This window comes from Lycorma delicatula, chromosome 8 (assembly GCF_047948215.1).
Source record: "Lycorma delicatula isolate Av1 chromosome 8, ASM4794821v1, whole genome shotgun sequence".
In the NCBI taxonomy this organism is placed as follows: domain Eukaryota; kingdom Metazoa; phylum Arthropoda; class Insecta; order Hemiptera; family Fulgoridae; genus Lycorma; species Lycorma delicatula.
The window spans coordinates 8,798-132,271 of NC_134462.1; the positions used below are offsets into that span (position 1 = coordinate 8,798).

Sequence of the window (123,474 nt, forward strand, 5' to 3'; positions counted from 1 at the left end):
AGCTCCCAAAATTCGCAACAGTATCTGATAAGCAGATTGTGTTTAATATCCGTGATTAAACAAAAGTACTACTATTCATTATTTTTTTATAAACGTCAATTGTAACCGTGCTATTAAACATTTAGCAGTGTGAAATACTGCTGATATTGTAAATTTAAATTAAACAATGGTTGACACAATATAACTTATTCAGGTCAAAATCAAATCTCGGGATAACTACCGAATTATGTTTATTTTTATACTGTACTTCATACGACAATCAAAAGAAAAACATCTCATATGCACCTACTTAAAATATAGTCATTTCTGAACATACATTATTTGTATTTGCTCAAATTCTCGTTTATTGTATCCAAAATTGACAGAAAAAAATCATAATCGCAAAAGAACATAAATAAAACTGAGATAAAAAAGTTGAGAATTTGCTCAACAATAGTTTGTTAGATTGCATTCTGTCAAAGGATGAAATTAAAAGTTTATAAAATAATTTGAAATATTTACGCTAAAACATGAAAATTTATACGTTTTAGTACAATTAGCAAAGTAACATGTTTTTGGTAAACATTTTTGTAACAAATAATTCATTAATCTAATATAAATATTAAGGTTGAAAAGTAACTCATCAGTAAATTATGAATAGATATAACTACTACATTATTACTTGTTCAAAAAATTGTTCCAGTACTCAAGGATCATTTATGATAAATGAAAAGGCGTCATTAGATGGAGGTAACTCAATTGTCAAGCAGATACTATCATTCAAGTATTAAGTAAGTAATTAAAAATAAAACAAAGGATAAATACACAAAATAAAATTCCCTATTCTATTCAACTGTAAAAAGATGGGAAATAAAAACTTCAACAAATCTGCTTAAGATACCAAAAAACAAAATTTAGAAATAAACAGTTAACTTTCACAAATGATCTGTATTACTATCAGAGATCTAGAATCAATTCAGAAATAGAAATATTAAATAAGATAATCATCAGAACAGGTCTACAAATTTCTATTAAAATACAATATGTATGACTATTTATAAAACCACACCCTAAACTTATGAAAACAAAAACAGAAAAGTCAATCAATTCAGATACCTAGGTGGAACATTAGAAGAAAATAGACTAGAAATGAAAGCTATAGAAGAAAGAATAATAAAAGTAAATAAAGCCTATATATTAACTGAAAACATTTACAACAAAAAAACAATTACCTAGAAATGCAAAATTAAGACAACATAAAACAGTGCTAAAACCAGAAAGTTTATATGCCTTTTAATGCTTATCTCTTCATAATAAATATTAAACATCTGTTTGGTCCATGTAAGGCAACTGTCAAAAAGTAACCCTAGAAATTTAACATCAGTAGAGATAGCAGTTGGCTCTCCACTGAGCAGGACTTGTGGAGTGAAATGGTCTTGTAGATGAGAAAAGATTACACATATTGTTTTCTCTGGTGAGAAAACAAGAAATACTTTACAAGTATTTTAATACCTAAGAAGAAGCTTCTTCTTATTATTTTGACTTAGGTGATGATAACGCAAAAGTGCTTTTCACCCCCCAAAAAAAAAAACATGTTTTATTTAATTCAGTAATATTGTAGGAAGCTGTTAAACAGCTCTGAAAACATCTACAGCATACGCAATTTCTATGAAATTCAAAACAGTGTAACTTTTTTTAAAATAAAAGTATACAGTTTAACCACATTCTGTTATATTGAATAAAAAATAATTAAGTTGAAAATATAAATAAAAAAAATAATAACAATATAGAAATTGAATATTTTTCGTTTCATAACACCTGTTATTTATTGTATTTTTTATTATTAACTTTTACAAATTTCCTAAAATAAAGTAGTAGTACCTCAATTTTATCAATTTATATATTTTTTACATTCATTCTTACTCTTCACAAATTAATTTTAAAAAAATTGACAATTCGTTTTTATTGTATGTAGATAGTTTCTCTGCTGATCATTGCTGTTTTGAGACAAAATAGATTTGGTAACAAGAAGTTATCACTCGTAACACTGAGTAGACCAAACATATAAGTCTGTTCATTGAAAACAAAAGCACAACCAACATTACCGTCATGTTTCGACCCATCAGTGTATACCACCACGTCTGGGTTCAACTTGGTGAGGAGAAACTGAAACATCTGCTGGAAAACAATAGGTGACGTTGATAGTTTATCATACGTTGTAAGATCAAACGTAAAATTTACATGGTTTATTCTCCACGGGGGATTCGAGCACGGACATGATGGAAAGAACGAGGGAGTGCCAACATTCATACGCTGCAGCAGACGTCGTGTACGGACACCCACAGGCGCAGTACAACATACGGTATTCATACTTCCTCAAACTATCATTCTTAAGAACTGGGTCAAAAGCTGGGTGATTCGACTGTCCGCTGAGGCGAGCAAAATAATATAATAAAAGCTGGTCTCGTCTATCCCAAAGTGATGGTTCACCACAGTCTGCAAGTAAGCTTGTGACAGGGGCTTGACCTAAACGCGCCTGTGGCAAGCCGAAGGAAAGCATGATGTTCACCGTCCAGCATTTTAAGCACGGATTGACGAGCTGAAGAGTAGGCGACACAACCATAATCTAAACGGAAACGAACAAAGGAATAGTAAAAACATATCATACATAACCAATCGGCTCCGCAATTGGTGTTACTAAGGACTCGCATCATATCTAAAAGTTTGGAACATTTTATTTTTAATTCTTTTATATGTCTGACCCAAGTAAGACGGCTATCAAAAAATAAACCTAAAAACTTGACGTAAGGAGATAAGCTCTCCGTTCAGAAAAACTTGCGGAATAGAAGGGTTTCGTAGCCGAGAAAAGACTACACATTTTGTTTTGTTGGATGAAAATGTGAAACCAGTAATCCTGGACCAAATTTCAAGGTGAGATGTAGTGTTCTGTAGTAGTCTCTCTGCTGTAAGTGTAGAACGGCTCGCAATGTAAATAGCAAAATCATCAACAAATAGAGAACATGAGACAGGAGCCTGCTCACAATTGGTAATACTGTTTATGGCTACAGAAAATTAATACACCACCTTGAGGGACTTCAGTCTCCAAGATGACACTACTTGAGAGCGAATCGTCCACACGAACATGAAACGTTCAGTGATTTAAGAATCCACGGTTAAAAGCAAGCATATTGCCCTTGATTCCCCATTCTTTGAGGATGTTAAGAATACCACGTCGCCAGGCCGTGTCGTACGCCTTTTTTATATCAAAGAAGATAGCGACGACGAGGTGCTCGGGGTTTAAGAAAGCGTTTTGTATGGCTGTTTCCATTGACCATTCAGTGTCAATGGAAGATCGTCCTTGTCGGAAACCACACTGTTCTGGAGATAGATAGCCATATCTCTCCAAGTACCATGTAAGCCTGCGGTTTACCATTCTCGCCATTATTTTACACAAAACGCTTGTTAAAGAAATAGGGCGGTAGCTTGACGGGTTGGTTTGTCTTTACCAGGTTTTAGTACTGGTATAATAAATGCTTCTGACCAGCCGGGCGGGTATACTTGTTCGGAGAATAAACCATTGTAAATATTTAAAAAATGTTGTAGTGACGAATTAGGAAGGTGTGAAAGCATGGCAAGTGCGTATAACAATTCCTTAAATATGAATGGGGTGTTTAATTCACCAACTGAATAACCAATATTTAACGATAATAGTTCTATCTATCTTGTACCTTTGAAAATCGTTATTATATGATGAAGTGAGAGACACTGAGCAGAAAGATTTTGCTAAAGTATGTAAAAATTTATCAAGATACCTAATATCAGTTTTTGAAAATCTACCTGATGTAATTTTCAAAAACTGATATTATGTTATCTTGATAAGTTGATATTTTTATAAATATTATACTTTTTATTATAATGGTTAGGTTTCTGCCAATAAATATATTTTAAAAATTTTTCAAAAGTTCCTGTTTTTTTTGTCATCTGTATTTAAAATTTCAAAAAATTGTCATTACTTAGTGTAACTTTAAAAAAAAAATGTTCTACTAAGTTTTAATCAAAAACTAATGTTTGTCTTGCTAGATTTTTTTTATAGAGAAACTATATCTTGTACAAACACAAAATTGTTAATAAACCCAGGGAAATAAAAAGCTTATTTCATGATTATATTTTCTTACACATACTATAAAACTTCCCACATCTTAAAATTATTTGTAAATAACAGACAATAAAGTAATAATAAAAAAATACCAAACAATTTTCTGTGCTATATATTAGAAATTAAGATTAAACTGTTACATTTGATTTGTTGTCACTCAGGAAGTAATTTTTCATATTACACTATAGCAACAAGCCCGTTTCCAAATAAAGAAATAAACACAAATTTTCATTAAATATTTTTACACATAAAACTTACATTCATTCCATCTGAATATGCTCCTTCATTGTTTGCACACAGCTTTGTCAGTCGCCAAATATGTTAAGGCAATCTATTCAATGTTTAAGATTTTGAATGATCAAAGTCATATAAACAGTTTAACAGCAGTTTTCAGCTCTTCAACATAGCCACAAATGAGAGGTTTTTTCTTTGATTATATCCCAGATGGAGTTGTTACAGGTTAAGTCACAACAGTCATTTCATTGTTCTTTTTCTAAATTTGCATGGTACCCACCATGAACAGATTTTACGGTAACCAATTATGAAATAACGTATCCAACTCCTTCTTTTGTTATGCCTATCTGGATGATGATGAGTCATTGTGTGATGGAATGGTCATTTTGAATCGATTTTTAATGCTTCTTATCAATCAAAGAAACCGACTGCCCACTGTTTCTGTTTACTCGCTTCTAATGGACAAACTTTTTTGCCTGTCTACTCATAGTACTTCGATCAACAGTTTTATCACCATAAACAGCTTTCAGACGATGATGAACATCACTAGTATACGCTTTTCTATTGTTAAATATTCAATCACTGAACTTTGTTTTAGAGAACTGACATAGCAGGCATGCATACTCGACTCCATAACAATGGCAACTGACAGAAAAAGAGGGGACATGGATGAACAAGTTTTGGAATGTTAGTAGTAGAGGAAAAGTTGGCAGCACCTGTTGCTTTGTGCAAAATTTTATTCTCTGTTATGTTCCAATGTACATTACATTTCAACTGTCATTGTTTATCTAAATTTAATATGTTCAGTATAAATAATAAGTAGACATTAGTGTAGGTTCCAATATTTAGATTGGCATTGTATGGGTTAAAACATGCATTAATAAAATTGAATCAGAAATAAATTGATTTCCAAAAAAAAAAAAAAAACATTTATTGGGATTCTAAATTAAAAGACAATTTATAAATGAAATAAATATTCTAATAATTTGTGTTTTTTATAGACTATTTATATTAGAGCATCTCCTCTTTTTTTTCCTTAATTTTCAATATTATCTGACATAATGATATAAAGATAATATACAAAACAATACCTTTGCTGATTTATAACCTAGCATGCTTCACTATACCTTCTAGCCAGCCAAATTATTTTCTAACAGTACATAAAACTGTATACTACACTTATACATATCAAACAATAAATTAAAAAAAAAAAACAATTTTTAAATAATGAAATCGCATACTTGGCTAAACGATAAACTTCAAGGTCTTCACCAGATCCAATGCCTTTTAACTATTTTTCAAATTCACCATACCAATTATGTACTACTGACAGAGGACACACTGTGAGTACTGTTTTGATATTAATATTTTCATTTGTTAATATTGCTTGTAGTAAACTTAAAACTTGCAATGTTTTTTCCAAGATCCATACGCTTTATTTATTAACAGTAAAATAAATAAAAAATTATTTGCCAAAAATAATAATAAAAAAAGCAATGTAAAAACAATTAATAAACAATTAAATTTAGACATGAAGATCTGTTTAAAGAAATAATTTACTTAATTTAAATTATTCAAATGTACATTTGAAAACATACAAAGTTCCTTGGTTCAATACTCTAACTCTACCAAAACCTTATTTCTGATGTTACAAAATATTGTATCTCTCTTTCTAACACGTACTGCCTTATACCCAAACACAATTTTAGTAATTTTTTTAAAAGTACATTTATAATTGTATTTTGTATAAATGGACTGTCATCTTGACAGTACATTCTAAGTTGATCAATTACAAAAAAAAGGAAGCAGAAATCAATCAAAACATTTTTGAGCACAATTTTTTTATTAATGATCCTGAAAATGCATAGATTCATGGAAATTTGGTTATTACCAATACTTTTACCATTATAGTAGTTATCCAAATTAATTGAGTGACAATAATTTGGATAACATAGGTTTTATTGAAGTAACTGCTGTATATTTTTACATTCATCGCAAGTTTATGAAAAACAATTTTATTATATACTACACAGAAATAAAATAAAATTATGTAATGTAATATCTCTTACAACTGAAAAAACTGTGTGCAGGCATACTACAGGCAACTATAGAATTAAATAGTTAATGCTAATTTACTTAATTATTCTCACCATTATCATAAAATAGAGAGTTCTTCATAAAAATAGAATGTTTTTTGTTAAAGTAATTAATACAAATCAGGCTCTTTTCTGCAACCTACTGGGTTGGCTTAGTGGTGAACTCATCATCGCAAATCACCCGATTTTAAATTTGAGATTTGTAAGGTTCAAATCTTAGTAAAGCCAGTTACTTTTATATAGATTTGAGTACTATATAGTGGATACCGGTGTTCTTTGGTGGTTGGGTTTCATTTAACCACTCATCTCAGGAATGGTTGACCTTGAAATTTGTATATGACTTTCTTTTTCCTGTTTAGCCTCCGGTAACTACCGTTTAGATAATACTTCAGAGTATGAATGAGGATGATGTGTATGAGTGTGAATGAAGTGTAGTCTTGTACATTCTCAGTTCGACCATTTCTGAGATGTGTGGTTAATTGAAACCCAACCACCAAAGAACACCGGTATCCACGATCTAGTATTCAAATCCGTGTAAAAATAACTGGCTTTACTAGGACTTGAATGCTGGAACTCTCGACTTCCAAATCAGCTGATTTGGGAAGAGGCGTTCACCACTAGACCAACCCGGTGACTAATTTGTATATGACTACACCATTTCATTTACATTCATACATATCATCCTCTGAAGTAATACCTTATGATGATTCCAGATGCTAAACAGAAAAAGAGAGAGGTCCTTTTCTGTACCAGCCACATAAATAATGCTTCACTAACTTTTTATAAAACCCCTTTTTTGTATTTGTATTTCAGAATACAAACAATTTATAGAATACCACTTTTTCAGTTCTCTTCTTTTTTAATCACAAACAATGCTCTGTCCTACTCCAAACTCATGAGCGATTTTCTACATATGTATTTGTTTATATGTTTTTAACTTTTTTCTATCATAAGAACAGTTTTCTTCTGTTCCTTAATGTGTTAATATTTTTTCAATGACTACTTATTAGTAGATAACAACAATTACTTAATCCTTTACAAGAACCAGGAACAAATATCCTTTCTATTAATAATGCATGTAGAGCAAGACCATAATGAAACGGCGATAAGTTCCTCTTATTGTAAAGGCAGTTTCTTTTTATGTATGACAAACTATAGTGAAATCACACTGATTCAATCTTATTTTTGAAAATAAAATTACTTTTTTTTTGCACTAATTTGGGATAAAGTAAAATGTAGATAAAAAGTTTTCAAAACAATGTACAAAATTGTAGCATACAATTTTTATAAAAAAAAAGTGAAAATTAATTAAAATAGAATTTCACATTTATTATAAATAATTAAAAATACAATCAGTACAATTAAAAAAAGACAGAGTGCTTAGAACAACACAATGCTAACACTGCCATCTAGTTATTGCAGAGTGGCATTAAAAGTTGTACATCAAAATACACACGACATTAATTAATCATTGTTAAACAAATTTTTATAATTATTCAATAATAAAGATGCAAATCACACAGATTGTTTCCTACAAGAACACTGCACAAATTTTTTATTCATTTCCTTCTGTACATCACCATCCCAATTATAATCATTACAATATTGATTCAGTTTTCTATTTTCATTTACATATATTAACTGATTTCTTTCGACTATTTCAATATCTTTTTCAAGTTCTTTCAATTCTTTTTCCAGCTGAGTTTTACGTTTAATTTTTGGTATTGTGTCAGTTACCATAGGTAATAACTGAAATTCCTTTTGTAGATCACGCCAATTCTTATGTAAACCCTATTACACAAAAAAAAAAATTACTTTAAACAACTTCTGTACATAATACTGATTTTTAAAAAATAAAACTTCTATTTGAATCACAATAAAAAATTAAATGTTTTTAAAGTCAAGCTACAAAATGAAAACATCATAAACTATTAATTATTTCCCTTTGTATACAGATAGATTTAGTAACAGTAAACTAGCTGTAACTTACTTCTAAGAATTAATAATTATCAAAAGCGTTAAAAAAATTATATGGGAAGGACATGAGAAAATGGCATAAAATTTCTAAACTGTTTTATTAATCACCAATTATTTGAATCAATCATAATCCATATTTTATTCTAATAAACCCAACTAAATGTTTATTAGTAATTTCTAAAATTAAAATAAAATAGTATTTTACATGCTACAGATATCAATAATCATTTTAGACTCTAATATGATATCTATTTTACAAAATAAGCTCATCTTTGGAAGTTATAACTTACAAACAATTTAAAAAAGAAATAGTTTTATATCATGTTATACTGTTCTTTTATGTGTTATTTTTATGAGTTTCAACCTATTTAAAAACAAATCTACAGGAATTATAACAAATTATGCATTAAAGTATACTGTACATTTTTTACCTGTTTTTATGGAAGTTTTATTTCAAGAGTCTACAACCTCAATAATATAAAACATAAAAGCTATTTAAGTACAGGGTGTCCTATATAAAAGCCAACTCATTAACTGGCCTTCTACAAAATTTGAATTGACTTCCCCTTCATTTTACTGGAATGAACTCATCTGACATCTGAGTATCACACCCACGGGAGAAGACTACTTCTACTAAAAGAAGACTACTACTATAAAAAGGGGAAAGTAAGGTAATCGTGAAAAAAAAATTTTCTACTGTTCTGGTTTCTTGACTCAGGGAACTGAAAATGAAAAAGAAAACATTAAGTATAATCTGTTCATTTGAAATTGTATGGGTGTTAGTATCTCCATTGAGATTGATAAATCAAGATCGACTGAACAGACATCTTCATATTTAGTAAGGATGGCTTCTACATTTGCGGCATTGTTATTATTATTAAAATGTAGCTTTAGGGTCTCAAAGAGGGGGTCTACACCTTTTTGAGAATGTAACATAATTATAGTTTAATTTTTAATTACCTCCCTTTATTTCAGGAATCATATCTTATCTAGAGATGGTCTTAATGAAAATTTTACTAGTATGTTTGAATTTTGAGACTTTTTTTTAGAAAAAAGATGATTTTTTCATATAAAATTTTTCCCAAAATTACAACTAAATTCAAAACAATAAGGTTTATGTAATAATTTTCAATTGTCTTCAGATTTGGTGTTTTTGGTTCACGCACAGTACATTCATAATTGTTGCTCTTGTCAAATTTAAAAAATTTAAATTGGATTTTGTAATACTGCTTTGATTAATATTTTCACAGTTTTCCTCAATCCTTTCGACCAAATGTTAGCAAGTACCTTAATTTATCCATGGAGTACCATATGCACATATTCCTGATATGATGTGCACAATGTATAATTTTTTTTTGTTCATATGGACCACTAAGGATCACATTTACATAATTGTTTAGAACTTCTTTTGTTTTTCCAATATTTTGTTACTTTGTTGTTTTTCTTCCGCAGTCCACTTTCTTCCTACATTCTTCTTATCCTTCTATGGAAACTTAGATTGTTAATCAATTTTCTAAATCGGTTACTATTTAAAAAGGTTTTTTGGAGATTTTTAAAATTTTAAGATCGTTTTCTACTTCTTTAATCCAGTTAGTTTTAAGAGTTCTACTGTTACAAAAATTAAATATTTGTTTTATTAATCTCTTTTCACTCAATCTGTATAAATGCCCATAAAATTGTAGTTTTCCTCTCCAGATGGTGTCTTTTATTTTTCCGTATTTTTATAAATTTCTGTTTCACTTTTTTATTTATAAATTCTGTTCTGGTAATTGGGTCCATATACGTTTCTTAAATTCTTTTTTTTTTTTTTTAAATCTTTATCCAAAAAAATTTCCAAACACTCAGCGCCTTATAATACTTCTGGAAAAATTACTGTTTTGTAATATCAGATTAGAATTTTGTTATTTGGGAAGTAGAATTACTAAAGATGGACGAAGCAGGAGTGATATAAAATGCAGTACATCACAGGCGAAACGAGCCTTCAGTCAGAAATATAATACGTTTACATCAAAAATTAATTTAAACATCAGGAACAGATTTTTGAAAGTATATGTTTGAAGCGTAGCTTTACATGGAAGTGAAACTTGGACGATCGGAATATCTGAGATGATATTATTAGAAACTTTTGAAATGCGGTGCTTAGGAGAATGTTAAAAATCAAATGGATGGATAAAGTGACAAATGAAGAGGTATTGCGGCAAATAGATGAAGAAAGAAGCGTTTGGAAAAATATAGTTAAAAGAAGAGACAGACTTATAGGCCACATACTAAGGCATCCTGGAATAGTCGCTTTAATATTGGAAGGACAGGTAGAAGGAAAAAATTGTGTAGGCAGGCCACGTTTGGAATATGTAAAACAAATTGTTAGGGATGTAGGGGGTGTACTGAAATGAAACGACTAGCACTAGATAGGGAATCTTGGAGAGCTGCATCAAACCAGTCAAATGTCTGAAGACAAAAAAAAAATATCAGATTCATCATAATCATGAAATAATTTACTTATCAATGGCTTTTTCAGTTGGACCCTCAGTAGTTTGTAGATTACTGCAAGCCATAAAAGAGGTTTTGATGACTTTTTGACTCGCTCAGTTTCTTGTTGATGTTGAGCTAAAATATTATCCCGACTTTTAACTGTCATTCATCGGTTTTGACAGCTTCCCAAAATTCTGGCAGTTATTAAAGTATATCTTTTACATTAATAACATTGAAAAGAGCATGAATATTCCCACTAACCGACTTAATTTTATCTGACAAAATTATCCAACATCATGAATGATTTATATAGCAGATTATCTTCACACAAAAAAAAGATCTTCATAAAACCATTTTGTAAATCCATCCGTACACTTTTTTTTTAGTATACTTCACAGGACGGGAGTTAATGTTTTTAAAAGCTCTTTGGTGTTAGGCTTCATCAATGACAACAGACTTACTAAACCCCAATTTATTTGAACAGTAAGTGTGATGGTTAAACCTCTTTTTGCTTCACAGTAGCCAGGAGCTGACTTTTCTTCTTTAAAAACAGAGTTTTGATGATATTATTTTGTCATTTAAACCGGTTTCATCACATCTGAAAACCTTTACTGAAATTTCAAGATTTCAGCATCGGTTATTTTCTTAATTTTGTAGTGTTTTCACTGACAAAATGTTATTAATTGTCTAGGACTTGAGTCGATCAAGCCGACCCTGATTAAATGTAAATTTCTCCCCATATTTAAAAATTCCAAAGCATCGGGCCTGATAGTGAGCTACTTTATTTCAAATTTGGTTGAACAGCAAAAGTAGAATTTACATTTTTTCACATTTTTTTTGTTTGATGGCTCTAATTTGTGTATCACTACTAACCTTTGCAAAATCGATCTTTCAATTTCTATTCCGAGTTGGATTCAAAGCCTCTTCAATTGTCCCCAGTCCAACAATGACGAAATAAATAGCGTGTAATTTTTATTCTGTAGTAACCGACTTGTTTTATAAACTTCCAAGTCTCTGTGGAGAAGTAGCAAATCACACTTACAATATGACAGTAACCGGTCCTTTACTATCTATTTTTACCGGTTTATTTATTTGGAAATTTTTTTATTCTTTTTTTTTTAGTGAAAAATATTTTATCGTCATAAAGACTTGCAAGATGTAATATTCAAAATGATTTATGAATAAATTATAATGTATAACCTATTATTACGTACAACTTGTTTTATTGTGTTCCATTAGATCAGAATATTACACTATTTTTATACCGGCAACCGAAATGAAATTTTTATCCATTAAGAAACAACACAAGGAATAAAAAATGTTAAAAACAAAACAATATCCACACATTTCAGCTAGTACGGTAAAACAAAATAACTGGTTTTTACCTGCCCGTTCTACTAATTTGAAAGTGAAGATCACAAAAAATCTAATTGTAACAACAGAAAATTATACACATTAGAACAGTCTGCTGATATCGGTTCATTCATAAAAAAAATACATTAAGAGAATTTATAAGAAAAATATTTCAAACATTATAAAACATCCCGTGAAAAATTAGCAAAATGTTACAAACTTAGGAACTTTGATAACATGTTAAGACCGTAAAAAAATGAGATTATTTCTAAAGATATTACAAGTATGAAAATACATAATAATTTAACATACGATAAGCATTATTTATTTACTGAATCACACTCTCTTGCTTAACTTAATAATGCCTGTTCCTATTCTTATCCGTTTTATCAGAATTTTCAGTTTGCTACACCTACATTTTTTTATCTTCATTCCAATTTCTAGATATCTCAGTTCTCCGATAATTAATACTCATTCTCCTAATTCTACAATATCATCTGTGAATAATTAAGATTTGAATTATTTATTCTGATTTTCAATATTTCCTTCACTTTCTAGAATATTTGGCATACATAACTAATTTATAATAAGCGGTTTGAGATCTTCCTATCTACAAAAGCCATAACCGTATAATCAATATTACTATTATTGCACTTCTGGGACGTGTTTTTAGTCCGCTGAATTGTTTTATATATTTTACGTCAGCATATTGTTACAAAGTGAGAGTAATTTTCCAACAGCGATAGCAATCTTGAGCATTATCAGCAGTAACAGTAAACTGTTAATCAGATGATCTCAGGGATAAACCGGTAACTAAATCTTCTCTTATCAGTCTTACTGCTTTACAACAAAATAAAAGAATTTTAGTATTTGGTTTTTTGAGGTGCAAAAAATATGTTAATGACTGGAGAAAGTTCTGTTTTTAACAGATTTTTATAATTCCAAACAAATGACATATAACCGATTATTGATAAGTACATATTTAGAGTTGCTATTCGTTTAATCGATTTTGGAAAAGGTTAAATATAACCGTAATAACTGATTAAATTATGTTACGGTTTAAACCGTAATTTTCCAAGATATTCAATTATTTTATGACATTCACATATATTTCTTAATAAAAGATCGGTGAGGAATTATCATCATTAAAACTGACTTGATAGTTCTTAAATATAAATATTTTTTGAGGATTTTTTACGCTCGGTGAATATATTGATATTTTACCGAGACGTTCACCGACATATTCGCTAGAGGAAAATTTAAAATAAGAATTTACACAAAATACTTAACTTAAAAATAATTTTATCGTAATATGAAGCGCAAAGATAATATTGTATATATTATTTAATAAATGTATACTTTTTTACAAAATTATCAACAATTTGTATGTAAACACACTCCATAATTTACAGATTATTTTAACAATTTTAATTCATTATTCTCTGTGTAACTTAACGGTTAATCTTAATTCCCAAATGAATGTGAATACATCCATAAAACTGTTTATTTTTTGTTAAAATGAATAGTTTTAACAGAAAATTGGACATTATACAAACAAAATAATAATGCCGCCAGCTACTTCCAAAGTTAAAGTTTAAGGCTAAAATAATTAACGTTAAATGATACTATTCAGAGAAATACATTTAGAAAAACAACAACCAGACGCTTACCCTTTCTAAAACTCTTATTTAGTCCCTAATTTTCTTACCCTAAGTAAAGAGTGAATGTCTGGTCGGAATGCATAATTACCATTAAGTGTGCGTTAAGAAATCATTATCGTTATAGATTATATATTAATCGCTGTAAATTAAAATACAGTTATATATTGCGATAACAAAACTTAAAATAACTATAAAAAATTTAAACGAAAGAATACTCAAAAAAAGTCTTTAAGTCCATCAAAGACAGAAAAGAAGACACAATAATGAACTTTACATAGAGAAACTATCAGATTTAATCAGAAAAATAAGAATCACCTTTTACGGTAATCTACAAAGAATGAACCCCCTATTTATACGCTTTAAAAATCTAAAAACTAATAACAACTGAAACAGAGACTGAAAAAGACATAGAAGAAATGAAAATAACACGTCAAATCATCAAAGAACATTTACTATGAGAAAGAATTGCAAAATATTTCAGGTCAGAAAAAAAACACTGAAGAAATATTTATCCGGACAGAAGAGAAAAGTAAAATACTGGAAAATAACGAAGGAGATATGGAAGAAAAAGAAACTGAAAAAGGGAAATAAATTGTACATAAAAGCAATTTGACTAACAGCAACATCAAAACTACAATTTAACCAAACACAAATCGTGTAAACCTATGACAACCAAATACTGATAGTAATAGTTAGTTATTTAATCCTTAACAATTTTTGACAAAATAACTAGTCATCAACTACCCAAAATAATTTATCATTATGATGTGACCCGTTTTATTCTGTACTGTTACATGTGCGAGTCTAGTTTCATTTTTACTCTAATTTAATGCTGAAGCATTAGTAGCACATTCTTTCTCTATTTTATATGTCTTGTTTCCTATCATTCTGAAAAGCTGTTACTATGTATTTGTTTTCATAGTTTTGATTGCGCCATAAGTTGAATTTATGTTTATTTTATTATTTGTTTGTATAATCTATTATTTTACTATTTTTTTTGTGTAATTTTCAGTCGTATTTTTATTTCCAACTGTTTGTATCTGTGGATGTGAATGTACGTAAATAACAAATAACAGAGTTGTTTACTATAACCTGACTTTAGTCATTTTTTACGCGAGTAAATGATATTCATGTTATTATTTTTATTATTTACTAGCGTCTTAAAATATAACAGATATAAAAATTAGACATTGTAAATGATAATTATTAGTTCAACATAACCTGTTCATTACGTGTAAATGACAGTGATATAATTGAACTTTTAAATGATTTAGCCGATAGCAATTCAGACAGTGATTCTCATCATTTTCTTGGGAATATTACTGATGATGAGCACGATTTACAGCCTTCCTGTTCAGCTAGGTAAATGACCTCGAATATCTGTTGCTAAAAGAAAAGACAAAACATTGGGCTTCGAACAGCTGATGTATTATGTTACCAAAAAGCTTTGCAACGCTCAAATATTTACTGGTACTTCAGGAATAAACTTCCCAATTGATGACCCTGACAATGTATATTCAATATTTTTACCTAATAAATTAATTGATACTCTAGTGAAGCAGACTAATCTTTGTCAGATTCCCTAAAAAAAAAATTCTAAGCCAGTTTTTGAGGTTTCCAAATAATGTGGTCAAAATAATAAGGTTTTTGTTTGTGGAAACACACTGATAATTAAGAGATGCTTTTATTTGTAGCTGTATATATGCTATCTGAAATTACTTGGTGACCGTAAATTGAAAGTTATTAAACAAACAAGCCGCTTTTTACAACTCTTGGATTTGGAAAAATTTTATCCCATAAGAGTCAAACTTATGTCGTCTTTCCTCCATTTTACTGATGATAATAACGCTAATCCGTCTCCAAAAAATAAAACCGATTATTGAGTATTGTGTTAACAGTTTCAGAGAAGTATACATACCAGAAAAGAATTTAGCGATTGATGAAAGTTTACTGGAAAGGTAGGCTAAACTTCATTCTGTTTTAGAATAAAAAGGGCACACTTTGGCATTAAGAAATATGTTCTTTCAGAATAAGAAACTTGTAATATATATATATATATATATATATAACTTGATAGTTTATGTCGGTGCAGACACAGTAATTGTACAACCCTTTTCATGGCTATACCACTAATATTGTCATGACTCTTTTAGAAACTAGTAACCTGTTAGAGAAAGGTTACTGTATTTACACTGACAAATATTATTGCCCCTTTTATTTCATTTTAACTGTGTAAAATCCATTTTGACCAAAACACCAAAATATTTAAAAATTTAATTGTAAAAAAAAACTATAAAAATATTAAAAGTCGATAAATTAAAAACTTTAGTTAAACAAATTTAGCAACATAATTCAGATTCTTTTTACTTTATTTTAAATATATAAACTCTGATGTAAACGATTAAACGCTTTTTCAAACAAAAACAAAACAAATATTAATTTTAAAATAAATGATTTATCGTTAACGATGCCCAGTTTTTTACATCCTCTCTCTTGCCGCCATGTACAAGCCTTTCTGTTATATAGTTTTTTTATATACTATTTACTTGTCCTTGAATCGGTTACATACAATAGCGTTTGCGTCTTTGTTTTAACTACTGTCAGTTTTAACTGATTTTTTTTTTTTTTAGCACAAGCGGCAGTGTAATTATAAAAAGATTTTTAGACTACATATATCTTACAGTTCTATACTTGTTCATCAATAATTTTATGTATATACAAAACTCTTGACCGAACAAATACAAAAAATCTGGTCGATTTATCTGGTCAGATTTGACCTCCATGATCAAATTATGCTTTTAATTTAAAAATGATGCGGTATTAAAAGCATTAATACGAAAAAAACTATTTGTAATAAAACATTTTGTTGTAGGATTTTCCCGTTACGCGGCCTTTTCTGATGCACGGCTTACACACAGACACATGCGCGCGCGCTTACCGTATTTCATTTCATAGATTCTTTAAATTCGACCTCTGAAGTTCGGCTGATTCAGAAACTTTTGTAAATTGTTCATTTGGCGGAAATCTTTTTATAGTTTTTTTAAGTGTTAATAGATTTTTTAAAAGCTTTATCATTTTTATGTGTAATATGAGCGGTACTTCAAATAAAATTATCCGTACAGGCCATTCTCAAGAAATGTAAAAGTGAAGCGAGCGTTCCGTTTAAAATAAAAAGAATATTTCTAAACGTAGTCGATTAACTTCTAGTAAACTGTAAAAAAGATTGTCATAATATGAGGAAATATTTATTATTACTTTCAAACAATTTTTCTTTTAAATTTCTCCAAAAAATACTTCTACCAGGGAAAACAGTCGAACTGAGAATCTATTTTTTGTTGTTGTGTTTTTTTTTTGAGATATTTAACGGAATAGTATTGAAAAAATTATATATAAAAGAGAAAAAACCCGCTTACGAAAGTTAGAATCGTTAATCGCCCCAGTAGTTAACAAAAAAAATTAAGTAAAAATAATATATACATATACACACGCGAACCCAACCCTTCAAAACACAGTAGATTTACTTCGGAGCAAAAATAATTCAAACTTCAAAGAATTTCCTAAACTTAATCACAAATAAAATTATTTTAGCACGAATAGAAAGCGCGTAGTCTAAAAAAAAGGAATAATCTACACTCACTTCGCTCGCTAACCTGGTTTAATTAACGTTAAAAATAATTATTGCTATTACAAACGGTTGATTTGTATGTATATAATGTATCTTATTAATTCTAGTCTTGAATTTGGAACCGAACATCGGGCAGACGCTTATAAATCTCACTTAAATGTGGAAATAGCATAAAAAAGAATAATTAGAATTATTGATTTCAAAAGTAGCTTCAACCCATCTCTTGAGGTTTCCGATAAGCTGTATTTTACCCGTGAAGAATCTATACATATAAAAATTATCAAGAGTATTTTTCAATAGTTGTAAAAATCATAAAATAGACAATGTGTACAATACAAAAAGGATGGATGCAGAAAACTCACAAATCCCGGCTGTATTTAAAAAACGGTTTCGAAAATCATTTGTCTATTTAGGACTTAAAATTTATAACACGTTAGACAAGATTATAAAGCCTGTAACTGTTGATATCTTCATTAAAGAGTTGAAGAAATGGGTTGTCATTTTTCAGGACACTACTGTTATGTTTTCTAAATTACATTGAATAAAATTAACATACAGTGAATAAAATTAAATACGTTCAAATTTTCAAGGTTTTGTACAACTGTTGAAGAATCGAACTACACTCCGCCTTTCATGAATTGATTAATAATATGAACTAGACTAGATGCGACAAATTTTAGATTAATTGTACTTAGATTAGGCTATATTTTATGAAATAAAACACTTTAAAGCGATGCGATACTGTGCCTATTAATAAAGAATAAAAAAGAAAAAGAAAAATCAGAACAAAACTTTTGGCTAAATTTTTGTCGAAAAAGTTAATAAGTCTGACCATCTAACATAAAACCGACCGCTTTGATCTGCAGAACATAATGAAGGTTTCAAGAAAAGTGAGAAAATATTTGTAAAGTATTTCATACTAAACAACAAAGGCAATTTATCTTTCTAAAATAGATAGCTAATTTATTAATCACCAAATGTAGACACAGGCAAAAGGTTTTGTTATTAACAGAAATCTAAACAAAAAACAGAACTTCAAAGAAAAAAACTAGAATATTGATACCCGAAATAATTAATAAGTGGAGCACTTTAAATAGAAATACGTAAATAAAACGTTTAGTCTACAAAAGATTCAGCAAAACCCCTGTTCTAGTGTATCGGAACTTACTTGAAAGCAAATTATTTTAGTTACATATTTTTATAAAGTACTTAATTTTAATTAAAATAACAAGAATAAAAATATATTTGACTAACCTAAAAATAATGATTTTTGCCAAAACAAAATGTCCAAATGTAAAACGTTTACTTCATTACGTTCCCATAAGTTAACCAATAATCACATTATTTGTGTACCATTTTTCTTATTACAAAATATTATTATTTGAAAGAACTTACCTAGTTTACACGTAGAATTATTTTCTAAACGGTTTTCTAGCTTCACGTAAAATACATCTAATACGATAAATACAAATAATAAAAATTTGATACGATTTTTAAAACAATAACACACTTACAGAAAAGAAATAAAGCATTATTTACTGTATGACAACGTTATTCGTTAACAACACTTTTAATAGATTATTAAATTATCAGAAAAAAAATGTAAGCTAATATTATTATTATGTAAGATTGTTTATTTTTCTACATCGCTGAATATAATGGAAACAGCTAATATTATAAAGAAATAAAATTTTTCATCTACGTAATACACATTTTGACATACGCAGTTTGATGAATTTCGACACAACTAAGAGAACGAGAGTCAAACGAGGGGGGAGAGTCTCTGCACTCTCCCCCACTCTTAATATACGGAGAATATTAATCTTAATAAGAAATAGATCAACATTAGTAACTGACAGGTCCTATGTTGCCAATTTACCTGAATTTTCCTTCCCCCCTCGCCCTTTGGCTGCTAATTTCGGCATCAGGTAATTTACTGCCTTGTGTTTTCTACTTATAACACATTTGCATAGAATAAACCTACCAAGCAATATGCGGTAAGGAAATGAAAAAAAAAAAAATTTAATTTTTACGGTAAAATTTTTTAATTTATTTTTTAATTTTATTAACGAATCAGCATATTATAATTTTACTATTATTTATAAAAAAAAAAAAAAAAATCCTAAAATATTTGAAATCGATGTTATGTTCTCCATTTGACAGTACTATTAATGAACTTTATGATATTTCTCGTTTTATGTAATAGTATTAAAACTAAAAAAATCATACTTAATAACTTTTTTATTTTTACGTTGTATAATGCAGTTAGTAAAATAATCACTGATTTTATACAACCGACCTCTCGTTAACCGGACTTACATATTTTATTTATCCGTAAAATTTACATAAATTATTGCTTGTTATAGTATTGAATTATTTGAGAGATTTTCGTGTTAGAAGATTCAGAGATTACATATGATTGAAATTAAATATAATCTTAGATTACTGTTTATTAAAACGTCGATTATTCGGACCTCCATATCTCAAACATTATGTGACAAATCTAAGAGAAAAATAATTATTAAAATGCTGAAAAAAATCGCTTGTTGAACCATTTATAGACAAAATTTACATTAGAAAAATTGAACTTTGTAACGATCAAATCGAGTCTAAATTTACTTATTTTTTTTATAAGGACTAGCGTGCAATTAGTAACATCTCTAAGTGTTATTGCGCTTATTTGTATTACAGATGTGCTGGGCTGTACTGTGAAATACGGTAGTCGACTTGATATGAGGTAAATTTGGAAATAATCGTTTTATATCGTAATCCCCATGTATTAAAAGAAATGATGCTGTTGTGTTTTTCTGATTGGTTACTAAGAGGATACGGTCTTAAGTTGTAAAATTGTGTTGCAACTATAAAGTATGAAATAATTATTTAAAGTAAATTGAATACTAGTAAAAAGAAATAATTGAAAACCTTACTACCGTTTGGATTCCTTGGTTACGTTCCTTTGTTAACGTGTATATACGTTTTAAAATTTGGTTTCAATTATTTTTTATGATTATAAGTTATCAAATGTTTAAAAAAATAATATTAAACTGTCGGTCGGTGGCTTGTTCTGATAGAGGTGCATTGTAGGAAGAACAGTTTAGATGGAGTGGTTATTTTCACAATTTAGTTCTGACGGTTGAAGAAAAAAGTTGTTGAGGGGTAGGTTGTAGGGGTGGGGCGAGACAGAAATTACGTGCGTGGGGAGAATGAGCGTATGGATCCAGCGGCCATCTTGGGTTGATTGCACAGTTTCATTTAGATTCTCATATCTGTGGTCAGACTTAACTATTAATATTATATCTTATACGTTCATTTTAGATAACCCTCGTTGTTGGTCGAGGTAAGCATTTTTTATATATATTATTTTAATGTAGATGAAAATAAGGGTCATTATTTTTGTTTGGCTATTGTATCCAAACTTATCACGTAGTGAATTTTAAAATACAATTTGCACTCTCCTATTTTTACAAAATAAATTAACTATTTCGTATACGCAAACGTTTCTGACTTTGTTTTCTATTTATAATACCGGCGAAATAATATCTCAAAAATAAACAAACGGAAACAAATTACGCGACTGGTTATAAACAGGTTAGATTAATTAACATATTTTGGTCCTCTGACCAGGGATATATTGAAGGTTCTACAATTCAATACTTAATTCATAATTAATACCAGGGAAAGGATAGTGGTAATATTGCAACAATTCATATCAAAAGCAATTGCTATACAAAGAGGGTACTTTCATTAACTTAATTTAATTGTGGAATAATTTCTTCAGCTATCTAAAATTGTTTAAACTGGGGTAGTGAGCACAATCATGTTTTTGTTATAAGGTGGTTGAAACAAGTTTTACAAATTCCATTGGTTTCAAGATATTATGGAGATTTTAATGTCTTCTATTATTAACAATAAACAGAAATTAAATTTACAAATACCTTTTTATGATGAAATATTATTTTTGAGTTCTAATATATTTACAATATAACAAATATTAATGTAAGGTTTTTATTGAATTTACCATTTTGTTTCAATTAATCATTTTCAACCGGTTATGAAGAATGATAGAAACATCAAAAAAAATAATTTCATCAATATTGGTCTGCTTATTTATTTAGAAAACAATAAAGAAAAAACATTCTTTGGAAATTCAATATGGGCAAAGAACAGTTAATAATGAATTAAGTTTATAAGGTCAACAATTAAGTATAAACCTGATCTACTATTCATTTATACACCAGTATGCCAAATAATTTATTAAAAGTTGAATATCATTCATTTTATGGGTTACAGAGCGATGACCTAACAACGAATATTCTAATGCATATAAGAGTTTGGTAATTAAACGTATTAACGCCACCGCAGCTACAGCTACTGTTTAGGTTATCTTGACTTTGTGTACTGACAAATCGTACGTATATCAAAATAACCTAACTAAATATAACCTTCGCTCGCCAAACTCATGTAATTAACATTAGATATGCATAATATATACAACTTATTAATAATATAACCTTCGCTCGCCAAACTCTTGTAATTAACATTAGATATGCATAATATATACAACTTATTAATAATATAACCTTAATGTTATAGCACCGAAATTCAATTAATGTTAATCCACCGAAATCCAATTGACTACTTTGTTTTTAAATAAAGCTGTGGCGTAGGTGGTGTAGATTATATTTAGGTTATTTTGATATACGTATGATTTGCCAGTACACGAAGTCAACATAACCTAAAGCAGCTGTAGCTGCGGTGGCGTTAATATGTAAGTACCAAGATTTTTGACAGGTTATTTTCAGTGTTCAATAAAGATCTCAAATGACTATGAAAAGGTAAAGTAAAGAGATGTTCACATCAATCTAGGATTTAAAATATGAAATAGGTGCTGTGTAATTTGTAAATCTATGCCTATTGTGTGTATGACCTTTCACTAATAGTAATTAAATGAAAGAAAAAAATTTATTGGCTGTTATCTTAAAAATCCAAACTGAAAAAGTACGATACTACAAAAATAAAAATCAATTTTAGGTAATGAATTAAATTTCATATTGTGCGTATTTAAAATAAAATAAACATGCTAAGCGAATGGCAATTGATTGGAAAAGAGTGAAACTCTATACACAACAAAGTCACAATTTAAGTACCTACAAAAGGCTTTGTAAATCCTACAGTGTTGACAGTCAATATATGAAGCGATTAAGCTATTTACTGTGACAGTAAACACCAAAAAACTACAGGCTTTCTCTTTCTGATAAGGTAGTAATTGAGGTAATCTGTAAAGGCGTTGAATGTTAGGTTTAATCTGAGATACGAAAGAGTGAATGTTTCTTGTCGCTGGTTAAATTTTTATCGGCTTATATGATATTTTTTATCTTTTATATGATATTTATAAAAGTAATCTGTAAGGGCGTTAGATGTGTGGTGTAATCTTAGATACGGAAGACCCCCGTATGTTATCAGAGAGTGTTGTAATCTATGTGACCTAATTCAGTAGTATGAAATCGGCATGCAGAATTCTCCTCAAACTCCAACTTGATATCACCAGTGCCGTGGCATGCTTATAAACGGAATGCTTTGGTGATTGGTGAATGGATGCTCTTACTGTTTCCAGATTTTCTGGTGTTCTAATGGTGATAGGTCTGCCAGGTGATTTTCTATTCAATGTTAATTCAGTTGCCCAAAGGTTAAAAATTCATAGTATAATTGTTTTTCAATTTGGTACAGATGTATTTTGACTAAGCATGAAGTGTGTATGGAACGCTCTCTGAGTCGCTATCACAGACCGGTTTTTCTTATAATACACTTCAACAACAAAGCCCTAATGTTCACCGGTCCAACTCATGATGGGTACTGAAAACTGTAGAGACAAACCAACTGCTTGAGACCTACCCTGACTCTCTACTCCCACTACAACCCGCACAGTAACCCTTCAAAATGTGGGAAGTCTTTATGTCTCACCCGGTATTTCTCAAACAATAATTAAAGAGATTTCCTAACCACTTTAAATTGGTAACACTTAGTCCAGTGAAGACACTACATAACTGGTTTTTTCTTTTGATAAACATATTTTGAAGAACAATTTCCGTTTTGAATGACGATCATTGATTATTTCATTGTTTTAAATGATTTCGTGGTTTTCCTGTTGGCCGGTGAACCTTTTTCTGGAATATAATCCAGTTTTGTTTGGTGATGATGTTTAATTATCTTTTTATTTTTTTAATTGATAATATCACTGTAGAAGCTTGAAGCTTATGTGTGTGATACGGAAATTTAATTTTTAGTGCCTGACATGGCATTTAAAAATGCCATGCCTGACTGGATTTTGAACCCAGAATCTCCAAATGAAAGGTTGAGACACTTCCAGTCCACCACAGAGGTCGACGGAATGGTGAAGTAATTATTTTTATTATTTCTAAATATAATTTAAAAACTAGAAATTTACATTAAAACTATTTTTATGACATTATTAACCAAATTTGCTAGAAAAAAGGGTTTTTTATTATGTTAATTTCTATTTTAAGAATATATACTATTTAGTAATGTTTTCCTGTCACTTTTGCAACCTTCTTCAGTGACACTAAATGTAAAAATAGGTAAAATATCTGTTACAAGCTAAAATAAATTTGGTTCCATTTTTTAAAAGAGATCAATAGTTACATACAACCTTTAGTATTAATCATCATGGAATTTATAAGTAGAGAATACTTTTGTTGCTAAGATGTGTGTGAAAGATTTGTAGTGAAAAAATGATACTGTTTATTTTTTCATGTTTTTATTTATACAAATTTTTGGACAGGAGTATTTTAAAAATGTCTTAAAGTTCATAACAACAATGCATTTATGTATTTTTATACTTGCGAGTTTGGAAGCTTTAGAGCAGATTTATTTTAGAAAATAATTTTCAGCTTTTTTTGTATTCTACAATTGTTTTAGTGTTTTCTCTTACTTTTAATTACCACATTTGTGTAACTGATCTGATTTAAATATTACTGCATTATCTATTTTTTATAATACATTTTGTTGTTATGTAATGAATGTACTGTAAATTAAAGCTACACAGATTAATGTTTCTGCTTTTAATTCAGTTTCATTTCCTAATTTACTGCTAAATCAAATTTTTCTCCCATTTTATTTCTTTTAAAACTTAATTTGCGTTTACAGGTCTGGAACAAAGTATATCTTGGCATCTTTCTGGAAATCATGGCATTGACCAAAAAGTTGCCAAATAGTGATGTTGTGAGCTTCATGGAGAAGAATGGTTTACTTCACGGGAATTTTGTTTTGCCACCAGGTGTGGAGGTATTAAATTATTTGTTCATTTGTGTGTGCTACTTTAATTTGATTAAATTAAACTGCAAGTAGGAGTGATTTTCTTATTCTCTATTAAGAAGTAGTATTTATACCAGTTTTTTTTTACAATAGAAATTACCACATTAATATTTAGCACTATCTGTCCCATCTTTTATACCGCTAGGTCACTGAAATACACAAGTTCAAAAGTTGCTACTCAGATTTGGTTTCTCTGTTCATTAAACAGTAGTCCCTATTGTAAACAGAATTAAGGTATTATCTATAGGGGTGATTTCTGATTGTATTCCATCGGTTTGAAGTGTTGATGTGTAACAGCATATTTGGCTCTGTGAAGAAGGCAATAGAAACTATTTGACTGTTTAATATCTTTGGCATTGTATATTTATTTGACAACAGATATGCTGTTTCAGTAAGTGATTTTGCTCCTAAGAGGTTGCTGACATTCATTGTGATTATACCTCTGAACAGAAATCAGGACTGGCAATTAATCGGTAGTAAATTAAATCTCTTTGATGATTTCTAATGTCTGTTGGCAAGAGTTTTTTTTTATTAATTTCCACATATACCTATGTACACTTCTGAGCAGTGATGAAAAAAATAATAATTCAGTTAATTGTTTTAGCCAGCGACCAAGAAAGAAGAACAAGGAAAGTTATTACTTTTTTTGCTTGAAATGTTTAAACTAAGAGACCATTTCATATTCTTCAACATCATTTTTTGTACTGTAGTATTGCAATTCTCTTGACTAAATTTCATTTTATAAGAGCTATACGGATCTAATTAATAAAATAGACAAAATAGGCTGGATGTTTCTAGGTATTTCAATTATCAGATTCAGACAAACTGTTGATAAAAGATTTAGAAACTTGTATTTTTTCATTACCTTCATAGGTGGATGAAGGCATACATACTCAGAATGACTGTAACATCATCTTACTTTCTTATTACAAGATCTAGATTTTTTACGCGCTAACTATTGATGTTAAATAATTTTTTTTAATACGCTTTAACAGATTTGGAGAAATTTTTATCATTGTGTTGTTCACACAATGAACAAGTACATAATTCACAGTACATTCTAAATTAAGAGCATGTTACATTTTATCGGTTCATTTTTATACAGAGGTATTTTTTTGAGTTTTTAAACTACAATCTTATAGATAGCTTTATTTAGTTATCTTAATCTTTAGATAGCGGCATTAGTTGGCTTGCAAGGATTCAGTTATCTTGTTTTTATCTCATTTCTCCACCACACATTTGGCTAGCTTTAATGATAGTCTGAGGAATTCGCTGCATAGTTAGGATAAAGTAATTTTAAGACTGGGTGTTTAGATTAGATGATTTTAAAGAAAGAGAAAGGAATGGTTTCATCTATTTGCAGAGGTAGTGTTAGTTAATAATTTTTTTTATTAATCCAGCCTTGTTAAATTTTGTATTGATTACATTGAAAATAATTCGTAGTGATTTTTACAAAATTTAATCGATAAATTCAAATTTAGATATTTTGATAACTGCTGATATACTGCTAAACAGATAGTTTTTCATAAAATATTTCATATACAGTGGTTTTTTCTGAACACAATTCCCATAAGTTGATTAACTGAGTTATTACTGTATTTGAACTTGCTCACTTACAAATTTTACAGTTTGTCTTTTAAATTTAAATTCTTGGATTGTTGAGTTTTTATTTTTTCATGCTATCAGCTATGAATTATCAAAGTTTTTATTAAAAATTTATCAAGAAGAAATATCTTACGAATTATCAAAATGTTATATACCAAAATATTTTCTTGTGTATAGTTAAAATTATTTTTACCATAGTTAAAACATTGAGGACTTGGCATTAATTTGAAACTGTTCATAATCAAAGTGTAAAATTAACATTATGCTTTTGTGTAAAAAAGAAAAATGAACAGCTAAACTCTGAAATAATGAAATGTAGATTTATTTGAACTAAAATCAAACTTAGTAAATTTTTTAAAATTAACTTTCAGCTATTTTTATAAAATCCTTTCCCTTTTTAATAGTAAAAATCTATCTACTTTTGCAGAAGATATAATCTTTTTTAAGGTTAAAGAATTCTGCTGTAATATAGATTCTACAATATTACGTGTTGTACGTACAAATAAAGCTGTTATTTTATACTATCAGTAATTTGCATATTCATGGTTCCCACAAGCAGGAAAAGTCAGGAATTTTTAGAAAAAATGAGGAAAAATTACATTCTTTCGGTGAATTAAGTTTAATAATGTTAGTTATTAATAAAGTATTTTTTACGTAATGACAAAATATGTTTGATATACTTTCCCGGCATCGGGAAGTGGCGATCCCAATGCACCCAGCTCATTGCAACTACGTGCATCAAGCAGCCATTCATGTCCTGTTCTTACTTACATTCCCTAATTATTCTTTTACATTAAAGGAGGAATAAAGTTTTGTTTGGAAATCGTAGCTGGAATTGTAGACAACGATACGGTTTTAGACGATATAATTTTTAGTGATGAATCAACGTTTCACGGCATCTTTAACTGCCAAATATGGGGTAGCGAAAACCCTCATAAAAGTTTTTAGCACATTCGTGATAGCCTTAAGGTCAATGTTTTTTGTGCCCTAAGCAAACTAAGACTATTTGGCCCGTCCTTCCAGGAGACAACCGTAAACGGTGTTGTTTATCTGGACGTGCCTTAAATTGTCTAATTTCGCAATTAGACGATACATGATTTTTTGATACACGATTCCCAGATCCGTGGGTCGGTTGTACAGGTGCAGTTGCACGGCTACCTCGCTTCACAGATCTGACAACACGCTCGATTTTTTTTCTCGTGGGGTTTCATTAAAGATCAGGTTTATGCACCCCATTTAACTATCGATCTGAGACTTCTAATTAACGCCGCAGCTGCAGAGGTAACCGGAATGTGCGGAATGAAATTGACTTAAGGTAGGATGTATATGGCATTACAAATGGAAGCTATATCGAATCAAAGTTTATGTTGTGTGGCAAACTTGATCTATTTTTCTCTGAAATGAGACCTCAGACGAATCTGTAAATTATCTCAATAAGTTTTAATAAACTTTCATCTTTGTTAAATATTTTTTGAATCACTGGGTATGTATGTGTGTATATATATATGTATATTTTTTTGTCTTCAGTCATTTGACTGGTTTGATGCAGCTCTCCAAGATTCCCTATCTAGTGCTAGTCGTTTCATTTCAGTATACCATCTACATCCTACATCCCTAACAATTTGTTTTACATATTCCAAAAGTGGCCTGCCTACACAATATTTTCCTTCTACCTGCCCTTCCAATATTAAAGCGACTATTCCAGGATGCCTTAGTGTGTGGCCTATAAGTCTGTCTCTTCTTTTAACTATATTTTTCCAAATGCTTCTTTCTTCATCTATTTGCCGCAATACCTCTTCATTTGTCACTTTATCCACCCGTCTGATTTTTAACATTCTCCTATAGCACCGCATTTCAAAAGCTTCTAATCTTTTCTTCTCAGATACTCCGATCGTCCAATTTTCACTTCCATTTAAAGTGACGCTCCAAACATACACTTTCAAAAATCTTTTCCTGACATTTAAATTAATTTTTGATGTAAACAAATTATATTTCTTACTGAAGGCTCGTTTAGCTTGTGCTATTCGGCATTTTATATCGCTCCTGCTTCGTCCATCTTTAGTAATTCTACTTCCCAAATAACAAAATTCTTCTACCTCCATAATCTTTTCTCCTCCTATTTTCACATTCAGCGGTCCATCTTTGTTATTTCTACTACATTTCATTACTTTTGTTTTGTTCTTGTTTATTTTCTCGCAATAGTTCTTGAGTAGGACTTCATCTATGCTGTTCATTGTTTCTTCTAAATCCTTTTTACTCTCGGCTAGAATTACTATATCATCAGCAAATCGTAGCATCTTTATCTCTTCACCTTTCACTGTTACTTCGGATCTAAATCGTTCTTTAACATCATTAAGTGCTAGTTCCGTGTAAAGATTAAAAAGTAACGGAGATAGGGAACATCCTTGTCAGACTCCCTTTCTTATTATGGCTTCTTTCTTATGTTCTTCAATTGTTACTGTTGCTGTTTGGTTCCTGTACATGTTAGCAATTGTTCTTCTATCTCTGTATTTGAACCTTAATTTTTTTTAAATTCTGAACATTTTATTCCAGTCTACGTTATCGAATGCCTTTTCTAGGTCTATAAACGCCAAGTATGTCGGTTTGTTTTTCTTTAATCTTCCTTCTACTATTAATCTGAGACCTAAAATTGCTTCCCTTGTCCCTTTACTTTTCCTGAAACCAAATTGGTTTAAAGAAGAGTATTATATATAATTTTGTATATATATATACAAAATTGTCGCCCGCACGCTCTTAAATTCCTATATCAGTATTTATCTTAAATTAAAGAGCAATTTCTTTTTTTTTGGCAGTCGTGTTTTTTTAATTTTTGATATTAATCTCTTGCTTTAATTTAATTTTATCTTATTTTATAGTCACGGTTTTAGTTGTAACACTTGTTGTGTAGATTACAACTATTAACCGGTTATTAATGAAAGGTCTAGCAAGATTTTCCCGAACAAACATTATTGTTATTATTATTACTGTTTTCTCAATTATTAATTAATTTCTAACCAAGTTACATTATCTTTCAACTTACGTATATTTCATGTTTGTTTAATTTATTTGGTTTAACGCGATTGTTATTTATACATTTTATATGTATATGTTTTTATATTCTAAAGTTCCCTTCTTTCTTTTCCTGTTTAGCCTCCGGTAACTACCGTTTAGATAATTCTTCAGAGGATGATATGTATGAGTGTAAATGAAGTGTAGTCTTGTAAATTCTCAGTTCGACCGTTCCTGAGATGTGTGGTTAATTGAAACCCAACCACCAAAGAACACCGGTATCCACGATCTAGTATTCAACCAGGTGGGTCCTAAAGTTCCCTTAAGTCACGTGACCGTTACTTGGTGGCCGATTCAATCGGTACTCGCATATTATGTTAATCATTACTTATAGTCATCTGTGATGTCGGTGCATTTTCACTACATGTAAGGATTAAAAAATTACATATTTTTTTCTAATTTTAAAATAAATAATTATTTTTTTTAAATCTGCAGGTGGCGCAAACGAGTTTGTTATAGTTTTAATAAATTTCTATCTGTGTTCTACATACGCTAAGTTAATATAATTTACTTACCTCGTGTATTAGCGGTTTTACGGCACACATATTTATTTCAATTATTACAAAATAGCTTTTCCACCGCTTTGGGGTGTTACACGTGATTACAAAATTTATATTTATATATTTTATACGGTTTAGTGAATTTTATATTATTACCTTTGGACCGACTTGATAAATTATAACAATGTTTCTCAACCTTATATAAAATTTTAAGCGAGCATTAGAATACAGCGAAGCATCAACAAGTGCACAGACGAACTCGGTTCCGAAAATGAAATCGAGGAAATATTCTCAGCAATACTTAAATTTTGGGTTTGCCAGTACTAAAGTAAATGATGACGAAAGGCCCCTGTGTGTCATTTGCTCAAAAATTTTAGCGTGAAACCTATAAACTTAAACGACGTCTGGAAACGCTTCATAGCGAGTACGATAACAAACCAAGAGAATTCTTCGAATTAAAATTAAAATCATATGAAAAGCAAACCAAATTTTTAAAAAAAGTTTGTCTGTGAATGAAAAAGCGTTACTTGCCTTTTTCAAAGTTTCATATAAAACAGCCGGATTTAAAAAGCTTCACGCCGTGAAGCTCTCTGTAAAAAAAATTCTAAAACGATGAGTAGAAAATAATTTACCGGTGATCGTAAGATAATCAAAACAATTTTCAACATTTGTAAAAATTTTGCGCTTATAAAATATTTCTTTGCGTTATCGATTTAAATGATAAACGTTCACGCATTTTTACTTTTATTAATCCTCGCAGAATACCTACTCGAATTCTTCAGTAATATTTTAAGACAATTGTTTTCTTTTTGCAAATATTGAAAATTATTTTCTACTTTTTAAAGCGATTTCGTTTTTTTTTTAAAAAAAACCATCGTTTCAAAATTTTTTTATTTTTTACATTTTAGACTCCCGCCCGCACTTATTCATTCACATCGGTTTATAATTTTTTCTCATTCTTTCTTACGCTAGTAGCGCTCCGTAAAAAATAAAATAAAAAATTATCTTTCGCCCGTCAAAAATCAACTCTACCCCGCTACTCTTGCCCGCTTCGCCTTTTCAGTTTCATTCGCTCGCTTTTCACGGTATTTTTGATGCGCTTTCTCCAGCCGGCTTTTACGTTGCGTTGCAGTTTTTTGTTTTGTACTCTTTAGTTTCATCTTTTTATTCCCGCGAGAATCTTTACTATATTCACACGAAGAAAAATGATTATGTTAAAATAACGAATGACGGGATGACGTATGATTTTGTGATATTAACAGAATTAATTTACTTACGATAATAACAAATCGGTTTTTCCTCGTAACAAAATCAGATATTTCCAGTAACGATATCACAACGTTCTTCTGCACCTTTCATAACCTTTTCTAGTCTTGAAAATAATGGAAAAATTTCATAGAAAAATATGTCCTAAAACGCTTCGTTTGCGATTTACGACTAGTGAAAGAGCCGTGAAAAGGTGGTTTTCCTTTGTTCGATTCGACTTGCTATACAGTTTTGTTCAGAATTAAATTCTCTACAAGTTTTGTTTAAAAGTTTTACATGATTATTACTCGTTTAACAAAGTTATTGTACGTCTAACATAAAAAAAAACAGGGTTTTTACCCCAATTTATTGAATTTCACACCAGATTTCTTTATAACTACTGCAGATACGTTTCTGGGACCTATTTTATTTTATTTTTTAAGTCAAAAACCAAACAAAACAATTTTGTCCCGTAATTAACGTTTTACAAATTTCAGTACGGCATTATTTCACCGGCATTCATAATAATGTGACATTATTTTAATATAAAATATATTTTTATTTTAATGAAATAATTCATTTTACGTCCTAAAATGAAGCATTTTAAGACATATGTTTATGACGGATTTTTTTCATTATCTTCGCGAGTAGAATAGGTTGTGAAAGTCCTGGGAGAAATTCGTGATACACTTTGCGTATGTAATACATAATATATTACCAGGAAGATAAAAATTTAATTGAAATTCAGTGAGATTCAATCGTATCGATTCTTTTTTCTATAACCGATGAACGATTCACCGTAGAAGCTCACAAAGAATTTATTACAAAGGAATGTGACAATGGAAATTTTAAGCGTACGCAGAATGTTACGCCTGACCGGTATTCGAATCCCGGGACCTCTAGATGAAATGCCGAACGCTACCCCTCCGCTACGGTGATCAGAGGAGTGGAGGAGTGGTAGCTTAATTTATTATATCAGTTGGTTTTCTAAAAACTGGGTTCAAATCTTTAACGGTTTTTTAATTTAATTTTTTTTTAATATTAGTCTATATTTTTAAAAATAAACCTTTATTTAGCTACGTAACTTTTGATAATAAATAAAAATATTTATATACAAAATGAATTTTAAATTACGTTTAACAGTTTATTTTAACAATTGATTTTATTATTTTACACGTTTAAATAGATGTTGAGTGTATATGTGAGGGTGCGCGCACGCGTTGTATATTGATAAAATAAAACTTCAACGCCGTTACGTTAATCTATATTTCACAAGTTAAGCGGACGAGTGAATTCATACACCGAAGATCGCCGATTGTACGCGGAGATTTACGAACGCGTACACAATAACTCAGTCCATCATCAGTCGCTTATAGTTGATGGACAATAAACGAGTTTTAAATTTACGTATAATTAATGCGTGTTGCTTTATTTATGCAAACTTATCGTCTTTATTTTAACATTTTGGTATGTATTTTTTACATATTTTATTTGTTTTATCTAACACATATTTATTAAAACATAAGATGTTAATTAAAAAAATTCAATACGTATATATTTAATTTTTAAACGGTCACTTATGTTTCGCTTTTTAATTATATAGTTAATATTAGTGTATTAACCTTTATGTATTATATTATAAAAAAATAGTATTGAATAACTTGTTTCAGACTTGGTTGTAGTGTGCATGGTGCGCGCGCGTTTTATATCTCTTTTCTCTCTCTCTCTCTCTCTCTCTCTCCCTCTCTATAAATATATATATATATATATATATATATATATATATATATATATATATATATATATATTTATTTATTTATTTATTTGGTTATCTTATAACAGAACATGGATATTGCCGTTTTCGTTATCTTCAACTGCTCATCCACGTTATCTACGAACGTTCCGGCAAATTTTTTCTCTCGTTTTGTCTTCATAATATAACATATTATAATACAGGAAAAATTGAGGTCGGGGAAATAATTGCTCACAATTACCAAATTATATATTATATAACTAAAGTAATTTCACAACTTACATAGAAAAAATTCGCCTGTAGGGTCGGCTTACTGGTGTATCCATGTGGCTTAACGCACCAGGTACGGAGTCGACCGGGCGATCGATTTAGACATCCCGCCAGACCGAGTTACTTATTACACTTTAAATATTATTCATTTATCTAATTCTACCACTCACCTGTGACGTCAGAACATAGCAGTAAATTAGATAAATTTTTGCGGTAAGGATGGGATTCTAAAAAAGTTTTTTTTTGTAAATATTGTTACAATTTTTTAATCGTTAAAAAATTTGCCTATGTATATATGACGTTAGGCGAAATCTCGAGATTGAGGGTGACCTTGCTATACAGTCTCATCTTCTTGACCTTTTAAGTTGAAAATTTAACGGCACGTGCCTCATATGAAGAAGTAATCAGACCAAGTTTGGTCTAAATCGGTTCAGTAGTTCTGGAGATATAAGGTGATTTATATGCCGACACCGAACGCATGTTTATACGAACATTAACATCCGGTAAATTTCCATTCGGTTTTTTGGGTTCCTTAGGCGTCAAAATGTCAAGATCCAGTGAAAACCGCATATGCCGAAATAGGACCGATTTAAATACATTCCCTTCTAGAGCTGTAAAGCTATTTAGACGGGAAAGTTAAAGCTAATTTAGTAACTCTCCTTTACGTTTGTACTGTTAAATATTGTGTGATGTATAATAAATTAACTATTCTAATTAAAAAGTTGCGCTTATAGATTTATTTATAGGAAAATTTCTCTATTTATGAAAAAGATGCAAAATTTAAATTTAACTATATCTGTTCCTGTATATTTTACGTTCAGATTTAATAATAACTTTGGTAATTATATAAGTTATGAACTTTCCTCTGTTTTTGATGAAATTTGGATTATACTTTTCGTAAAACAAAGTTATTCGTTACTATTAAAATTACTCGTCGGAACGCTTTCCATCGAGTTAGTCTCTTCCAAGTTACGCAGCACCCTTACCGAAATTTTGAAATATTACAAGTGAATTATCTTTATTTTGGAACTAAATAAATCGGTTTCGATGAAATTAAATTCACTTAAGGTTAATTTAATTTAGGTTTAGCTTAAGATGTAGGTTTTGATAAACGTACGATATGCATTATTTGCGGAGTAAAATGCTTGGTTTAAATGAAATTTAATCGAGTTTAGTTAGGTTTATATCAAGGTTAATGTTAGGTTTACGAGTAAGTCGATTGAATTTCCCGTAGTTTAACGGATTAATTCACACTTATGGTTAACTCGACTAAGTAAATCTAATCGTATTCTTAACTAAATTTATACGAAACAAAATTTTAGTCGGCAATTAATGTAGTTACCGTGAAAGATCGATATCTGACAAATATGAATTTTCTCCGGCGAATAACGTCACGTACCAAATACGTCGGTGAAAGATTGAAATATTTGCTTATTCGGACCTTCCCTGAATTCGTGACAACATAGATAATCCCTGGGGAGGGGGGTCGAAACATTAACTAGAAATTAAAAATAATATCGGTCCATACCAGTGTCTAGAGTAAACAGATTACGAGAAATCCTCGTAAAACAAGTAAGTTTAAATTTTCTCCAGACATAACCTACATTTGATAATCTCGTCTAATTAACGTTAAATTTACAAATTAAGAATGTTATTCTCCAACATCGGAGGCGATTAATCAATTCACCGCATTTATAAATAAATCAAATAAAATTTTCAACATTTTATATACCGGAAGGGCCTATCAGGATATACAGATTATTTTACACGAATGGATGAATAACGGATGTAAATGATCGTCAGATGGTTTGCTCTTCGTTCACTTTTTTTATAAAAATGTTTTTATTCAACATTCACCATCAGAGTGCACCCTGATAGCGGTGAATCTGTTTAATCGGCTCCAATGTTGGAGAATAACATTTATAATTTGTATATTCAATTTCAAATTCAAATCTATTCCGATAATACTTTTACAAATATATTCACGATGTTCCATTATCTGGAATAAACTAAAGCAACAAAAAGCTGCATTTTTTTATTCTTCGGGACAACCTTTAGGTATTTCTTCAGAGGATGAGATGAATGACAAATTTTGTAGCGTGTGAAAATTCCACGTTTGACCGGGATTCGAACCCGGGTCCTCCGTATGAAAGACCGAGACGCTATCACTCGCACCACAGAGGACCGCAAAAAAGCTCCGTTGCCAAAGGTAATTCTATCCTACTTAAACGGCATATAGTTTCGGGAAAATTTAGACTTTTTTAACCGGATCCGAACTTTGGTATAAAAATCGTAAATATCTCGACAACGGCTCGTCCTAGCGCTCTCGAACCCCCCAGGTATAATTTTTTTTTTGTTTAACCTCCGGGTCCGCAGTCAAGTAATTCATACCGCAAGGATGAGATGAATGTTTTGTAGCGTGTGTGAAAAATGCCTGACCGGGATTCGAACCCAGTAACTCCAGGTGAAGGGGCGAGACGTTACCACTCGCGCCACGGAGGCCGCTCAGGTATAAGTCTATCCGCTCCCGTTGGTATCCGACGATCGATAATATTTTCAATTCCCCCCGGGGTGCCGTTCGGAAATCGGTGAAGGGTTGCGATGGGGTGCCACCGTAATATTTCGGCAACCGCTCGTCCAATTTTCACGATTCAAACGGCGTATGTATCATCAGCAGGTTGAACCGTTTAACGTATCGGGGACACTGTTGTTCGACCGGATCTTAGTTATCCGGAAATTAAATCGTTTAGCCCTACGTTTTGATCGCACTCACCCGCCGTAAAACGTACCGATACGATCTTTTGCTAAATACGCTCAAACCTGTGCGCTAGCGCAGTTATAAAGTATAAACTTATGAAGATGAAATGTAGAAAATAAGATATATATTAAAAAAAAAACCTTTTAAAAACCACTTTTATATTAAACGCACTAAAAAGTATGGAAAAAATCTTTTTAAAATACCGCTATTAAATTAAAAGCACTAAACGTTAAAAAATAATTTTCAGGACGGTATACAAGAATGGATTTGACAAGTTTTGATAGTGATAAGCAAGATTATGTGAAAATCATAGCTTCAAATTAAAAATTTGTTTTTACCAATTTTTTCTTTGGCGTGTTTGCACCCCGCTCATTAGGTATTCATCAAGCGTAAGAAAAAATTAGCAAAAACATCAAATTTTTAATTTGAAGCAATGCGTTCAGTCTTTGATGAAGGTCGCAGACACAACGTAGTTTGAGACTTAGTCGAGTTGTTTGTTTTAGTCGACGTCGCAATATCGGGCTAGAATATATCAAAAACATACTACGGAAATTACATCATCGATGTAACACAATATTATTTATTAATATTTCAATACTTTTTTTCCTACATCCCTGGGCCGGACATCCAATTAAGTATACTCGGCCCACGGACGTGTCCATTATTTCAATACTGTTCAGAGTGGGGAGTGACGACGTGAGCTGTCAGTCTAGCTTAGGGGTGTCAAACTCAAAAGCTAACTTGGGCCAGATAAACAACGCTTAACTTTAGGTGGGCCGCAAAAAAAATCGATCTTCATAGAAACAAATATTTCTATTTTGAATAGTACATTGTAATAAACATAGATAAAGCTAAATTATTGTTTACGATACTTGACATCTCTTCTCTGCTACTATTTTTCCTATTTCGGGAGAAATTTTATCGGCCGAGACTACTTTCAAAATTGACCCGACGTGAGCGTTATTAATACAGTTTCGGACAGGAGATTTATTTCCATTCATAACAGAAAATAATTGCTCGCACTGATGAGTACTTCCAAACGTGGAAATAATTTCTGTGTAAAATTTACACTGTTAAATAAATAATTTTTTATTTTTCTATAACGTTTCCGATTAACCGTTATCTGTTAGATCGAGAGTTTACGTGATGGATGGAAAAGTTATCCTTCAGTCTCCTAACAAATAGCCCGTTCGAATCTTGAAAATCTGACGATTATTTAGAGAGATATCATAAAAGCATCCCGTTGCACCTCCCACTGGACAATCTGGCGGCCATTCGTAGGTGGTGAAAATCAGTTTTCCAATTAAGTAGGACCAGGTAAACTTCCTAGAACCCACCGGGTTGGTCTAGTGGTGAACGCGTCTTCCCAAATCCGCTGATTTCGAAGTCGAGTGTTCCAGCCTTCAAATCCTAGTAAAGTCAGTTATTTTTATACGGATTTGAATACTAGATCGTGGATACCGGTGTTCTTTGACGGTTGGGTTTCAATTAACCGCACGTCTGAGGAACTCTTAAATATCATCCTTTGAAGTAATATCTGAAAGGTTAATTACCGTATGCTAAACAGGAAAAAGAGAAGGTAAACTTCCAAGGCCAAAAACGTTTAAAGTATCTATAATTTAAGCTCTTAAAAACTGAATTTATTTGATTAGTTACAGCTACAAACCTAAAAACGGTTAAAAAAGGCCGTTTTTTGCAAAGCCAATATTTATTGTAAAAATAACTATTTGCTATTAGATGGATTTTATAAGAAAGCTACCTATTCTAATGGGTATCGTGATTCCACTTACGGAAAATTTCGATATATTTTCGCGTTTCATAATCTCCAGACCCCAAAACCATCGTCAGGTTAAAAGTTTATATATGTTTCACTTTCTTGTGGACATAATTGCCGTAATTTTGAGCCGATCACTTTCAATTTGATAAGTAAAATATACCGACCCAAACTCTCGGTCGAGTACGTTAATGGGAGAAATCGGACCGTGGGAATGGAAATTGGGGGCTTTTTCGAAAAAACAAAATATCACGATAACTTTCTTATCTTGTAATGTAAAGTTTTTGATGTCACTAACCATCGGTCCAGGGGGTGGAAAAAATGGGGTTTCGAAGACAAAAAAAATTATACCTCCCTCAATCGGAAGAGTATCGAATCGGTTTAAACCGGTCCTTAATCCTGGAAATATTACCTAAAACTTTCATCTGAAACAATTTTTGATATGACCAACCCTTACGGTAAGGGATGACCAAAATATTGCTGGAATTGTAAGAATATGGGGCTTGTCGTATGCTAAACATGCAACCGTTGTCGTATTGATTAAATTTGAAGTTTTTCTTAACTTTAAGGTGGAAATCATTTTATCCACTGTGTGGATAAAAAGATTACCACCGGTGAAATCAACCTCCGTACTCTGGCAGTGCCGAAATAGATTTTTTAAATTTGTTTTTCAATTTATTTTTTATTTTTCAACAATTATTCAACTCTTTACTTTTTTACTGGCGGAATCTTTATAATGCGTTAGAAATTTGGAATTTTGAAAAAAAATGTGATTTTTGTTGTTTTTGTGTTTACATTTTATTCATTTAGTAATTTTTGTTTGTTTCCATTGACTGGGCTGGACTTGACTACAATTTTATCCAGTCCTGTCTACGGAAACTATATTAAAGTGCAGTCCAGTTCATTTCTGGATAGAAATGAACTGTACTGCACTTGACTACAGTGTCGTTGATCCTTGATCCTTGCATATTAGGTAATTTCTGTCCAAAAGAGCCCAGTCCGCTCTTTCCATTAATTACTAGTACAATCCAACCTAGACCGATCCATCCAATCTAGATCGGGCAGTACAAATCCAGCACAAATTTGTGTTTGTATTATATTTATTTAGTAATTTTTGTTTCCACAGTTACACAACAATAAGTAAAAATAAAATTCTATATTAATCGAATAATATAAAATTAAATTTTACAGAATAGCCAATTTGGTAACTACACCTAGCAATTACCTCTATTAAGTAAGGGATGAATAAAATACCGAATTTACCATTAACAGTTATTAAAAACAGGATTAACAGTTTAATTTCTTTTCATTAGATTATAAAATAAAATTATTTATCTAGGATAACAAATATCTTTTTAGAAACACCTTAAATATAATGAATAATATTAGGCATAGAGAATTTAGATTTTCAAAACGGTCTAATTTTTACTTCCTTGTACGAAGTAAAGGAAGTATTGTAATCGCGAAAAGTGTAGCTTTTCAAATTTCAACGGAAATATCCATTTTCATCATCCCTGATTTCATTTTGACTAGTTTCGGTGTGACGTCTGTACGTACGTATGTATCTCGCGTAACTAAAAAACGATTAGCCCGTAGGATGTTGAAATTTTGGTTTAGAACAGTTGTAACATCTAGTTGTGCACCTCTCGCTTTGATTGCAATCAAGTGAACCAAAAATGTATAAAACAGCCCAAAATCCAATTTTTGTTTGGATTTTTGAGGTTTCTTAACTGCAGTAATAAGTCCTCATCGAGAGCTTTTCAACTATATATCATAAGCGGTATTTATTTTCATCGGTTCCACAGTTATAGCGAAATAAAACTTTAATTAATGAAATATTTGGATCTTACAAAGGGACGGCACATCGGTTCAAATCTGACTTCATATACATATTTATTTATTTATTCAAATATATTGATTTATTAATAATTATTAACCTCTGATTGTAATAATAATTTTACAATAAATATGAACGGCATAGATGAAGTCCTACGCAAGAACTATCGCATGAAAATGAACAAGAACATAACAAAAGTAATGAAATGTAGTAGAAATAACAAAGATGGACCAATGAATGTGAAAATAGGAGGAGAAAAGATTATGGAGGTAGAAGAATTTTGTTATTTGGGAAGTAGAATTACTAAAGATGGACGAAGCAGGAGCGATATAAAATGCCGAATAGCACAAGCGAAACGAGCTTTCAGTAAGAAATATAATTTGTTTACATCAAACATTAATTTAAACGCCAGGAAAAGATTTTTGAAAGTATATGTTTGGATTGTCGCTTTATATGGAAGTGAAACTTGGACGATCGGAGTATCTGAGAAGAAAAGATTAGAAGTTTTTGAAATGTGGTGCTACAGGAGAATGTTAAAAATCAGATGGTGGATAAAGCGACAAATGAAGAGGTATTGCGGCAAATAGATGAAGAAAGAAGCATTTGGAAAAATATAGTTAAAAGAAGAGACAGACTTATAGGCCACATACTAAGGCATCCTGGAATAGTCGCTTTGATATTGGAAGGACAAGTAGAAGGGAAAAATTGTGTAGGCAGGCCACGTTTGGAATATGTAAAACAAATTGTTAGGGATGTAGGATGTAGAGGGTATACTGAAATGAAACGACTAGCACTAGATAGGGAATCTTGGAGAGCTGCATCAAACCAGTGAAATGACTGAAGACAAAAAAAAAATAAAAAAAAAAAATAAATAACAAAAATAACAAAAATATATTATACATTATATTATACATTAATAACAAAAATATATATATGAAAAATCAGAAGTTATTAATGAAGTAAGATTTTATGTAATTTTCATTTAAAAAAAATATGTATATGTAATATAATAGCCGTACAAAGAAGTCATGTGGTGTCCAGATCAGATATTTCCTGTATGACACAAGTACATCAGGGAGGCTTCATGGAGAAAATCTGAAGTTTTTAATCGAACGAGTACCATAACTTAGAGGAATACAAAAAAACTATTTTCAAGTTAAAATAAAAAATTAATTAAATCTCTGAACGGGTATGGGGTGGGTTTCGAAGTACATAATACGGGATTTTTTCTTTACCTTCTGTTCACTAAAGATCACGTTTCCAAAATTTAAATGGGGCTTGTCGTATGCTAAACATGTGCTTTTATCAGTCACATTCAATACGGTGTTACTTTCAATATAATTTATTATAAATGTATTTTTTAAATGTTATTAATAATTTTTTTTCACAAAAAATGCTTTAATTTTGCTTTTAATTTTTATTTTCAATTAGAATTGCATTATCTTAAATTAATTTCAGCAGTTTTCTTAGGAAGACTGATTATTAGACGTAATTAAATAAGTAAAAATCTCATTTTAAGTGAAAAGTTTTTCTGTGTAATATTTTATGTACTTATAATTTCCGTAATATTGATAATAAGTTTTAAAAATAACAAAAATAATTTAATATTAGACAACATATATAATAGTCTATTGTCTATTGTTAAAAAATAATTGATGGTGAATGAAATTTTAGATGGGATAATTTTTCATTATAATTTTGTTTAAAAATAGTAGTTGTTGATATGTCTATCAAGGTCGTTGCCGTATTGTGGGAAGGCAGAGAAGCTATGAGTGAGTGTAAATAAAAAACATTGAAACGTATGACAATACTATTCGTAATAGGAAGCTTGTATATGATGTGATGGACAGACGCTATGTTGCCATTTAAACTGATTTACTACTGTAAAATTTAAACTGTTATGTTGCCACTTCTTCCGTTGTGGTCCCGTAGCCGCCGAGCTTGGCATCACACAAATCGCCGCGTTGCGTTTTTTCGTATTCAATACGTTTACATAGAAGATGAATAAAAATAATAATTTTTAATATTTTGGTAAAATTTTTATTATGTATTTTTTTTTTAATTTAGTAACGAATCAATATATTATAATTTTACTATTAAAAAAAAAAAAAAAATTTCTGCATTTACACCCTCGGGCTGCTGTTCATAAAAATATAGATCATAGGAAAGTAATTTGGAAGTCGTAAAAATATTATGGGCATTTTACTAAAAATGAATTAAACTTGCAAAATTAATGATTGCCTCCACCAGTATTATTTTATGCATATAATTTTTTTTGGAATCTTTGTAATTTTTTTTATTATTTTCATTTCTTAGAAATTAAATAATAATAATAATAAATTGTACTTAAGTTGTATTATTTTTTTATCGTTATATTTATCCGAGATATGATTAGGCGTAAATGTTCCTCAGGGTTGAACAATGAGCAGCGCCCGTGCGAAGTTAGATACGATAACTAATTGTACTACATTGCATCTTGAGTGAAAAATAATATTACTGTCTCTTTTGACAAATGAAAAATGACAAGTGACAAATGAAGAGGTATTGCGGCAAATAGATGAAGAAAGAAGCATTTGGAAAAATATAGTTAAAAGAAGAGACAGACTTATAGGCCACATACTAAGGCATCCCGGAATAGTCGCTTTAATATTGGAAGGACAGGTAGAAGGAGAAAATTGTGTAGGCAGGCCACGTGTGGAATATGTAAAACAAATTGTTAGGGATGTAGGATGTAGAGGGTATACCGAAATGAAACGACTAGCACTAGATAGGGAATCTTGGAGAGCTGCATCAAACCAGTCAAATGACTGAAGAAAAAGAAAACAATAAATAATAATAATTCAATAATAACAAAAATTATATATGAAAAAAATCAGAAGTTATTAAAGAAGTAAGATTTTATGTAATTTTCATTTTAAAAAAAATATGTATATGTAATATAATAGGCGTACAAAGAAGTCATGTGGTGTCCAGATCAGATATTTCCTGTATGACACAAGTACATCTGGGAGGCTTCATGGAGAAAATCTGAAGTTTTTAATCGAAAGAGTACCATAACTTAGAGGAATACAAAAAACTATTTTCAAGTTAAAAAAAAATTAATTAAATCTCTGAACGGGTGGGGGGTGGGTTTCGAAGTAAATAATACGGGATTTTTTTCTTTACCTTCTGTTCACTAAAGATCACGTTTCCAAAATTTTAATTTCTTTTGCTTTCCAAAATGTCACGTTTCTTCGGTCCATCCGTTCAGGTTTATACCTTCTTTTTTCTTTTTCACTGGAAATGTAGATTTCAAATCAATTTTCTAAATTTATCTCTGTCTTTACACAGATCATTATAATGTTTATTATTTTTAGATCTGTTTCTTTTTCTTTAAACAGGGTGGTGTTTGAGGCTCTGTTTATGTAGAGACTAAATAGGGTTTAGTCAAGCATCGATTCCGGTGGCGGCTCGTACTTAAAATTACTGGCGGTGCTGCTCCAGAAAAACCTTTTCTGGACCTTTTCAAGGCCGTGGTCAAATTTTTATGGAAATTAAAAGAACCGACAAAAATGAATCGAATTCGGTTTAACCGAATAAATAATAAAATGTCAATACGAATAATATTTTTTAGTATTTTTAGATAATAACCTAATAAAATGTCAGTTTAAAAACACCGTAGTCTAACGGTGCTTAATTTAAATTTTTATTACACAGAAACAAATTCGTAGTTATTTTTTTATTAATTACCTTCTCTTTTGCCCTTCCAGCGTATTTTTGGACGGTTGTGGCGATCAAAGAATTCTTGCTTTACACCATCTTTTGATCGCTACTGAATAAACAACTAAACCGCTTTCATATTCCTTCCACCGACTAAACTAGAAAAGGGAACGAACAAGGAACGTTCCACACACGCGCGGAGTAAAAACAAAACTACCTTCTTCAAGCACGCAAGGGTCAGAACTGCGGGAGCGACAGTGCTTTCTCTCCCTTAAAGCATCGTTCAGCGTTCTTTACGCGCACGCGTAGAATAGCCAAACAGCACGCCGCTGTAACTGTGAAGCTCACAGTTCCATATAAAGATTTTTGTATGATTTCATAAACCGCGGCACGGCTACTGAAATTAAGCGTAAGGATTATATATTGTACACGTATAAAAGGAATCGTTATATTAAATGTTATCGATAATACCAAGTGGAAATAGGGGGTGCTGCAGTTCACCAGTGCCTGTACGAGAGTCGCGTGTTGCTACTGAATATTATCGTCGCGTAATTTCTTTTATACGCATCGGGATTTACAGGAGATGCTTGCGAATCGGCCACCTGAACACTCACACGCGCAGTTTGTTTACTTGAATACTATAAGCTAACCGAATAAGATATACATGAAAAATTGATAATTTGTGACATCGAAGTAACTTAACTAGGAAGATTTCCTTCATTTTTAACGCGATGCAATATAATTGTGTCAAGAATGCGTACTCTTGAAAAGATTTAAATAAAAGCTCTTTCTGCAATTCTAAATTATTTTATCAAAGCAAACGTATTTTACTTTTCACTGAAAAAATAATAGAATAACAAACTGTAGTAAATCGTAAAGATACCCTAATAGATTTAGACAGATCTTAGAACTAATAATATGATTCGACACCCCCCCAAATTTATTTTGTATATAATCGTATAATTGAGGGTACAAATTAAAATAAAGGACTATATAAATTTTATAATTGAATTTATTCATACGCATAAGAAATTTTACACCGCAAATAAATTCACTAAATAAAAAGCCGAACTTTAAATTCACTTCTTTGATTTTTTCTCCTGTTCTTTCTATTTTTATTGAAACATTCCTTTCTTGATTGTAATTAGCTTAAATTGTATGACACCCTACCATGTAACGCATAGAAAATTGAAATATAGCAACTATTTTAATGACAATTGAACGCCTACCGCAAAAAAGTTGACGACACAGTTGCAGGATTTTCCCGTCACGTGGAATTTCTCTGATGCACGGCTTACACACGCAACTTAATTTAAAATATTTATCTTTTTATTTAAATATAATATTTTTTGTTTATTTAATTCGGTGATTCTAACTAGAGTGCGCGCGCATACAGTATATTATTCGCGAGTGTGTGGCGGTACTAGCGGTCACTTTAGATAATTTTTATACTTTAAACATTAATTCATTTATTTAATTCTACCGCTCTCTCTATCTCTCTCTCTCTCTCTCTATATATATATATATATATATATATATATATATATATATATATATATATATATATATATATATGTATATATATATATATATATATATATATATATATATATATATATATATAGTGATTCAGGAGAAAGGAAAAATAACATAAAAAAACTGATTCTACAACTTGAAATAAGGAAAAATGTTCATACAAAATTAATTTGGTGGCTTCTAAATCAGCCGGTCTTGGGTTTAATCCCAGATAAGGATTCGATATTTATTCACCGATCAATTTAAATATATTACCTTAATAAAACATATGTCGCTTATTGGTGAGCCGCGACTCAACCGACCGATATTATTATTTTTACCTTAGGCTTATCACCCGTTTACGAGCAGAACGATACCGGTCCTGACAAGCTGTTGCTTGCCGGTGAAAGATAAGAACCCGTGGCTCAGACGCGCGTCGGCGACACGCTACGATATAAGATTCGGATTATCTTAATCGCGTGCAATGCACGGCTAAGCCACGGATTTTATCTTTCGGTAGTCACCCGGTATCAAGCGCCTTGACCGGGCGCTACACCGGAAACATCCTGCTTGTCACCCAAAGGTTCAATAAGCCCAGTGTCTCAACCGGTGCTCAGCCACCCGTTGGCGTGCCACGGTTTCACGGCACAAACCACCCGTCGACCACCCTGGGAACGTAGTATACGTCTTTACCTGTGTTCTGCTTTATGAATTTTATTTCAGTTACATGTTTTGAACTGTTGCTATGAAACAGTATTTATAATAATTTTATTGTTACTTAAATTTTATATACTTTAAATTTTTATTTATTGTTATTGAATTTTTTTTTTTTCACTAACTATTTTGTGTGTGTGTGTCTGTATATGTATATATATATATATATATATACGGTATATGGATATATATATAATAATAATAAAAACAATTGTAAAAATTAAAAAATACACAGGAAAAATATTAAAATATCTTTTTAAAAGAAAAAGATAGTTGAATTTTATTCAACAAAATAATATTAAAAAAGAAAAATATATTTAAATAAAGAAGGAAACAGTTACGCGGTTTTTAAATATTACATCAACTTTGAGAGAGATTTAATTTTTAAATGATTTCACTTGTAGAAATAGTTTTTTCGATTAATCGAAAAATTCAATTTTCAAACAACTTTAATTTTTAAATAGATTATGACGTTGTAGAAATAGCAGGTATTTAAAAATTAAATGTCCTCACCTGTCTTACATCAATAAGAAAATATTTAACTGCAGTTATTTAAAATTTAAAGAGCTCTTTAATACGATTAAACAAAAAAAAATACTTTCAAATAATTTTAATTTTTATACATATTTTTAATAGGGATGATTACGTGTGTGAATACAGAGTGTTTCTAAAATACTGGGCTGGCAATATTTTTTCGGATTCTACTTGTAAAACTAAACGAAAAATATCCCAAACGAATAAACCATAGAGCTTAATTTTTAAATGTATTTTTAATAGGGACGATTACGTATGTGTATACAGAGTGTTTGTAAAGTACTGGGCTGGCAATATTTTTTCGGATTCTACTTGTAAAACTAAACAAAAAATATCCCAAACGAATAAACCATAGAGCTTAATTTTTAAATGTATTTTTAATAGGGACGATTACGTATGTGTGTACAGAGTGTTTCTAAAGTTCGGGCTGGCAATATTTTTTCGGATTCTACTTGTAAAACTGAACGAAAAATATCCCAAACGAATAAACGATAGAACTTAATTTTTAAATGTATTTTTAATAGGGACGATTACGTATGTGTGTACAGAGTGTTTCTAAAGTACTGGGCTGGCAATATTTTTTCGAATTGTACTTGTAAAACTAAACGAAAAATATCCCAAACGAATAAACCATAGAGCCATAATAAACCACACGAATAAGCCACAAATAAACCAAATTTTACGCCAAATCAGAATATTTGAAAGACAGTAACTACTCGTTTTGAACGATATAAAATTTAAACACCTAGTGCAGTTCAAAAATGTCTTTAATCTGTAGTAGGTTTTTAAATTTTAAATACCATTTATTTAAAGCTGAACATTTAAATAGACTATTATTATATATACGTATATATATATATATATTTCACTTTCTTGTGGACGCGATAACTGCCGTAATATTGCGCCAATCACTTTCAAATTGTTACATAAAATATAACGACCCAAAATCTCGGTCGAGTACATTAACGGGCAAAAACGGACCATGCAGGTGGATATGGGGTGGTTTTTTTCGAAAAAACCAAATATCGTTATAGCTTTCTTATTAAGTAAAATATCGAACTTCTTTAAAGTTCCTACTATTCTTTGGATAAGGACCTAAACCTTATCTTAGTAAAGTCTTTTGATATCACCAACCGTTGGCCCAGCGGGTGAAAAAAATGAGGTTTCGAAGACAAAAAATCATACCTCCCTTAATAGGCACAGTATCGAATCGTTTTAAAGCGATCGTTTTCCCTCTAAACATTATCTGAAACTTTTGTTTGAAACAATTTTTGATATGACCAGCCCTTACGGCAAGGGATGACCAAAGCTTTGATGGAAGTGTTAGAAGATGGGGCTTGTAGTATGCTAAATATATGAAACATTTTTTCACTTGCGACCATTGTCATATCGAGTAAATTTGAAGTTTTTCTTAAATTTAAGGTGGAAATCTTTTTTATCTCCTACTTAGCACCGGTGAAATCTACCTCCGCCTTCCGGCGTGCGAAAGGGTTTTTTTTTTTTATAATACTTCTGTAAGACAAAAAATTATACCCCCCCTTAATAGGCACAGTATCGAATCGGTTTAAAGCGATCGTCTCCCCTCTAAGCATTACCTAAAACTTTTCTCTGAAACAATTTTTTATATGACCAACTTTTACGGCAAGGGATGACCAAAATATTGCTGCAATTGTAAGATGGGGCTTGTCGTATGCTAAACATGTGCTTTTATCAGTCACATTCAATACGGTGTTACTTTCAATATAATTTATTATAAATGTATTTTTTAAATGTTATTAATAATTTTTTTCACAAAAAATGCTTTGTTGCCACTTCTTCCGTCGTGGTCCCGTAGCCGCCGAGCTTGGCACCAGACAAATCGCCGCGTTGCGTTTTTTCGTATTCAATACGTTTACATAGAAGATGAATAAAAATAATAATTTTTAATATTTTAGTAAAATGTTTATTATCTATTTTTTTTTTTTAATTTAATAACGAATCAATATATTATAATTTTACTATTAAAAAAAAAAAAAATCTGCATTTACACCCTCGGGCTGCTGTTCATAAAAATATAGATCATAGGAAAGTAATTTGGAAGTCGTAAAAATATTATGGGCATTTTACTAAAAATGAATTCGAAAAAAAGTTAAATACTCAAAGTTAATACTCCACCAGTAGTATTTTATGCATATAATTTTTTTTGGAATCTTTGTAATTTTTTTTATTATTTTCATTTCTTAGAAATTAAATAATAATAATAAATTGTACTTAAGTTGTATTATTTTTTTATCGTTATATTTATCCGAGATATGATTAGGCGTAAATGTTCCTCAGGGTTGAACAATGAGCAGCGCCCGTGCGTAGTTAGATACGATAACTAATTGTACTACATTGCATCTTGAGCGAAAAATAATATTACTGTCTCTTTTGACAAATGAAAAATGACAAGTGACAAATGAAGAGGTATTGCGGCAAATAGATGAAGAAAGAAGCATTTGGAAAAATATAGTTAAAAGAAGAGACAGACTTATTGGCCACATACTAAGGCATCCTTGAATAGTCGCTTTAATATTGGAAGGACATGTAGAAGGAAATAATTGTGTAGGCAGGCCACGTTTGGAATATGTAAAACAAATTGTTAGGGATGTAGGATGTAGAGGGTATACTGAAATGAAACGACTAGCACTAGATAGGGAATCTTGGAGAGCTGCATCAAACCAGTCAAATGACTGATGACAAAAAAAAAATGTCTCTTTTATCTCGTACCTAGTGTGGAAACGAAGAAATGAAGAGAGAATTTTTTTTCGAAACTTCTTTTATACAGTAAATAATTGGAAAATAAATTTGAAAAAAATTTCAAAAAACATACACAGTAAATTAAGAAAATTAGTTTTGTACAAAAATCTTTTTTAACGTAAAACAAGGGTTTTACGTTAAATTTACATCAATTTTCTTATGTAAAAAAAAAAAACGTTCTTACACCTCGAACGGCATTCTCCGCCTTTAAACAAAGTATTTGTTTAATAATTAACTCGGATAAATACGGGTCATCAAAAAAGGTTGCGGCAATAAAGAGAATCACTTCTCCTTACGTAACTGAGATAAACTATCGATCGGAATTGCAAAACAAGCGGAATGTCAAGTTTTTTTTTTTTTTAGACGTGACCGGTCGTGACCTTGAGCGATGCGCACAATCACTGATCTCGTTGTATAGAAAATCCATGTATTGGAATTAGTAAAATTTGAAGCTTAAACTACCACCAAAAAATTTTTGGTGGTGATAAAAGTATGACTATTCGTAAATAAGATATAAAAATAAATAAAACTCGTGTACTTCATTATTATTATTTTTTTTTTACTTTATTAACATTAAATTAATAATTATAAACGTTTTGGTTCAATTAATTATGAAGCTTTTACAATATTTCGCGGCGCCCCAATGAAAGGGCCGCGGCTCCCCGGGGGGCACAGTCTGTTAGGTACTGTTAGTTGCCACAGTTGTTAGGTAGGTAACAGCGCGGTAAGCCGGCCGTCAGCCTATGTCGACCGTACGTCATAGAGAATGTTTATTTAGACGTGCTACAAGTGTACGTTTTCCCGCAAGTCCACCGAATCGAACAGGAAAGTAACGTCGCTGTAATGTTTTTTACAAGACGGTGCGCCCCCCGCATTTTGGCCTAGGCGTTCGACCCCTTTCGATGAAAAATTTCCTAATCGCTGGATCGGAAGGGTCAAAGAAAAGCTCAGATTTGACGACCCTAGACTTTTTTTTACGGGCATACGTTAAAAACATTATCTATAATGAAACAATTAGCGATGTACAACATTTAAGACATTTTATTTTTGAATAAAGGGTTAACTTGAAGAAGAAAAAAGGGCGTAGTACATTATTAATATTTAATAAATATATGCAATTTTTAAAAATAATTTAATGAGTTGAAAAAAGTACGACACAAAAGTTGTGTAATATAATCATAACAACTTAATTATATAATTTGAAAAAAGATTTACCAAAAAAGTATTGTTTAGAAGGAAACTCCAATTTTCTTCTGAAATGTTTTTTTTTTTTAATTAGTGAATTGATAAAATTTAAAATTAAGAAATTTTAAAGCGATTTCAAGAAACAAAATAACATATATGATTGTTTGTATAAACAGTAAATCACAATTCCTGTTTTAATCAATCTCTCGTATCACTTATGGAATTACAGTATATCTTTTATTTTCATTATGCTCTTTTATCTTAAAATAAAATTATTATGGAATATTCTTTTGTTCTAAGTAAAAAACAGAAGTTAAGAATTAAGAAGAAAATTTGACTCATAGTAATGTTAAAGAAGGGGTACGGATATTTACTAGAATAAAAAGCTTTTGTTAGAGTACCTCATATCTCTTTTATGGACCCTCAAATTGAATAGCTTTGAAAAAGGATGCAAATGAGAAAATATTGGGAAGAAACATCATTTTAACTGCAAGGTTATGCGTGGATCTATGCGATTGGAATAATGAATTTAAAAAACTTTTCATTACAATTAAGGGATAAAGGTTATAAAAAATGGTTCTTTTATCGTAAAAAGTGGATGAAATGTGGAGCTTCAAAAGTTAATCGTGCTTCTAAAATTTCCAAACAACCTAAGCCGAGAAAGTTATTATTGATGGTTTCAAAATAAATATATTTTTTATAATACTGAAGAATTGTGATGATTTTTGAAAGTATATATTTGGAGTGTCGCTTTATATGGAAGTGAAACTTGGACGATCGGAGTATCCGAGAAGAAAAGATTAGAAGCTTTTGAAATTCGGTGCTATAGGAGAATGTTAAAAATCAGACGGGTGGATAAAGCGACAAATGAATAGGTATTGCGGCAAATAGATGAAGAAAGAAGTATTTGGAAAAATATAGCTAAAAGAAGAGACAGACTTATAGGTCACATATTAAGGCATCCTGGAACAATCGCTTTAATATTAGAGGGTAAGGTAGAAGGAAAAAATTGTGTAGGCAGGCAACATTTGGAATATGTAAAGCAAATTGTTAGGGATGTAGGATGTAGGGGGTATACCGAAATGAAACGACTGGCATTAGATAGGGAATCTTGGAGAGCTGCATCAAACCAGTCAAATGACTGGACAAAAAAAAAATGATGATATGTAGGCACAATGAAAAAAATTACTGAATGAAAATAACATTATTAAATATTAAAATAATTTATGTTCATATATCAGAAGATGAATTAGACGGGATTATATTGTAAATTTTAGAACAAGGTTAGGTTTACCAGACAGATACCTTAGACTGGTTTTCTAATCTGTACTAACTAATTTGATGCAAATAAAATAAATGTCAGTGTGTTTTTTTTCTATAATATATTCAATAATAAATTTCAGACCGACAATACAAACTATGAGACATAATTTGATCGGTCTTCTGATTGGTTTCTGCGAATAATGAAATGATGCTATTTTGTCCCACGGTCCTCTACTATAAGTAAATAATGACATACAATTAATTTTCTTAATTGTACAAAATATTAATGTGAGATTTTGAACCTGTTTTACATTAATTATTTACAGTTGCACTGTTTGTAAATGACGACAGAATATTCCAAGGTAATAATAACAGCGATAGACAAAAAAGATTGTTTTAATGTTTCTCTAAGTGCGATACCACTTCTTAAATTGCTTTTTTGTGTATATTACAGATCTGTAAATACAATTTTTCTTTTAAATAAATAATGCTTCGATAGAATTAAGGGAAAATATTGTTTAAATGTATAATTTTGCATGGCCATACCTGTGTTAGAATAATTTTGCTGATGCTTTTCTTGTATAAATAGCATCAGGCCCATCTCAAATTAATGTCTAACAGTAATCGGCTAGCATGTTAGTATTCCATTTCCCTTTATAATGACTTTCCATCACCTAATTGTCTTGGTGAAAACGTTCACTGTGTTCATCACTTACATCTCCGAGGTTGTCCAGGAAAAAATCCAGATGTGAATGGAGGAAATGTATCTTCAAAGATGTATTACATCCCATAGCTCTTAATAATTAAGACCTATGGAACGGTCAATAATAATTCTCTTTATCTTAAAGTAAAAGAAAGTAAATCCCTTTATATTAAAGTAAAATTATTATGGAATATTCTTTTGTTTTAAATAAAAAACAGAAGTTAAGAATTAATAAGGAAATTTACTATTATAATAAAGCAATGATGTGAAGTAAGAAGTTGATTAACAATATTGTGGTAATTGTTGAATTTTTGTTTGCCGAGAAAATTTTTGTAAATGTCTTTAAATGAAGCCCAAGCTGCACTTTCTACATTATTTAACATCGAGTTAAATACATCATCTTTCACCGACTCTCTTATTTGAGGACCAACAAATATTCCATGATGAAAGTAACAAGGTGTCGCACACCCAGCATTGCGCAGTGGCTCGTCCCAAAATCCTTTTCCCACCATGATGTTTAAATTCGTTTATGCGGTTGGCACACAAACAGAAGCAAGACATCAATGTGATTAAAGGCAGAATTATCAAAAATAAACAAACTTTTGAAACATAAAAGAATAAAATTTATTGACGTATATGAAAATTGGCGTCAAAATGTGGATTTTTACTCTAATATTTATAAATAGGAAGTGCCGTACTCACGTGTGCATGTACACGCACTTCCAAATAAATATGGAGTGTAGGTTTTTTGTTTATTTTATATAAAATTTAATTGACTGTATGTGGAGTCGAGAATTATGATCTGAATGATTAATTTCGTTTATTTCTTAACAATATAATAATTTCTAATAATTTTTCTTAATAAACAATTTACCTTGAATTAATTATTAATGTACAATTAGATACAGAGCGGTTCAGAAAATAATTAACTTTAATTATTTTAATTCAAAATGAAAATATAATGGATACATTTTATATGAAATAGAAAATAAAATAGTTTTCATTAACATAAAAACCAAAACCGACCCTTTTGCAATTGTTCTCTTTATTGCACGCGGTTTAAAATGGTTTACCTAGAAAATCCTTTGCATTTCATTTGACTCATTAGAAAAATATGTTTATCGAATATAAAATTATTTTTCACTAAACAACAACTTTTTATTTTATTTTTATTTCAGTATTATAAAGTAATATTCATTTTGGTATTCGTAAAAAAATAAGTAATATCTCATTTTCCCGTGTAAATTAGATTATTAAAAGCAATTTCTTTCAAAAATTGTTTTGCGTTAATATTTTTAATTAAACTAAAAAATCATCAATTCCGAAGATTGACCAAAATAAATAATATCAGATCTTTAGTTATAAAATTTTGAAATAAGTTATCTCCCATTTAGTTGAATTTCCATTTTAACAGCATTAAATAGTTTCACATAATAAATGGAAAATAATATTAATAAAAAAAATATTTTATGAGCATAAAAAAAAAAATTATCGGTGATTCTATACCGAATAGCAAAAGGAGTCGTTACCATAGAGCCACACACACTACATAAAGACTTTGTGTCAGTTGCACTTCATAAGATGTGTCCCTTGTTTGTTTGTTTAGGTTTTCATTCATTATTTTGAGTTTTATCTTAAATAACAATCGATTTCAATACTCTTAAGAATCAATAGACTTGTATAAAATATTTATTTTTATTAAGGATTATTAAAAAAAAGTTTTTTATTATTTTTAATAAATATTACAACTTTATCAGTACCAAATAATACTAATTCATATTGAAAGTGAATAATCATTCATAAATATTCGATTGTTAGCTCGTTTAATCATTATCATGTATTTAAAATTTTGTAAAATTTTTGTACAACTAAAAACTTTTGTCCCAAAATCCCTTACTTATATGTTCAAATAACCCGGTAGAAAATGAGATTTTGGGACGAGCGTATACGCATGCGCGCCGAATACTGTGCTCAATGCTACACCTTGTTAATTTTATCATGAAATACATCACATGGCGTTGGTTTTCGTTGTAAGCGTCCTTTTCAACCGTACAGTTAACGGCTGTTTACTCAATTTAGTAGTGTAGATTAATTTGTTAGTCCAAATAATCTTACTTGAATGCGTACTAAGAGAAATAATTTAATAGTTCTACCGATTGGTTTTTGCGAATAATGAAATACTATTTTGCGCTGTGGTAAAAGTTAGTAATGGCATATAGTTAGTTTTCTTAATTGTACATAATATGAATGTGTGTTTCTGAACTTGTTTTACGTTAATTATTTACAGTTTTACGTTATACTAATTGTGTTAGCTAGATAATATAAAACTAAGTAACTTTTAAGACGTTATGGTTATAGTTAATTTAGACCTAAGTTTTTGGTGTATCTTATCTGAAACTTTTTTATTGTTTTAATATTATTTTTTTGTGTTGGTGAACAAAGTTACGTTTTATTATTCAACCTTGTCAGTTCTAATTTCCATGTTAATTATTTTCAATGTTGTTAAGGCATACTGCTACATTGCTGTTGAATAAGAATTATGCATTTATTCAATGAATAGCATGACATAAAACTAAAGTTATTAATAATTGAGTTTTAGATTAATGTAATTTTTCTTCAAAGTCATTTGTAGCTAATTAATATTTCCTGCCTGCATTAAATAGGAATGAGACGGTAATTAGCTGCATAAGGTATTTTGGAAGAAAGAATTTCATTAATCTGAAACTAGTAGTCAAACTTTAACCTAATATAGACTCATTAATTAAAATTAAATGTAAAAAAATCTTATTTAGAGAATTAAAACTACAATTCAGATTTTTAAAAAAGAAAAAATAGAAGAGGTTAATAAATCGGTTCTCCAATTGCAGTAATTTTGTTTTAAAACAAATTTTAACTTTTCCCTTTACAAAACAATTCAAAATTTATTTTTAATTGTGATTATAAGCTCAAGATATGTCGCTTGAACACTTCTCTAAAATTGTACTTATCTTTTGATCTCAATGTATTTAATAAATACTACATGTTAATTCTTAACAATATATCCTCTCATAGAGTTTACAGTAACACCATTCTTTACATTACTAAATTATAACTAAGCAGGGAACTGGGTTAGGTAATATTTCCTAACCAATTCCTTTCCAATTTTCTTCCAACCCAAACATCTATCCTAGGAATTAACTTTTGGATCCACAACCCTGTCCCAGTAGCATCTCACAGCTCTTGCCACCTTTTTGTAGTTCCTCTACGTGCTTCTGCTTTTTTCATACCTTCTTATTTTCTCACCAGTTGGTCTGCTCTTAATTGTATTGGGGGAACGCCTGCTATGACTTAAGACAGAGGATAAAAGTTATGGTTCCGTTGCTATTTTTATAAATTACTGAACTATTTAAAAAAATTGTCTCGCCAATTGATTTAAAAGACAATTAAAAGATTTTTTTTTTTTCCATCTTATATAACTGCATAATATCACTTTAGTCAGTCTATTATCAAAAGCTCTTTGAAGGGACTTTTTGGGCTTTGCACAGTCCTCCCAATACTTTTACATATGTTCTAATCTCTGTGCCATTTCTGGTGTTGAAAATGTTCATGTTATGAGTTTCTTTCTTGTGAGTATGAAGCGAGTGTTTTTATCCTTGATTTTTTTATTTAAATTTATCTTGTGTATGGTATCTTCTAGTGTAATGCCAGTTTCTTTCAGATCCTCTTTTATTTCTACCTGTCTTTCTGGTACTTTCTGTTGATGCAGGTTCTTGCAGTTTTTCTTTCGATTTTCTGGAGTCTGTCGTCTTTGATTGTTCGTTCAGATGGAAGAGTGTTTCTGCTGCATTTGTGGTTTCCGGTTTTATAACTGTGTTGTAGTGTCTTATTTTTGCATTTATGGATAGATATTTTTTACTGCAGGTGTACCAGGTTAATTTTTGTGCCTAAGCTAGTTTGTTTGGATTGAGGTTTTTTTTGTTTAGGTTGTTTGTTATTATTTCTCCGAGGTATTTAAATTGGGTTACTATTTTGACTTTGTTTCCGTTTATGTTTATTTCTTTAATTGTGTTGGTTTTTGGCACATAATTTCTGTCTTTTCGAATGACATTTTGTGGACAATTTTATTTACAATGTTTTGAAATTTGAATATCTGTGTTGTAGTCGTTTGCTAACAATACCAAGTTGTTGACAAAATCAAGGCACTTTGTTTTGATTTTTTGACCTATTTTTATTTTTTGAGCCATCCCCTCATTACCATTTTCAGAGCGCAGTTGATGGTAATTTTGAATAAGTTCATTTAACTCCTCTTAATGATTCTCATCAGTCATGGAATCCAGTTGACCACTGTGAGGCTTATCCTCAATATTTGTTTTACCAGCTTCTTATACACAAAATTTTATTGCCCGCCTATTCATGTAGGTATGATTGAAATATTGTGAAGTACTTCGATCAACAATTTATCACCATAAACAGCTGTTAGACAACGGTTAAAAATTCAACCACTACATATTGTTTAAGATGTATTGACATAGCAGGCATACTCGACTCCTCAACATTGGTGACTAACAGAAAATGAATTTTAGATATTAGTAGTAAGGGAATGAAATTACAACATGGCTGAACCTGTCCCTTCGTATGACTTTCTATTCTCCTGTTAAATTTTAATGTGGATTACATTTCAGCCATCCCTTGTATAATTAGACCCTGATTTGAATAAAATATTTATTTACTTATTAATTTCAATTGAAAACTATATAAATTATTGACAGAAGGAAAAGGAAGTGATTATGTAAGTTTTTTCTATTTTTGATTCCTGTAATCACTAAGTTTAAACTATAACTCTTGAAATCGCTGTCCCATTATACAGATGTAAAGAGAAATTACTATATATACATGTGTGTGTATGTGGATTTTATATTCAATTTTTATTAATATTTTTGTTTGTTTTTATGTTGATTAATGTTGTATGCATTAAATACAATTAACTGTTGTGTATGTTTGTGTATTGTTGTTCTCTGTTTGTTGACAGAAGGGAGGCTTTACTCAACAGCTTGCCCCTATACAAGAGGTAACAGAAAATACATTCCTTTAAAAAAAAAATATTTAAATCTCATTCTTTTTAAAAATTAAAGAGAAATAATAGTCTCACTTTTTTGTTATTATCATAACCATATTTTTAGCACTTTATATTCCAGATTTTTAGTTTGTAGAAGTAAATTCTATGTAATGTTTGTTTTTATACATCACATTAAAAAATTATAATTTTTTATCTATATACTGACTTTCCTTTCTTTATTTAGAGCAAGTTTTTTTTTATATTTATGAACTATCAAAATCGTGGTAACATATAACTGTTATTTGTTGTAACATTTTTTCTTTACAAATGTTATGAATGTAACATCTCTGAAAAATAAATCAAACGATTAATCATATTGGAAATTAATAAATATATATATTTTTTGTGTGACATCAACTGTCATGATAAAACCTCTTAATAAGTGTCAGCAGTATATAGTGAAACTGCATCCAGTGTGGTTTAACTTAGTTACTTTCAAAAAACTGATTTATTTAAAGTATTACTTAATTGTATTAATACTTAAAGTATTAATTAATTTAAAGTATTACTTAATTAAACATATCATCTTATTTCACTATTTGTAATTTGTAGGATGCTACTCCTTGATATATTTTCCTTGTGTTGCTAAACTATCCGGTTGTAAGGAAAGTACTTTTTTACCTCTTTGGTTTTCAGATTTCAATGGAAATCTGACCTCCCCTTTTGACTGCAATTGACTGGACCAAAAGTGTCCAAAAAAGCTCAAAATAAAAAAAAATTTGGATTTAAAATTTTTCTTAACTGTAGTAATAAGCTCTCATTAAGAGCTTTTCAAAAATATATCATAAGTTGTATTTATTTTCATTGATTCCAGAGTTATAGCCAAATAAAATTTTAGTTAATGAAATATTTGGATCTTACAAGGGGAAGGCACATTGGTTCAAATCTGACTTCATCTCCTTTCTTTTTAACTCTTTTTTTTATTTTAATATTGATTTATTAACATTAAAACATAATTTTTTATTTTTATTTATATGATTTGTCCATCCCCTTACTTTTGGTTGCAATATGTCTAAAAAGAATATAAGTATCAAGAAATACTGAATTACTTTCTCTGAGAGAAATGATGTTTAATATACTGCTAGTCATCTTGGTGAAGATTGAAGTGTCATTTGTTGGAGTAAAAAAAGCACCTAAATTTTAGTGGACTTAAATTAGATGTAACAGTTTATTCTGCTCAAACTTGGCGTGGGGATTTTGTTATCCCTGAAAGTGGTTGTTTCATTTTCGAGATTGATTTACGTCTTACATATATATTTATATGTTCTGTTTTTATGGGATTTATAGCTAAGGTAATAAGCAATCTAAAAGGTAAACATTGGTGATATATTAGATTTTTCATATAATATTTACTCATAGAATATTTTAAAAATGCAAATCTTTTACTTGCTGTGTTTTGAATATTGTTTGAAGTAGTTTAGAAAATATCCTGCTGAAATTTGTAACTCGATTTTTATCATAGAGGGGTAGCATCTTCAGCTTCATCATTGATTTTCTGCATTTAAATTTTTGGTTATGTTTGAAACTTTTCATACGCTACAAATAAATATTCCATATATTCATGTATTTATGTTGTGATTAAAAATAAATAAATGAGTAGATTGTATTTGACAATTGTTCCTGGTTAATAATGAAAGAATGTTAAAAACCTCAATGAGAGGTTCTACCTGAGAAAACAAATATTTGTTTTTTTTTATATATTTCAGATATGTTATATTCATTAAATTACAACATGTAAATATTGACGTTTTAGTATTAATATTTACATTTTAGAGGATTTCATTATTATTTATTTCTTTATAAAATATTTCATTTTATTAATGTGTATCAATGTGATGTAGTGATAGAGCTTGCCTTACCATGTGGAGGGTCAATAGTTAAAGTCAGCTCTGACCAGTTATATTTTAATGCTGTTGGCTTTTCAATATTAGCTACTAGCTATCATTTCATTATTAAATCGTAGTTAACAAATCATCTTGACTTTGTGTTCAGCAAAGATAAACAGAAATGCAGATATCTTTGATTTAACTAAGTCGCACATTATATTTAATCTTTTAGAATATTATAAAAAAATAATCAGTTAATTAATTTTACTGATAACGTAGATTTTAAACAGCTCTTCTTTTTCTTCTTCTTTTAGTTATATATATCTTTATACAGCTGTCAATTTTCCCTGCCAATTGATAACAAGCTTGTAGTTTCACAACTGTGTATATTAATTTTTTTTTTACACCATTTATCCCACTGTTTCTTATGGCTGTGATGTTTGCAGACTGTTTGAGATACAGTAGACACCAATCGGGGTTGCTTTCTCTGAGAGTAAAGATATTGATTTTACTGGTGATCTATGAGATGGACAAATTGAAAGTTATGTTTTTAAGGTTGAATATCAACTGCAGTTTGCCAAGTTTGGCAATCTAATATGAAATATGTTCAGTTCATTGACAAAAGCAATGCAAAACCACCACCAGTTCATTTTTCTTTGTAAGAAGGTAATGGATATTTATTATTCTTTAAAAGCTTATGGGTTTTTAAAACTAATTTGTGGCATTTATCCAGTTGACTACACCGTAACAAATATGTTTTATCATATTTATTCATATTGGTTCTTAGTTCTTTGTTCTATCCTTAAGAGGACTTTTTAAAGTGTAAAAAATTACACTTTTAAAAAAAAACAGGGTAAAAAGTAATACATATTTCTCCCATATTCTTGTTAATGTACTCAGTCCTTTATTTTTTTTTAATTTTTTTTTTGTAGCAGTCTCTTTACATTGTTTTTATAATTTTTTTTAGAAATATTTTTGTCTACAGAAAGGTTATCCTTATTATTTCTGGAATTAAGCCCATTGACATCCTTACGCCTGAGCCCCAATTACGTTATGATATTAAGAAGGTGAGCCAATTTACTTCTCGGTGCATAAAAGAACTAGACAACCAGGGTTTCTTCCATTTATGGCAGGTTAGGTGGACTGAATCACCTGATGGCCATTACATGCATAGAATTTTTCCTGATGTGAGAAGTATGCAGGTAGTTAGGTAGATTAATATTACACAGTTTTTTCTGGATATTGTGCTTTTCGAGATAAGTTGCCCAGGTACGGTCTGATTAATTCAGGCTTATGTCCGGAGTGTAGGGCCATTTATGATGTGCACTATGTCTTATATGTCTGTCTCAGGTATGAAGGTGAAAATACCAAAGTAGCTAGAGTGCATTTATTACATCATTTAAGCAGTGGAATAAATGGTGTATAAAACAGATTAATATACACTGTTGTGAAACTACATGCTTGTTACCACTCAGCAGAGAAAATTGACAGCTGTATAAATAAATATAACTAAAAAGAAGAAGAAGAAAAGAAAGGCTATTTAAATGAACATCATCATTAATTAATTAATTGATTATTTTTTTATGTTATCTAGAAGATTAACCTACCAAAGTAGCTACCTACCTAAGTAGACATTAGTCTAGACAGATGGGTCGAAACAGAATGATACCATTGGATGTGCTTTTGTAGTAAATGACAAAATCTAGATGTTTGGTCTACTTGGTATTACAAGTGTATATAATGCTGATCTGTACGCCACCAATAAGATTTTGAGTACCTTTAATCCAAAATACCGTCGCATCTTATTTGTAGCAATTCGTGTAGTGCACTCCAAGCTTTAGAACAGTGTTTCTCAACCACTGGTCCGTGAGATAATGCCACTCCTGAACAGATTGTCCACATAAAAAAAAAATAAAAAATTAAAAAGTATGAGAAAAATTTCATATAACGATAATATAGAATTTATACACTGTTGTGTAATTATTTAATAATGCTCTGTACGTATACATTGGTGAATAGTGGTGCATGTTTAATTTATTAAATACATTATATTCTTTGCACAGTTGGCAACAAGAAACTATCCTGCGACGTATGAAGTGTAGGAGTGGAAGATATCAAAACAACGCCGCCCTAAATAGTACAGCTTTGGTGATACTTTTGTTTTATGACAGCTATGTGAACGTACAACTGCAGCTAACTGCAACACTACATTTACAATTACATTATTTACTTTACACAGTTGAGTAGTAGTGTTATAGTCAAGTGGTTTACTTTTAATTATTGCAAAAACACAAATTTTTATTCTTCTTAAAATGAGTAAAAAAAGACAAGTTCTACTCTGGGATAAAATCGACTGAAACAGAAAGTGAATGTCCACCAAATAAGAAAAATAAATCTGCTTTCACAAGATGCTATAATAATGAGTATTTAAAATATGGTTTTATACTTTGGGCAGATTCTACAGAAGATAATATACATAATATGTAAAGGAAGTTAAGAATAATTTTACGATGAAACTGTCCAAAATGTTGTGACATTTAAAATCAAGACATCCCAAATGAGAAAAGAAACCATTGGAATATTTTGAACTATAAAAACAAGAATTTAATCTCCAAAATAAAAAATGTAAAGAAACTTTTATTCAAAATAAATCACAATTGAAATATTCATATTTAGTTGCACTACGTATAGCCAAAACAAAAAAATTGTTCACAACCGGAGAAAATTTAATTAAACTGGTGTAAATTGATGTTTGCAATGAAATATTTGGACCTTCAGCTGCAGATCAGATCAAACCAATTCCTTTTTCAAATGATACAATTAGTCATTGAATTGAAACTACCTGAAAATATTGAATACCAGTTAAAAAGTATTAAAAAATCACCAATGTTTGACATCCAGATCGACGAATCATGTTATATCCTTAAAAAAAGCTATTTTGCTCTGTTACGTAAGGTACATAGACTATTCTTCGGAAGAAATTAAAGAAGAATTATTATTTTACAAAAATTTAGATTCCCACATGACAAGTTCTGAAATTTTTGATTAATTAAATTCGTGTTTAATAACTATTCCTTAAACTGGGAAAATTATATCAGTCTATGTACTGATGGAGCAGCAAATATGACTGGGAAACATTGCAGAGTAACAAAAAGGAATCAAGAAATTGCTCCTCCTGACATATTATTAACACATTGCATAATACATTGCCAGCATTTAGCAGCCAGAATATGTCACCTGAATTAAATGATATTCTCTTGGAATCGACAAAAATTGTTAATTGTGTGAAGAAAAGCTATCTTAACTCTAGATTATTCACCATTCTTTGTCAAGAATTAGGAGCAGAACACCAGGATCTCTTACTTCTCCGAGAAGTAAGAGATGACTCTCTTATTTCATGGAGATGGCTCTTGCGAGGAAAAGTGCTTACAGGACTTCATGAATTAAAGACAGAAATGGAGATATTTTTGGTAGAAAACAGCTTCTGTTATCAAAATGTTTTTCCAATATGTATTGGATTGCAAAACTGGCATATTTAAGTGACATATTTTCTTACATAAACAAATTAAATTTAGGTTTGCAGGGAAGTATAACAATTGCATATAATTTTGTTAACAAAATTGATGCACTTTAAAAAAATTGAAGAAAATAATCTTGATGTATTTAATTCTTATTAATATTTTATTACTATACAAAAAGAATATCGATAATCTGAATGTAGTAATAAGTCAACATTTAAAGTCATTGTATGATGGATTTGAAAAATATTTCCCTATAAACATATATTTGCAGGAGATGAATTTATGGATAACTTTTACTGAGAATAATTGCAATAATAAAAATTTAATTAACAAAGACAAGAACATCTCTTGGAACTGAGTTCAGATAACATTAAAAAACAAATTTTTAACGACAAATTTAATTAAATTTGGACTGCAATAAAAAATAAATATCCAAATTTATATAACAAAACCATGAAAATACTTCTTCTTTTTGCTACCACATATTTGTGTGAAGTCTCATCTATGACACTTATTAAAAATAAAACAAGAAATCGTTCATCAATAAATCCATTTCTTTGTATTAGGTTTAAGTAATTTACAATCCGACATTGAAAAAATTGTGCAAAATGAGCAACAACAAATTTCTCACTAACTTTCATTATTTACGATTAGTTTGTAATATGATTTGTTCTTAGTTCCTATTATAAAATAAAACAACCTACATTTAATTTTGGTTATTTATTTTCTGATTTTCATTTATATATTGTTTTGTTGTTTATAGATAGAAATGATATTAATTAATATTATGCATATGATAATTTAATTACTAATAAAATAAAAATATGAGTGGAGGGTCTGCCGGTTCCTGTATATTTATTTTTCTATAATTTTATGGGTCCGCCATAAAAAAAAAGGTTGAGGAACACTGCTTTAGAAGGTTTGTATTCTAGACATCCTATCAGAAATTCATGATGCATTTGTTGAGTTGAACTGTCACAACACACAAGTAAGTTTCTGCTAGATCCCTAGCCATGTGAGAATCCTGGGTAATGAACTTGCAGATTCCACTGCTAAAGATGCATATAGCCAACCGTTTTTCACCACTCAAGCTTGCGAGGGTCAATTGTAAGTTTGATCTGCAAGTTAATAGGAAAATCGAAAGGGAATGAAACATAGTTGCTGGCTTCCTTAGATTCTTAGCCCTGCAAAGGATGGCTGAGAGAGGCTGAATTTGTTACAAATGTATAGATAGAATAGTAAATCTGGGTCGCTAGGGGCCCATCTTTGTGCTTACTTTGCCATGATAGGCATTTTGGCATCGAGCCCTGGATAACTTAGATATTCACTGTTAGGATGAGAATGGATATGTTAAGAACTCTGCGGTAGAGCTCCAGTGTGGGAGACCTTGCTCCCAAAAGTGGATCAGAGCAGAGGAATGTTTTCATTAGAGGCTAATTAAATTTGTGGCTAATTAAATTTTTTACTTTAAGTAAATTGAATAGTAAGACAAAATTGTCTTTATTGCGATCAACGCTTGTTTTTTTGGTATGAGGATAGAATTTCTGATGTTTAATGACTCGGTCAAGTAATGATCTGAGTGTATAGTCTAATTGAAGTTATATATAGGAAGAGTTTTTGTGTGAAACCTTCGATGTTAGAGAAAAGCACAGGGATTGTGCTTTCAAGAATCGGTTAATTTGATAGTTGAGGGTTGTAAGATACGGTAGGTGGTCATGATTGGAAGAGGCCATACGCAGGCGATAGTAAGTTCTGTAAATACACTGATTGAAATTTCATCTGCTGAGGTATTTGCATCGGTGGCATCTTGACAGAAGCAAAATTGATGACTGTGTTGTGATATCAAATTTAGAGGGTCTAAAAGATGACCTCTGGTAAAGCCCATCAGGGCTAGGGGATGGTATAGCAACCAGGATCGCCACAAGGCGGATGTCTTTCCCTAGAGGGGTCAGGATGTTATAATACTACTTAGGCAATGTATTATTTTTTTTTATAATGATATATAAAATGTATTACTATGAGTAGTTACGATTATGTTTATCCAACCTTACTCATAGATTTTTACGTTAATATTGCTAAATTCTAAGGATTTTTTTGTGTTTGTTTGAAGATTTTATGAAATTATTTTTAAATAATCAATTTCTTTTGAAAATTATAGTCGTATATTTTTTGTAATAACTTGAATATTCCTTAAAAAAATGTATGCTTTGAAAATAATACATTAATGTTAAGAAATATATTTTAATATATCAGTTTTAAATTATTTTTTGGTGGGGAGAGGATGTTCAGTTTATTTATAAAATTATTATTGTTTGTATTCCTAAATTATATTCGAAGTCCTCTATAATGGAAACATTAATAAATAATGTTACATTAATACTATTTGTATTTGTTTAATGTTTCTTCGTTTTTACATTGCTTTATTTTTTTATTTTATTCACAATTTGCACTCATTACTTTCCGTATTATTGTTATTTTTAATTGTAAAAATTTCTTTCTTTCTTCTATTAATAGAATAAGATTATAGTATGTTATTATTTGTAAAAAGAAGACAATTATGTGTTATTAAATGTTCAAAAACTGTGTTGAATTGTACAATACCAGTTTTACCAGGGTCACATCCAATCACCCCCCCCTCTCCAGAGAATGTGAATGCATCTTTGTGTCAATTTTTTTTTACTGAAACTTAATAAGAGTTGAAATGAATGTTATCATAACCTTTTTTTGAACAATAAAGCTTATAATAATTTAGAACAAATTTTATAATAATTATTTTTAATGTTTATATATGAAGTGCGAGAATTTCAGGAGGAAGTGAGGTGATAGGGTGATTGAGATTGATTTTTTTCTATAAAATTGACGAATATTATTTTAAATATTCAACATTTTGCAAAAAAATCAAATAAAATTTAATAAATATTTTGTTTTCAAAATATCATCAATATTTTTAGTCAGATAGTTTTTTAACAAAATATTTAAAATGCGGTAAAAAAGAATAAAATATGAATTCTGTTTGTTAATTAGTATATACTTGTTTGTTTGTGTATTCATGTAGATTATATCTACATATGTTATAGTGGGTTTTTTCTTAGAATCATTATTTGTTAAAAATTTCTACAAATGCATATTTAAACGTTATGACATGGGTTTAGAAAAGTTATGTTTAAATAAACTTGATTTGATTTGTAATTAAAAAGTTAATTTTAAAATAAATTTGTATATTAACCTTATAGATATTCAATCAAGGATGCATAATTGTTTTGTACCAGAACTAGTTAATGTATTAAATAAATTTTTGTATTGTAGATTCTTATACATTATCTAGACTACTTACATATTACAAGTGAATGGAAATAAAATGAATAATTCAATATCCAAAAAAATAAATTCAATTATCTTTTTATTGCTAAAAAATAAAACAATAAAATTAATAAAAAAACAGTTTTTTTTTTGTGAAAAGTTCCCTTAGGTTTTTTTATGACTAAGTTTTTACTAAAGCCATATGAATTTGCTTTAAAATGAATAAAAAATGTCTAGTAACAATGCTTTCTTAATTTAAAGCATAAATGCTTTATTTTTGCCTGATAAAAAACTTTTCAGTTAGTTAAATTTTTTCTTTTTTATATTCTTATTTATAGTCACATTAAATTTTTTTTTCTTCAGTCATTTGACTGGTTTGGTGCAGCTCTCCAAGATTCCCTATCTAGTGTTAGTCGTTTCATTTCGGTATACCCCTTACATCCTACATCCCTAACAATTTGTTTTACATATTCCAAACGTTGCCTGCCTGCATAATTTTTTCCTTCCTATCTGTCCCTCCAATATTAAAGCGACTATTCCAGGATGCCTTAATATGTGGCCTATAAGTCTATCTCTACTTTTAACTATATTTTTCCAAACGCTTATTTCTTCATCTATTTGCGACAACACCTCTTTTTTTGTCACTTTATCCACCCATCTGATTTTTAACATTCTCCTATAGCACCACATTTCAAAAGCTTCTAATCTTTTCTTCTCAGGTACTCTGATTGTCCAAGTTTCACTTCCATATAAAGCGACACTCTAAACATATACTTTCAAAACTGTTTTCCTCACGTTTAAATTAATTTTTGATGTAAACAAATTATATTTCTGACTGAAGGCTCGTTTCGCCTGTGCTATTCGGCATTTTATATCGCTCCTGCTTCGTCCATCTTTAGTAATTCTACTTCCCAAATAACAAAATTCGTCTACTTCCATAATCTTTTCTCTTGCTATTTTCACATTCAGTGGTCCATCTTCGTTATTTCTAAATTTCATTACTTTCATTTTGTTCTTGTTTATTTTCATGTGGTAGTTCTTGCATAGGACTTCATCCATGCCATTCATTGTTCTTTCTAAATCCTTTTTACTCTCAGCTAGAATTACTGTATCATCAGAAAATCATACTTTATCTTTATCTTTTCAGCTTGTACTATTACTCCAAATCTAAATTGTTCTTTAACATCATTAACTGCTAGTTCTATGTAAAGATTAAAAAGTAATGGTGATAGGGAACATTCTTTATTTTTTATTTAAGTACGTTTTTTATTTACAAATAGTTGGATCGTAAAACGGAAATATTTCGAATAAAACTCATTACCCCATTTTTGACATGATCGTAATACTTTTCTCTTTAATTTAGCTATTCTAGCTGTATTCACTGAGAAAGTATAAATAAAGAAACTACAAAGAATCAAACTTTGAATGCATAAGAATTAATTAATGCATTATGATAAATATTTTTTATTTATTGTCTTGTCAAAAAATAAGAAATTTATATTTTCATTAGTCAGATAAGAAAGATATTACATTTTTTATCAAGTAAATATTCTTTTCTCTTATTTCATTGCTTAATTTATCCTTTTTTTATTTCTTAATATTTTGATAATTTTTTTTTGCTGTAAAATATCAGGTTTTAAGATTTTGAATAGCAGATAATTTGATTTTTCTTTTTGGGTGTTTTTTTTTTTTTTAGGAAAAAGGGAAAATTGACATAAGTGTATTAAATATTTTTTTAATTTATGTTCATTAGACAATTTTTTCTTCATTTCCTTCTTAATTTAATATCATATTTTAAATTTCTAATAAATTTACGTGAATGCCTATCTGTAATTATTAATAACTTATCTATTATAAAATATTTTATATCTTTAAAGATTTGTAATGAAATTATAATTTTATTGTGGTGCATGTTCCATTGATTCAGTTGAGAAATCTTTTTCAGTTTAAAAACGGTTGTATTCCATCCACTTCTTGGTTCCATATTGTTTGCTTAGATTTTCTTTTGTCTTATTCTTTCTATAAATTTCTTGCACTAATTATTCATAACTAAACTTTCATAAATATGATCTTGCAGTTCTGTCTTTTTTCATATGTAGAAAACTAATTATGCTATTCACTTCTATAGTTGGTGTGTGAAACAATGACAGCTTTACGTTACTTGTTTAATTATGGATGACAGATGAGTGTGTAACAGAATTATAAATGTTAGTAGCTGTTGTACATGCATCATGTTGCTGTGATAACTGGTTTATTTTCAATAACCAGAAAGGAGTTTAGTTTTTGAATAACTTATTTATGTATTATTATTTTAATTCTTTTTTCACTGAATATTTTTTGAAAAAAAATATATTACCGTATTTTAACAGAAGGAAGAGAATTTATATGTAGTTATGGTTAAATATGCAGTTTAGAAAAAACACTGTTCAGTATAAAAATACTATGTTAAATATAAAAATCTTACTTTTAAATCATAACATTTGTTTTAGCAAAAACAATGCAGAATTTGTATAATGCAATCAAAAAATGTTTTGAAATTATTCAATTAATGGCAAGTCATTTAAATTTATACGTATTATAAAACTATGATTAGTTATTAAAAGTATCATTGGAAAAACAACTAATAGAATTATTAAATATTTATTGATTTATTTTCAAAACACTGGAACAATTTTTCCCATCGGATCTTTCAAAGTTAATTAGAACTCAAAAAAAAAAATTGTTGGTTAAGGTATGTTTTTTGTTTTCTCTTGAAGCATACTACCTGTATGAGGGCTGTTTCAAAGTTCTATATCTGACAGAGGAAATAAAAGATTTTTCAGAAATTTTTATTTTCAACATAATCATCTTGCAGTTAGATAGATTTAGACCAGTAACTTTCCATTTTTTTAATACCTTCAGTATAATGTGACTTGTCAAATTCAAAATAAATGCTTGTCTCAGATTTGACCACATCATTTGAAGTGAATCTTCATCTAATGAGCTACCTCTTCAGGTTTAGAAAGAAAAAGCAATTGCTGAGAGCCAAATTTGGTGAATACAGTCATGTGGAAGCAAGTTAAAGCATAGGTCAGTGTTTCCCAAACTGTGCGCCATGGCACCCCGGGGAGCCACGATCTCTTCACAGGGGTGCTTTAAAATATTGTAAAAGCTTCATAATTAATTAAAACAAGACATTTATAATTATTAATTTAATGTTGAAGTAAAAAAAAATGAAGATACACGATTTTTATTTATTTTTATCACTTAATTACAGGTAGTCATACTTTTACTTAGGGTAGGGCGCCATGGAAAAATTTTAATTGAAAATCTGCGACTTGGAAAGGGTGCTTTGACTTAGAAAAGTCTGGGAATCACTGGCAGTCATGGAGTTTTTCAGCCAGGATGCAACCTGAGATGTATGTGCAATCCCCAGGCGTGTTACTGTGGTGAAAGAGTCCTTTTGGCCAAATGTAGACAATTTAATAGCACATTTCAATAATATCAGTAATGAAACTTAATATTCGCAGTGATGGTCCTGCCTTTTTCCAGATATTCTATGAGTACCACACCATGTGAATCCAAAGAACCGCAGCTACGGCTTTTTCTGTAGATGCAACCATTTTCGCTTTCTTTAATGCACTTTCACTTGCTCCCACCCACTGTTTGGACTGCTATTTCATGTCTGATATATAATAGTGAGTCCATATTTCATCTACTGTTATAAAATGTTGAAGAAACTCAGTGAAATCACATTTAAATAATTCCAAACACCCTTTAGAAGTGTTCAATTGAATGCATTTTTGGTTGATTGTTAACAAATGCAGCATTCATCAAGTAGAAAGCTTTTTCATACCTAAAAGATTATGTAAAATGTAGTGGGACAGTCTGTCGAGATGTTTGTCATATCAGTAAGCTCGCTTACCTTCAGTTGGTGATAATTTAGTACAAAACTGTAGATTTTTATGATGGTTTTGTTAGTTTTTAGGTGTTTATCATCTTGAATTTATGTGTGACCATGTTTAAATTAAGCAGATAAATTTTTTACTATTGAAAACAAAGGGGGAAAATTCCTATAAAATGGAATCTAACTCTTTTTTCTATATCCATATGGGTTTGTAAACCTTTTAAAGCAAAATACTTTATAATAGCTTGAACCCAATTTTATCCAATTTTCAGAAAATATCGAATCCTGTTTGCTTTACTTTATTATCAGAAACAAGCAACTGAACTCATTCATCTGGAATTTTGCAACACACTATCTAAAAGATCATACTTTATAAAAATCGTTGACATATTTCTGCCATCTCTGTTTAAGGCTGAGAACTATCTGACTGAACCTCATCTGCTTCAAAACAAAAAACAACTAACATATATTAACCAACAATTACGTAAAATGGCTAACATTCTCGGAAAAGAGCCTTTTGCTGATCTTTAAACAATCCCTGAAAATGTTTAATAATAAAGGAATATGGTGCTTCTTTCAAATTGACAAACAGATTATAGAAAACAATAAAAAAATATACTATAATAAATACAGCAACCTATTATTATACAGATTAGACTTCAGGATTATTGCAAATCGTCTCAGAAACAGAACAGACTCATATAAAGACATTTAAACACAACATATAAATTTTGTGTGTACGATATCTCAGTATTTTTGAACAATATAAGATTCACAATTGCACAAAATTTGTGTAGAAATTGTGCAAAAAAATGACACCAAATTTATCCACAATTCTGCGCAAAATTTCACTATTGCACAAAATTATTCAAAAAATATCATATTAAAACACAATATAGATTAATTATATTATTCAAGTACATATTTGAACGGGTTTTTAATATTTTAAAATAGGTGACATTAACAGTTGTGTTACTACTAGTAACTCTCTTGAATAATGTGCTTATAATTAGCTCTAAAAAAAAATTAGTATTTTGAGAGTAAGTTATTTAATATTTAATTGTTTTAAAGTGTTTCTATGTTTTGTAATGCTGTTCAATAAATAAAATTTGATTTCTTGGGTTTATCTGTAATAAGCAATTCATTAGTATATGATATATTTTATTATATTTGTTATTATTTAAGTGAAGCTACACTGACTCTTACTTGACTTTACCTGACTAGACTGCGATTATGTTAGAAAATCCAATCGTTCATTTTCTAATGAGGACAATTAAATTATTTCCTGATTAGACTTGACTTCACAGATAAAATTGTGTAGTGCTCTTGGGTTGATACTTAAATCAAGTTCCCCTACCTCTTCGAAATAGTTTTGAGAACACTGATTTGTGTTTCTCTCCTTAATATTTGGTGTACACATTTTGTTTGTTACAGAGTACAGTTTAATAACCATTTCAGTTTACTAATAAAATAGAAAAAAGAAAATTGACAGATTTAATATGGGAGAATACTATAATAAACAAAACTGAAAATAAAATTTACAAATTAATGAGTGGAAATTTCCATATTTTTATCTTTTTTCTTTACATATTTATTCATCCATTTTTGTTTTCTTTTCACTGTGCACCAAAAATTCAAATTCATAATCTGGAGTTTGTTAGTACAAATCTCAGAGTGTGAGTAGAATGGATATACTTCTTTAGCAAGGTTTTACAACAAAGTAAACTCATATTTGGCCTGGAAGCCGCACTCAAGTGCATTTACTCTAATCAAGTCAGCATCTGATGTAGTCTCACCTTTAATATTAAAATTATCTTAGTATTATTTATTAATAATGTTATTTATTTACATATTGTTTTTATTATTTGTTATTTAGCCTGCTTCAAATCAGCATTTTACATTAATTATTGAAGAATTTGAACCAGACGTATTTAGACAGTTGATTGAATACATACATACTGGCTGTGTTACTCTTCAGCCTCGTACATTATTGGGTAGTTAATTATATTTTTTAATTTTATCATAACAGTTTTGAACTGTTGGTGTTATAAATATACTGTTTTTCTGGTAACAAGTAGGAAATCATTTTTTAGTTATTTGTATTTAATTATTTAGTCATACCTTACCATATATGTCTTTGCTGATTTTATTTTTCATAGATTTATTTAGATGGTTATGAAATTTTTATTCTTATGTATTTTTATTTCGCAATTATATTTAAAAAAAAAAAAAACATAATGCATAATTGTGAAAAGAACTCAAAAAAATTATTGAATTTGACAAGAAAACTGTATGCTACTGTATTATATGCTGTATGAATTACTCTTCCCCACCTATCTCTCTCACTCCCTCCCTTCACAGTTTGGGAATCTGTCCTAGACCAATCCAACAGGTCTAGAAATATAAACATAAATGAACATTCATAAATAAATAGTTGAATATTAAAAATGATGAATTATTTAAATTGCCACACTTGAATTGATAGCTAGCTTAGTTGAAATCAAATTTTAATTCAACTGATCATATTAACTATCAGTTTTACCTATGACAAAGGTAATACATTACCTAAAATAATTGATGATTCATTGGATTTGAAAATACTTATGTAAATTCGTAAGTTTACATTTAGCTTCCTATTAATTTTGGTTTATTTATGATGGTTTTTGTCGGTAATTATAAAGTTTATTATAATCTTGTAATTACTGGTGTAGTATAAAATTAAAAATGATTTTCTAATTTTTGCCATACAAATTTTCTGTAATTATGTAAAAATAAGGAACTCACCTCTGATTTAAATAAAATTTTTCATATATCTTATTTAGGATCTAAGTTGTTTGTTAAAATTGAAATTATTCATTGGAAACACCTTTCATTCAAGTTACACCCTTCGTAAATTACACAGAATCGAAACCAAAAATTTTGTAATTAAGAATTAAGCGCTATATATTATTTTTGGACTAAATAGGTGAGGCAAGTTCTTAATTGTTTATAATTATCAGTTTATCTTTTGTTTTAATTATTTATTTACTTACTTGTATTTTATTCACAACTTTCAGGTTCTTGAGTTTGTTGACGAACATGGTAATGAGGTTTTAAACCTTGATTCATTTACTTTATTACCACAGCATGTTGTTCGTTTAATTTTAGCGAGAGAAGAATTGAGAGCTGATGAATTTACAAAGTTTCAGGTAGATTTTGTTTTATTTTAAGTTTGATTTTAATCAAATTTGTCTTATAATAAAATTACATACTTTAAAGATAATAATAAGTGTGATCTTATATATATATATATATATATATATACTATATGTGTGTGTGTGTGTGTATATATATATATATATATATATATATGTGTGTGTGTGTGTGTGTGTGTGTGTGTGTGTGTATGTGTATATATATATATATATATATATATATATATATATATATATATAATATATATAAATGTTTGTTTGTTTGACCCATATGTGTTCCTATACATTCATCTGATTGCAACAAAACTTTCATGAGTAGTTGTGTGCATGCCTTTGAAGGTTTCTAAATTAGTTTGGACCCGCTAGGTGGCACAGGGGTCAAGATATTTCAAAAAAATTGTATTTATGGTCCAATTTGGCTCCTATTCAGAATATCTATTATTTACATAAAAGAAATATTTTTGCGTAAAGGCAAGATGGAAAAAGGAATAAGGGATGAGGGGAAAAGGTAAAGATTGGAAGAGGGAAAAAAACAAAGGTAAATTTTGTGATGTTCAATTTTTTAATGTTTTATCAAACTTTCATTTACTGAAGATCATGGGTGTCACAACTAACCTATGTAACCCATGATGTCACCTGTATGTCATCAGCTATGACGCCATACTAATAATTATTGGCACCACAATAAAAGTGAAAGATCGAAATGAAGCATTTTATAGCGAGTGGTAAATTGCAATGAATATACGATACCTTTCATCATCCCAACCCCCATCGGGGAAGACTTGTGGTGATTCTGGTTGCCCCTCTCCACACCCACGCCCCCGTTCGCAGCCCTGATGGGCTTAACGGAGGTTGTCTTTTGACCCTGTAACTGATTACATCTCAAAGTAATTAGGCAGGCCTCATTGGGATGCCACCGATGTAAACATTTTTGTAGACATTTACATCAGTGAATTTTGACTCGTCTTAGCCTTCACTGTAGGATTCTTTTGGACATCTTGATTGTCCTACTTCGTTGCCATCTGAACTAGCTAACTGAGTTCGCAGAAGCAGGAACCCTGCGCCTTGTTCTGCATTTAAGTAAGCTACTAGTGAGTAAATGCCTCATAATGTTTGAGGCAAATTCAGTAAAAATAAAACATACCACAAGAAAATGTTGTTCACAAGAGAATGATACCTTTCAACAGCTGGAGTTCCAGCCGATGCTATTGTGTATATATTTACTGGTTGATCTACATCTGTATGCACATGAATTGATACTAATCAATTAATACCATTCTACATATGTTTAATTCAGAGCTAACAGCAGCAGTTCATTAGTATAGAGGTAAAGACCATAACAGTTCTATGGTAGATTACCTGGCTACGTTTGGCTATTTAGAGAATGATAATAAAATCAAAGACTAAAAACTTATTAAAGAAGCCGTAATGCTGTTTCAAGAAACCATAAGTTGCTGATAGATGGTGAACTGAACAACGAAACCCGACAATTAACATAGACACCTTGTTGCGGCGAGCAGGATTTTTCAAACTTTTATAGACCCATTCTATAATATAGAGAAAGTTGAGACTGTCTTGGCATTATATGTTGGTAAAGCAAAGTCTTTTAGATATCGCTGAGAGAGCGTTTTGAGATGTGGTCTGTTCTCTTAGGACTCTCATTTTACCACAACTGAAATAATCCTGGTGTACTGATATTAAACAAACAAGGTAGTCACAATAATGATAGGCGGAAACCATCACTATCTCTAGTAAAATTCGATGGTGAAGGTTTATTACTAGCTCATGTGGTTTACTCTGTGAGAAATAATTCCTTAGTTGAAATCCATATAGACTCTGAAGAACAGTGGGATTACAGTTCCACGAAATAGGTCACACATTAGGTTTTGTTCATTCAAATGAAAAGAAAAATATCACGTACCCGTATTACTCTACAAAACTGGAATTGGATAACGATGATGTTGTAGTTATACAAAGCCTATATGGAATGGTTGCTGCTTCAGTGGGTACAGCATTTACACCGGTGACCGAAAAGGATATTGAGGACAACCCTGAAATATGTAGTTTTGTATCTTCAACTACAATAAAATTTTTAATCGTCAATCAATTTTTTTTCATTGTCGATGAAAACCTAGTATGGATCTTCCAACTTTTTTGTCAGGTTTATTTAGTCAGGCTATTTTAGAATAGCCTATTTTTTCAAGGCTATTTAGTCTTGGACTATTTTAACAGGTCACGACTGTTGCAATATTTAATAAGTTGCCAAATCTTTAAAAAAATCCTCCCACCAGTTTATTTAAAATAAAACTATTTATCTGTATACTGTTCAGCGTGTACATACTATGAACATCTGAACAGTAAATTATTTTGTAATAATTTTTTACATTTATATATTTCTTACCATAATATTATTTCATGTGTGTGTGTATTAAAAAATTTAAGTGCATTTCAAAATCATCAATTTTTATCTTAAAATTTGTTTTTCTGTTTGTAATTAATCGTATAATGTTATGTTCTGTATAATGTATTTTTATGTACAATCAAATTAAAGTTGTATTTATTTGTGCACGTGTAAACTTAAAAAAAATAAAATAAATAAAACTGATTACAAATAATTACACTAAAAATTGGAAAGTAATACTTAATTTTTTTTACAGTTTTAAACTGTTCTTATTTTGATGACAAAATAAGAGTTAGTTGTTTGTATTATCTCTGATTTATTAGATTATTTTCTTCAGTTGCTCAAAAAATTGTATGTAAGATTTTTATTCATTTTTTTAATTATATAATGATATTTTTGTTGCAGGCAGCATTAATGTGGAGCAAAAAGTATTGTGACAGTAATCAGAATATGGTATTAAAAGATGTTATTGGTAATTTTCTTGAATATATCCAATTTCACAAAATACCAGCCAACGTGTTAATGAGAGAAGTTCACCCTCTTGGCCTTGTACCTTATAGCATTATTATGAATGCCCTCGCATATCAGGTCAATCATTCTTTATTATTATTACATTTTTTACGTTTATGTTTTTTTCAACTATGTGTTTGGAACTTTACTAAGATGTTGATTATAATCATAATATGTACAATCATTTGTAATCTTACCAGTATGTTTCATTCACTTCAGCACAGTTTTATGTTGTCTGTTTTTATTTTTGACTGTGGTTGGATTCAGAATTTTTATTTTCCCACTTATAGCAATATGGTGGTATAGCATACATAGCTACAATGGTAAAGTATATAGATCAATCAAAAAAGAGATTCTAAAAGGTTGGTCTTTTTTTAAATTTTGTACCTAAGGAAATGGAAATTAGACAATCATTAGAAATTATCTAAGCTATCAAAGGGTTATTAAATTATGTGAAAAATTTTGCCTATGGTTTGAATAAAACTTTGAGATACATTTCCCATGATGTCCATATCATCGTGCTTCTTTGACCAATTCTGTCCAAAATTAAACGATATCAATATCTTTTATATAGAAATCATTGTGCCAAATTATATCCATTCTGAAGATATCAAGCAGAAAACAGGCCAACATATGAGGGTTGATCAATAAGTATCCTATTTGAAGATACATGGTGTTGTTGAGGAATTACTATAGTATCATCTGTCAAACTACCTGTACAAAATTTCAGACTGATTCATAGGTTAGTTTTTATTTGACAGCCATTTGTATTAAATATGTTTGGTGTTTTTCGATACAATAGGAAAAAACAATATCGATCTGTAATTCGCTTTTAATTTTTGGATGGAAAAATGTGCGAAGAAATAAAAGCAAAGTTGTATTCTGCCTATAGAGACTCTTCACCATCTATGACAACTCTGAGATATTGATTTAATAAATTTAAATGTGCCTGTACATCTGTTTTTGATGAGGAGCGCCCAGGTCGCCAGTGGATGTGATTACTGAGAAAACCATTGAAAAGATCCGTGACATGATTCTTGCTGATCGCCAAATGAAAGTGCACGAAGTAGCAGAAGCTGTAGGTGTGTCATATCGAACAGCAATAAACATTTTGCATGATAAGTTAAGAATCAGAAAGATGTTGGCTCAATGTGTGCCACAATTGCTCACTTTGGACAACAAGCAGAGGTTGTCAACTTTCAAGCAGTGCGGTTGGATTTCTTTAAGCGAAATCCGCAGGAATTTTTACATCAAGTCATCACGGTTGATGAAACCTGGATCCATTACTATACACCAGAGACAAAACGACAATCAGTTTTTCCAGGCAAATCAGCCTGTTTTTCCAATCAAAGAAGACCAAGGTGGTCCCATTGGCCAGAAAGGTCATGGCTATGATTTTTGGGAATGCGAAGGGAATAATACTAATAGATCTTCTGGAAAAAGGAAGCACAATCATGGGGCAGTACTGCAGTGAATTAGTGGACAGATTTAATGAGAAATTGAAACAGACACGGTCCCATTTGGCAAAGAAAGAAGCGCTGTTTCATCATGAAAATGCACCAGTTCACTCATCCGGAATCTTCACGGCAAAATTGGATGGATTGCTGCTGCATCCACTGCATTCGCTCGACCTGGCTCCCTGCAACTTCTTTCTGTTCCCCAACATGAAAACTTGGCATGCAGCAAAAAAATTGACTCAAACGAAGAGGTCACTGTTGAGACAGAAGCCTATTTTGAAGAGTTTGACAAATCTTATATTCTAGAGGGTCTAAAAAAAATGGTAACGTTGGGAAAAGTGTATCCTCCTAAAAGGAGATTATGTTGAAAAATATGAAAAACGTTTTCTAAAAAACTTGCATTTTCATCTCTAACCGATTGATTTACCCTTGCGCATATGTATACACATACGAGTATAGACATCCTTCTGGAATTTTTCAGTGCTAATATTTTTTTTTTTGTTAGATGGGGTCATGAAATGCCAATATTTTTATAAAGATAAATAAAAATGCTAATATTTTTATAAAGATTTCTCACTTTTTTTGTTTCTTGTGAATGGCCTTTAAGTCATACCAATAGTGTTTTTCTATTAATCCACTCATATTAACCAACTGGATTGTTATAGAGGGCACCTCTTTATCACAAATCAGCTGATTTTGAAGTTTGAAATCCTAGCAAAGGCAGTTTTATACAAATTTGAATACTGGTGTTCATGGTGGTTGGGTTTCAGTTAACCAAACATCTCAGGAATGGTCAACCTGAGACTCTGTAAGATTACACGTTATTTACATTTACACGTATCATTCTCATTCATCCTCTGAAGTAATACCTTACGGTAGTTTCAGAGGCTAAATATAAAGATTGGTCCACTCATATTTTAACTAAAAATATAAAAAAATAAAATTTTCATTAAAAAAGATATGATAATATTTTTATTCTGAAATCTGTAGAAAATTAATTGTTAATTAATAACTAGTTATCATTTTAATTATATTTACTTATTAGGGTTGTCCCTAAAAATAATGCACCATTCTTCAGGATTCAAAGAAAATTTATTTGTACACCAAATCAAACAAAAACCCCAAGTTTCAAATTTTGACCTGATTAGCATACTTTCTCTTACATAATATGTAGTGCATATTATAGTTGTACATTATTATTGTACAGCCGGGAAATTAAAAATTAAAAGTTTCATCTAATTGTTTATGGTAGATGATTTATTTTTTGTTTAAAAAAGCCTTCCACTTAAGTTATATAGAAAAACTTATAATAGGAGAAGTTTATCTATGAAATAAAAAATAATTAATCCATTTGATGAAGAGTAAGCCTTGAATGAATATAAAAATATAATTACAGATAGAATTGAGGACCTCCTCCTTCTGTTAGTGGTTATAAATAATTTTCCCAAATTTCAGACTTTGTTCACACACAGCAGTGATCACTTAATGTCATTGCTCTGTATGTCTTTTTTAATATTTTTATAAAGATTTCTCACTTTTTTTGTTTCTTGTGAATGGCCTTTAAGTCATACCAATAGTGTTTTTCTATTAATCCACTCATATTAACCAACTGGATTGTTATAGAGGGCACCTCTTTATCACAAATCAGCTGATTTTGAAGTTTGAAATCCTAGCAAAGGCAGTTTTATACAAATTTGAATACTGGTGTTCATGGTGGTTGGGTTTCAGTTAACCAAACATCTCAGGAATGGTCAACCTGAGACTCTGTAAGATTACACGTTATTTACATTTACACGTATCATTCTCATTCATCCTCTGAAGTAATACCTTACGGTAGTTTCAGAGGCTAAATATAAAGATTGGTCCACTCATAGTTTAACTAAAAATATAAAAAAATAAAATTTTCATTAAAAAAGATATGATAATATTTTTATTCTGAAATCTGTAGAAAATTAATTGTTAATTAATAACTAGTTATCATTTTAATTATATTTACTTATTAGGGTTGTCCCTAAAAATAATGCACCATTCTTCAGGATTCAAAGAAAATTTATTTGTACACCAAATCATGTTAACAGCCCTTGATTATAGTACACCGATCGTTTCCCAAGCATAATTGATAAAAATATTACCGAAAGAACTCGCAATATGTAGGCATAATTGAAACACTATCATATTTTTCTGCATGTAGTTTTGGTTTCAAAACCTTCCAAATGGAGTTTCTCTAGTAAGCACTAGTCACACTTACACTATTTGGCACCTTGTCCCCAACAGTAATATACTCTTTATTGTAAATGAAAATCATTATTTGTTTCACTTTTGAGTGCATGTAATGACATTTCTCTGAGAATGTTGACTTTTTCAAATGCTTTATGAATTCAGTTCAGGTTTGAAATGACGTATCTATGTTTCATCAGGAGTAATTATTCTATTAAAAAACTGCTTGCCTTCCCTTACATAATGTGTAAACAGTTCTTGTGCAGTTTCAAGGATGCATTCCTTTTGGTGTCTTCATTAGTCTTGTGTGGTACCCACGTGCTCTGAATTTTTTTTTGTGCTGATGTGCTGTTAAAATGTGGTGAATACTATATTTTATGGTATTCTGGTTTGATTTTTGATTTCTCTTGTCGTGTGATGGTCTTCGTCGATCATTGTGGTAACATTAGTGATTCTTGTGTTGTCTATATAAGTAGACGATCAGCCAAAGCATGGCTCATCTGCTATATTTCTTCTTTTCAACTTAAACTTTTTATATAATGGTATATTGTGCTGCAATCTACAGTATCATCACAACATCCTTCCTGTAACAATTGGTAAATTGTTGGCACAGTATTGTGTCTTAAAGTTTCGATTTTTAATATGCAAGTTGCTTGAATTCTTTTATACAGGTGATTTTTTAGTCCTGTTACCCAATTGTTAATGTCTGGTCATTTGTTTTCTAAGAAAGGGAAATTTTGTTTTAGTGACACGAAGTTGGTAGTACTACTCAACCGGTATAGATACGGCAGTGTGAGTTGATTCTCGTTGATCTGTGTAAACTTTTGTGCCATTTTCGGTTGTGTTATGAACAGAATGTCTTTTACCATAGAACAATGAGTTTTCATTCTTGAACAATATTTTGCTATGAAATCGTAATTCTACGAATATTTCGAATGCAACTCTTAAAAAGGTTTCTGCTAATATGCTGAAAAGAGTCCGTGCGTGTATAATCGCAAGGGGTGGGCATTTTGAGCATGTTCTTTAACAATTATGTAAGTAATAGCTTTTTATTAAATCTCTTCTGTAAGTAACAATACATTTTTTATTCCACCTAAATTTCCTTTCTTAAATTACATTTAAAATTGGGTAACAGGACTAAAATATCACTCTGTATAACCTGAGTGTTTTCCTCCATCATCTTCAGACTGCTCTGACGTTGTTATGCTCGCAATAAACCCTGAACAACTTATATGGTCTACTTTGTGATGCTTTAGACTATATACTGTCGATTACAGTGTGTTGTTACATGTCTTCGTTTGAACGTGCATGCATACAATGCATTACTTTTGGGACAACTCTAGTATTAAATTGTCTTTTATTTTACGTATATTTTTCTCTTTGTTTTTGCAGGCAGACCCAACAAGTGTCGACCCCGGGAAGCTCTCCCCCAACCGAGTAAGACGATCAGCTCAGGGCCGATCAATGTCTGTCCAAAGTTCATTAGACCCGTACGGCAGCAATACAACATTATCTTCAAGTGGCAGCTCTGAAATGGTCAGTAGTGAAGGAGCTGATAAACACTCTAGCAACTAAAATTAAAATTAAAAAATAAAATAAAAATAGTCTAAAAATGATTACTATTTTTTAAAAAATTTAGTATTGAATTTATTCAAATAATTATTAAAAAATAAATATTAGCAAATTAATTATATTAAATTAGTAATAATAAACCTATTATTAATAAATTTTATTAGATCAAATTTATATTATTTTATTATCATACCAAATAATTTCATTATAATTATTTTTAATCCTGTTAATTAAGGGCTTACAAATAACTTGTAATTTTATCTAAATATTAATAGTTTTATATTATTCTTAATATTAAGAAAAACAAAAAAATACACATTAAGTCTAATCATCAGTTATATAAATTGCCTTTGACATGAATTGATCTAAATGACAGTTACTTTTATTATCATTTTTTAATACATAAGTTAGGTAAATAAAATAATTTATATTCTGCTGGAAAACAATTAATTTGTATTAACATATTTGCATTATAACAAATTTTTATTGGTTTTACCAAATGACTTTGTAAGTAACTGACAACAGTATTGTTAAACATTTCCGATAATTTTAAGCTATAGAGCTTAAAATTAGTTTTAACAATTTAACAGTAATGAAATTTTAACTATTTTCATATTTTCTTATCAAAAAAGAAATAAAGAAAAAGATTTATTTAAATAAAAATATTTTATTATTATTTGTTCAACCATAAAATTAGTAAAAATTTAATCCTGTTAACACTGTCTAGATTGAATTATCATTTAACAGCAAGTTAGAATTAACAAGGAATGTGTGCAAGAATTGACCCCAAATGTTTGATCCATTAAAGTAGTTAAGAAAGGTAAACGTAAAGTTAAAGGTGATTGATTATCTATTGATGACAAAAGAATAGAATATAGTTACTTTATAAGAAAAAGATAGCAATATATCTTACTGAATTAAAAATAATTAGGGGTTGAAGGTTTCTGGGGAAATATTACAGTATTTTAAGGGGTACAAGGCAACACATGATATGAATAACTTTAATTAAGTTATTTATAATAAGTTTATACAAACTCCAAATGGTAGTAAACATTTTATAATCTTTATTTATTCATTTTTAATTTTTTTAAATTCAAATTTATTAACTTTGAATTGTTTTCTATGTACATGACATATAAAAATCTGTAATTGATTAATATTAATAATTGTATATATTTAAAATAATCAAATACCCATCATTTACCTTAACAATTCTTATTTTTCTTAGAGTACAAAATCAACACCTGAGGAAAATGACAGTCCATTAGCTGCTTTTTCCATCTCTTTCTAGTTCAGCCAGTGTTTCATCTAGGGCATCAAAAATGTCTGCTAGTGCAATGAGTGTTATTGCTGCTACAATGAAGTGCAATCCACAGGTGAGTCAGTTTTTTCATGATTATTTATCTTTTTGGTGAATAATGTATTAATAAACAAAATTTTTATATGTTGCGCCCAGTAATTTTATTTGGCATTTAGTAACTGATATATTTTTAATTTGTTTTACTTTTTGTAGGTATTAGGTCTTGCTGAAGCTAGTGCCCCTCCAGTGGCAACATTAGATGACTTTACTTCATTGTTAGGTCTTAATGATGCAAGGATGATGGTCGATTTGCTGAAACTGGCTGTTGCTGGTCGAGCTGGTGATAACGCTAAAGAAACTATAACAAATGTACTTGTTGGTGAGAACACATTACTATTGTTATATTCATTTTGTTATTCCTATATTAGTATCTTATAGAATTTGCTTATCAACTATTTTCTTGCGTTTTTGTTTACCTTAAAATTTATATGTAAATTTATGAACATTAAATATGTGCTTGTAAAAATGAATTTGTTTAGTTATTTATTTTTACATCAAATACATTGATTCTTCATGTGTGTTGTTCTAAATGCCACATAGCATTTTCCTTGACCGTATTTGCTATGCATCACGTGAAAATTTAAACTAGCACACAATATTATCAATATGTTAGAAGTTTATATGACTGATATCGACAAGCTGTTTAAATTTTGAAAATCTCAGCTTCTGTTTGAATTTTATAACATTTTAGGAGCTGTTATTTTTTGGTGAGAGACATTTATTCAATATTACCCAGTTACCTTCATGTTTACATATTATTTTAAACATTATCTACTTATTTTTTTGTTATTTTTTTCTTATATCTAGACCCTCCCCCCTTTACAATTACTTATTGTTGTTTGTATTGTCCACCATTATTGAAAAATCTATGCTGTCTTTATTTTTCTCTATTCTTTTAGAGCTTTTCTGTAAAAATCAGTAAGTTTCTCATATTTAACATGAAATGCAGTATTTTGTTGAATGTTTTCATACAATAATCATAGTTTATACATTGTACATTTATACATTTTTATAGATTGTTTTGTTGTTTAAAAACTCTTACTTGCAAATGTTAATAATTCAATTAACTAATTTCATAATGATGAATTATACTACATCATTTTAATCATAAAACAACAAAAAGCATTAATACAGTTTTTTCGTGGTTCTTTAAAACTTTATTTCTTTTGTGTAGGAATGGCCAGAGAATACAACAGTGTAGCATGTATGTTGCTTGAATTATGTGTAACAGAGTTAGAAGATGTGGCTATAAATAATAATTGTAGCCTTCATTGTGCTCCTCAGCCTGTTCAGGAGAGCAGTCATCCATATATTGATGATGTTTCACTTAACGGACATGTAAAAATACAAGGTATTAAAAACATTTTTATTTAATATTTTTTTAAATTTTATTATTTTATTATAATTCTGAATTCGTACTATGAAAAATTATGTTATTCAAAAATGTTTGTGGTGTTAAATATCTTTATCTACATGTAATCATATAAAAAATTAATTTTTTTTCATCTCTATCTATTAAACTGGATATTAGATTAAAAACATCACGTAGTCTTAACCTTTTTCAACTTTAATCATACAACAATCAAAAGAAAAATGGAGACTGACTCCAAGGACATATTATAACAACTGCTTACAGGAAATGAGTCAGAAAAATAACTAATTCCATTACTTCATAATTTCTGTTTAACAACAAGAGTTAGCTGAGAGAGGCTGTTAAGTAATATCAGTAATAGGTTTCAAACAATACATCTGTAAGAAAAGATTCTGAAGAACAGAAGAAATCTTATTTATGTTTTAAGTATAAAAACTTATTCATCTGAACTGATAATACATTGAAATAAGTAACAAATTTATTTTGGTAAATCACAAACTTATATTTACTAAGTTATCGAGTCTTCATACTGTAGTAAATTTTTATTCATTTAGGTGCTGAAATGTTGAGAGTTGAATTTGACCGTCAATGTTCAACAGAAAGGAGGCATGATCCTTTAACTATAATGGATTCTGCTGGTAAAACGGTTGCTGTTAAATGTGGCCGAGAGTGGAGTGACTGGTCAGCACCTCTTCTTATACCGGGTAATTTAATTTTTATTCTCTTTATTATATTTCTCTTATGTATAAGGTAAATTGCTAAAATACTCTTTTTTTCTGAATGCAAAAAATATATTTATACTTGTAAAATTATATCAGTATTTTAAATTATATTGTAAATTTAAAAAATGAAATATTTTAAGAGAGTGGTTAATATCTGCTTTTTAAAATGGTATGCAGCTAGGGAAGGATTGAGAAACCTACCAATTCAAAATAAAAATTTAAATAAGTATCACATCCATTTACAAGATGGATTGACAGTTATAGTAAATCATAATTTACAATGGAAATCTTATTTCAGAATTTTAATTAATTATTATTTGTATTAACTTTAATTCATTTGAAGAACTACTGATTGTTAAAGGATTAATTATTATTATTATAAGAATTGGAATAGCAGTGTCAAAATTAATTTTCAATTAAGAGATAATTTAATTACCTGCAGCGAAATTGTTTTTTTTTTCAATTTTTAAATTCTGATTTGTATTTATTTTGATGTTGATATTTCTACAGGAGATGAATTAAAATGGAAATTTACATCAGATGGTTCAGTCAATGGTTGGGGTTGGCGTTTTACTGTTTATCCAATAATGTCACAAAACGGTCAACAGGGTTCTGATCGTGATGTTTTGTCACAGCCGTCAGTGGAATTAGTAATGTGTCTCTTAGAGCCATGCTTACCTCTTGCTCCTCATAGAAATTTAGTTACAAGATTGGCAGCTGCATTAGCTGCTTGTGCACAATTAAGCTCTCTTGGTAAGTATGTTTTTATATCAGCTGTCTTCCTGATCAACTCTATAATTTTGTTTCTTCATATTGTCAGAATATTTGTATTTATTTTCTTATATAAACAATTTAGCAGCTATGAGCTTAAAACCCAGTTAATCACTTGCATTGAATTACAAAAGAGGTATTATTAATTGATCTGTAATAGTTTTTATTTATCTATATTTAAAGTACTTTCTCAAAGCATCACAAAAGTTCTTCATATTATATAAATTAAATTTTTTATTTTGTATTTATGATTGTATTTGGCTTATTAGGATAGTTCAAATACAAACAGGAATTTGTTTCTATACATCTTGTTTGCATCATAATCAAAATCTGTTCCCTGCACCTTGTAAGTGTTGCTCCCCTCAACTGCAATACACTTGATTCATTATTATGTGATTCTCAAAGAAATCTTCAGATTGATTCTCAAGCCAGCTGCTTGCAGCTTAATGACGTTTTCTTTAGTGTGAAGTTTTTTGCCTTCCTAAAAATTCCTTCAGTGATCAAAATAAATGATAGATACCAAATCAATATTGTGAGTGTGACAGATCGTCTCATTTGAGAGTTGTTCAGATTGACCATTCTTACACATACATCAGCAATATAAAGACAAACATTGACCTGCGGATGAGACATTGATGTTTCTTCATTGGTAATGAAGTCCATGTAAGTAATCCTCTTTGAATCCCAGAGTACAGTATCCATGGTCATGGTCATGCCTGCTGAAAGATTTTTGCTTTTCTTGGTAGAAGAGTCACTATGTTTCCATCGTAAATTTGCTCTCCTTGATTCAAGTTTTAAATGGTAGACACAAACAAGTTCCATCACATGTTGCATTCGAATTAATCTCTTTCTCAATTAAACACTTAGATTTTTATCGCTTCTGCTGTACATTTTTGTTATTTCATGATTTTAATAACTCAAAATCGCTAATCATATGTTAATTTCATAAATTCTTATATCATAAAATGATTTTGTTCAGTCATACAGCTGCCTGTAATAAAAAAATCTTTTCTAAGTTATGCTTGAAGTCTGTTTTAAAATTTCAGAATGCTTGACTCCATTTTTTTAATAATAGTGTGTGCAGGACTGTAAGCACTTCTTATTTGGACATTATTAAGGTGAGTGACTGATGTAGTGGGAGAAGGCTTGAACTAGTATTAGATATGCCAGTTTATACATTCTGTACTTGTTACAATAAGCGTTGACAAGGAAAAGAACAAATTTTTTTTATATATTTGAAACATCTAAGTATATTTTATTAAAAAAAAAGTACAAAGAATGTTTAGCATGTTCATCTACATTTCATTAACCATTTTAAACAATGTTCAAAAATTATATTATAGACTGATTAATTTTAATGTTGAACTAAACTATTAATGGATAAAAGAGGATATTATAAAACTATACTAGAAAAAATAGTTGAATGATGGAGTTTTCAATAATTAATAAAGTTTCCCTTGAGAATTAAAATAAATTTTCCTTAATTTTTTAAGTGTTTGTTTTCTCTTTAAGAAGTAATGCATAAATTAAATTTGGATAGTATTTTTCTGGAAACTAGAGATCCAACATCAGATTTTCAAAGTCATTTTAAATTCTAATTACTGAATATATGAGGTCTGTTCAAGAAATATGTAGACTGTTTGAATTGTTCGAGTCCAGTTGATTCCAGTCAAATCTGCTTGGCGTCGCCTTGTTCGTACAGATCAGCTGATTACAACACAGTTTTTTTTGTTTAGCAGGTGTTAGAATGAGTGACTTGAACGAGCAAAGAGTTGCTGTGAAATTTTGTGTTAAACTCGGAAAATCTGCAAGTGAAACTTTTGATATGCTCAAGACATCTTACGGCAATATTGCTATGAAGCGTGCGACATGTTTTAAGTGGTATGGACCTTTTTGAAGATGGTCTTCAGTCGATTGAAGACAATGAGCATCCTGAACGTCCTTCCACATCAACTGACGACTCACACATAGACAAAATCAACACCCTGGTTCAAGCAAATCGACGTCTGACCATCAGAGAGCTTGCTGAAAAGTGTGGGATATCAGTTGGATCATGTTACGAGATTTTGACCAAAAAATTGAAGATGCACCACTTTGCTGCGAAATTTGTTCCACGCCTGATGTCGGATGACCAAAAAGCCCATTGTGTCCAGGCTTGTCAAGAATTGCTTGAACATTCAGACGAAGATGAAAAGTTCTTGGTGATGAATCTTGGGTGTACACGGTTATGATATTGAAACAAAGGTTCAATCGTCCCAGTGGGTGGGTGAAACATCTCCCAGACAAAAAAAAGCTTGCTAAGTTCATTCCAATGTGAAGGTGATGTTGACAGTTTTTTTTCATGCTCAGGGGGTAGTCTACCACGGGTACCTCCCCCCAAGGCTTCACAGTGAACCAGACTTACTACATTGAAGTTCTCAAATATCTGCGGGATGCTATTCGGTAGAAAAGGCCAGAAATGTGGAAGAGTGGTGACTGGTTTTTTCATCACGACAACGCTCCAGCCCATTCAGCCCTCAGAACTCATGAGGTTTTGGCCAAACACTCGATCATTGTTCTTCACCATCCACCCTACTCACCTGACCTCGCTCCTTGTGACTCCTTCTTGTTCCCCAAACTCAAATATCTTTGAAAGGAAGAAGATTTGAGACAATTCCCAAGATTGAGGCAAATGCGATGAAGGAACTGAAGAACATCACAAAAGAAGCATTCCAGGACTGTTTCCAATAGTGGAAACACGATTGGGAAAGTGTATGCATCGGGGAGGAGAGGAGGAGAGTACTTTGAAGGGGATCCAGACAACGGTTCTAAATAATGTACATTTTGTTTTATGACATTAGTCTACGTATTTTTTGAACAGACCTCGTAATTGCAGATGTTAATGAATGAATTTTATGTATTATTACAGAAAATACAAAACTGCAGTTTCCTTTAGTGCAAGTGAAATGAGAAATGTTACTTATGTACTTCAAATTTTATATTTAAAATAAAAGAGAATCACATAAATTGATGGTCTTTCTATTGGTTCTCTATTTCCAGTAACATCACCAACCCTGAAGGAGATCCCTTGCACCATGTCTATCTCACCACCAGGATCATAAACTTTTATGATCCTGATAATATTGTTTTCTTTTAGATTGTCTATAAGTTTTACTCTTCTCCGACCACTTTTTATTTATATTTTCTACTGATCCTTCTAGCAATGTTTTAATCAGTCCTTTCTGTCAAGGCACATCTCAGCCAGTTAGCTTTCCTAATCTGAGTTGTTTTAATTAAGCTATTATCGTTAATTCTGTTCACTACTTCTTGATTTTTCACTTTATTCATTTAATCCTTTACAATCTCATCTGCATCCACATTTCTTCTATACCTTCAGCCCTTCTTTTTCTCTTTAAATAGTCCCTGTGTCTCATATCATTATGCAACCTTCTCTTAATTTGGTAACTGTAGGTTTAATTTGGTATCTTCTTCCCTAAATTAAACTTATTTTGTGCAGAATTACTTATTGTCTTCTTTACTTATTGCCTTAATCTCTTCTATCGATACATTAGTTTTCTTATTCTTTATTTTCATGCTACATTCTATCAAAAGGTCTTCTAATTTTTTTGTCGCCTGTTGAATATTTTGTGCTTTATATTCTAAAATAACCACTACATCATCTGTAAACCTAGTATACAACTTTGTCACTTTACTCATACACAGATTCCTTCATCTTCTTTTAGAACATTTTTGATACATATTCAATAATTCATATTAAATAATGTTGGCGATAGGACAAGGTTCTAAGATCAAACCATTTGGCCCTTGAGCATTGTTTATTTTCATAGCCATTTTCTAATTCAGGTACAATTTTTTAATTAATCTTCTGTTTTTCTGCAGTCCACTCTTTGACTACTTAATATTTCCATTAATTACACTTATTTCTTTATCTCTTTCTATATAATAAATGTTTCTCACCGATAATGCTTATTACCTGATTCTATTCCTTTTCCTTTCTCCTTTCCTAAATCTTTATTCTTTTTCCTGTAGCTAAGTCCTCTTTTTTTTTTTATTCAAACTTTTGTTCAGAATACAGAAGTTTGAATGTTCAGAATACAGGATACATAGAGGTTTTACTGAACATGAAATTTAATTAATTATTTTGTAATCTTGATATTTTAGTACACCATTTTTTTGATTGTAATCATGATTGTTCTTCTGTCATGAAAAGTCTTCTGTCATTACCTTACTGTTGTGTATTGTATTGTATATTTTCACAAGTGCTAATAATATCTTATCATTAAGATATTTAATCAGTTCTGTTCGCAGCTCATCTCTTCCTTTAGCTATTTTATTCTTCATATCTTTTGTTCCTTGTATAGCTTGTTTAGATTACTTCTACTTCAGCCTCTCTTCCACTTCAAAATGTATCGAAATATACTTCGAAATATAGTCAGTTGATTGGCCGAGAAATTACTAATGATATGTTATTGAAGGTCCTGCATGTGGAATTTCAACAAATGATTTGGGTGTATGTAAAGTAATTTAAATTTTTACCTAATTTGCTCTCAACTGAGGTAAAAAGAATTTCATATTAATGTAGCACAGAACAAGCAGAATGTAACACAGAAATACTGATTATAACTTTTTTCACACTGTGAAAACTAATGATGAAAGTTGAATGTAACCTAAAATCAATGCTCTATGATAACTGTATATTATTGAAAACATTGTAACTCTTGTAGGGCAAAGATAGCAAGGTGGGTTAACAACAGAGTCTGAATAAGCTTTACTTAATTTTTACTTGTACAAAGACCAAATCCATTCAACTGGAAATTTCTTCATGATAAATTTTCTGCCAATTTTTACACCTACACATAAATTTTTTTAACTAAACTCTTTGAATCCCTTGAAGGTTCAGTATCATCTTATTCTGGATTTGGGTATATGTGATTTCTGTTTATTCCTCTTTGTAACCATTATAAATTCTGACATAAAATACAAATTAAATTGAATTGGTGTATTTAAATTGGTGAATTTATTTGTATTTTATTTTATTGTAAATTATTTGTTATATGGATTTCCTAATACGTCAACAAATGATATTTTTTTTAAAAACGTAAAAATAAAATTAATAGCAGCATGATTCATTAGTTATCAAATTCCTTCTTAAAATAGAATTTTAAGAAATATGACATGTGAGTAAAAATGAGCAAACTTTTCTATATAAAGAGTATTACGTTTGTATGAGTACACATACTCACACAGACTTGGGCAATTCAGAGAAATAGTGGTGGGATAGACCTTTGACACCATCGAAAAGCGTCAGTTATATACGGGACATCGTCATGGTTAGATGAGTCTTGTGAGTATTTAAAAAAAAAACCATCAGAAAAATCATAGACTGATTTGTGCGGAATACAGGTATGAAAATTTGATATCAAAGGTCACTCCATAAATACATTCATGGATTTATCAGAAGATTTCTTATCCATCAATTTTTTTTATAACATTAAAAAATATTGAAATTATAACATGTTAAAATGATAAATTATGTATAAAATTGAAATTAAAATTAATTTTGGATTGGCCAATTTCTTACTCCCATAAGTATTAATAAGATATTTTGTTAAATTTAGATGTATACAAGTAGTTATGTAATAGTGGTTCTACAAACTTTAGTAGACTAGTTATGGGACTTTATCACCATTTTTCTTTATTTTTATAAGTAATGTGTATTATCCGTCGCCATTAGAAATATTCTTTGATGTGTTGAGTTATTTTAATTTTTTGTAAAAAGAAAAGCATAAGCATCATAGCCCTAGTACATTTTTTTGCAAATCCCAATGTAGTAATTTTATTTTATTTGTTTATTAAAAATTTATTGTTATAAAATTATGTTTCTGTGTTTTATTTAAATTTGGTGTTTTACATGAAGCTCACATCTAGTGATAATGTCACTTAGCAGGTTACAATTTGACAAGTGTGTGGATATAAACACAATAAGGCAAAATCAAATTTTCAGAAATTATGTGAACAACTGGAAAAGAGGTGGACTGTGTACAGTGATAGTGTTCACATTTCAAAAGAAAGCTACAACTAAGTGTAACGAAATATTGTTTTAATGCCCTAAGATTGTGTACATTTTAAATAAACCTTATATTTTCTTCTAATCTTCATATTTATCTTTTAACGTCGTAGTATCTTTTCACTTATTACAATAATTTAACTTATGTAATTTAAAATGTATCTTCTATGGGAAGATCATTTGGTTTTATTTTAAGTATGCTCTTTCTTTGTATAACTCTTTGCCAACTCTATGTATAATTCTTTAGTGCCTATATTTTTCCACCACTTATCCTATGTTGCTGTTATTGCTTTCTTTTTTATATTTGTTCATATTGTCCTTTACTTTTTATGTTACCTTTCTTAATTCATTAATTTTTCTGTAGAGCCTCTTACCTTTTTCACCCTTCCTGTTCTTGTATTTTCTTATGGCTTCAATTTTTTTCAGTCATCATTCCATAATTTGTGACCTTTTTTTCCTCTTCATGAAGTCTATTATTTGTTCTGTTGCTATTTTTGAGACTTTTTCATATTCACCAAAATTCATTTGCATTACATCCTGCATTGCCCTTCTCTTTAATAATTGAGGTAATAAATTTGATCACTATAAAATGTATCAATACACAAAAGCGCACAATAATAATAATGTACTAAATAAACAGACACAATTCAGTTATAAAACAGTTTTAAATTGCACATTAAAGATATATCGGCTTGATTAGGAAAAAAATAACATCTGTATATTCCAGGATGAGAACAATGTCACCAGTTACTGAAGAGGTTCAGAGATAGTTTCCTTGTGTCACTAAAAAGTTTTAAAAAAATTTTTTCCATGACTGACGTAAAAAAAATTACCTCCTACATTTAAAAATTTGATTAGTTTCATTTTAAAATAATGTTTATAAGTCTCTATCACTGCTGCTTCCAAGAGTGAAAAACTTTCAAATTAAAGATTTAATGATTCCAAATTCTCATTTACTTCTATCAAAATTCCTGTGACATAGTTTTTGAATTGTTGTTCTGAATGGCATAGCATTTTTCAAATCAAGTTTTATCTACAATGTTGCTGAAAAATAGGGTCTGGTTTTTTACATGTTTTTAATTAATTCTATCTTCATTGGATTGCTTATTTTAAGTAAGAATGATAATAATAATAATATTATTATTATTATTATTCATAAATTGTAAGTGCACAATGTAGAACACTGTTAGATTGATTTAAAATATAATATAGCATAATAAATTTACTGTATTTATTTTGTATAAATTTACAATTATACACTAAAGAAACATGATGTAGTCTAGTCAGTACAAAATAAATAGTATCAAAAAATTTTTAATTAGATGATCAAGTTTTAAATTGTACATTTTTTATTTAAAAATCCTCTTGACATACTTCTGAATATTAAGGGTTGGTGAATTAGATTATTACATTTTTTAATCTTAATAAAGGCTTATTATTAAACACTCAATGCCATTCAAGGAAATGTAGAGGGTTTTCCCTGCAAAAACATTTTTAAGAAACAAATTTTTTATGATGGATTCTTACTTAAATAAGTATTACCCTACTTTACTGATAAGTCAGTTTTATACAACCAATTTCTGAAAGAGTATAAAGTACTTAATTTATGACCATATTATATGCATCCATAAGATAACATGATATGCTCATGAAGATCTGAATTTAGTTGAAATTGATTTCTCTCTTTCATAAAAAGTGTGATACATTCATAAACATAGTAAAGATAATAAACAATTTTTTTAAATCTGTCTTCAATATCTATTACATTTCAAACCAAAAATCACTTGATTGCCCTTTTTCTGGATGAAATACTTAGTTCTTATACACCTATTAGCAGCTTAACTTCAAAATTCTGTTTTATAAATCAGTTACAGGAATACAGTAACTTTTTTCTATTTTTATAGAAATGCTGTATAAAGACTGTAATTAATATTTCAAGAGGGGTAAGATAGTTTTGCAACAGTGAAATAATGCACTGCATACAAATATATATGAATTTGTTTCACTTTATTAGTGAAATTTGTTACATTAAGTTGAAAAAACAAAGCCTCATAATTATAACATAAGATGTCTTAATTGATAAGAATATTTTTCTGTGATTTTGCCAAAAAAAGGTGTGTCTGTAATTTGGGTAGAACTGAAAAAAAGTAAAATACAATTTTTCATAAAATAAAACTGAAGAAAACTGCATCAAAAAGTAAAAATGCTTTTTAATTTTAGAATTTTTTTTTAATTTAGAGTTTTTAAAGTCATTGCCAAATTGAGTGTTAGCAAGTTATTGGTAATTGTTTTTTTAATAATTTGATTCCAAAACTTAAAATTGTAAGAGATGAAAAAGTTTTATTTTTTGTGTACTTTTTTAAACATTTTATGTTTTCAGCCAAATAACATTAAGATTGAGGCCAAGACTCTCCTCAAACTTCCCAATCTGTCTATCCCTAATTGCTGATTTGATAACAATTAATGAGTTTATCATTTATTTCTCAGGTGCTGCGGAACGAATGTGGTGTTTGGAAAAATTAAGAGAGTTGATGTGTTCACCACTTGGAAAACTTCTTGATATACCTGCATTTCTTCAAACAGATCGAGTTGATTCATCTTTTTTTAAAGCAAATTTAGTACATAGTTTACCTCAAGCATTATTACGTCAGTATGAATATGAAGATCCTGCTGTCAAGGGTGAAAAACATCTTATGCACAGTCCTTTTTTTAAGGTAAACTGTTATATAAATATTAAAAAGATCTCATGTGGATACCACATGACTTCTTTATACAGCTATAAAATTACATATACACATTTTTTACAATGTGTTTCTTAATCTTTTTACAATCTGAGGTTAATAATTAGTAATAAATCAATACATTTAAATTTAAAAAAGTTAAAAAAAGGAGATAGTCGAATTTGGACCGACGTGCCTTCCTCTTGTAAGATCTAAATATTTCATTAATTAAAATTTTATTTGGCTATAACTCGGGAACCAATAAAAGAAGTACCACTATATCATTGAAAAGCTCTCAGTGATGGCTTATTGCTACAGTTAAGAAAAAGTCAAAAATCCAAATTGTTTGGATTTTGGGCTATTTTGAACACTTTTGGTCCAGTCGAAAGAGGAGGTGCACAACTAGATATTATAATAGTTACAAAAAACAAAATTTGAATATCCTACGGCTAATTGTTTTTGAGTTATGTAAGATACATTTATATGTACAGACATCATGCCAAAACTACTCAAATGGATTCAGGGATGGTCAAAATGGATATTTCCATTGAAGTCTGAAAACCAAAATTTTTCAAAATCACAATATTTCCTTTACTGTACAAGGTAGTAAAAAATGTTGTACTTCTATAAATATTAAACTTTCTATTGATTAAATTTATAAAATATGTGTTATATACTTTTTAGGCATTGGTAGCACTTGCTTGTGATCTGAATGTGGATGCTACATCATATTGTGCTGACCGGCACAAATGGTCTTGGTTTCAACGCTACTGTTTAGCTATGAGAGTTGCAGCAGCGTTAATTCATCGAACTCAACTTCCAGCTACATTTTGTGCTGAGGTACAATACATATTACTGGTTATTATTAAAAAAATTCTTAGTTTTTTTATTTTAGGTGGGTATAAAAATTATTTACGTTGTGCAGCTTTTATCAGAAGGTTGTCAGTCTTTATTGTCTTCATGTATTTATTTACGAGACCACATCATTCTGATGTGAATGAATAATGAACAAATAAACAATTAAATTCTGGAATAATTTTTTTTCTTTCCATTAGTCTTTTATTTTAATTTTATATATTCTTTTAGTGTGCTTGTAACAAGTTTACATTTTCAAAATCATTTACATGCTATACTTTTATATTCTGTATAACACATTGGAATGTTTTTTTTTTTATGGTGATTTCATATTTCCTGAAAAATTATAATTTCGCTATAATATTAAAATTTGAATTTTTTTCTAATTACGTGAGCTTTTCATAAGTACAACACAAAGAATGCTTCACTAAAAATCTAAACAATTAAAACTAAAAAAACAATCTAAACCATTTTATGGTTCATCACTGCTCTCTTTTCTAAAAAATAATGTCGCATAGAAAGGAAACTTGTTAACTGCTACAGGCAGATAAAAGCAGTGACACTAAAGAATACTTCCTAAAAATATTATTAAGAGAAAGATTTGTGTAAAAATAGAATACATAGCAACCTATTTTAACAGTTTCTATATTAATATAGTAAATCGATGACTAGGTGAATGATTTGATAAAATTGTATTTAAATTAAACAGTTATAAAAATAAAATTAATTGTCAAAGATAATATTATAATATTATACTTAGCACTTATACTAGCGCACAAAAACCATTACAATTTTATCACAATAATTGACATTGTATTAAATACATATAGAGAATACTCATATTAAGAGTTAAATTAACTAAAAGTTAAGTTAAAATACAGAATGCATAATTTTTTGTCACTTATAAAATGATTCAGCTTAAAAATTTTCATGAAAAAATTTGTTTAAATCACTGGGGGCCAGATAGGGGCAGTATGGAATAAAATATTTAAAAAATCCCCAACTTCTTTCTTATACCAGTGAAGAAATATCAAAAGCCGCTTCCATGCATTGTTTATTGCTTTCTTCAGACAGCAGGTCAATGAACTCATCGGTACAATTTTTTTTGTACTTTAGAGGTTCACTAACATATTTCTTACAACAGACTTTGAAAATCTGTGTATAATAAATAATCTGTCAATAATGAATGAGTTGCCGATTTTTATGAATCTCAATTGATATCAATTTTCTGATTCAGTTTTTCAGTCATAAGAGAAAAATAACCTGAGCTGATAGTTTTTTATTAAATATGATTCCCATTTTCTCATACTTAATTTACAACCTCATATACACTTTTCTAATTTGACTATCGATTTCTTTCTACAGGATGAGCTTTTTTAGTAGAAAAAACTGGATCATCCTTTGAATTGCAAATTTCAGAGACATTCAGTGTTTTACATGTATTTCATATAGGACACAATAGTAATGTATTTAGTCATGAAATTTGGCTTAGAATGAGTTAATGTAATGGAATGGTTTTTATTTTCTGGATGACCTTTACAGTTATTATTTTCAGTTATTTTTTAAAATATTAAATTTTAAAAAAGTATTTTAATTATTAAAAAACTATATTTACTTATATAAAGTAAAACAAAAAAAAAAAAAACATATTGCTCCCAATGAAAGCCCAGATACTCCAAACGCAGATTTATATAATAAACTAGTTAATGAGGATATGCAACCAGCTGCCATGTACAATCCAACAAATTGTTCTTTGCCCAGGGCAGCGACAGTTCCTAAAAAGAACAAAAACATTATAAACAATGTAAACGATACGATAATTTCTTTTATTAATATATTTTTAAAGATAATGCAAATTATGTCCATAAATTTGATTACCACAGCAGAATGATTCCAAAACTATTTAACACCAAGTATAAAGAAAAATAAAATCTGAAAAAACCCACAGTGAAGTCAATATTTTGTAAATCCAAAAATACCATCTTTTATTTATTTATTGAATATAGATTTGCATACATCATATAATTACTGCATTCAAAAACGTAAATTCATTTTTAAAAAAAGCGGCGGGTGTGAATGGATAATTTTGAATTATTCAGAGTGAATTCAAAGTTTATGACACCATTTAGTTTTCTAGTCATTGCCATTTAGTTACATGTCATATTGATTGGTCAGAAGTGTAGAGGCTATTGTGACTTCAGACCAAATTAATGACATGATTCAAATGTCTTTTGGCTGTAAACAGTAAAATTATATTATGAATTAAAACGTATGGATTTAGGAGAAGAGGACTGACTACTTAGTACCTACAATCCAAGAATATCAATTACTGCACAACAAGATCTTTTTAGAAGCTGCAAACATGTCCTGCCTGGAACAGCAGCAGAGAAATTATTGGATCTTTAATTTATTTTGAAGTCAGTCAATTGCCTGGTTTCATGCTATTTATTCACAAATCCTTTCTTCTGTTCTATCCTAATCGTTCAACATTAGCATATTTATTACATCATTCATCCTCCATTGTCCGTTTCACACATTTTATAATCATCAACTCCTCTACAGTTTTTACCTTAACTACTTATCTCTCCATCACCAAACTATTGATCTCCATCAGCTATAAATTTATTCACTCCCAACCAACTTTGACTGTTAAGATTCTGCCAAAACTTTCTTTTCTCTCATGTTTCTGTTAAGATCTTTTCTTTAGCGATTTATTAAACTACCAACTTTCAACATCCTCTTGTAACATGATGTTTCAAAAATCTCTATTTACACTTTCCCTTTCTGGTTTTCCTATTATCCATAATTTACAACCATAAAACACTAACCCTACATTAATATTTTCAAAAATTGGGGTATGTGCTCCTTTATCTTGCTTCTTCATTAGCCTTCATTCAATCACAAACTTTTCATCTTATTATAAAATTCTTTTTATGGGGATCTTTAAAGAGCTGAGCATTCTCTCATTACCTCCAAAATAAAATTAATCAACTGAAGGCTAGAATTTGACAAGATTTCAATGGACCTTCTTTAAGATGTTACTGTGGATTACAGTGAAATTACATTCATGAATTCAAGAAAGTGTAACTTATCGATGGTCACTACCAACATTATGGTAACCTAAAATAATTTTTAAGTAAATGCAAGATGAATGGCATAACTTTAGTTTTTGCAGTTAAACGGTGTAAATATTTAAGTTAAATAAATTTAAATTTAATTACACATTCATTTAAATTGTCTGTTCTTGGCTGTAGAATTCTTAGCACCAGAAATACTTTTCACACTGATTGGTAATCATCTATTATAAATTTTAATTCTAATATATATACACAAAAATATCTTCCTCTTTTAAAGGTATTCTGATATTTGATACTCCAACGATTACCATAGGGTATTTAAGACAGTCAGTCATTAACCTACCTTTAAATTATTTTTAATTTTAATAAAAACAAGTTGATTTCTCCATCAGTGCTCAAGATGGATATTTTGAACATTTTTATGACATGTAAAAGGAAAAATACTAAAATTATACTATGCTTAGTTTTAAATATTAATAAATTACGCTTGTCATTAAAAAAATGATTTTCAAAACACATTCCTTGCACAAGTCTAAAATTACTAATAACATGGTCTTTGGAAGTTATTTTTATCCTCCTTAGTCCACCTTTGTTGTTCAATCACTTTTTTACAGTTAATTTTAGCTTTCTTAGGTTATAGTTTTGAATATAATTAATATTTTTAATGAAGCGCAGCATAATTTGTATGAAAATGACTATATCAAGGACATCCAGAAAGGTTTGGCTGATGGAAAATTACAGACTTTATTAATAAATAAAATAGAAGTAATTTAAATAAAATTAAATTAGTTTTACTTCCTTGTACGAAGTAAAGAAAGTATTGTGATCATGAAACATTTTGGTTTTCATATTTCAACAGAAATATCAATTTTGACCATCCCTGAATCCATTTTGACTAGTTGCGGCATGACATCTGTATGCACATATGTATTATGTATCTCATATAATTAAAAAATGATTAGCCGTATGATGTTGAAATTTTGGATTTAGGACTGTTGTAACATCTAACTGTGCACCTCTCCTTTTGATTGCCTGAACCAAAAGTGTCAAAAAAAGCCCAAAATAAAAATAAAATTGGTGTTTGGACTTTTTCTTAACTGCAGTATTAAGTCCTCATTGATAGCTTTTTAAAGATATATCAAAAGTGGTACTTATTTTCATTGGTTTCAGAGTTATAACCAAATAAAATTTTTATTAATGAAATATTTGGATCTTAGGTTCACATCGGTTCAAAACAGACTTCATCTCCTTTTTCTTTAACTTTTTTTTAAAATTTAAACACATTGATTTATTAATAATCATGTTAACCTCTCACTGTAAAATTATTTTTATGATGAATAATAATTCAATAACAAAAAAAAGATAAAATATTAGAAGTTTTTTATGAAATAAAATTTTATGTACTTTTCATTTAAAAAAAAAATGTGTAAATGTAATTTAATTTAATCTGTGTACAAGGAAGTCATGTGTTGTCCACATCAGATATTTCTGTTATGATAAAATTGCTAGTAAAAAAATTCAAGGATTACTATTAAAATGTAGAATTCTATCTTTAACTTTATCGCACTTCTTAATTTTTTAAATTTTTTTTCTTGGTTGAACCCATCATTTGTTATTGTGTCGGTATTTTGAGTAATTACTGTTACTGTAAAATTAAACCACTTTCTGTGTAATTTGTCTTTAGGTGTTTGTTCTATTAAATTGAATTTTTTCTCTCTTAAAAATGTATGAAGAATTTTTTAAAAGAAAATAACATCGCATATATATTATATAAACTTAATTATAACAAAAGTAATAATTTGGGTTTTGTATGTTAGCAAAGATGATGGTCTGAATTATTACTTCAGAATGCATTTCTGTTGCTGAAGTAATTTCAGGATGGCAGTATGAACTTTTACATTGATAACAATATAGTAAAGGTACTGTAAGAATTTAGACTTTGATTAAAGTAACAACCCACCAGAAAGTAATGAACTTAGATTTTATTTTGCAGAAGTTATTGTTTCAACTAATATGCTACCATAATTTATTTTTACATTGAATATAATCTGAAGTTTTAGGTAAGTAAGCCACTGCTCTAGTACAAAATATAACATTTCAATTTGATTTTAAAAATAAACTTTTGTTTCTACATATTTTTATATTTTAATTTTCCTGGCTTTAAAAAGTTTAATATTATATTTACTTTTTCTGTCATCTGTCACACTGGTTTGATTGTATTCTCCATTTTTTTATGTACTGTGCAAATCTTTTAACTTTGACGTATTTATACATCCTTAATCGCTGTTTTATATTCAAATATATATTTTTCACAGCTTTTTATGTTCCATACATCTTTCTGTTACTAAATTAATTGAACGTGGATATCTTAATACACAGCCCATCAATCTCTTTAAAAAGTTTTGTCACAAATTTTAAATATGATTAACCTGAAAACCTAACTTTTCACTTTATAGAAGATAATTTTGATAATAATGAGATCTTTATCATGCTGATCTTTATGGGAGCATGAAAAAGTCTTTCTTCTGGAAGGTTCTTGTTTTTAATCAAAGTCAGGGTTGACTTTTTTCATACACAACAAAATTCATCTTTCATCCATAAAAAAGTATAGCAATTAAATTTGGCATCAGCCTGTAATTAAAAGCATAAATAAATTATTCCCTTAAATATAAAAAGAAAGGTGGTAAAAGGTATCTAATTTATTAAAGAAAAATTCACTTTTTTGTAACATTTTATCAAACTTATTTAAAAGAAGCATTTCTTTAAAAATAAACTTTTTTTTTTTTTTTATTAGTCAGAAGTAAGATAAAAAAACAAATTAATATATATATCGATAACAAAATAGGAAATAAAACATTAAATTTTTGTTTACAAAATAATAAAACATTTTTTATTTTTTAATATTAAAATACCATTCGAATTTAATTTAAATGAAATGACTTCACACATAAATAAATGCATACACAACAATGTGTATTAAAATATGTGCACGTTTTAATAAATACTATCCAGAATTAAATTTTTTTTCGTCACATTTTTTTGTAATAAATGCATTCATTATTATTTATAAAAAAATTACTTATCTCTGCAGTGTAACATTTGAAAATCTGTAACAAAGAAAAGTAATACATATATTTTAAGGATTTCATTATCTTTTTTAAACGTCCTTTTAAGGATGCTGCTCTTTGTGTGAAATAATCATTACAACACAAAATGCATATATGTTGCAAAAAAAAAACCAAACATGCACGGATACACCGGTCGAATTAAAAATCATTCTAAATGAAGGATACATTGATAAAGAAGTACACACAATAATCAGTTTTTATTGTAATCTTATTGCTTTGTAGCTATTAAAAGTTAGCAAAAATGATTTAAAGGAATACAATGTTTATATGAACATCATCTTTTATAGTACATATGATTTTCAGAACCTTCAATCCGATTAGCAGTACAATCTCCCTGTAACACATGGAACAGTACTTTTCATGACATACTGGAACAGTACTCTCACTAACATTTTTTTGCATTTTCATTCATTTGGTTATGTGAACATAATTTATTTTGTTATATATTGAAAGGTAAAAAAAAAAAATTAAATCAAATTACTTGCATAGGAAATATATTTACCTTTAAAATATTTGATTATTAACATTGTTTTTATCAGTCAAAAGATGACCTAAAATCATGCCATGCTTGAACAACATATTTACAGTTCTGCCAAATGTAATAATTTCCATAATAATACCATCCTCTGAAAAAGAAGATTATATGCATTCAACACAATATACATAATAACAAATTTATACTAGAAATTACTTATGATTACAATAGTTACTGTTATCAAATCCTCTGCAATAAGTCTGCTAGGAAAAAATTGTATTATGTTAATTACTCTAATAATCAAACCAGCCTGTATATTATATTATTTGATGACACAATATATTACTTAATTTGTTGATTTACTATCTTTTTATGCTTATATATATATATATATATATATATATATATATATATATATATATATATAAAGCATGTTACAACTGTACGGTTAACGCATAAAACAGACAGCTTCTTTCAACTCAGCACATTCCCAAATCGGTACTAAAAAACCCCTTCAACTTACTTGTTTTTACCAGTTATCAATGATTTGAATTTTCTGTTTTCTTTTTCCATCATAATTTTTTAATAAACCTTACGCCCCACAAATATTACATGCTTATGTTATCATGCAATAACACAATGCTCTTTGTTAGGTGTCATTGATTGTATATTCTGGTGTGCAATTTCTATATCATTTGATAGAAGGCTAGCGCAGCATTTGTTATGTGCTTCCTTTTTGAAGGTCGATCAACAATGTACCGAATTTATCCCGAATAACTATGGTGATAAATATGCCTAAAAAGCAAATCCTGCTTATACTTTCAATTGTGACAACAGATGTACTATACAAAAATGATTGGCATTTCATTTCTAAAGTGCTATGCAATACTCATTTTCATTACCATAAACAATCAAATTGAAAAATTCATCATTTCTTCTGTATATTATGACAAAAATGCCACTAGTTTATGGTCTTTTATTAACTAATATGAGTAGTAACATACATAAATTTTGTTATCATCCAACTCTTGATAAATGATTTTATAAAAAATTGCTCTAGAAAGAACTGGACAAATCAATCCAAATCCAAGATATTGACATGAAAGCTTAAAAGATGTAACACTGTCCTTATTTCATGGTGACAATGATAATTATATCATATATACTTTAAAACTAGATTATTTAATTAAAATTCAATATAAATGACCACGTAAAATCATTTCAAGATGGTAAATTAAAATAAACATTGGGGAAAAAACAACCCAACCTTATACTGTAGAAGAAAGTAACATTACTAAATGGTCATTCAGTAAAAATTTTAAAGTGAGAAAGTACTATATTTAAATCCTACTCGTGATACTATTTATAGTATAAATTTAAATTTTGGTAAAAAGTACTCATGTGATAATCCACATAATATTACAACAGTTATGCATAAGCATATATTCTACGGATAAAAATCTTATTTAATATAATTAAGCTATATTAATATGATATTTAATATACTACACACAAAAATTAAGATGTTTTTCTCAAAAACACTCGATTGATTTTTATTTCCAATTAATGTACACTACCTTCAATCTTCTAAGAAGAGTACATTTTAATTGTGATGCAGTTTTAATCATTATAGTTTTCTGTGATAGCTCTAGTAATCTTTTAATAATAAGCTGCAATGATTGAAAGAAAACTAAAATATGTACTATGGACAAATCTTCAGTTTAATATATACTTTAGTGGAAATATTAAATGTATTGTTGCCAATATCCACAATATACAATGGAACGCCAATTTCCCAGATGTCCAACTATCTGGACTCCTTACATCTGCACTAGGCAATTTTAAAAAAGTAACACGTTATTAAAAAAAAATCTAAAACATAAATTACAATCACATCCACATCTCATAAAGATTGATTCAATAGTTGTAGCATAAAACAGCAAAAAAAATAATAAATAATTTATTTTTTATCCCTTAAAATGTTAAAATTCAAAAAATCTAAAAATGGTTTTAAGATAATTATCTGAAGAGTATATGTAAGCCCAAATCGAATGAATATCTCGTTTAGTATAATCGGAAATGGGGAAAATTTACAATCATTGTCAACATTTTTTTACCTCTCATCGCTTTCAAGATAGAATTTAAAAAAAATCTAGAAACTGGTTTTTAAATACTTTGCTACCAAGAAATTGAAAAAAAAAAAAAAAATTAATATTACCCCATTTTAACTCTTTAAACTCAGAATCTAAAAAAAAATACTTTCTTAATGTGATGTGCAGTTACATCATAAGAAGAATGTGTATACAAATTTTCATTAATTTATCTTCTGTAGTTTTTGATTATCAGTAAGTAAGTAAGGACATATTTTATTTATATACATATATATATATATATATATATCGCATGTTTTCAGTTCATATAATAATCTGGTTTGATAATTAAGGATATTGAGAGACAGTACACGTAAAAATTTCTTATAAATACAATTTATAATAATGTAACTCTGGTGCTGTTAACATAAGTATCAATATTGTTAGGGATTGTTAATATCATGTCTGCAACAAAACAATTGTTTTATCAATTACAGAAAAAAGAGAGATCTTAGAAAAATTGGATAATGGTAATCAGATGAATATGGTTCAGGAACATCCACTCTTTCAGATATTTAGATAAGTGGAGAAACCATTATGATTAATGTTTTGCAACTCAAAAAAGAGTAAAGTATTTCCAGTAAGACAATGAAGAAAGCATCAAATGATGAGGGGAATTGAGCTCTTTTGGTGATTTGTTCAAAAGTGATCTCTTGATAAACCAATTAGTGGATCAATTCCAGTAGAGAAAGCAATTACTTTAATAAGAATCTAAATGGGAATGAAAATATTATTGCAAATACAGGTGGCTTCAAAATTTTAATCAGCATGATGGAATTTGGGAACTTTAAATTCATGGAGAATCATCAGCAAACATCCCAGTAGCAAATGAATTTATTCAACAATTTTCTGATTGTTTTAAAATATTATGATGAATACTTTGCTTATAAAGTACTTTGTAATTAGAAATTAGATTTTTTTTTCTTGTACATATATCTTTTGTTATGTTCTTGTATGTTATGTAAATCTTTGTAATTTTATATCCAGGTCTGAGCACAGGAGGTAACTCTCAGCTGAACTGATTCATTCTATTTATAGAGGTCTATCATGTTACATTTGAGTACCTGAATAAATTGAATTTAATTGAAAATTGTGACAATATGTCCTTGAATGGAAAGCTCTTCCTAAGATAACTTTATTTCCCAGCATAGAAGAATCAGCTCCAGGCTACACAATATTTGACATTGTTGGTTGGTAGTAACACAACTTGAGATCATCGATTAAATCTTATACTGATTGGATTAGTCAAAAAGATCATACAGGTGACCGCAAGAAAAATTTTTTTTTTCTAGCAAATTTTTTCAGATTGATATGATTATTTCTATTTAATCTTTTCCTGGACAGACAACTAAATGTCTTTATCAACACCTGGAGACTATATTACTAGAATGAACAATTAGTTAAAAATACCAAACTTAAAAATTAAATTACAGAGTTATAAAAGAAATAAAATCAGCAATTAAAATGCTCAATATCAAAACAAAAATATTTTTTATACAGTACAGCATAATGTGAAGTGCCTATGTCATATGTTAAAGGCGAAATAAAATCACAATGACACAATATTAAAAATATAAATTTTTTTTGTCTTCAGTCATTTGACTGGTTTGAAGCAGCTTGCCAAGATTCCCTATCTAGTGCCCGTCATTTAATATTGGTAAATCCCCTACATCCTACGTCCCTAACAATTTGTTTTACATATTCAAAGCATTGCCTGCCTGCACAATTTTTTCCCTTCTACTTGTCCCTCCAATATAAAAGCAACTATGCCAGGATGCCTTAAGATGTGGCCTATAAGCCTGTCTCTTCTTTTAACTATATTTTTCAAATGATTCTTTCTTCAATTTGCCGCAACACCTCTTCATTTGTCACTTTATCCAATCATCTGATTTCTAACATTCTCCTATTACACCGCATTTCAAAATCTTTTAATCTTTTCTTCTCAGGTACTCTGATCGTCCAAGTTTCACTTCAATATAAAGCTACACTCCAACATATACTTTCAAAAATGTTTTCCTGATGTTTAAATTAATTTTTGATGTAAGCAGATTATATTTTTGACTGAAGCTTTTTTCACCTGTGCTATTCGGCATTTTATATCGCTCCACCTATAGTAATTCTACTTCCCAAGTAACAAAATTCTTCTATCTTCATAATCTTTTTCTTGCCCTATTTTTATATTCAGTGGTCCATCAACATTATTTCTACTACATTTCATTACTTTCATTTTGTTCTTGTTTATTTTCATGCGGTAGTTCTTGTGTAGGACTTAATCCATGCTATTCATTGCTTCTTCTAAATCTTTTTTACTCTCAGATATAATTACTATGTCATCAGCAAATCGTAGTATCTTTATCATTTAACCTTGTACTGTTACTCCGGATCAGACTTTTTCTTTAACATCATTAACTGCTAGTTCTATGTAAAGATAAAAGTAACGGGGATAGGGAACATCTTTTTTTCAGACTCCCTTTTTTATTACGGTTTCTTTCTTATGCTCTCAACACTAAACTTTTTTAAAATGCAGAAATTTTTATTCCAGTCTACATTATCAAATGACTTTTCTATGTCTATAAATGCCATGACAATACAAATATAAATGCCATATATGCGACAAGTCGGTGGATCACACTATACGACTCCTGTTGTATTGCCCAAAGGAATTCTTGCATCCAATCTTTCCCAACTATCCATCTGCTTGGCTGACTCTGAGGCAAATCACAATTAACAACTGAGGTAAAAACTGGTCTATAACTGCTTCTAAAGTTTTAGGACATGTAGTGGATAAGACATGAAAGTAGGGATGTTGAACACAAAGGCAGATCAACAAATGAAAATGTACCAGATGAAGATGACATAAGTGTGTATGACCCATTGTTCGATATGCAGAGATAAAAGTTATGCGTCATTCAATCAACTATAGTACCTAAAGAAGAACATAATGATGAATAGTAAAGGTGTTGAAATCACCAATTATTAGGCAGGACAAAGGTATTTGGGAAAGCAGATTGGAAAGATCGTCTTCACTGATACTGGAATTTGGGGAAAAGTATAAGTTGCAGATATTCATTTTAAATGATGCCAATACTTTCACTGAGCTGCAGGGATGTTTATAGCCAGGGGAATCTGTGCGGCTAATCAACCTCCTTCAGGAAAACAGCCACACCTTCATGTCCTCTACCTACACTTAGCCGCATCTCTTATAGACCTAGCTGCGAGAAGACACTTCATTATGGGGAAGGAGGTGAATTTCCTGCAGACAATGTACCACAGAATTTTCTTCCTTTAGTAAAAAAAATATATAAACCCTGCATGTAGATTATCAAATACGATCCAGTTTTTCTTTTTGGTGTTTATAACCTTTAGGAAGTAATTTGCTTCTTCAGACACTTCATTTGTCACCATATCTGTGAAGAGACCTCGAGATGTGGTGGGGACCTGGAAACCTTGGAGGGCAGAGATACCATACCAGGCAACAATTTTTTTTTTTTAATACATCCCTTCATAGGGATTTTGATAGTTTGCTGCATATTTGGTACAGCAGGAATTTTATTTGGTGATGTACTGATTGAGTGATTTTCAATAAACTGCTCACTATCAGTCTTTCCACCAAAAATATCCTCCTTTTTCTTGCCTAAAAAGAATTCAGTGACGAAAAAGCAGACGTAAGGAATTTTATCTGGTCTGACAAAGCCTAGACCAATTTGGTCGGTTCTTTCCATGATGGACATGCATTCTCCTTTTGCACATTATTAGAAAGAGCCTGGAAAAAACTTAACAGTGCGTTGTATAGGATTCCTCATGTTGAGGGATTTTCTATATTCCTGACAAGCTACACAAAAGGACACTTTCTGCTCGGTACAAATTTTTAATAAAGCCTGTTCCTCCTTGGAAAGGGGGCAACCTCGAAACAATCTTGAAGTTTTGCCAAATGCGAACCTTTACAATTAATACATTTTTCAGCTTCAAAGCATGCACTATCATCATGTCCTGTACGGCTGCAATGCAGACAAATCTGTTCCCTCATGCAACCAATTTTGTTGTGATCAAAACCCTGATACTGTAAGCGGCATCTTGGGTTTGGTATGAATGGTCACACACAGACAGAGAGGTAGCCAAGTCTTATTCGCTTAGGAACAGTTGGAGTAAAAAAGGTTAGGATAAGTGAAAATGTTGACACAACCATTTTACTTATTCATAATCCTCTGCACAGAAGTGACTGACTGCGATGATAGATCTTCTGATATTTCAGATAATTCAATACCAGCCAACTCATGGTAAAAGATCACTCTTAGAAAGATACACTCTCCTGCTGGAATTTAGTGTATTATTATTGGGCTCCACTATCACTTTGTCCTTCCCCATGCACCTAAGGGCTAGTAGTTTCCGACTCTTGTTATCATTACTTACCTGGGCACCATTACTAAGTTTTTTAATAAATTTCAAAGCCAGAGCTGTTATTATGCACTTACTTATTACAAAGAGAGAAACCTTAGAAAAGGATTTAACTTCCTTGTTACACTTTACTAAAAGAAACCATACATTAAATAATTTAGCACTCTCTGTTACATTACTTGTTTCTTTATCGTTCGATACCTCTTCAGCTGAAAAGGTTGGTCGAAGTCTTTTCAAACTCCCAGTTTGTTAGTTTTTTCAAGAGGAACAACAAGTACTGAAATATTATTAACTAAAACCGAAATTTTGTTCCCAAAGGACCAGCGATTCAACAGAAGACTCCAGCACAGCGTTCGCATACTGGAGAAGGTAGGGTTATGTACAGTTGGGTTCACCCTGGTTTCAGAGGACATGAAAAGAACTCTTTTGGCTGATAATGAAGATGTACGTGGCATACTTAAGATAATCAAAGACATTAATCTAAAAGATTGCTGTTTTATGTGGCCTATGCATGGAACTCTGACAGAAGGGTGATATTAGCAAAGAATGTGGAATGAAATTTTAAATAAAACAATGCCAACAATACTGATGTAATGCATCGTGAAGATTTTATAACGTAAGGAATTTTACACAAGAGATTTCATATCGGGCAAAACAGACTGTGATTTCGAGAATGTTGATGAATGGATCATTAGTGATGACAATAACTCAGGGTACTAAATTTTGTGCAATGATGAGATTGTAGATACCATATATGATCAGCCAACAGCTCAAAAAAAGGCAATGACTTACATCCAGGGCTGTCTCACACAAACTTAATTTTTGTCCATCATTATTGAACAGTTAAAGCATACAGATTCTTTGTTAAAATGATTATGTGATCTCGTACAGTTGCCGCCAAATAACGGTGAGCTTGGAGTGGCGACAATTACTACCCAACGTATCATACATCATGTTTATGCTACTAAGAATTGACTAATCATGGTGTGCCAATGTTTTAGAGAACAATAGTATAGCAGATGTGCGGGCTGATCATCCAAGCGCACTGTTACATGTTGGCTACTGTAGCTCCTAAATGAAGATCAACATACAAGCAAATATACATTCTTGATTTTTTTAAAAAAGAAATAGTATTTTTAAAGGTATGTTTAAATTTTTAAATGTTAGTATTATTAAAGTTTTATTCTATGAAACGTACTGTAATTTTTTTTCTATTTTTTTAACAGTTTTAAAATAATATATTTTTATAATAAATGCAATTTCTCTTCAATATGTTTTTGTAAGTTTTTGAAATGACATTTTTTATAAAACAGTAAGGTAGTTTTTTTTTTTTTTTTTTGTCTTCAGTCACTTGACTGGTTTGATGCAGCTCTCCAAGATTCCCTATCTAGTGCTAGTCGTTTCATTTCAGTATACCCTCTACATCCTACATCCCCAACAATTTGTTTTACATATTCCAAACGTGGCCTGCCTACACAATTTTTCCCTTCTACCTGTCCTTCCAAAATTAAAGCGACTATTCCAGGATGCCTTAGTATGTGGCCTATAAGTCTGTCTCTTCTTTTAACTATATTTTTCCAAATGCTTCTTTCTTCATCTATTTGCCGCAATACCTCCTCATTTGTCACTTTATCCACCCATCTGATTTTTAACATTCTCCTATAGCACCACATTTCAAAAGCTTCTAACCTTTTCTTCTCCGATACTCCGATTGTCCAAGTTTCACTTCCATATAAAGCGACACTCCAAACATACACTTTCAAAAATCTTTTCCTGACATTTAAATTAATTTTTGATGTAAACAACTTATATTTCTTACTGAAGGCTCGTTTAGCTTGTGCTATTCGGCATTTTATATCGCTCCTGCTTCGTCCATCTTTAGTAATTCTACTTCCCAAATAACAAAATTCTTCTACCTCCATAATCTTTTCTCCTCCTATTTTCACATTCAGTGGTCCATCTTTGTTATTTCTACTACATTTCATTACTTTTGTTTTGTTCTTGTTTATTTTCATGCGATAGTTCTTGCGTAGGACTTCATCTATGCCGTTCATTGTTTCTTCTAAATCCTTTTTATTCTCGGCTAGAATTACTATATCATCAGCAAATCGTAGCATCTTTATCTTTTCACCTTGTACTGTTACTCCGAATCTAAATTGTTCTTTAACATCATTAACTGCTATTTATCTTCTTAAATAAGGTAGTAGTAGTAAATTTTAATTTATTTAAAATAGTTTTTATAAATTCAGATTCTTTTATTAGCAAATTTCTACCACATTCGATTTTTGTAACGTCTAATTGTATCTGTTTTTTATTATACTATACTTACTTATGTTCTGAGTATCTTTTTACTGTAATACAATTATTTTTTATACTTTCATATTTTTATTAAGTGTGATACCCATTATACATCGGAATGGTATGTCCACACTTATGATGAACCTTTTTTAATTTTTCATTTACCTGGATTTGGCCTTGTAAATGGCAGTCTGGATAATCGGCATTCCATTGTATTTTACACATGTTGTCTTAAAATATAAAATAACATTATTGTTGTATACAATGTTACTGTAGACAGAAAAACAGATTGTTGTAGAACTGATTATGTTATTTATTTCATAAAAGTTCATCAGCAATTAGTTATATTTTTATGATGATGTATAAATGAAGAAAAATATCATATAAAAGATTGTCAAAAATGATTAAATCTCCAAGGATCTGTTTATTTTTAGCTTATATTTAAGACATAAGTTTGCACTTAAAATTTATTAACTATTAATCTCTTAAAAGTAAAAGAATAAAATTTTTAATTTATATCTTACATTCCTACTATGGCACCACCAAGATGTGCTGCATGATCGAAAAATTGCCACTTAAATAAAATACCAGCAGCATCCAATGTCATTATTGCTTTTATAGCCTAAAAAAATAAAAATTATTAAATTTACTTCTTAATGCAAAACATACCTGTTAATACAGACTAGTTAAGGCCTGTCAAATAAAATAATTATTTCTAATAACAATTTTGAAGCAAATATAATGAATGAAAATATAAAAACGATTTCCATGTTTGTATTATATATATATATATATATACGAGCATATCGCATTGTTATCACTTGTTTATCACATTGTATTCCTCTAAAATTTAACAACTTAAAATGATGAAAAATCATGTTTTTTAATATTTAAAACATTATTGTTGTACACAATGTTACTGTAGACAGAAAAACAGATTGTTGTAGAACTGATTATTTTATTTATTTCATAAAAGATTAAATTTTGAATATGTAAGATCTAAAGATAAATTTAGAATTTTAAATAGACACTGATAAAAAAAATAGATAACTGATGGTCAAGTCTACCCTATATATTCAACTTGAATGTCAAGGGAATCTTTCTTAATCTTTTTTTACACCTATATTTTTAATCTTCTAATTATGAATGACTTGTCTTGCATCTAGAAGCTATGTTCTTCACAAATTTATATACTTAAAATGAGAAAAGTAGAAATGTAAACCGAGGTTTAGCTAATAAAGGAAACAAAAGTAAGTTAGATTACGTAGAAATTATATTAATTTGATTACATTATTATAAATTATGTAATATAAGAATTACATAATTGAATATAAATGAATATAAATATTACATAATTTGGTTTAGAAATAAATATTTATCAAGGAATAATTACAAAAACTATTTATTAACTAAATAATCCCTATTTAAGTTATCTGAAATTTTGGCATTGGTATATTGGGAGATTTCCTCCACTCCTTTTAAAGCGGGCAAGAAAGGACAGTTGGTGCACTTCATTAATAACTATTTTACACTTGTTTAGTAACCACAATATGTTAACAGGTATTGATAATGTTTTTGTCTAAAAATTTATCTTTTCTTTCCCATAAACATTCTTTTGACATACTTGGAAAGAAAATTATCTGGTACCCGCCTATAATATTCCAATCTCACCTTCTCATGTTCATTCTTTTGATTGTCAGAACCGCAAACCTATTTTTATGATGATTAAGATTTTATAAATCATTACACAATAGCAATATGCATGCTGTCTAAAATACTAAATAAAGAAATGGACTGAAAGATAATTCTGGTTAATCAAGATATTTAGTGATCAGACCAAGTACTATTTTAAGTCACGATTACTAGGTTTCTACTGTATTACTGTACAGTAATCACAAAGTGTAAAACACATTTAAATTTACATAAGCATAGACTAAATATCATTAAAAAAAAAGAAAAAAAAGAACTTGCAAGTAAGTAGTGTTTTAGTCAAATTAACCATTTAGCTTTTCATCATTAAAATTATTCATAAACAAATTGGATGTTAAGTATTATTCTTTTTGACTAGGATGGTAGAAACGGGGATTTACTAAACCTTCCCTTGCTACGGAGCAGACAAAAATAAACTAAGTATTTTTCAACCACATAGGCAGTTAGATTACCGTGCATTCAGAAAATTGCTGTGCACAAGAAAAAAAGTAATGAAATTTTCTTAGTATTACTTTATAAAAATGGATACTGTAATTACTAGAATAGTTTATAAAAAGTGTTGAAAATGACCTCCAACATCAGAACAAAACTGCACACATTTCAATTTGTTTTCAAACACTTTAACCAGCTGGTGTACTGGAATGTCTCTTACGTATGTCGTTAATGAGGATTTTAGTTCGTCAACTGTGTGTGATCTGTTGTGATACACTTCTTGTTTCACTGCTGTAGAAAGTAAGATAGTCAGATTGGGTGATTGTGCAGGCTACAAACCCCTTCAAATGATTCATTCACCGAAGACATTTCATAAAAACATAATTGACCTGTTAGTTGTGTACACTGTGGCACAATCTTGTTTGAACAAACCGTGATAATTTCCATTTCTGTTAACTAACTAATGAAGTTTGTTAAAACAGCACAATAACAGTCACTATTAACTGTATTTTTAAAAAAGTTTGGACCCACAATGCGTATTTGACCCAGACTCCAATTTTTGTAAGATTGTTTGTGTAATTCATTGGGGTTGGGGTTCTGTCAGGAACAAGACATAGAGAGACAACAGGACTCTAAGGCACGCAGATTCACGATGGATGAGGTGACCTGGGCAATTGGTAGATTGGGTGACAAACGGAGTCCTGGATCTGATGGGATTCCTGCACTGATTCTCAAAAGCCTTGTGAGATGGATCTTTTGGGAGATCATGGTTAATAGGGGTCTGGAGAGTGGCTTCTTCCCGGTTTGCTGGAAGGAGGTATGGGTGGTCTTCCTCCCCAAGGGAGGACCAGCTGGTTGGCCAGCAGAGTATCATCCTATTTGCCTGTTAAATACCACGGCTAAAGTGGTGAAAAGGATGCTGGCAGTAATTGATGAACTAAAAGCTGGCATGGATATTCACTTAAACCAATATGGCTTCTGTAAGGGAAAGTCGACTACCCAGGTGATCTCAAGAGTGATAAACTGGGCTGCGAGAGAAAGAGAGGGCACATGGAGAACGAGGAATATGTGGATGATGATTTTGTTAGATGTAAAGAATGCATTCGGCTCCATACTGTGGGGATCCATTATGGAGTCGCTGAGAGAGAAAGGCATTACTAATTAACTGTGCAGGCAGGTTGGAGATTATCTAAAGGATAGGTGGGCCACAGCTGATACACAACAAGGCGGTTATTGGTTTCAGCTGTTTAGAGGTGTTCCACAGGGGTCAGTGCTGAGGCCCCTGCTTTGGAATGTGGTTTATGACGGCGTGTTGAAACTTTGTCTGGCAGCACAGACGGAGACCATTGCATATGCCGATGACCTTGTGTCCTTGTCAGCGGAAGGACGGAAGAGGAAATACAGACAAGAGGCAATTCTGCATTATCTTTAACTGACAAGCGGATACAAACACATGGGACTGAAACTGGTGGTTAACAAATGTAAGTTATTTGTTAATCAGGGCCCAACATAATTGGGTCCCGATTATAGGCAGTATAAACCCCTCCCCTAGTAGTTATAGGCAGGCAAGAAAATGTACAGACTGAGTCACGGTCCTTGGAAGGGGGCTCAGGAATGACATAGTTGGGCCTGGTTAACCCCAAGATATGGCTTTCATGCTGAAATTTCCAGCAGCTTCTGTTCGTTTAGTTTTGGTGGTCTTCCACTTTGAGCAATTCAATTCAGAAAACTAGTGCTTTATTAAATCGATATACTTGTTACCTTCATGAAAAATGTGTTCAACGAGAAAAATGCCCTCCTCAACAGAAAGAAACATTATATTTCTTGCAACAATTGACTGTGATAAATGAAACAACATGAATATTGAAGCATGTTCAATCACAGCTCAACAACTGACATCTCGGTTTATTACACCCAATGGTTGTCCACAGAGCAACTAACCTAACGTCGAAAGGAATGCACCACATAATTATAAAGCATCTGCACAGTGCATAAACACTGAAATAAAGCCTACCTGTAAACTCAAAAAAGAAAAAAAACACTATTATACTATAATAAAATTTTTAAAATAAATTTTAATTAATAAAATATTATATGTAATTAAACTTACATGATGAGCTTTAAAATGTACAAATGGTAAAAATATTAGTGACATCTCAGTATCTGGGTAGGCAGTACAAACATAACCAATGATGGCCATTATAGCACCAGACTATAACACAAAAATTTATTCCAAAAATACAAAATTACAGCGTTAATCAAAACTAATATAACCTAAATAAATTAAATACTAAGTTAAAATTAACTTAATTGAGTTTATTACTTACTTATTTAAATTTATTTTGATAGGGATAAGTCAACAACTGTTATGCTAGTGCTTATTCAGTATTTAGTAAACCAAGTAGGGAAGAGGGACCCCACCTTTTTCTTTACTGCAAGGCTTTTGATTACTTGGATCATGTACTAGTAGGTGAGAAATGTGTAGTGTCAATGAATATGCTCGGAGCATGCCTGCAGAAAGTTGAAGTATAGATGCTAATCGATAATGTTAGCTAAAAGTGTTTTTCAGTGTTACTGGATAATTAAATTAATTAATTATAAGTGTTTCACTTGTTCTATTTTGGATCTCACAGTCTTGAAAACATTTTTTTTCTTGGCAACCACTTACCAGAACAACCTGTTTTAATTTTTACATATCACTTAACACGGCTTACTGGTATTAAAAGCAACAATACTGGTAAGAAATACATGCAAAACCAGAAAGGTCAACTTTAGAAGAAAATTGTTACATAATATGAGCAAGAGAAGACATGTCTGACACAGGATATCAAAATTTTGCTTGAAAAATCTGCTTCCTGTGCTAAAGAAAACTACTATGGAGCAGATGAATTTTACCTGAAAACAAAAGGAATAAGGAATAGATGAGATTTTCATGAAATGTTCAGATCGTACAACAGCCAAAAGATATTAATGAAGTTACCAGAGTATTATGAAATAAATAGAATGAAATAAGACATTTCATAGTCTGATTTTGGTCTGATGTGAATGAATAATGAACAAATAAACAATTAAATTCTGGAATAATTTTTTTTCTTTCCATTAGTCTTTTATTTTAATTTTATATATTCTTTTAGTGTGCTAGTAACAAGTTTACATTTTCAAAATCATTTACATGCTATACTTTTATATTCTGTATAACACATTGGAATGTTTTTTTTTTTTTTTATGGTGATTTCATATTTCCTGAAAAATTATAATTTCGCTATAATATTAAAATTTGAATTTTTTTCTAATTACGTGAGCTTTTCATAACTACAACACAAAGAATGCTTCACTAAAAATCTAAACAATTAAAACTAAAAAAACAATCTAAACCATTTTATGGTTCATCACTGCTCTCTTTTCTAAAAAATAATGTCGCATAGAAAGGAAACTTGTTAACTGCTACAGGCAGATAAAAGCAGTGACACTAAAGAATACTTCCTAAAGATATTATTAAGAGAAAGATTTGTGTAAAAATAGAATACATAGCAACCTATTTTAACAGTTTCTATATTAATATAGTAAATCGATGACTAGGTGAATGATTTGATAAAATTGTATTTAAATTAAACAGTTATAAAAATAAAATTAATTGTCAAAGATAATATTATAATATTATACTTAGCACTTATACTAGCGCACAAAAACCATTACAATTTTATCACAATAATTGACATTGTATTAAATACATATAGAGAATACTCATATTAAGAGTTAAATTAACTAAAAGTTAAGTTAAAATACAGAATGCATAATTTTTTGTCACTTATAAAATGATTCAGCTTAAAAATTTTCATGAAAAAATTTGTTTAAATCACTGGGGGCCAGATAGGGGCAGTATGGAATAAAATATTTAAAAAATCCCCAACTTCTTTCTTATACCAGTGAAGAAATATCAAAAGCCGCTTCCATGCATTGTTTATTGCTTTCTTCAGACAGCAGGTCAATGAACTCATCGGTACAAATTTTTTTGTACTTTAGAGGTTCACTAACATATTTCTTACAACAGACTTTGAAAATCTGTGTATAATAAATAATCTGTCAATAATGAATGAGTTGCCGATTTTTATGAATCTCAATTAATATCAATTTTCTGATTCAGTTTTTCAGTCATAAGAGAAAAATAACCAGAACAATTTTTCTTGTAAAATATTGTATGAATGATGAGCTGATAGTTTTTTATTAAATATGATTCCCATTTTCTCATACTTAATTTACAACCTCATATACACTTTTCTAATTTGACTATCGATTTCTTTCTACAGGATGAGCTTTTTTAGTAGAAAAAACTGGATCATCCTTTGAATTCCAAATTTCAGAGAAATTCAGCGTTTTACATGTATTTCATACAGGACACAATAGTAATGTATTTAGTCATGAAATTTGGCTTAGAATGAGTTAATGTAATGGAATGGTTTTTATTTTCTGGATGACCTTTACAGTTATTATTTTCAGTTATTTTTTAAAATATTAAATTTTAAAAAAGTATTTTAATTATTAAAAAACTATATTTACTTATATAAAGTAAAACAAAAAAAAAAAAAACATACTGCTCCCAATGAAAGCCCAGATACTCCAAACGCAGATTTATATAATAAACTAGTTAATGAGGATATGCAACCAGCTGCCATGTACAATCCAACAAATTGTTCTTTGCCCAGGGCAGCGACAGTTCCTAAAAAGAACAAAAACATTATAAACAATGTAAACGATACCATAATTTCTTTTATTAATATATTTTTAAAGATAATTCAAATTATGTCCATAAATTTGATTACCACAGCAGAATGATTCAAAAACTATTTAATACCAAGTATAAAGAAAAATAAAATTTGAAAAAACCCACAGTGAAGTCAATATTTTGTAAATCCAAAAATACCATCTTTTATTTACAGTTTTATTTATTTATTGAATATAGATTTGCATACATCATATAATTACTGCATTCAATAACGTAAATTCATTTTTAAAAAAAGCGGCAGGTGTGAATGGATAATTTTGAATTATTCAGAGTAAATTCAAAGTTTATGACACCATTTAGTTTTCTAGTCATTGCCATTTAGTTACATGTCATATTGATTGGTCAGAAGTGTAGAATACATTAATATTAAACACATTTAAAAAACAAAATGGTGACTGCTGTGCTGTGAAAAAATAAATATAAAAATTATGGTGGCAGAGAGGCTATTGTGACTTCAGAACAAATTAATGACATGATTCAAATGTCTTTTGGCTATAAACAGTAAAATTATATTATGAATTAAAATGTATGGATTTAGGAGAAGAGGACTGACTACTTAGTACCTACAATCCAAGAATATCAATTACTGCACAACAAGATCTTTTTAGAAGCTGCAAACATGTCCTGGAACAGCAGCAGAGAAATTATTGGATCTTTAATTTATTTTGAAGTCAGTCAATTGCCTGGTTTCATGCTATTTATTCACAAATCCTTTCTTCTGTTCTATCCTAATCGTTCAACATTAGCATATTTATTACATCATTCATCCTCCATTGTCCGTTTCACACATTTTATAATCATCAACTCCTCTACAGTTTTTACCTTAACTACTTATCTCTCCATCGCCAAACTATTGATCTCCATCAGCTATAAATTTATTCACCCCCAACCAACTTTGACTGTTAAGATTCTGCCAAAACTTTCTTTTCTCTCATGTTTCTGTTAAGATCTTTTCTTTAGCGATTTATTAAACTACCAACTTTCAACATCCTCTTGTAACATGATGTTTCAAAAATCTCTATTTACACTTTCCCTTTCTGGTTTTCCTATTATCCATAATTTACAACCATAAAACACTAACCCTACATTAATATTTTCAAAAATTGGGGTATGTGCTCCTTTATCTTGCTTCTTCATTAGCCTTCATTCAATCACAAACTTTTCATCTTATTATAAAATTCTTTTTATGGGGATCTTTAAACAGCTGAGCATTCTCTCATTACCTCCAAAATAAAATTAATCAACTGAAGGCTAGAATTTGACAAGATTTCAATGGACCTTCTTTAAGATGTTACTGTGGATTACAGTGAAATTACATTCATGAATTCAAGAAAGTGTAACTTATCGATGGTCACTACCTACATTATGGTAACCTAAAATAATTTTTAAGTAAATGCAAGATGAATGGCATAACTTTAGTTTTTGCAGTTAAACGGTGTAAATATTTAAGTTAAATAAATTTAAATTTAATTACACATTCATTTAAATTGTCTGTTCTTGGCTGTAGAATTCTTAGCACCAGAAATACTTTTCACACTGATTGGTAATCATCTATTATAAATTTTAATTCTAATATATATACACAAAAATATCTTCCTCTTTTAAAGGTATTCTGATATTTGATACTCCAACGATTACCATAGGGTATTTAAGACAGTCAGTCATTAACCTACCTTTAAATTATTTTTAATTTTAATAAAAACAAGTTGATTTCTCCATCAGTGCTCAAGATGGATATTTTAAACATTTTTATGACATGTAAAAGGAAAAATACTAAAATTATACTATGCTTAGTTTTAAATATTAATAAATTACGCTTATCATTAAAAAAATTATTTTCAAAACACATTCCTTGCACAAGTCTAAAATTACTAATAACATGGTCTTTGGAAGTTATTTTTATCCTCCTTAGTCCACCTTTGTTGTTCAATCACTTTTTTACAGTTAATTTTAGCTTGCTTAGGTTATAGTTTTGAATATAATTAATATTTTTAATGAAGCGCAGCATAATTTGTATGAAAATGACTATATCAAGGACATCCAGAAAGGTTTGGCTGATGGAAAATTACAGACTTTATTAATAAATAAAATAGAAGTAATTTAAATAAAATTAAATTAGTTTTACTTCCTTGTACGAAGTAAAGAAAGTATTGTGATCATGAAACATTTTGGTTTTCATATTTCAACAGAAATATCAATTTTGACCATCCCTGAATCCATTTTGACTAGTTGCGGCATGACATCTGTATGCACATATGTATTATGTATCTCATATAATTAAAAAATGATTAGCCGTATGATGTTGAAATTTTGGATTTAGGACTGTTGTAACATCTAACTGTGCACCTCTCCTTTTGATTGCCTGAACCAAAAGTGTCAAAAAAAGCCCAAAATAAAAATAAAATTGGTGTTTGGACTTTTTCTTAACTGCAGTAATAAGTCCTCATTGATAGCTTTTTAACGATATATCAAAAGTGGTACTTATTTTCATTGGTTTCAGAGTTATAACCAAATAAAATTTTTATTAATGAAATATTTGGATCTTAGGTTCACATCGGTTCAAAACAGACTTCATCTCCTTTTTCTTTAACTTTTTTTTAAAATTTAAACACATTGATTTATTAATAATTATGTTAACCTCTCACTGTAAAATTATTTTTATGATGAATAATAATTCAATAACAAAAAAAAGATAAAATATTAGAAGTTTTTTATGAAATAAAATTTTATGTACTTTTCATTTAAAAAAAAAATGTGTAAATGTAATTTAATTTAATCTGTGTACAAGGAAGTCATGTGTTGTCCACATCAGATATTACTGTTATGATAAAATACTGAACTATTGCTAGTAAAAAAATTCAAGGATTACTATTAAAATGTAGAATTCTATCTTTAACTTTATCGCACTTCTTAATTTTTTAAATTTTTTTTCTTGGTTGAACCCATCATTTGTTATTGTGTCGGTATTTTGAGTAATTACTGTTACTGTAAAATTAAACCACTTTCTGTGTAATTTGTCTTTAGGTGTTTGTTCTATTAAATTGAATTTTTTCTCTCTTAAAAATGTATGAAGAATTTAAAAAAAAAAATAACATCGCATATATATTATATAAACTTAATTATAACAAAAGTAATAATTTGGGTTTTGTATGTTAGCAAAGATGATGGTCTGAATTATTACTTCAGAATGCATTTCTGTTGCTGAAGTAATTTCAGGATGGCAGTATGAACTTTTACATTGATAACAATATAGTAAAGGTACTGTAAGAATTTAGACTTTGATTAAAGTAACAACCCACCAGAAAGTAATGAACTTAGATTTTATTTTGCAGAAGTTATTGTTTCAACTAATATGCTACCATAATTTATTTTTACATTGAATATAATCTGAAGTTTTAGGTAAGTAAGCCACTGATCTAGTACAAAATATAACATTTCAATTTGATTTTAAAAATAAACTTTTGTTTCCACATATTTTTATATTTTAATTTTCCTGGCTTTAAAAAGTTTAATATTATATTTACTTTTTCTGTCATCTGTCACACTGGTTTGATTGTATTCTCCATTTTTTTATGTACTGTGCAAATCTTTTAACTTTGACGTATTTATACATCCTTAATCGCTGTTTTATATTCAAATATATATTTTTCACAGCTTTTTATGTTCCATACATCTTTCTGTTACTAAATTAATTGAACGTGGATATCTTAATACACAGCCCATCAATCTCTTTAAAAAGTTTTGTCACAAATTTTAAATATGATTAACCTGAAAACCTAACTTTTCACTTTATAGAAGATAATTTTGATAATAATGAGATCTTTATCATGCTGATCTTTATGGGAGCATGAAAAAGTCTTTCTTCTGGAAGGTTCTTGTTTTTAATCCAAGTCAGGGTTGACTTTTTTCATACACAACAAAATTCATCTTTCATCCATAAAAAAGTATAGCAATTAAATTTGGCATCATCAGCCTGTAATTAAAAGCATAAATAAATTATTCCCTTAAATATAAAAAGAAAGGTGGTAAAAGGTATCTAATTTATTAAAGAAAAATTTACTTTTTTGTAACATTTTATCAAACTTATTTAAAAGAAGCATTTCTTTAAAAATAAACTGTTTTTTTTTTTTATTAGTCAGAAGTAAGATAAAAAAACAAATTAATATATATCGATAACAAAATAGGAAATAAAACATTAAATTTTTGTTTACAAAATAATAAAACATTTTTTATTTTTTAATATTAAAATACCATTCGAATTTAATTTAAATGACTTCACACATAAATACTATCCAGAATTAAATATTTTTTCGTCACATTTTTTTGTAATAAATGCATTCATTATTATTTATAAAAAAATTACTTATCTCTGCAGTGTAACATTTGAAAATCTGTAACAAAGAAAAGTAATACATATATTTTAAGGATTTCATTATCTTTTTTAAACGTCCTTTTAAGGATGCTGCTCTTTGTGTGAAATAATCATTACAACACAAAATGCATATATGTTGCAAAAAAAACAACCAAACATGCACGGATACACCGGTCGAATTAAAAATCATTCATTCTAAACGAAGGATACATTGATAAAGAAGTACACACAATAATCAGTTTTTATTGTAATCTTATTGCTTTGTAGCTATTAAAAGTTAGCAAAAATGATTTAAAGGAATACAATGTTTATATGAACATCTTTTATAGTACATATGATTTTCAGAACCTTCAATCCAATTAGCAGTACAATCTCCCTGTAACACATGGAACAGTACTTTTCATGACATACTGGAACAGTACTCTCACTAACATTTGTTTGCATTTTCATTCATTTGGTTATGTGAACATAATTTATTTTGTTATATATTGAAAGGTAAAAAAAAAAAAAAAAATTAAATCAAATTACTTGCATAGGAAATATATTTACCTTTAAAATATTTGATTATTAACATTGTTTTTATCAGTCAAAAGATGACCTAAAATCATGCCATGCTTGAACAACATATTTACAGTTCTGCCAAATGTAATAATTTCCATATAATACCATCCTCTGAAAAAGAAGATTATATGCATTCAACACAATATACATAATAACAAATTTATACTAGAAATTACTTATGATTACAATAGTTACTGTTATCAAATCCTCTGCAATAAGTCTGCTAGGAAAAAATTGTATTATGTTAATTACTCTAATAATCAAACCAGCCTGTATATTATATTATTTGATGACACAATATATTACATAATTTGTTGATTTACTATCTTTTTATGCTTATATATATATATATATATATATATATATATATATATATATATAAAGCATGTTACAACTGTACGGTTAACGCATAAAACAGACAGCTTCTTTCAACTCAGCACATTCCCAAATCGGTACTAAAAAACCCCTTCAACTTACTTGTTTTTACCAGTTATCAATGATTTGAATTTTCTGTTTTCTTTTTCCATCATAATTTTTTAATAAACCTTACGCCCCACAAATATTACATGCTTATGTTATCATGCAATAACACAATGCTCTTTGTTAGGTGTCATTGATTGTATATTCTGGTGTGCAATTTCTATATCATTTGATAGAAGGCTAGCGCAGCATTTGTTATGTGCTTCCTTTTTGAAGGTCGATCAACAATGTACCGAATTGATCCCGAATAACTATGGTGATAAATATGCCTAAAAAGCAAATCCTGCTTATACTTTCAATTGTGACAACAGATGTACTATACAAAAATGATTGGCATTTCATTTCTAAATTGCTATGCAATACTCTTTTTCATTACCATAAACAATCAAATTGAAAAATTCATCATTTCTTCTGTATATTATGACAAAAATTCCACTAGTTTATGGTCTTTTATTAACTAATATGAGTAGTAACATACATAAATTTTGTTATCATCCAACTCTTGATAAATGATTTTATAAAAAATTGCTCTAGAAAGAACTGGACAAATCAATCCAAATCCAAGATATTGACATGAAAGCTTAAAAGATGTAACACTGTCCTTATTTCATGGTGACAATGATAATTATATCATATATACTTTAAAACTAGATTATTTAATTAAAATTCAATATAAATGA

The 123,474-nt window shown here is 29.7% G+C and overlaps 3 protein-coding genes and 1 long non-coding RNA gene across 10 annotated transcripts; 2 read left to right on the forward strand and 2 right to left on the reverse strand.

Annotated features, from left to right (window-relative positions):
- Positions 1-7,773: 7,773 nt before the first annotated feature.
- LOC142329437 (uncharacterized) lies at positions 7,774-19,535 on the reverse strand. The gene is made up of 2 exons (XR_012757499.1): positions 18,949-19,535; positions 7,774-8,256 (listed from the first exon to the last, which is right to left on the reverse strand). It is a non-coding gene; the product is annotated as an uncharacterized LOC142329437 (long non-coding RNA).
- A 1,197-nt stretch (positions 19,536-20,732) lies between these two features.
- On the forward strand, positions 20,733-72,903 carry LOC142329435 (serine-enriched protein-like). 3 transcript variants are annotated; one of them, XM_075374068.1, is made up of 5 exons: positions 20,733-20,890; positions 23,838-23,944; positions 24,718-24,855; positions 71,592-71,709; positions 72,772-72,903. In XM_075374068.1, exons 2-5 carry the CDS (start codon positions 23,846-23,848, stop codon positions 72,777-72,779), a joined length of 363 nt encoding a protein of 120 aa, XP_075230183.1. In that variant the 5' UTR covers positions 20,733-20,890; positions 23,838-23,845; the 3' UTR covers positions 72,780-72,903. The 3 variants fall into 3 exon arrangements, with proteins under 3 accessions (XP_075230183.1, XP_075230184.1, XP_075230185.1); XM_075374070.1 differs by having other exon boundaries at positions 20,736-20,890; positions 23,838-23,949; XM_075374069.1 differs by lacking the exon at positions 23,838-23,944 and having other exon boundaries at positions 20,735-20,890.
- A 2,854-nt stretch (positions 72,904-75,757) lies between these two features.
- On the forward strand, positions 75,758-105,011 carry LOC142329433 (E3 ubiquitin-protein ligase HERC2-like). Of its 3 annotated transcripts, XM_075374063.1 has the most exons (10): positions 75,758-75,898; positions 80,891-81,030; positions 82,295-82,442; positions 82,580-82,745; positions 83,601-83,777; positions 84,353-84,502; positions 85,031-85,273; positions 93,846-94,072; positions 94,763-94,918; positions 104,751-105,011. In XM_075374063.1, the coding sequence occupies exons 3-10, from the start codon at positions 82,389-82,391 to the stop codon at positions 104,754-104,756; spliced, it is 1,179 nt and encodes a 392-aa protein (XP_075230178.1). In that variant the 5' UTR covers positions 75,758-75,898; positions 80,891-81,030; positions 82,295-82,388; the 3' UTR covers positions 104,757-105,011. The 3 variants fall into 3 exon arrangements, with proteins under 3 accessions (XP_075230178.1, XP_075230176.1, XP_075230179.1); XM_075374061.1 differs by lacking the exon at positions 104,751-105,011 and having other exon boundaries at positions 94,763-95,103; XM_075374064.1 differs by lacking the exons at positions 83,601-83,777; positions 104,751-105,011 and having other exon boundaries at positions 94,763-95,103.
- Positions 100,252-117,311, reverse strand: LOC142329434 (presenilins-associated rhomboid-like protein, mitochondrial). Of its 3 annotated transcripts, none has more exons than XM_075374065.1 (5): positions 117,191-117,311; positions 114,709-114,810; positions 110,981-111,078; positions 101,641-101,764; positions 100,252-100,641 (listed from the first exon to the last, which is right to left on the reverse strand). In XM_075374065.1, exons 1-4 carry the CDS (start codon positions 117,269-117,271, stop codon positions 101,674-101,676), a joined length of 372 nt encoding a protein of 123 aa, XP_075230180.1. In that variant the 5' UTR covers positions 117,272-117,311; the 3' UTR covers positions 100,252-100,641; positions 101,641-101,673. The 3 variants fall into 3 exon arrangements, with proteins under 3 accessions (XP_075230180.1, XP_075230181.1, XP_075230182.1); XM_075374066.1 differs by lacking the exon at positions 100,252-100,641 and adding an exon at positions 100,998-101,117; XM_075374067.1 differs by lacking the exon at positions 100,252-100,641 and adding an exon at positions 101,329-101,472.
- Between the last annotated feature and the right edge of the window lie 6,163 nt (positions 117,312-123,474).

What these genes read in the sequence shown, in the direction of transcription:
- LOC142329435 (XM_075374068.1), top strand. Translation starts at nt 23,846, where the DNA reads ATGGCATTTAAAAATGCCATGCCTGACTGGATTTTGAACCCAGAATCT. An exon ending in CCACAGAGGTCGACGGAATG is followed by an intron (nt 23,945 to 24,717) that starts GTGAAGTAATTA and finishes TTGCGTTTACAG; the next exon opens with GTCTGGAACAAAGTATATCT. An exon ending in TTTTGCCACCAGGTGTGGAG is followed by an intron (nt 24,856 to 71,591) that starts GTATTAAATTAT and finishes TTTGTTATTTAG; the next exon opens with CCTGCTTCAAATCAGCATTT.
- LOC142329434 (XM_075374065.1), bottom strand. Translation starts at nt 117,271, where the DNA reads ATGGCAGCTGGTTGCATATCCTCATTAACTAGTTTATTATATAAATCT. An exon ending in CTGGGCTTTCATTGGGAGCA is followed by an intron (nt 114,811 to 117,190) that starts GTATGTTTTTTT and finishes TTTGTGTTATAG; the next exon opens with TCTGGTGCTATAATGGCCAT. An exon ending in GGTGGTGCCATAGTAGGAAT is followed by an intron (nt 101,765 to 110,980) that starts GTAAGATATAAA and finishes CTTCTTTTTCAG; the next exon opens with AGGATGGTATTATTATGGAA.
- LOC142329433 (XM_075374061.1), top strand. Translation starts at nt 82,389, where the DNA reads ATGTCTGCTAGTGCAATGAGTGTTATTGCTGCTACAATGAAGTGCAAT. An exon ending in CAATGAAGTGCAATCCACAG is followed by an intron (nt 82,443 to 82,579) that starts GTGAGTCAGTTT and finishes TACTTTTTGTAG; the next exon opens with GTATTAGGTCTTGCTGAAGC. An exon ending in AGCACCTCTTCTTATACCGG is followed by an intron (nt 84,503 to 85,030) that starts GTAATTTAATTT and finishes ATATTTCTACAG; the next exon opens with GAGATGAATTAAAATGGAAA.